The 144,179-nt window shown below is 41.5% G+C and overlaps 1 protein-coding gene across 1 annotated transcript; it reads right to left on the minus strand.

Annotated features, from left to right (window-relative positions):
• Positions 1-6,766: 6,766 nt before the first annotated feature.
• Positions 6,767-100,511, minus strand: LOC126355456 (serine/threonine-protein kinase 33-like). Its single transcript, XM_050005771.1, has 7 exons — positions 100,326-100,511; positions 92,164-92,355; positions 76,775-76,879; positions 64,431-64,566; positions 41,280-41,521; positions 27,744-27,851; positions 6,767-7,009 (listed from the first exon to the last, which is right to left on the minus strand). Exons 1-7 carry the CDS (start codon positions 100,359-100,361, stop codon positions 6,767-6,769), a joined length of 1,062 nt encoding a protein of 353 aa, XP_049861728.1. The 5' UTR covers positions 100,362-100,511.
• Between the last annotated feature and the right edge of the window lie 43,668 nt (positions 100,512-144,179).

Consider the following 144,179-nt stretch of genomic DNA (forward strand, 5'->3'; position numbering starts at 1 on the left):
CAACATAAATTTGAAGAGGGATTTTTCGGTTCTTATTTCAGCATAAGGTGGGATTAGTCGCATTTTTGCCACCAACCACCAGATTTGTCTGCACAGACGGACCCGGCATGCAGCAAATGAAGTGTTCCATCACACCAGTAGTTGCAAATACGACGACAACGCACACATGATTGATACGGTAAAGCACAGCTCAGATCCGGCAGTTGACTCCTTCCTCAGCTCTGGTCGTAATTCATTTGATTTTGGACTCGCATGCCAACTTTAAATTTATAATGTACATTTATTGTTGATGAGCAAGATCATATTCCTTCGGGAATGAATAGTAGGAAAACTGTCATGTTGTTCCATTCCATTCCCCTTGCTATGAAAACATTCACCAGCCAATTAAGTAAGTTAATTTTTAAGCAAATGTTGCTTATAGCCACCACTCAGACAGCAGTGTTGCTGAAACATGTTAAATGTGCTACTTTTTGTTTGTTCAAAATCGTAAATGAAATTCATCAAACATACTACCTTTCTTTCAAGTTTCTAGTACCAGTCATCAATAGGATCTATATACCATTATTAAGGGCGATGGAGCGACTCATTGGATTTCACTAAAAATAGTTTTTTTAAGATGCATATTTTTTCATTAAGTCCGTAAAAGGCACAGTTCATATGTAAATATTCCCGAACTTGAGTTGAATGACGCAGGGCTAATTTATTTCTCGCGTTATCCAATATGCGCTGCGTAGTTTTGTTAAGCATTTAACTTGAGGGAAATACTGTGGTGCTTCACGTACACATACACAATACCTGACCTCCTCTGAAGGTGATTCCTTTGTTAGAGGAACTTCCTTTAAACAGGTATACCTATCGGCTGACTTCAGTCTAAAAAAGGTACAGTTCTAACACCAACTACTACAGGAATTTTTCGATGAGTGATCCCACCATCATCCGTTACAGTGTCACCTATAAGCTATGCCACCTTGCACTTCCCATACCTATTGTGGTGCAGGCCGAGTGAAACCCGATCTATTGACAGACCCAACTGGCACCACTGCAGTGTGAGCCATGCCCTCTGCCATCAGGGCCTTCCCCAGTCCCATGATAACACGCCTAACAGCCGCTTTAAGATGAGGCCGATCATGACGCTGAAACAGTTGCACGAAATGCACATTAGTGCGACCAGTTTGAGTAGCTATCTTTACCAGGCCACCACCTACATCATAATCCTCGTCCCTTGCAGGACTATTCCCTGCTCCACCCACAGTAGCTACCTGATTCTTTGTGTCACTTTGAAGCGTAGTGCAACCTTCAATGAAAGCTACTTCTCCTGCCATAACAATGTACAACTTACTTTTTTGACGTCCCCTTGTTTATGTGCATCCATCAGTATACAACAATTTGAAGAGGCGTTTATTCATAATCAAAATATTTTGCTGCTCAGTCCAGTAGCAACGGCATCGGCGAGCCTACTGCATTCCGAGAAGGTTTTTTTTAATTTTATGGAAAAACGAAACTCGTACAATGGCCCAAGAGGTGGTCGAGTTGTCGATACTGAAATGCTCACTACAGCTGAACTGCTGCATCATCGAGGAGATAAAGATGTACTGACTGTTACGTCATGCGAACAAGATGGTTACAATGCGGCCAGTTGCGACAGCCATTTACCACGCTCCTCAACATATAACCGTGGCCACACCTTTCAATGGAAGAACATGCCCCGTTCGAGTTAAAAAAAATGTGGAATGATCATTTGCGGCACAAGGGTCTGTCAAACGACATACCATATTTCAGACAAATTCACAAGCAGGTATACGCCGTTTGACTTCAATGAAGAATGCTCATAAGTGTTTCCACATTCCATATGATTTGATGGTTCGTTAGTGAGTGAGAGTGGAGTAGCAATGAACTTCCAGGTCGCAGTAGAGGATAGTGTTGCTGTGCTGCTCCCATGTGGGAGCCATTTACCTGCGATCTTAATCACTTTACCATATAACGGTCTTTTATAGAAGGAGAGGTCAAAAAATTTCCGTACGAATGCCGCAGAATGCAGAATAGGTACGCCAATCAGGCAAAATTCCCTTGAGCACCGAGGCAATCATCCCACTGACGCACCAGGTTGAAGATATCCGTTTGGTAAAACACGGTGTCCTGTTGTGTGAAGAAATCAGCAACTGCTTGCTGCACATCATCGTCCAGCAGCAACCGTCGACCCTTCAGGGCCATTTTTAAGGGAACGAAGTCTCGATAATCGTATGGGGAGAGATCAAGACTGAGGAGCGGGTGCTCGAGCGTCGCCCACTTGAGCTGGCGTAACATCTGCTTCACGACATTTGCGGTATGGGGACGTGCGTTATTACACAGAAGCAGCACCAGTGGGCGTTCCATTCCTCAACGGTTTTCTGCGACAGAGATGCTGCCCCACACACGTTCTTTATTCTCCGATGTATGTCTGCCGGTATTTGTCCATTGGCAGCCAAGAAAAGAAAACAGTACACTGGTCTTGTTTGGAAGCATTGGGAATAATGTCGCCACTGCCTAGACGTCCGTAGTTATATAGCCATATTGCAGTCGCGCTACGTTGCATGTACGCTGCAAGATCACCCTAAAATGGAATCTTTTTGATAGCCCATAATACCGGGTGATCAAAAAGTCAGTATAAATTTGAAAACTGAATAAATCACGGAGTAATGTAAATAGAGAGGTACAAATTGACACACATGCTTGGAATGACATGGAGTTTTGTTAGAACCATAAAAATACAAATGTTCAAAAAATGTCCGACAGATCTACATCTACATCTACATCCATTCTCCGCAAGCCACCTGGCGGTGTGTGGCGGAGGGTACCCTGAGTACCTCTATCGGTTCTCCCTTCTATTCCAGTCTCGTATTGTACGTGGAAAGAAGGATTGTCGGTATGCTTCAGTGTGGGCTCTAATCTCTCTGATTTTATCCTCATGGTCTCTTCGCGAGATATACGTAGGAGGCAGCCATATACTGCTTGACTCTTCGGTGAAGGTATGTTCTCGAAACTTCAACAAAAGCCCGTACCGAGCTACTGACCGTCTCTCCCGCAGAGTCTTCCACTGGATTTCATCTATCATCTCCGTAACGCTTTCGCGATTACTAAATAATCCCGTAACGAAGCGCGCGCAGTGGGCGAACAAGCGTACTGTAACCTATTTCCTTTGTTGTCGGATTGCATTTCCTTAGGATTCTTCCAATGAATCTCAGTCTGGCATCTGCTTTACCGACGATCAACTTTATATGATCATTCCATTGTAAATCACTCCTAATGCGTACTCCCAGATAATTTATGGAATTAACTGCTTCCAGTTGCTGACCTGCTATTTTGTAGCTAAATGATAAGGGACCTATCTTTCTATGTATTCGCATCACATTACACTTGTCTACATTCAGATTCAATTGCCATTCCTTGCACCATGCTTCAATTCGCTGCAGATCCTCCTGCATTTCAGTACAATTTTCCATTGTTGCAACCTCTCGATACACCACAGCATCATCTGCAAAAAGCCTCAGTGAACTTCCGATGTCATCCACCAGGTCATTTATGTATATTGTGAATAGCAACGGTCCTATGACACTCCCCTGCGGCACACCTGAAATCACTCTTACTTCGGAAGACTTCTCTCCATTGAGAATGACATGCTGCATTCTGTCATCTAGGAACTCCTCAATCCAAGCACACAATTGGTCTGATAGTCCGTATGCTCTTACTTTATTCATTAAACGACTGTGGGGAACTGTGTCAAACCTCTTGCGGAAGTCAAGAAACACGGCATCTACCTGTGAACCCGTGTCTAAGGCCCTCTGAGTCTCGTGGACGAATAGCGCTAGCTGGGTTTCACACGACCGTCTTTTGCGAAACCCATGCTGATTCCTACAGAGTAGATTTCTAGTCTCCAGAAAAGACATTATACTCGAACATAATAGGTGTTCCAAAATTCTACAACTGATCGACGTTAGAGATATAGGTCTATAGTTCTGCACATCTGTTCGACGTCCCTTCTTGAAAACGGGGATGACCTGTGCCCTTTTCCAATCCTTTGGAACGCTTCGCTCTTCTAGAGACCTACGGTACACCGCTGCAAGAAGGGGGGCAAGTTCCTTGGCGTACTCTGTCTAAAATCGAACTGGTATCCCATCAGGACCAGGGGCCTTTCCTCTTTTGAGCGATTTTAATTGTTTCTCTATCCCTCTGTCGTCTATTTCGATATCTACCATTTTGTGAACTGTGAGACAATCTAGAGAAGGAAGCACAGTGCAGTCTTCCTCTGTGAAACAGCTTTGGAAGAAGACATTTAGTATTTCGGCCTTTAGTCTACCATCCTCTGTTTCAGTACCATTTTGGTCACAGAGTGTCTGGACATTTTGTTTTGATCCACCTACCGCTTTGACATAGGACCAAAATTTCTTAGGATTTTCTGCCAAGTCAGTACATAGAACTTTACTTTCGAATTCATTGAAAGCCTCTCGCATAGCCCTCCTCACACTACATTTCGCTTCGCGTAATTTTTGTTTGTCTGCAAGGCTTTGGCTATGTTTATGTTTGCTGTGAAGTTCCCTTTGCTTCCGCAGCAGTTTTCTAACTCGGTTGTTGTACCACGGTGGCTCTTTTCCATCTTTTACGATCTTGCTTGGCACATACTCATCTAACGCATATTGTACGATGGTTTTGAACTTTGTCCACTGATCCTCAACACTATCTGTACTTGAGACAAAACTTTTGTGTTGAGCCGCCAGGTACTCTGAAATCTGCTTTTTGTTACTTTTGCTAAACAGAAAAATCTTCCTACCTTTTTTAATATTTCTATTTACGGCTGAAATCATCTATGCAGTAACCGCTTTATGATCGCTGATTCCCTGTTCTGCATTAACTGATTCAAATAGTTCGGGTCTGTTTGTCACCAGAAGGTCTAATATGTTATCGCCACGAGTCGGTTCTCTGTTTAACTGCTCAAGGTAGTTTTCAGATAAAGCACTTAAAAATATTTCACTGGATTCTTTGTCCCTGCCACCCGTTATGAACGTTTGAGTCTCCCAGTCTATATCCGGCAAATTAAATGGCGCTCCATCTGATCAGAATAGCATAACAAAGTAAGACAAAGCAAAGATGATGTTCTTTACAGCACATGCTCAATATGTCCACCATCATTCGTCAACAATAGCTGTAGTCGGGGAATACTGTTGTGAACAGCACTGTAAAGCATGTCCGGAGTTATGGTGAGGCATTGGCATCGAGTGTTGTCTTTCAGCACCCCTAGAGATGTCGGTCGATCACGATACACTTGCGATTTCAGGTAACCATAAAGCCAATAATCGGACGGACTGAAGTCTGGGGACCTGGGAGGCCAAGCATGACGAAAGTGGCGGCTGAGCACACGATCATCACCAATCGACGCGCACGCGTTTAGCAAAATGAGGTGGAGCGCCATGCTACATAAACATCGTACGTTCCAGCCGCTGTTTATCAGCCAGGCTGGGGATGATGCTATCCTGTAACACATGGCGTACCTCTCACCCGTCACGGTAGCAGTTACATTCATTTCCTCGAAGAAACAAGGCCCGATAACGGTAGATGTGGTAAATCCATCCCATACCGTGAATTTCTCGTCGTGCAATGGAGTTTCCACGACAGTTCTACGATTTTCTGTAGCCCAAATTCTGCGGTTGTGGGCGTTGACAGACCCTCGGAGCGTGCAATTAGCTTCGTCGATCCACAACACGTTACTCAACCAATCGTCATCTTCCGCCATCTTTTGAAACGCTGACACCGTAAATGCCCTCCGCTTCATTAAATCACCAGGTAACAGTTCATGACGACGATGGATTTTGTACGGATAGCAACGGAGGGTATGACTCAGTGCCAACCAAACAGTAATGTGTGGAATGCCGGTGCGACGTGCGACTGCACGAGCGCTGACTTCACCGTGCATAGACGAACCCGCTGCAGTCTCCATTTCTTCCTGAACTGTGTCAGCAGCATTACGCCTTGTGCTCGGTCGGCCACTGCGGGGTCTATCGTCTAAACAACCCGTGGCTTCTAACTTCGAAATCATTCTCGCCACAGCTGCATTTGTCAACGGACCTTTACCCGTTCGAATCCCCTTCCTATGGCGATAGGATCGTAACGCTGAACTACCACATTCCCCACTCTGATAATACAGCTTCACTAAAAGCGCCTTTTCAGGTAACGTCAACATGCTGCGACTGCTGGCGCATCTGATTCTCTCTCTTTTTTTGTTTTCTTTATTGTTATTTTCAAACCCGTACAAACAGGAATTCTGTCAGCAGCATGTTACGCCGCTCTTCAGCTATAGAGTAGATAAGTAAACAACAGGAAGAATACACAGATGTGACATAATGATGGGTAATAAAACAGTAAACACATAAAGACAAACACGGAGCCGTTCACACTCGACAATAATCGACACTACAAACTGTTGTCACAACGCACTAACACTGAAGATGGCGATGGCACAGGTGAACGATGGAGTGTGACGGTGAACACTGAATTCTCTCTCTCATTAGAGCTCCTTTTATACACGATTGTCATGCGCAGTCACTGTCGTTTTGCTGTCCAGCGCCATCTGTCGGACGTTTTGTGAACTTCGTTTTTTTTGTTTTTGTTTTAATAAAACCCCATGTCATTCCAAGCATTATTCCGTGGTTTACTAAGGTTTCAAATTTATACTGACTTTTTGATCACCCGGTACAACCTGCGAGCTGCGGAACGTTCTGGCCATTATTTCTGATTGTTACTGTTTAACACTAAAGGCATACTTTGAGCTATGGAGGAGATTTGACAGTGACTTACGACCGAAGCGTAGTTCGTCGTTGAGTACTCGCTGCCTGAGCTGTTCCGGACTGTCGCCGGTGAACGGGAAGTCACCGACGAGCAGCAGGTACGTGATGACGCCCATGGACCAGACGTCGCACTGGTGCGAGTACATGCGCAATTCCATTACCTCGGGAGCTGGACACACGAGTCTCTGCTGTGACTGCCAAGAACGATTCAACTGCACAATTAGTTCTTTTAACACTAGGTGCGTTTCACAAGGAGTAACTTGTATTATAAAGACCTCTATGGTCATTAGAACTTATCAGTATTAGAGTTTACCGAGAAAGTGAACTGCATCACTACCCGATGTCTGTAGGAACTGACGTGTATATTTGCATTGTACTACTTGCTTTAAATGTCTGATTGAAAGGAGATAACTTCAATATTAACGCGTCTTCTGTGTGCTACTTTGTACTAATGGATACGAATACCACATTTACATAAACAGGAAGTATAGACAAAACAGTGACAGTGCTTTGTATGTTGTGTGGTATGGCAAACTGGTCATTTTCGAAGAGGAAGCCCACTATACGGAAGTGCATATCTTGGGCCCTATGGGACGTTGGCGTTTGAAGACGGTGGCGCCAGAGTTGCTTCACACTGTAGTTGGTTTCCTCGAGCCATCAGGGTAATGTGAAGGCACATACTGCGCGGCTCTAAAGTGCTCTGTTCTCGACGCAATTAGGCTGTGTGCGCAATAGATAGGAACTTTGGTGTCAGCATTATAACGTGTATCACCATACGAGTATCGAAATAAGCGATTTCGTATTTGATCATGGAAAAATTGATCTCTGTGATGCAGCTGGTGCACAACTGTATACAAAAACGTTTCCCAGCAGAAATAAACCTCGTTTTTCGACGCAAAGCATTTTTTGTGGTTGTCACGTTTTACTTTGTAGTATTGAGAAACGCAGGCCCTTTCGCGCTGCACGGTGGTCCGCGCCTTGACTGGATGTGTCGAAATTTTGTCAGTGGAAGTCGGGCTCATCCTGTATATCTGTAATGGTGTAAGGATATGTCAGTGAAATTAAAACACGAGTAACGGATCGCGATATCCAACCTTTTCTTTCCAAAGAGGAGTTCAGAATTTTAACTACTGCATATTTTTAAAATGTGCTGACATTAACTCTCGGGGTCACTTACTCAAGAGTGAAATTCTTTATTTTAGTCGAAAATACCTTCTGCAGCTCTGTTTGCGAGTTGTTTGATGTTACTACCATAACGCGCATGCGCTGCCGATACACATTTATGAGTAAATGAATATAAGATAGCTGGCATGTTGGAGAGAGAGTACGCCTTGATGATATCTGGAACAGTAGTTAATGCTCGCGATGGAGGAAAGTTGTTCTTACAGGGAGTGATGACCTTGGCTTAAAAACCAGAACGATGGGGATGGTACACATAAAATAGCTGTCAGCCTCGAGGTGTGCAACGAGTCTATGAGGGGTGGGGGTGGGGGATCATGTAAAGGCAGAACAGTCGTAAGCGGACGATCTTTGGGGTTCCTGAAGCACCTCAGCTGTACCAGTTTTACCCAGGCAAATAAGGGTTTGCCAGAGTGGACACATATTCTAGTCGTGGGACTCCTATCGAACATAGCAGTCACGTTAAAACCAATCCCGTTCGATCGTGGGGACCACTTGGATGATTCACTCCTAACGCAAGAAAATAACCCGTGACTTCTATCTATCTGAGCGCTCTTAAACGACAATATGGCAGGAAAATTCTAAAGGACCATAACTGAAATCCTAGACGTGTTGGATTATAAACAGACAAGAGGGTAGTTTTAGGAAACTCTCATCTTTTTAGATCCAGTAAGCGTTGTCGACAGTGACTGAAAACCTGAAATCAGTGAAAAAGGTCCCAAACGGAATTCCGATAATGGAGACCGCATCCTATGTCGGGCAACATTGGTCTTAAGGTCTGTTTTGGGTAATATCCGATTGTGACAGAACTGCAAATTACCTTCAATTACAGCAAATTTCCTGTGCCATGAACAATATCATCGGTGTAGAAGTATGTGAACTTAAGGAACAGTAGGTGACTGAAAGGGTCATACAGTTAAGAATATAATGAAGGGCTGCAGAAGACGCCAGTTTTTATCTTCACTGACAACACTTTTGCTGTGTGTAACACTATATCAATTAGGGTTTCAGGGTTGACGCCATTGCTTGAACCTTTCCACTGGCCACTGTGGTTTCTCTCTCTGGATAGTGAGTGTTTATTCGTGCGTGAGCGGTGCGCTTAGTGGAGTACGGTCAGCACAGTCAACAAGAAGGAAGCTGTTGCTCAGCGGCTGGCCCGCGTGTTTAGAAGGGTTGTTTAGATGATCGCTCGCATGCATGGAGTTATTGTGAGTGTGCTAAGAAGAGCACTTAGGAGGTGCGGAAACCTGTGGCTGATGAACTCGGCGATTGTGTAGCCACGTTCTGTTAACGTCCGATGCAAGGCGTTATATTGTGGCTATGCTGTCTGTATATTTGATTGTGGCAAGGAATCTTCATTTAGAGCAAGTACTGGAATCTTATAGATACGATAACGCAGTTAGGTAAGAAGTTTTCAGTGCGTCGACATAGTGCATAATAACTGAGTGTAAACGTTGGAGCCGGCCGCGGTGGTCTCGCGGTTCTAGGCGCGCAGTCCGGAACCGTGCGACTGCTATAGTCGCAGGTTCGAATTCTGCCTCGGGCATGGATGTGTGTGATGTCCTTAGGTTAGTTAGGTTTAAGTAGTTCTAAGTTATAGGGGACTGATGACCTCAGCTGTTAAGTCCCATAGTGCTCAGAGCCATTTGAACCATTTTTTTAAACATTGGAGCCCCACGTGGTTTCATGTGTGTTGCATACTCTTATGCACCTTATACGAGTGTGTGTTGTAAATACACAGAGAACTTTTCACTGCGTCCATATAGTGCGTAACAATTTGATTGAAGGCACGGGAGCCCCATAAGATTTTATGTGCGGTGCTTGATCTTGTGCAACTTGCATGAGTGTATGTTGTAATCGGACAGCTAACTTATTAGACACTGGATGTCACGAGTAGGTCGGTAATATGTGTTAGTAATTGGTTGTGTTCACGGGTATCCACAATAACTTATGTTTTTTTCTGAACTTATGGAGCTGCTGTGTATGTATTGTGTTGAACATTGGCTTGCTAGACTTCATATGTTTTGAGTAACGCATCTTTGTACTGGGCGGCTGCACCAGCGGAAACGTCTGCTACTAACTGAAAGCACACTCTGAGATGTACTACTGAGATGTTTCAGGTTAGCTATTACGGTATTTACTGTGACTTATGTTAGCTAGCGGACTGGGACTCGAGTTCAAGATCTATATAACAGCGCTATTCTGGTGGGAAACATACGGGCTCCTGCCAAGGGAATCTTCGTTCCTAAATATTGTACTTACAACAATTATTACATTCCTGTTCTTTAATAGGCTGTCATACCCAGAGCGAATGTTGATGTCTTTCGTCTCCGCACTGTTCTGAACTTGCTTCACTGGTTTGTGTTCTATGCTATAACTTTGAATGTGTTAGTAAATTTTAATTAAAGGTTTTCTTGAGTGTCTTCTTATTTTTCTGACTTTTGGAGTAATGCTATTTATGGATTCAATTCCTGCCCCAAAATCGCAGTACCGATTTTTTTTTACGCTATGATACTGAACACTAGCCTCAGTTTTAAAGTAAACATTCTCTTTCTGGCATTATTATCAATTTTGGGATTAATGTATTCATGAAAGTAATGAGTGTAACTTATGATGCAGATCAAATTAAAATTGTAGTTATATCAACAAGCGAGTAATTAGGCATCTTTATATTATCGCGCTTGCAACCGCATAAATTCGACTTCTTCTTCTTTTAATATTTCGGCTGAATACCGTGCAGCCAACTTCAGAGTGAGGCGAGGTGACTGACGCTCTAGTCTTATTTTCCTTTTTTGTAATTTCATTCCCCCGCCCCATACAGGCAGGGGAGGGCTGGCAGCTACACAATCCACTGCTGTTCAGTCAATTGGCTATACAAAAATACAAAAGGGTAATTGCATAAAAAGGGAGGGTAAAAAGGGGGACATGGAAAACACAGTGAATAGAGATGATGGGGGTTTAAATATGCACTGGGGACATGCACTGGGGGACAGATAAAGTTAAAAGAACACAGCTGGCAAATCAAAGTGCACTTAAAAAACATTGGAGGTAAACAAAAGTTAAAAGTCGGCCACAGGATAAAAATCACAGAGAGCACGACACTTAAAAAACCACTGGAAACGACGGAGCACCCATGAAGAATTAAAAAACCCACTGGTATGGACCTGCTGAGGGTCTGGAAGAGGCTAGAGAGGAGGAAAAAAGAGGGGAGGAAGGTGTGATGGTGGGGCTGGGGGGTGGAAGGAAGAGGGGGCAGATGGGCAGGGCGGAAGATGAAGAGCGAAAGATAGGAGAGAGTCCAGAGACACTGAAGGGGAGCACAGGAGAGGGGGGAGGTGTAGGAGACAAAGTCACTCAGGAGAAGAGAGGGGGATGAGAGGGAGCTTGGAGGAGGAGGAGGCAGGAGGAAGGTGGGGTTAGAGTTGGGAGGAGGGGTAGACGTCAGGGCAAAGTTCATCATCCGGTAGGGGTAAGTGCTGGAAGTTCCATTGAGAAAGGAGGTGGAGAGTGTGGAGATGGAGAGAGGGTGGGACACAACAGTAAAGGAAAGATAGGAGAGAGTCCAGAGACACTGAAGGGGAGCACAGGAGAGGGAGGAGGTGTAGGAGACAAAGTCACGAGAGGGAGCTTGGAGGAGGAGGCAGGAGGAAGGTGGGGTTAGAGTTGGGAGGAGGGGTAGACGTCAGGGCGAAGTTAATCATCCGGAAGGGGTAAGTGCTGGAAGTTCCATTGAGAAAGGAGGTGGAGAGTGTGGAGATGGAGAGAGGGTGGGACACAACAGTAAAGGTATAGCAACAGTCTGGGGGTGGAGAGGAAGCAGGAAATTAGGGTGTGCAGGGGGGAATCGAGTCAGCATGCAATATACAGTGTGCGGATGTGTTCGAGAAAGGCGAAGGTGGGGGAAGGGGATGAGGTCATAGAGGATTTGTGTGGCTGATGGAAAGCGGATACGAAAGGCGAGGTGGAGTGTAAGGCGCTTGAGGATTTGAAGGGCGTTATAGAACCTGGGAGGGGCAGAAATAAAGCAATGCTGGCATAACAAAGGATGGATTGGATCAAGGATTTATAGGTGTGAAGGATGGTGGAAAGATCAGTCCCCATGTCTGGCTGTACAGGAGTTTCAGGAGTCAGAGTCTGTTGTGGGCTTCGTGTTGGATGGTAAGCAGATGAGGAGTCCAGGTGAGGTGGCAGTCAAGGGTGAGGCCAAGGTATTTGAGGGTAGTTGTGAAGTGGATAGGTTGGCCATAAATGGTGAGGTAGAAATCATAGAGATGGAAGGAGTGAGTGGTGCGGCCTATGATGATCGCCTGGGTCTTGGAGGGGTTGATACGAAGGAACCACTGGTTGCACTAAGTGGTGAACTGGTCAAGGTGGGTTTGGAGGGTACATTGGGACTGCTGAAGGGTAGGATAAAGTGCTAGGAAGGCGGTGTCATCATCAAATTGGAGGAGATGAATAGTAGGGGAGGTTTTGGCATGTCAGCAGTGTACAAGAGATAGAGGAAAGGGGAAAGGACAGAGCCTTGGGGCATGCCGGCGGAGTGACAAAAGGTACAGCAATTGCAATAGTGGATAGTGACATAGGAAGCAACGAGATGGACGTAATTGACAGACAGAGCATAGGCCTGGAGTTTGAAGAGGAGTCCAGGATACCTGACATGGTCATACGCATTCTGGAGGTCAAGGGTAACAAAGATAGTGGAGTGACAGGAGTTATGTTGGAGGGAAAGAAGATTGGTAAGGTTAAGAAGCTAATCGTTGGCTGAGAAGGAAGGCCAGTAGCCAAACTGGGTAAGGGGAAGGAGGTGGTGCTGGTTAAAGTGGCAGTGAACATGGCAGGAGAGGATGGTTTTTAAGACCTTACTGAGCACAGAGGTGATGCAGATGGGACGACAGGAAGAGGTATCAGAGGGGGGGGGGGGGGCTTGTTGGGCTTAGGGAATAGCAGGACATGAGAAATGTTCCACAAGTCAGGGTAAAAGCCAGTACAGAGGACATTTTACAGGGCAGCAAGGACAGCCAGGAAGGCCTGGGGGATTCCTTGAGGTGGCGGTAGGTGACACCACCATGGCCAGGACTGTGTAGCATTTGGAGTGGAGGACGAGTGTGATATCATGTACAGTGGTGGGAGTATTGATGTCTGAGGGGGTAACTGATCCAAGTACTGGAAACTAGGGGCGAATGGTGGGACAGAGGTATCAACGTGGTCAAGGATGGTGGGAAAGAGGGAGTAATCAAAATGAGGATCATCAGGAATGGAGGAGACTTCGAAGTGGTGGGAAGGAAATGGTTAGCTGTACTGAGGTTATCAAGGAAGGGGCGATCGTCATGGAAGATAGGGTAATGTGCGGTGAGATATCTACCAGTAAGGTGGTGGAAGGCTGACCAGTACTTGGAGGAATTGACAGGGAGTATGGAGTTAAGGTGTGTGCATGTCTGGCTCCAGTCATGGCGTTTATTTGCTGTAATGAGGTTCTGGATGTGTTGCTGTAATTGCCAACGGCTGATGAGTGTATCCCGGTCACAGGCGTGGAGGAAGGAGCAGTAGAGCTTGTGGGATTCATGAAGAAGAAGGACGACCTGCCGAGCAAGTGCAGGGCAGTGAGGATGGATGAGTTTGGTTGGGACATGGGCCTCCACAGCGTCAGTGATGGTTTTCTGAAGGAAGGAAGAGGCATAGGTGATGTCAGCGGGACAGTGAAAGGTCAGGGAGTGGCTTTTGACCTGTGATGCAATGGATTCCCAGTAGGCATCCCAGTCAGTGCAGCATTAGTCGTGGATGGACTTTGGAGGGGCAGCTGGTTGGGAGCCTGCATGGGGGCCGCAGGCAGAGGAGACAGTGAAAAGGATGAGGAGGCGGTCACTACCAATGGGATCAAGAACGTACATGGTGATATGACCAAGAGGTTTGAGGGTAGTGAGGATAACACTGGGGGTGGAGTTACTTTCAGGACAGCTGTATTGCAGAAGTGGAGCAAGGTCACCATGGAGGGTATCAAGGAACTGATGCCACTGCCGAAGGGTGGCAGGGTCATGGCTGTGGACATTGAGGTTGGCAGAAATCACATAGGTGGAGAAGGTATGGTCAAAATGGGATATGAAGTCGTTGGGGAGAGGAGCTGCAGGATGGATATAGATAGTGGCACAGGTGTTGGTGAGGGAGGAAAAAAAGATTCTGAGGAGAAGGTGTTCATTTGGGTCACTGAGGAGGGTTTGTGGCCAGACAGGTGCATCAGGCGAGGGGAAGGGCATTATACTCCAGCACATGCTCTGTCCTTTTAAACCTGTGGACTGCACCACTGCCCATGCGGCCACAGATACACAAGGTGCCAGAGACATTGATCAGTGGCAAAGAGGTATGACATAAGCATGGAATTAGATCTATGGCTGCACCATCGATCCACTCAGTGACATTGATGTATCACTGTGAGCTGCCCCGGTGTGAATTCTTTGTGATTCTATTATAGAAACTGCCGGATTCTGTGATTTGTCCAACCGAAAAACGAATTTTAATGCTTCTTTCACTACTGAGTCCCACAAAGATGAAGTCGAGGCTAAAATTTCGACATTATCGTGCACAATAGAGTGCCCATGGTCAATACAGTGCTCCACCATCACAGGTTTATTAGGTTGTAAAGCTGGGTGTACCTGCAGAGCTCTTTGCATCTCTCCTGGGCTGTACGTGTCGTCTGTCCGATGAATGAACGGCCGCACTCAGAGGGGATCTTGTAAACCCCAGGCTTCCAAAGCACCAAATCATCTTTAACAGGACCCAGTAGTGCTGCTGTCTTTGGTGGAGGCCGAAAAATCACTTTCACTTTGTGCTTACTGAGGATCAGTTTTATTTTTGACGATGGGCTTCCCACGTATGGCAGAAAATTCATGTCTTCTTCTGCTTTTCTGATACACACTGTTGGTTTCAACTATAGAGCTTAACGTATCTGCTGTGGAGAGTACCCATTAGCTTCAAAAACTCTCCTCAGGTGTAGAAGCTCGTCCTCCAGACTGCTCTCGTCAGCAATGACGTATGCACTGTGTACCAGAGTTATGTGTACACTCATCGTCTGCGAAGGATTGTGGCAGCTATTTGTAAGTAAATATAAATCCGTATGGATCGGTTTTCGATATACTGCTTGTCCCAAAGTGCCATCAACTTTGTGACGTAGCAAAACATCCAAAAATAGGAGGCATCCATCTTTATCGATTTCCATTGTGAACTGAAATTGTCTGTGGATGGAATTCAGGTGATTTAAAAATTATTTTGGCTTGTCCTCACCACGGGGCTTCACTATACACGTGTTAGCTACATACTTCCAAAACACTCTGGGCTTCAAGCTAGCAGATTCCAGCGCCTTATCCTCGAAGTTCTCCATAAAATAAAGTTGGCCACCAAAAGCGGAAAAGGGATACCAATGGCGACACCATGAGTCTGTTCATAAAATTCGTTATTGAATACAAAATATGTCGAGGTCAAAATATATTCAAACAAAGCAGAAATCTCTTTATCGAATGTTTTTCCTAATGAGAAACAATGATTCCAAATGAGGAACCTTTGTGAACAACGACACTACATCGAAACTGACTAACATATCAGAATTGTTCAGTTTGAGTGATTTCAGTTTGCCAATGAAGTCGACTGAGCTACGTATGTAATGAGCGCATTTTCCCACCAGAGGTCTAAATAGCGACGCTAAGTGTTTGGCACAATCATAGGTTGGAGAGCCTATGTTACTCACTTTCGGACGCAGAGGAACACCATTCCAGTAGATCTCTGGAAGTCTATAAAGCCTTGGAGGAAGCTCACCACTTGGTTTCAATCTTGGTGCAACTTCTGGTGGAAAGGGGAACGCTTCAGAAGCGAAGCAGCCTTCCTTAACACCTGGTTGGTGGGGTCTTTCCTGATCTTCCGGCATGTGCTGTCACTCAGTATACTGTTCATTTTATCATGATAGTCGTCACGAGACATTAAAACAGTGGCATTACCTTTATGAGCTGGAAGAACCACCGTTACGGTATCCTGGCGAAGCGTACGTAGTGCAGCCCTCTCTGCCACAGATATGTTACTCCTTTATGGGCGAACCTTCTTAACTGCTCGACACGTTCCACATCTTATTTCTTCTGCTGATTCCGTAGAAACAGAACGAACAGCTTCTTCAATGGCGCTGATGAAAGCTGGTATTGGTAAAATCTTTGGCGTGGGTGCAAAGTTCAGTCCTTTTCCTAAAACCATCATCGTTGCGTCGTCCAAATCTTTATCCGTCATATTAATGATGGAGCGTCGAATAACAGTTCCTTGCTGCGAAGACGTTTCAAGCCGGCTAAACTTTGCCGTCTGTCATGATGTGGCTACCTGACGAACCCAGTATGATTTGGCCCACGTTCTACCATCAGTCCAGTTCCATGAATTGTAGGGTAGCTCCCCAGATATCTTTAGATGCATGTGATAAAGTTTTTCCGAAACCAGGTCCAATTGTAAAACGGATCCTCTCCTTAAGAATAGCGGTACCAGTTTTCCTTAATATCCTATTCATAGCAATCGACTTTACAACATCTTCGAACCAAGAAAACTTTGGAAATTCCCCATGGTCACGACGTCTTTATTTTTTTTTTGGTCATCAGTCTACTGACTGGTTTGATGCGGCCCGCCACGAATTCCTTTCCTGTGCTAACCTCTTCATCTCAGAGTAGCACTTGCAACCTACGTCCTCAATTATTTGCTTGACGTATTCTAATCTCTGTCTTCCTCTACAATTTTTGCCCTCTACAACTCCCTCTAGTACCATGGAAGTCATTCCCTCATGTTTTAGCAGATGTCCTATCATCCTGTCCCTTCTCCTTACCAGTGTTTTCCACATATTCCTTTCCTCTCCGATTCTGCGTAGAACCTCCTCATTCCTTACCTTATCAGTCCACCTAATTTTCAACATTCGTCTATAGCACCACATCTCAAATGCTTCGATTCTCTTCTGTTCCGGTTTTACCACAGTCCACGTTTCACTACCATACAATGCTGTACTCCAGACGTACATCCTCAGAAATTTCTTCCTCAAATTAAGGCCGGTATTTGATATTAGTAGACTTCTCTTGGCCATAAATGCCTTTTTTGCCATAGCGAGTCTGCTTTTGATGTCCTCCTTGCTCCGTCCGTCATTGGTTATTTTACTGCCTAGGTAGCAGAATTCCTTAACTTCATTGATTTCGTGACCATCAATCCTGATGTTAAGTTTCTCGCTGTTCTCATTTCTACTACTTCTCATTACCTTCGTCTTCCTCCGGTTTACTCTCAAACCATAGTGTGTTCGCATTAGACTGTTCATTCCGTTCAGCAGATCATTTAATTCTTCTTCACTTTCACTCAGGATAGCAATGTCATCAGCGAATCGTATCACTGATATCCTTTCACCTTGTATTTTAATTCCACTCCTGAACCTTTCTTTTATTTCCATCATTGCTTCCTCGATGTACAGATTGAAGAGTAGGGGCGAAAGGCTACAGCCTTGTGTTACACCCTTCTTAATACGAGCACTTCGTTCTTGATCGTCCACACTTATTATTCCCTCTTGGTTGTTGTACATATTGCATATGACCCGTCTCTCCCTATAGCTTACCCCTACTTTTTTCAGAATCTCGAACAGCTTGCACCATTTTATATTGTCGAACGCTTTTTCCAGGAAGACAAATCCTATGAACATGATTTTTCTTTAGCCTTGCTTCCATTATTAGCCGTAACGTCAGAATTGCCTCTCTCGTGCCTTTACTTTTCCTAAAGCCAAACTGATCGTCAGCTAGCGCATTCTCAATTTTCTTTTCCATTCTTCTGTATATTATCCTTGTAAGCAGCTTCGATGCATGAGCTGTTAAGCTGATTGTGCGATAATTCTCGCACTTGTCAGCTCTTGCCGTCTTCGAAATTGTGTGGATGATGCTTTTCCGAAAGCCAGACTCATATATTCTACACACCAACGTGAATAGTCGTTTTGTTGCCACTTCCCCTAATGATTTTAGAAATTCTCATGCAATGTTATCTATCCCTTCTGCCTTATTTGACCGTAAGTCTTCCAAAGCTCTTTAAAATTCGATTCTAATACTGGATCCCCTATCTCTTCTAAATCGACTCCTGTTTCTTCTTCTGTCACATCAGACAAATCTTCACCCTCATAGAGGCTTTCAATGTATTCTTTCCACCTATCTGCTCTCTCCTCTGCACTTAACAGTGGAATTCCCGTTGCATTCTTAATGTTACCACCGTTGCTTTTAATGTCACCAAAGGTTGTTTTGACTTTCCTGTATGCTGAGTCTGTCCTTCCGACAATCATATGTTTTTCGATGTCGTCACATTTTTCCTGCAGCCATTTCGTCTTAGCTTCTCTGCACTTCCTATTTATTTCATTCCTCAGCGACTTGTATTTCTGTAGTCCTGATTTTCCCGGAACATGTTTGTACTTCCTCCTTTCATCAATGAACTGAAGTATTTCTTGTGTTACCCATGGTTTCTTCGCTGCTACCTTCTTTGTACCTATGTTTTCCTTCCCAACTTCTGTGCGAACTTCAAACGTATCTCGTCATTCCTTAGAACTTCCGTGTCCCACTTCTTTGCGTATTGATTCTTCCTGACTAATGTCTTGAACTTCAGCCTACTCTTCATCACTACTATATTGTGATCTGAGTCTATATGTGCTCCTGGGTATGCCTTACAATCCAGTATCTGATTTCGGAATCTCTGTCTGACCATGATGTAACCTAATAGAAATCTTCCCGTATCTCCCGGCCTTTTTCAAGTATACCACCTCCTCTTGTTATTCTTGAACAGAGTATTCACTATTACTAGCTGAAACTTGTTACAGAACTCAATTAGTCTTTCTCCTCTTTCATTCCTTGTCCCAAGTCCATATTCGTTTTCTTCTACTCCTTCCCCTACAACTGCATTCCAGTCGCCCATGACTATTAGATTTTCGTCCCCCTTTACATACTGCATTGCCCTTTCAATATCCTCATACACTTTCTCTATCTGTTCATCTTCAGCTTGCGACGTCGGCATGTAGACCTGAACTATCGTTGTCGGTGTTGGTCTGCTGTCGATTATGATTAGAACAACCCGGTCACTGAACTGTTCACAGTAACACACCCTCTGCCCTACATTTTTAATAAATAACTTAAAAAACCTAGTAAGCTCACTCTCAAGTGTCTTAACTTATCCAACCGGCTAACACTGTAAACCATCTCCTCCACGAAGAGGTACTTGATGTGCACTTACATATTTTCCCGGCGCAAAGACTGTTCCATGAAATATCGGGCATGTACCTACATAAATTCGACTTCTCCTTCTAATATTTCGGCTGAATACCGGCCAGCCATCTTCAGAGTGAGCCGTATTGTTGACGCTCCAGTACTTGCTCCGTCCTTTTAAACGCGAGAACCTCATCTCTGCACATGAGACCACAGATACACATGGCGCCTGTGTATCTGTTGCCGCATGCGCATTAGTGCGGTCCGCGCGTTTAAAAGGACGGAGCAAGTACTGGAGCGTCAACAATACGGCTCACTCTGAAGATGGCTGGCCGGTATTCAGCACAAATATTAGAAGGGGAAGTCGAATTTATGCGAGTACAAGCCCGAAATTTTATGGAAGAGTGAGTAATTGTTGTACTGTTAACTCAGTCAATCGATTCCACCCTTTTATTTCAACAAAGTAGCTCTCCCGCTCTTACTCCCAGAGTACATTCGAGCAGGGTTCAGCACACGTACGACCTTAGACATGCAAGTCGTTCAGGTGCTTAAGTGACTGGCATCTGAAGGACAGGGTGATGCTTATGTGCCAACACGTATAGGATAGGCAAAGTACGGAACCTGTAGTAAAGTAGTCCGTGATCAAGGAAAAACACACTGCCTGTCTCCGCCATCCTGTCCAAACAGTGGCTAAAACGACACATCCGGAAGTAGATATAGCCATTATAGGAAATTTTAATGCTCATAGTGTTCTATGGGCTGCTACTGATATCTGAACCAGCTGTCAAGTAATTGAGCTTTCCTGCAAACTCAGAACATCTAACTGATTTACATGGGCCGTACTACTCATTTCAAAGCTGTTGCATATCTACCTACTACTGACCAATAATTCTCCTCCCCTGCTCATGCAGACTCTGCTCACTGGAAATGGGGTAATCGCCTCCACTATGATGATCCATCTCCCAAGCAGAGCAGAGCCAGAAAGTGGGCTGCCACGATGTACGATCATGATGGCCAACTAGAGGCCTCATTACTGACTATATTCGAACAGTGTCACTGGGTGGATCATATTACAGTGGTGATCTACTGGGCCGTACACCCAACCATCCAAAAGGAGGCGGCCTCTACTGTTTTGTTGAGACGAATATCATTCCTCAGCTAGGGACCCGTGAGTGGCAATACAAGGATTCGAGCAATTCCCTACGATGGAAAACCTCGCAACTTTCAGGGGCATCAGGACAAAAGGCGAGGAGAGAATTTAAAGAGTGCAAGGAGAGGTCGTACCAAGAATTCCTCTCCATTAACAGCTTCAACCCATAAGTAAAATATGGGAAGCCATAAAGAGGATTTCCCTGAAGCATCTATGACTACCATTAATAGCTACATAAGGTCTGGCGCTTTTTCTAACAAAGCTGGGGCGACACCCGGGCAATGGTTAGTTATTATAATAATATTACGGACGACTAAAGGGAGGATACAGCTTTCCGTCGATACTGAACGTTGTTGGAAAGGAATATTTATGATTTCTGTAGACAGTCATAGATGGAAGTGGTAGTACAACATGCGAAAGCGGTACCTCGTAGTTGCAGTCTTCATTCGGGGAGAGCCTACGATACAACCTGGAGACAGGTCCACAATTGGAATGCCTGGATTTCTCCTCACCCCCGTGCAGTCCTTTCAGTCACTTGTCATTTTTAGATACCGAGCCAAAGTATAAAGGGGATCTAAATCAGTGATTACTATAGTAAAGTCTTATCTAAAGATCTCATGCAAATACCAAAGATATTCTGTTTTGTATAAATAGAACTACCTTTTCCTGCTGCTAGTAACTTTATTTACGCATACGCGTTTCGCCTTCTCCTGTTCTAAGGCATCATCAGTGTGATCTATAACGATACAGTTTTAGATTATTAAACGGTTCACTTCGCGATTTTTTTGTAAAAAAAGTAGTTACTTACAATGTGCTGATCTGTGTTTCCTCACATCTGGTCTGGAGGTCGCACTACCACTTTTATCACTGCCAAATAATCACAGCTTTGTGTTCTCGCCTTCCACACACTGTTCACCATGTTTCTCACTCTCTTTTTTGTGGTGGACTATTGTTCTTTTTTCACTCGATACAACTATTTCGTCGTACATTGTTTTTCACACCGTAAATATTGCGACTCCATAAGTGTTTAATCTTCTTTGGTATGTTTACCTATTTGTTGCCAACCTAACGAAATATATGTTCGAGACTAACTTCTGTTTATCATGTTTATACCATGTGTGTGTATGAGTGAGAGACATGGGGGGATACCGCCGACGAGATTTTTTTTTTTTTTTGGGTGGGGGGGGGGGGGGGGAGTGTCCAATCTGTTAGTGAGTGGCTGAAAACTTTGGTGACAGCTGATTTGACTTTTCGTTTCAATATTCTGTGGAGGGGTTCATGGACGAGTCAGTGTAAAGATGTTGGGTTCTGATATTATTATATTGGACGCTATTAATATATTAATACTTTTTGCGAACGTTATTCTATTATTTTATCTGTTAGTGTAAATAATGAATTGCTTGGCATGTGTACTTGGTCATTCAACAGGATTTTCCCCTCTGATTTGGTTTTCCGCGTGTGGTAATTTTCTTGTATGTTTAGGAGGTGGTATTTATGAGAGCCTGGAAATATGGGACAAATCACTCCACATATGCAGAACACCTAAGAGAAAATGACCACAAACCAACCACTAGAGAAAATGACATAAAAATAATTAGAATTAACAATAAAAAGTGATAACAAAAGGGTATGTTGTACTTGGCTATCCACGCTAGAGTATAAAAAAATCACCCATTTATATCAAGTGTGTCTCTGCGCACCACATTACAGGACACAGGCATTTTTCTGGACGCAGGAGCACCACCATTTGACTCTCGAAGAATGGAAGAGGTGTCTGAACAGATTTCATGGTTGAAACCATATGAGGTACTGCAGTTCGCTTGTCAACAGGGCACAGTTAATGGAAGTGGTGAGGATACTCATATCTGGGAGAACGTGCCCCTTACCCTTGTCTTTGGTTCTCACTGGTAATTTTCACAGCTGCATTACTGTCTGAACTTAGGCAACCGCTGTTTGCCTATAAAACGCTGCATAGGACCTTCAGAAACACACCAGCTCTGTCCCCAACATGCATTAGGATGATACAACGTGGGCTTCCACTTTCAGTATTTGCGTCCTTGACGATTTTTGTTTTGTGGATGTTAGGCTGCGGTCCAAACGATGTTGCCGTAGATAGAAGTGTCAGTTGTACCACGGCGTGATGTCAATAAATTAAGATTCTCCAAGGACGAAAACACCGGCCATGGACTCCTATACTGTATGATCAAACGCCTTTTTGGGGACTACGTGTTGAGAAAAGACTCATTTACCTAATAGTTAAAAATCCATACTGACTTTTAAATGACCACGGATGTTTCAAAAATATGTAAAGTTTTTTTGGGAGACAACTATTGGTAAAAAATGTCGGTTGATTTACTTAAACTATAAAATAAAGCAACACGTTTTAAGGCACAAATATCTTCTTCAGGCTACAATAGCAATACAAAATCATTTGAGAAAAATACAGATAAATAATAAAATTGTTCTGTACCGTCTAGGCATGTGCTGTAGCCTTCCTGCTGAGAAAGATAACATAATATGAGGGAATATTAACTTCATTTGTTAACCCACTGTTCATATAAAATTGTTTTTATTGCCATTGTAGCTTGAAGATTCGACTCATGCCTAGAAACATGTTATGTTTTATAATTTAAGTAAATCATCAAAAACCTGGCACTGGTAGTCATCCATCAAAAAAATCTTTTCATACTTGTTTAATTAATTGTCTCATCGTTTTTGTTAGACACTGAAAAATGCCATGGACTAATGCCTGATGCTCATGAAACAAAAGTCATCAAGAATGCATTAGCATGAGTGGTATATCTATAGCGACCTAGGCGAATATATTAAGCTTCCGCCATTTGTCAGCGCTGCAGTCACCAGAAAGTCAAAGAAAAATTAATGAAAAAAAAAAAACCGCCCACAACATAGCGGTGATGGCGGGAAATTTAAAAAGATGCAAGATGGCAGAACTAGCACAGTTGGGATTTGTACCCCATCCCATCTTCCTCCCACCTCTTCCTCCCCTCTCCCTTTACCCTTTGCTTCTCCCCCTTTTGTCAATCTCAGTACGATATTAAAATGAGGAGTCAGCTACTCGAACTGTGTAAAAAGACGTCAGGTTCGAAGGTATGCAATATTTCCAAAAAAAAAAAAACTGTTTCAGCTCCGCTTGAATTGCCCTCATGTGCAAATTTACTAGCATAAAATAGTGTTACGTTCACAGATATTAGCCTCTGAATTGCACACAGATACTTCTGCATTTCATACACCAAATACTATACTTTTTACTCTTTTGCGATTTCTCATTCAAAATATTCCAGGAATCGTATCATTTTTACAAATGCTTTATTTCCTTTTCCCTTACACACACACACACACACACACACACACACAAACACACACAAACACACAAACACACACACACACACACACACACACACACACACAATGTGTACACCATTAACTTACAGTTTTAGCAGCACTAGTGATAAAGTTTAAGTTCTGTACTGAAGATGACGTAACGCACAAAGAAGCCTCAGATTAATTATTCGCCATGTCTAAATTATTCTATAATACTTGTCAAGACTCTCTGTGTTTCTATAAGTCTAAAATGTCTGCAAGAATACATCATCAGTACAAAAAACGCAGTTTTTACGTCAATTGTCAGAATGTTGTTTCCTTCAAATTAAATATTTTCAGATCTACATTGCTCTATGATTCTTGTCAAGCGTTAAATTATTATTTCCAAATATAAACTGTGTAAACATGTTCTTATTTCAATCTGACTAAATATTATTGTCGGTTCATACAATGACTTGTCACCACCTATTGTTAATCAAGTTTTTCAGTAATATTAGCAGGCACCAGTTTATGTTGTAGACTAGGAAATACAATCGATTACACTGATTGCCAATAATTGCTTTTATTACTAATACTTGGGTGTAGCCAAGGTTGTGTACAATAACTTTCGAAGAAGTCTGCAGAATTTAGGAATCGGGACTACACACATCAAAAAAAGTTTTGCATCGCCCTGTTCTCAGAACTCCAGAAGACAGATGTTGAGTGTGGACAGACAAAGTCCCTTTGACTGTTCAGATATATCACAAAACCCACCACAAGATGTAAACAACCATGCAAGAGCAGCGCCTGCTAGGCGCAGTGGGTCCGACAGCCGATCAGTTCCAGTCATTCCACCAGAAAGAAGGTACACGGATCATGTTGTCTGGAGTTCAACTATGCCTAGCCGGTCAATCCCGCGGTTCGATCGCGTTCGAATTGTTACTCTGTGCCAGGAAGGGCTCTCAATAATGGAAGTGTCCAGGAGTTTCGGAGCGAACCAAAGCGATGTTGTTCTGACATGGAGGAGATACAGAGAGAGAGGAACTGTCGATGACATGCCTCGCTCAGGCCTTCCAAGGGCTACTAATGCAGTGGATGACCGCTACCTACGGATTATGGCTCGGGGGAACCCTGACAGCAACGCCACCATGTTGAATAATGCTTTTTGTGCAGCCACAGGACGTCGTGATACGATCACGACTCAAACTGTGGCAACAGGCTGCACCATGTACAACTGCACTCCCGAGATTCCTGGCGAGGTCCATCTCTGCAACCATGACATCATGCGAAACAACATACTGAATGGACCGCTCAGGATTGGCATACGTTCTCTTCACCGATTAGTGTCGCATATGCCTTCAACCAGACAATGATGGAAGATGTGGCTGGAGGCATCCCGGTCGGGCTGGACGCCAGAGACACACTGCCCAGCGAGTGCAGCAAGGTGGAGGTTCCCAGATGTTTTGGGATGGCATTATGTGCGGCCGACGTACGCCACTGGTGGTTATGGAAGGCGCCGTAACGGCTGTACAATACGTGAATTTCATTCTCCGACCGATAGTGCAACCATATCGACAGTATATTGGCGAGGTATTCGTCTTCATGGACGACAATTCGCGGCTCCATCGTGCACATCTTGTGAATGACTTTCCGAGTATAACGACATCACTCTACTGGAGTGGCCAACATGTTCTTCAGACATGAATCCTATCGAACGTGCCTGGGATAGATTGAAAAGGGCTGTTTATGGACGACGTGACCCACCAACCACTCTGAGGAATCTACACCAAACCGCCGTTGAGGAGTGGTCAGTCTGGACCAAAAGTACCTTGATGAACTTGTGGATAGTATTCCACAACGAATACAGGAATGCATCGATCCAAGAGGACGTGCTACTGGGTGTCAGAGGTACCGAAATGGTTCAAATGGCTATGAGCATTATTGGACTTAACATCTGACGTCATCAATCTCCTAGAACTTAGAACTCCTGAAACCTAACTAACCTAAGGATATCACAGACATCCATACCCGAAGCAGGATTCGAAACTGCGACTGTAGCGGCAATGTGTGGTTTTCATGAGCAATAAAAAGGGCGGAAATGATGCTTATGTTGATATCTATTCCAATTTTCTGTACAGCTTCCGGAACTCTCGGCACCGAGGTGATGAAAAACGTTTTTTGGTGTGTTTATGAGCCAATACTGGCTAAACCTATATTACCCATAATCAGCTACTAAATAGCACCATAGCAAACGTACTGATGAAATACAGTTTTAGTTAGAAAGGAAGAGGCGGTTCTGACGAAACTATTTTTATAACAATGTATCGCATAAACTACATGTTTCTTTGAATACACAAGGAGAGCTTCAGCTTTGTTTACATATAACACAACATGATGAACGATGTATCTGGAGCAGGTCAGAGTTGAAAAACAGCCACAGCCGATGGTGCAACAAAACAGAGCTGAAAGTTCGATACCTCAAATCCGAACCAAAATCATAATTACAGGTCTCTAATCGCAAACGAAAATTAAAACTTTGCATCAAAATGAAGTTGTATTATTTCTTAAACTATGAAAAACTTCTGGTACAAAACACACATGATGCTAATGACTGTATACAATTTAAAAAAGTAGACTTCATTTTCGTTTTGGCAGTAATGATAAAAGTTTATAGGTAAAGCAGGACTTTTTAACCACCAAAGTTCGATTGTTGAACCATACCTTTCACTGAAAATCAATTAAAATATTTCTACATCTCAATTGTCTGCTGCCCATATTAAAATTAATGCTACTCACTTAATGGCGCTGATGAAATAAATTAGAGATTAGTAGATAGGCATATTTCCTCCTCTCTACCAAGCTTAAATTGATCTAAACACATAAAAATCTGTTTTTTAACATAGTAAAACACTCACATACTGTGCTGTTGATCTAAATTACTGTTTAAAGGGCATCCGACGAGATTTATCTTGCTCTTATATTTTCATAAATAAAGTCATCCACTTCGGTAGCCAAATGTTTAGCGTCACTGTCTTCAATATGAAAGGATCCAGTTTCGATTCCTCATGCATTCTAAGATTTTTCTAAGGTGGGAAGGTCTGGAACGCGGTTTCCACCCAATTTTAACATTCAAAATGAGAAAGATGCAGAAGTGACACGAAGAAAATTGTTTACTTCATCCAGAAGAATAAGATATTTATCATCTTGTGCAAATAAATCTACTTTATGTTGTATAACAGTAGAAACAATGTGGTGTTTTGTTGAATTACGTGCTGCACAGTTATTTTAACTTTGAATGCAACACACATTGCCTGTAATCAATGATTAACAGGAGACTGTTCCACACATTTTGTTCTGCACTGTATGCACCCAGACTTCATCACCATTTATACTTATAAATAATAATAAGCTCACAATTAAATCTGTCTTCCATTAACGCAACCTCGTTTTGATTCACCAGAGGAATATTATATTTATTATTTACAAGGAAATTTGAAGTATCTAACCATGTAGTACCATCGCTACTGGTATCTTCGAAAATATTTGGAACTTTAATGTGTTAAATTAAGCTATCCGTTTCTGTAAAACAAAATTTTACATGATGTTCTGGAAACTTGATTAGTAGATATATCCACAATGAAAGTCTATAAGCAAGTATTAAATATTGTGGGATTTCAACTACTGGGAGATTTCAGCTACTGTTAGGGGGCAATGTCAGCTACTGTGGAAAATTAAATTCCTCTCATTCACTTTGTAAGAAATTGTAAATTTGTTATCTCAGTAAAGTAAGTATAACAGACAGGGATAAAGAGAGAAAATTTCCTGTTACATATAATTCAGAGAGATGAAATTTACAGTTTATGGTCAAGATGATGAAGCAGACGTGGAAATACTATATGTGATTTTTTGAAGTTGCTTTCACACATGTGAGATGAAGTTTAATGAGGATTTAGTACAATCAACAAGGCAGATGTGGAAATATTGTAAGTAATATTCTGATGTTGTGTGGACACACAAAAAGCATGAAATTGTCCTGACATTGTAACAACTTGCCTTCAAAAACTGTATCAGCTTGCCCCAAACAGCATTAACTTGTCTCAAAACTGTATCACTTTGCCTTGCAACTTTAACAACTTGCCCCACAACCTGAACATTTTTTCCCTGAAATTATAACAGTTTGTCCTCTGGCACTGGAACAATGTGTCTCCTGAAACGATAATAGCAAGTCCCCTGAAACTCCTGAAACTGTAATAACTTGTCCTCTGACACAGTAACAACTTGTCCTCTGAGACATTAACAACTTGCACCATAATTGTTGCATATTGCCCCATGAAACAATAACAGTTTGCCCTGTAACTGTGAGAACTTGCCCTATGACTGCACGAAGTTCCCTTCTTAAGTTGCAACAAACTGCCCTAAAACCTTGTCAACATGTCCCATAGTTGTAACAACTTGCCCCCAAAACTATATCAACTTACCCCATTCATGTAGCAACTTTCCCCACAACTGTAACAATTTTTACTACAACTTTACAGCTTGTCTCCTCGAAACTATGTCAACTAGCCCCAACACCATAACCAATTGCCCTGAAACTGACCGTGTGTTTCACATGAGAACAGTTCTTGTAGTAGCAGGGCAGTCTGTTACATTTTCAGACGACCAGTTGTTATAGTTGCAAAGCAAACTGTTACAGTCTTATGGCAAGTTATTACACATGTGGGGCAATTACTTAGAGTTGTGAGACAGTGGTTATAGTTAGAGCAAATTTTTATAGTTGAGGGTCGAATTGTTACAGGTAAGAGGCAAATTTTTACAGTTATTGGAGCAATCTGTTACTATGGCAGGTTTAGTTGTTATAGTTGTGGGACACATTGGTACAGATGTGGGGTCAGTTAATATGGTTTTGGGGAAAGTTATTACGGTTGCAGGTCAAGCTGTTCCAGTTGCAGAGAAATTTGTTACTGTTGTGAGGCAAATCCATGCAGTTGTGGGCCAATTATTACAGTTTCCTGGTAAGGTTTTGCCATTTCTGGACAAGTTTTTACAATTTTGGGGATGACAAGTTCGTATAGCCGTGGGGGAAGCTATTATGTTTTGTTGAAGTGTATGACAAGTTATTATAGTTGCTAGGTAAGTTGGTGCACCTAAAGGTCAACTTGCTGTAGTTGCGAGGCATGTTGTTACAGTTGCATGGCAAGTTGTTACAATTTTTGGGCAAGTTGTTACAGATGTGACATGGGGGAAGTTATTGTTGTGGAGCAAGTTGTTATAGTTGTAGGGCAAATTGGTAAGTTATGGAGTAAACTGATACTGTTTTGGGACAAGCCGATACAGTTTGAGGACTCACAAGTTGTACAGTTTGTGGGGATTAAAAGATGATAGTTCGAGACAAACTGATAGAGTTCCGGATCGAGTTGAAACAGTTTCAGAGGACAAGCTGTTAAAGTTTCAGAATAAATTAATACAGATCATTTGTGCACCAGACATCAAAAACTTGTATACAATATTTCAACATCTGTCTCATCGTCTACGTCATAATCATCAAAATTCATCTCTCTGAGTTATACATGATAGTAAATTTCCTCTTTCTAACTCTTTGTCTCTCTGTAATGTTTGAGGCAACAACTTTACAGTGTATTACATGGGAAATGAAAGTAATACAGTTCTCCCAGCAGCTGACGTACTCCCACACCACCAGCCGCTGTCATATATCTGAGTTATACACCACAGTAATATTCCTACACTACTGGCCATTAAAATCGCTACACCATGAAGATGACGTGCTTCAGACGCGAAATTTAACCGACAGGAAGAGGATGCTGTGATATGCAAATGATTAGGTTGGCGCCGGTGGCGACACCTACAACGTGCTGACATGATGAAAGTTTCCAACCGATGTCTCCTACACAAACAGCAGTTGACCGGCTTTGCCTGGTGAAACGTTCTTGTGATGCCTCGTGTAAGGAACAGAAATGCGAGCTATCACGTTTCCGACTTTGATAAAGGTCGGATTGTAGCCTATCGCGATTGCGGTTTATCGTATCGCGACATTGCTGCTCGCGTTGGTCGAGATCCAATGACTGTTAGCAGAATATGGAATCGGTGGGTTCAGGAGGGTAATACGGAACGCCGTGCTGGATCTCAACGGCCTCGTATCACTAGCAGTCGAGATGGCAGGCATCTTATCCGCATGGCTGTAACGGATCGTGCAGCCATGTCTCGATCCCTGACTCAACAGATGGCGACGTTTGCCAGACAACAACCATCTGCACGAACAGTTCGACTATCAGCTCGGAGACCATGGTTGCGGTTACCCTTGACGCTGTATCTCAGACAGGGGCGCCTGCGATGGTGTACTCAACGACAAACCTGGGTGCACGAATGGCAAAAAGTACTTTTTTCGGATGGTTCTGTTTACAGCAACCCTATGGTCGCATCCGTGTTGGACGACATCGCGGTGAACGCACATTGGAAGCGTGTATTCATCATCGCCATACTGGCGTATCACCCGGCGTGATGGTATTGGGTGCCACTGGTTACTCGTCTCGGTCTCCTCTTGTTCGCATTGACGGCACATTGAACAGTGGACGTTACATATCAGATGTGTTACGACCCGTGGCTCTACCCTTTATTCGATCCCTGCGAAACCCTACATTCCAGCGGGATAATGCACGACCGCATGTTGCAGATACTGTATGGGCCTCTCTGGATACAGAAACTGTTCGACTGCTGCCCTGGCCAGCACATTCTCTACATCTCTCACCAGATGAAAACGTCTGGTCAATGGTGGCCGAGCAAGTGGCTCGTCACAATACGCCAGTCACAACTCTTGATGAACTGTGGTATCGCGTTGAAGCTGCATTGGCAGCTGTACCTGTACACGCCATCCAAGTTCTGTTTGACTCAATGCCCAGGCGTATCAAGGCCGTTATTACGGCCAGAGGTGGTTGTTCCAGGTACTGATTTCTCAGGATCTATGCACCCAAATTGCATGAAAATGTAATCACGTGCCAGTTCTAGTATAATATATTTGTTTAATGAATTCCCGTTTATCATCTGCATTTCTTCTTGGTGTAGGAATTTTAATGGGAAGTAGTGTATCTCTATCTATCGCTCTGTAAGACTTATTTTAATAATGGAACACTATTACAATACATTGCTGAGGGAATGAAGAGTACAGCTTTCTCCAAGTTTTCACCGTGGAACCGCAGAAGGTGACAACATTTTGAACTGGAACACGAAGTTAATTCAGGGCACAGAGTGACTATAAAGTTCGACTGACTTATATATCACTCGAATTTTTGGAGAATTTAGCTGTGGTGAATAATATTATTTACTCTGGTAACTGTTATTCAGAAGTGTACTTTAAGCTGTAAGTTAGATGAGTAGATGCGTGTTCTGCAATGCTATAGAACCAATTATTATGCATTTAGATGAATTTGATGCGAATTACAGAGACTGAACGTTTAGTAACCTGTAACTTACGAGGTACGACAATAAAGTAAAGAGACGGATGTGAAAGAAAATCTTGCTTACCATTTTAGCCAAGTTTAGTGTTGTCTCCTTCAAAGTAGTTCCCTTCTGATTGCACAAACTTTTTCCAGCGCTTCTGCTAGTGATGGTAACATATCTGGAACTCATCATCTGTAATATCCTCCAGGACCCTCGTCACAGCTTTTTTAACATCTTGTGTTGTTTGAAAATGGTGTCCCTTGACCGTCGTTTTGACTCTTGGAAATAGAAAAAAGTCGCACGGAGCGATATCTGGTGAATAAGGTGGCTGTGGTAGTACTGAAATCTGTTTTGAGGTTAAGAATTACTGTACTGAGAGAGCAGTATGGGATGGCACATTATCGTGATGCTGAATCCAATTATCTTCAATGTTGGCACGGAGACGAAGAACTCTTTTACGATGTCTTTCTAATATTTCTTTGTAGTAATGTTGGTTAACTGTTTGTCCAGGAGGCACCCTCTCTTTATGAATAATTCCCTTGGAATCAAAGAAGCACACAAGCATGCATTTCACATTTGACTTTGACATGCGAGCTTCATCTTCAACATTCGTTCTGCTTTCACTAAACAATTTATGCCAACGAAAAACTTGAGCTCTTGACATAACTTCCTCTCCAAAAGCCTTCTGAAGCTTGCCATAAGATTGCGTTTTCACCCAATTTAACACAAAAAGAAATGGCATATCGTTGCGCAATATTATGAGGTTCCATTTCCGTGACGAGAGACACAACACGTGTTACGTTATTACAGCACAACTCAAGACTGAGCAGTTGCATCAATGTGCCGCTTGGACTAGAAGCAGCTTATAGATCAATGTCAAAGATGTTGTGCCTACGCAAGACTGCACGGTTGCCACATCTTACAAAGAAAGTGAGTCTCATTACTTTATTGTCACATCTCGTATTTCAATAGTGCCAAAAAGCGAGCTGCATTAATATTAATAAGTAGCACTGTCATTTGAGATGTGGAAATATTTAATTTGAAGCTCCATCATGCTGGCAAAGTGCGGTACAACAATCGATCTTGGCTATTAACAAGTGCAGTTTAACCTATAGGTTTTTAAAAGTAGTGTCAGCATGTAATCCACGTGAATTTTCTTTTAACTTTGTAGAATAATTAAAATACGACAGTAGTGTCACGTGTGTTTTGTGCTGGAAATCTTTCATATTTTGAGAAATATTGTCGATGGAGATGTTTCATCTCTGTCTATTTCCAGAACCGTATTCGGTCGTGATGTGATGAGTATAAACATAGCAGGTCTCCTTGGTTTTACAAAAAAATACATCGTAATAAAAAAGTTCATCATACCTTCTTTCTTCCTTAAAAATCTCATTTCGCCAGTTCGTTCTTTAGCCGAGTTGTATGTGGGTGTGTGTTTTTTATGTCACGTATTTTGTAAGGATTTTAATATTATTAGTAGTTGACTATGGGAAATAAAAGATTTAGAGAGCTTTGGAACCACAGGTGAAATTGTTGAATTTTCCAGTCTTCCTCGAAAGTCGTTATTTTACCTAATCTGCGCTAGCCCGAATCATGTGTAATAAAAAGCAATAACTGCCATCAGTATCATCCACTATATTTTATAGTTTAGAGTATGATGCATTATCTTTAGCCTGATGAAATGGTGCTTGCAAAGGTGAAGCACTATTGAAAAAGCTGTCAAAAGTATTTTAGATATGGAGATAGCACTGCAACACTTCACAAGCAGAGAACTAATTCGATGTGAGAAATTAGTAATTTGAGGCTCCACTGTACTTCGAACCATCTATTGTAAAGATATCGAACTTTGTAAATTCATTAGTGCTGCTTAATCTTCAAGTTCATGCTACAAAGTTCGTGTGTGTATATGTGTGTGTGTGTGTGTGTTTGTGTCTGTGTGTCTGTGAGTATGTGTAGGTGTTGCCTGTGTGTGTGTGTGTGTGTGTGTGTGTGTGTGTGTGTGTGTGTGTGTGTGTGTGTGTGTGTGTGTGCATGTGCGTGCATGTGTTTGTGTGTGTATGAAGAAAAAGGTAAACTAAAATTTCTAAAAGTAAACTAAACTTTTGTAAAAACAGATGACTCCTTAATTACTTTGTAAGAGAGCACATATGTATGGTACTCCATGTATGAAATACAGAGGTATATGTGAGTGTGTGTGTGTGGGGGGGGGGGGGGTAGGGAGGTGAGGGCAGGTATTTGTGTGTATAGGTTAGGGGGGACGGTGCATGAGTATGTGGGTGTACGCGGTGCAGAGGTAAATATCTTTGAACACGAAGGCATTTCTAGGGAAGCTTATTTTTTTCGGAAATACCGCACATCATCGAAGTTTTTGGCATGTTTTTGTGAAGTTCAAGTAAGTGACACCTCATTCTAAAATTTTTTAATACTGTGCTCTGATTTACTGGAGAAACGGAGAAGGAGGGGAGAGAGAAAGGGAGGTATAAGGGAAGGGGAGGGGACAGTACTATAAAGTAAAACTGCTCTAGTTCGGCCATCTTAAATCTTTTAAATTTCGAACCATCACCGCGATCTTGAATTTTTGAAATATCCTGGATTTGTCGATGTCTGCTATAGAGCCTGGCATGAGAAATTGACCTAGGTAGTTCCGGATATACTACTAGGATGGTTTGCGATACGTCTACATGGATTATTATGCTCTTTTAGACCACAGTTAACTAGACTGTTAACCATACCTTGAACTTTATCTAGTGATACGTGCGCGTCTCAGACCCAGCTCTCACTTACATATATCTCGATGCGACCACGACGCTTTCGTTGCCTTTTTGGTGATCTTTTCAGGATGTGTCCATGCTATCATTAGGTCGAAATTGAGTGTTTCAACTATGTAGATGTCTGTAATGTTTTGTAAACGTAGCTCTTCCTCTCACATACGAGCTGCAGCAAGAAGTCCACAGATTTCTCCAAAAAATAAAAACTGTCTGTTTGCCATTACTTGCAACACAGTCGTTCTCGGAGACTACCCATAGACTACATTAGTGAGTACTCTTAATACATGACTGAGACTTGCAGAGAATAATTAGAGACAAAAGGGCTGTAAGGCCAAGTGAATGTAATATCGAGAAATCAAACTTAGAGACTTAAAGCACAGCGACGTTTGATGGTCAATAGAATACGATATCTTTAAAGTGTAGATGACACTGCCAAGGAGAGACTGTTCGTAATCAAAAAAATGTTCAAATGTGTGTGAAATCTTATGGCACTTAACTGCTAAGATCATCAGTCTCTAAGTTTACACACCACTTAACCTAAATTATCCTAAGGGCAAACACACACACCCATTCCCGAGGGAGGACTCGAGCCTCCGCCGGGACCAGCCGCACAGTCCGCGACTGCAGCGCCTAAGACCGCTCGGCTAATCCCACGCGGCTGTTCTTAATCGTCGGCTTTAACGACTACAAAGGGAAAATGATTATCTACTCTACTCAGCACAGCTGGGAGCATCTACCGACCATCTGTGGTCACCTTAAGAAACCATCTACAGAAAGTACTGGAAGAGATCAGAGGCACTAATAATAAATATAAGAGAATTATCCCTATTAAATTTAAATATGATTCAGACAGTAAGATGTGACTAATGAAATTCGTTAAATTAAGAGTGGGAGTAAACTGGAAGCAGTAACAGAAAGCTGTTAATACTGGAACGGAAGATGTTCTAATGCTCTGTCTAGCCTGAGGCTAAACCGACCGTTACTGACACTCTGTAGTGAGTAGGCACCCGGGCGGTATTGTGATGCTTCAACAGTTCCCCAGGCTTAGAGAGCCAAGTGCGCAAAGTTACATGTAACTTTTGTTACGTAAGATTTATGTGCGAACAGATCAATCTTATTAATTAAGTTTCAACTGTATTTTATATTATCTCCTTAAAGTATCATTATTATTCTCCATATACGAGGGCGTGCCGAAAATTTATGCCTCAGAATTTACGCGAAAATTCTTAAGGCTTTTTAAAGAAAACAAATATTGTTAACTTTTTATATTTTTAATCCTCCTTCTACATAATTATTTCTCAACATACTTACTCTTGCGATGAACACATTATTTTTAACGAGAGGCCACATTGCTGATGCTGTCGCTGAGGAATGTTTGACTTCGTTGACAGAGCCACAACCTCACCTCTGCTTGCACCGCTTCATCAATATGAAAGTGAAGTCCTCGAAAGTGTTTTTTCAAGTTTTGGAAACAGATGAAAATCGGATTGAGGCAAGTCAGGACTGTATGGAGGATGGCAGATGACACTAAACCCAATATGTTGGATTGCTGCAGATGTCACAGTGTTCGTATGTTGTCTGGCATTGTCATTCTGAAGGAGAGGTGCTCCAGGTGTGATGAACACTTCGAATTCGAAACAGTTTTACGGCACGCTATTTCTCACGCATCGACATAATTACTTTACACACCGCCATGTTACACGCTACAATTCATAGTCCTCTATTGGCAGAGAGCTGCAGATATTTATACTAGAAGAATACAGAAGCAGAATGTCAATGACTTATGTTTTATTTAAAAATCTTAAAAATTCGGAAGCATTAATTTTTAGCACGCCCTCATATTAATACTAGAATGTATGCATTATTTTTTAATTTTCTAATGTATACTTCACTCTATGTACTAGTTTTTAATGGATTCCCATAAAACATTTTAGAAAAAAATATATATGAACTACTTGTATGTACAACATTAACACTTATTGGCAAAAGTAAGACAGCTGTATGAAGTTCTTCAGCTGCAGGTTAGTATGGGACAGCTATATTTGATCACAGCAGTGGTTTCTGGATTACCCTGTCAGGTCCGATTGAGGTAGAACATAGAAGAAATTCAGAGGCGGGCTGCTAGGTTTGTTACTGGTAGGTTTGATCATCACGTGAGTGTTAGGGAAATGCTTCAGGAACTCGGGTGGGAGTCTCTCGAGGAAAGGAGGCGTTCTTTTCGTGAATCAGTACTGAGGAAGTTTAGAGAACCAGCATCTGGGGCTGACTGCGGTAAAATTTTACTGCCGCCCACTTATATTTGGCGGAAAGACAACAAAGATAAGATAAGAGAGGATAGGACTCGTACAGAGGCATATAGGCAGTCATTTTTCCCTCGTTCTGTTTGCGAGTGGAACGAGGGGAGAAGATGCTAGTTGTGGTACGAGGTACCCTCCGCCACGCACCGTATGGTGGATTGCAGAGTATGTATGTAGATGTAGATGTAGTGCGTATTACCTCGTATTTTACAGAAATGTTTCAAGATTTGTTTAATTTACATTGGCTGACAAAAATAGTGAAGCACCCAAAAGAGTATCACGAAACGAAACATAACTTCACAGTTTGAGAGGATATCTGATGTTATTGCAGTGATTATAGAATAGAGACAAATTTGTAAAGAACTTCGCAATACGATCTCAAGAAATCGTTCAAGTGGCTCTGAGCACTATGGGACTCAACATCTGAGGTCATCAGTCCCCTAGAACTTAGAACTACTTAAACCTAACTAACGTAATGACGACACACACATCCATGCCCTAGGCAGGATTCGAAACTGCGACCGTAGCAGTCACGCGGTTCCGGACTGAAGTGTCTAGAACCGCACGGCCACCATGGCCGGCAATACGAGCTCACTTGTCAGTATGACTTAGCACCCTTTCTGGCATGGGGGTAGGCGCTGGTTCGATTGGGAAGGATGTCATAAAGCTGTTGTATCCTGTCCTGAGACTAGCTGACCCGCAAGTGTTGATATCCTGGATACTGGTGATGCGATAAAGTTAACGTACAAACTGATATCACACGTGTTCCATTGGGGACAGATTTGGGAAGCTTGATGACCACATGTATACTTCAGCATCACCAGGCAGTTTATGGACACGAATGAGATATGTGGACGAGCATTGTTCTGATGAAAACAGGCACTACGATACAACCACGATAGATGTAACTCATGAGGATGCAGGATGTCCATGACGTAGTGCTGTCCCCTTAACGACCGTCATGCACTATCTGAAGTAATGCCCGATGATTCCCCGCACGGTGACACCAGGAGCGATAACATCCCTGCGCCTCTCAAAACGTTTTTCCCAGGTCGGCGCCACACTAGCTGCTATGATCATCCAGTATAATGCAGAATCGGAATTCATTGCTGAACGCAAGCGACACCATTCATGTTTCCTCGTGACGACACCACTCCAAACACGGCTGTTAGTGTTGTGGTGTTAACCGCTGGTAACGCATGGGACGGTAGTTCCCTACTCTGGCTACTGCTAGTCTTCGACCAGTAGTGCGAAATGACACAGAATGCTGAATGCAGTGTATTACTTGTTTTCGGGCGGCAGGCGCAAATGTGAAGAGTTTACCATGAATTTGGTGCACAATATGGCCATCCTCCCCCGTACTTGTGAAACGTGTTTGACGGGAAAGAGGACGATTAGCATGTCTACCCCACGTTCCCGTGCAGTCCAACATCGGGTCACTGTCACATATGAATGGCTAACAAATGTGGATATTGTACGATTTCACCTGTCGATGTAATGTAGACTCACAGTGAGCTCTTTCTGGTGCTAATAACGCTATCTCACCTGAATACACGGCTTCTCTGTGTCCTTCACACTAATCACTCAGAATCGGACGCTATTCACTACTGTTATATACGATACAGGACCTGGAAACGACACTAATCACGAACAACACTGATGCACTCTGGTGGTCATTCTACCTGTCACAGAGTATATTGCAACTCTGGTCGTTAACATAATCGTCGTACTTGTACGAAGTTCCTCCGACATTAGATCATGTCTTCTGGGTGCTTCACTTTTTTGTCAGGCGGTGTGATATGAACCAGGTGATAGCTGCAACAGTATCATGCAACCGCAAGCACTGTTAGCCAAGACCTCTTGGGTGTATGTAACTGGGCAAAGAAAATAGAGTTTGTGCAAAAACCTGCCACATCGCTAACAATCATCTTAGAGCACATAATCGATTTGTATTCTAATATTCTAATAATTCAATTCACCTCGTTATAGTAACTGTGATGTAAACCTAAAAGTTATAATGAGAAGGAAACTGGAAAATAAAAGTAAATATAGGAAATAAGAAAGAGGAAAAGGGGACAGATAGTTAAAACTTCATTAAGACTTTGTGTAACTGAAAATGTTTAGAGTAAGTAAGAATTAAAGAGACAACTAAAAACATTTTGGGAAAAAGCTGTCAGGTAGCTCTGAAACTAAGTTCATGTGCATAATCTGCTAGATGTGTACCTGGCATTGCCCGGGTATGTGTTTATTCCAGTCTACTATTAGTCCTTATCCTCCTTCCCCCTGTCTCTGTCCATCTCCTACTTCACCGTCCGCCTGCTTAGCAAGGTGGTAACGTGCTCTCCTCCCATGCAAGTGGGCCTGGGTTCGATTCCCGACCGGGTTGGAGATTTTCTCAGCTCGGGGACTGGGTATTGTGCTGTCCTCCTCATCATCATCTCATCCCCATTACCCGGCCAAAGTCGCCCAATGCGGCGTCGAATGAAATAAGACTCGCACTTGGCGGCCTAACTTCCCCGAATAGAGGCCTCCCAGTCCACGATGCCATACGCTCATTTCCATTTTTTCCCACTTCACCTCCTCTCCGTCCATCTCCTGCTTCCCCCCTCTCTGTCCACCTCCTCCAAGTCCCTCTCTCTGTCCACCTCCTCCTGTCCCTCTCTCTGTCCCTCCATCGCCTCCTTTGTCCTCTTTCTGCCCATTGCCCCCTTCCCGTCTGTGTCCATCTCTTCCTCCGTCTATCAGTGCCTATCTCCTCCTTCCTCCTCGCTGTCTCTCCATTTCCTCCTCCCCCCTTCTCTCTCCAAGTTGTCACACTCACTGCAGTAGAGACTGGTTCTTAGCCCTACAGCCTTTCTTTCCAGATTGTGACTAATAGCGTACCAAATTTGACTGAATTCGTTCCAGGGGTTTTGGACGTGATTTTTACCCGTGAGTTTGCTCGCAAACGCACATGTCACATGTTTTTAACGTGTATTTAAGATATTTCACACGTACATGTAATTTCACCTGTATGCCTAGTGAACTTCGCCCTGCAGTTTCATTTTCACGCAGCTCAGTGTTTATGACGTCATATCTCCTGAACTATATGCTTTACAATGATATCATACATGTGCAGCCAGTGTTATATGTGGCTACTGACAACGAAGTGTGTTGCGAATAGAGTTAGTAGTAAAGAAGTAATAACTTAAAACATCATACTTGATGCGGCAGATTTTTAGGCGTATTACGTCCTATTTTCTGAACTATGTGCCACGCGGTTACACCGCGCGGTCTAGGGCGTCTTGTCTCGGTCCGGGCGGCTCTCCCCGTCTGAGGTTCGAGTCCCCCCTTGGGCACTGGTGTGTGTGCACTCCTTAGCTTAAGTTAGTCTAAGTTACATTAAGTAGTGCGTAAGCTTAGGGACCAATGACCTTAGCAGTTTAATACCATAGGACCTTACCACAAATTTCAAATTTCCTGAACTGTGTGTCGTACAACGAAATATGTTTTTATAGATACATTCGGCAGCGGATGCTGTCTGCGAAAAGTGTTACGAATAGAGTTAGTAGGAATGAACTAATAAATTTAAACGTCCTGAATGATGCAGTAGTTTTTCACGCATCTCATTGTTTATGGCGTCATATCTCCTGAGCCAAGTGCTGTAAACTGGTGCAATGTTTCTAGTACATTCAATGGGATACGTGAATAATGACAACCAAATGTGCCGCGAATGCAGTTATTATTAAAGAAGCAATCAACTAAAACGTCGTGCTTCACGCAGAAGTTTTACTGTGTGAACAGCGAATATACAGTAAGCGATAAGCTTAGCTCGAGAAAAAGTTTCCGAAAGGTTTGAAATGATGTGTAAAGATAGTTGCAAGTCTTTAAGTGTTCTCATTCTCATATACTTCATGAGGTAATTATGGGTATCTACGCGCCGTGAGCTACACTGCTTTTTCAATCCCACCCCCACCCTTCTTATAGAAACGTGGTTCTTACCCCAACAGCGATTACTTACAGACAATATGTTTGGAATGCTAGAATCAGAAGTTTTGTCTGTGTTTCTGATGTAGCAACGCTACACACTATGTCAGATATTTGGCGTTGTATTTGCTGACCAGCCGATAATGCAAAACATTGCATCCAGTAATCGCTTCTTCCTTCAGATCAGATGAAGCCAGGGTATCAAATGACACGTCCACCCTCGTACACATAGGTGCAACACTTTCATTCTAGTTTTAGCTCTCATCCAGTATTATACCAAGATACATAGGTAGGAAACAGAAGAACAAAAATGGCTCTGGGCACTATGGGATTTAACTTCTGAGGTCATCAGTCGCCTAAAACTTAGAACTACCCCAACCTTACTAACCTAAGGACATCATACACATCCATGCCCGAGGCAGGATTAGAACCTGCAACCGTAGCGGCAGCGCGGTTCCGGACTGAGTTGTCTACAACCGCTCGGCCACAGTTGCTGGCCAGAAGAACATTTCAGTATTATTGAAAATGGTGAGAGTAACGGGTTTACGTAAATATGAACAAATGAGATACGATGAGCGGCTGTAATTTAACAGAGGTCGTCATAAATCTTATTTTTGGGGATCTCTGTTAATGGAAATTACAGCTGTATTAAATTTTATGCGTTGACGGTTATGGAAGATATGATATTGTTTATAAAGAATGCGTCAGTGATCGTCAACTGAACTTCGAGCAACGTATCATGTTCGTCTTCAGACTACACATTTCCGGTTCCTTTCGTTAAACAGTGTTGCCGTACTGTAAATTGCAATTAAAACCATTCCTGAGCTGTGACAGGGGATCTTTCAACTTTTGGGTTAGTATGTCGAAAAAGATTTTGACATACTAACACAAAAGCAGAAAGATCCTCTGCGACAGCACAGGATGGTATTAATTGCAATTGGAATTGAAATGGTAAATATAGTCTCCTGTTTTTCATTCTTGGCAGTCTTATGCCACTATCTATTTTTGATAAGAGCAGTTAGTTTGATGAGTCCCATTCGATAAAACTAATTACGTAAGTAGGAAGACATCATGTGTTCTTAAGCGCCTGTATCCACACGAGTTGCTTCGGCATCTGTAGGCGGTATTTGTTCTGATAGTCTGTGCAGTGTAAAGGCATCCAGCAGTGTGTACTTGCCCATGTAGGCCATGGTGCCGCAGCGCTCGTGCAGCATCTGGTCGTAGGCGACTCCGCTGCGGACGACGCTCTGCCCGAAGTCGGTCACCTTGATGTAGAGTTTGTCCTCCGGGTCGTCCGGGTTCGTTGTCAGCAGGATATTCTCCAGCTTCAGGTCCCTGTGCACGATTCCTGCGAATTTCCACGTGCACAGATAAACCTCGAAGGAAAATTTGCAATATAATTACAGAAATAGTTTTAAAATTAGCACTTAGAGCTCAAATAAACATAATTAAAGTAGGCGAAGGAAACTTATTAAACTGAGTATCTTTACCAACAGCCCTTATGACATATAATGAAATATACAGCAAATTTTAAAAATATGTTTCATTCTCTGTCCCAAAGAACAGAGCAGCGTGGGTTGTTAAAGAGACTGGCCATTCTAGCCACACTTAGGTTTTGCCAAATACCAGACTCATTGATAGCGGAACAGATCGCATTTGGGAATATTTTAAAGGGAATCTCCAGTTATGGCATTTGCCTTACAACCATGAGAAAACTCCAAAAATATTTGTCTGAACTGGGTGATCAAAGCTATTTCCATTCATTCATGGAACAGTGCATCCATCGCAAAAGTGTGACAATGTAGTGCATGCTTGTTCGTTGAAATGCATAGGTAAGTCAAGCCAATGGCTTTCCTAAGATAGGAAGTATACCTACCTGATACTACAGAGTATTCCAAGGTTGTAAAAGTTATGAACCACATCACGTTACCACACACACACACACACACACACACACACACACACACACACACACACTAACACCCACACACATACACACACACATACAGACATATACAAGCCTCCTCCCTGCAGCATCACTCCCATTCGTATTGAATATATACGCATATATTGCACACATCACCTCCTCTGCCCTCTCTGTGTCCACCTCCTTCATCCCCATCTTTCTGTCCCTTTCATCCTCCAACCTCTTTCTGTTCATCTCCTTCTCCCAACTATCTCCTCCATGTCCCACTGTTCATCTCCTCCTCTCTCTCTATGCCCATTTCAGTTTCCTGCCGTTATCTCGTCCAGTACCTCTGTCCCCGTCTCTCTATCCATCTCTCCCTATCCCCATCAACCTATCCATCTCTTCCTGCCCCCTCTTTCTATCAATTTCCTCCTTCCACTCTCCCTATCCAAGTCTTCCGACCCCATGTCTCTATTCATCTCCTCCTCCCTGTCCTTCCTATCTCCCTATCCATCGAATCCAGCTCCCCCTCTCTATTCCTCCTCTCCTTCCCCTTCTCTCCCTATACATCACTCCTTTCCCAACTCTCTGTCCATCCCCTCCTGCCACCCTTCTCTATATCCATATACTCCTGCTCTGTCTCTGTCCATACCCTCTTTTATCCGCACATGCAGCCTCAGCAAAAATAGCTCGATGAAGCAGGCTGACTTCACATCAACAAATTGCCTGTTGTGTAGGGCAGCCTATATGTCATGGGCTTCATAAGCGTTTTTTGCACCTGATGTGTAGGCTGCACTGCAAACCAGGTCAGTAAGACAGGCCAATACTGATCCAAAACAACACCCCCATTGTAGACGGCAGCATACATGTTGGGAGCTGGAAAAATATTTCTTACCCAAATCTTTCTGTCAGGCCAATAAGGCAAACCAATGTAACTCCCACATACAATGCCTGTTGTGTAGGGATGCCTATATGACAGAGTGTGAAAAAACACTATTTTCCCCTTCCTCTACTCCCACAGGAGTTATAAGTATATGAACCCCATTGTGCTCATGAAGTTTGCAGATTCTACACCTACATCCAAATGGATACTATGCAGCTCATATTTAAGTGTGTGGCAGAGGGTTCCCTGAACCACCTTCACAGTTCTGTATTGTTCCAATCACATGGAGCGCACAGATAAAACGAACTCCTATATTTTTCTATGCGAGTTCTGATTTCCCTTATTTTATCATGGTGATCGTTTCTCCCTATGTAGGTAGGCATCAACAAAATATTTTCGCATTTGGAGGTGAAAGTTGGTGATTGAAATTTCGCGAGAAGATTCTGCAGCACCGAAAAACACCTTTGTCTTAAATTTGTCCATCCCAAATCCTGTACTATTTCAGTGACACTCTCTCCCCTATTTTGCGATAATAGAAAACGTGCTGCCCTTCCATGAACTTTTTCGATCTACTCTGTCAATTCTATCTGGTATGGATCCCACTCTGCGCAGCATTATTCTAAAAGATGATGGACACATGTAGTGTAGGCAGTATCTTTAGTAGATCTGTTACGTTTTCTAAGTGTCCTACCAATAAAACGCAGTGTTTTGTTAGCCTTCCCCACAACATTTTATATGTGTTCTTTCCAATTTAAGTTGTTTGTAATTCTAATTCCTAGGTATTTAGTTGAATTTACATCCTTTAGATTTGATTGATCTATCACGTAACTGAATTTCTTTTACCACTCATGTGAATGACCTCACACTCCTCGTTATTTAGGTTCAATTGCCAATTTTCGCACCATAAATCGTTTTGCGATTTGTTTTGAACTTCTGGTGATTGTACTTGTCGATAAACGACAGCGACATCTGCAGACAACCTAAGATGGCTGCTGAGATTATCTCCCAGTTCGTTTATATAGATAAGGAACAGCAAAGGGCCTATAATACTACCTTGGGGAATGCCAGAAATCACTTCTGTTTTACTCTACAACTTTCTGTCAGTTACTACGAATTGTGACCTCTCTGACAGGAAATCTCAAATCCAGTAGCATAACTGAGGCGCTATTCCATAAGCACGCAACTTCACTACAAGTCAACTGTGTGTGGGGGAGGAGGAGATGGACACAGAGAGGAGGAAGAGGAGGTCCAGGGTTTTGGGAAGATATCTCAGATACATACATCTCCCCACAGCTTTGCTTAAGCATTTCACACATGTATTGCACACATTTCCTCTTCCTCCCTCTCTGTCTGTCCCCTCCTCACCCCTGTCTACCCATCTGTTCCTCCACCATCTATCTGTCCATCTCCTTCTCCCCTCTCAAACCACCTATTCCTCCTTCGTCTCTCCCTGTCAATCGCCTCCTCTCCCCATCTCTGTCCATCTCCTCCAATACCCATCTCTCTTTCCATTTCCCACAGCTCTCTCTCCCCACCTATCACCTCCTGTCTCCACTGCCGATGTATCACATCCTGTCTCATCTCTCCTGTCCATTTCCTCTGCTCTCTTTGTCCATATGCTCCCCATTTCTCTCTGTCTATCTCCTCCTTCCACCTTCTCTGTCAATCTCCTCTTTGCCCCACTAACTAACCATCTCATCCTCCACCATCTCTTTTCCCATCTCCTTCTCCTCTCCCTGTCCACCCCTTCCTCCACCTTCCTCTCCTCCCTCGCTCTGTCCACCTGATCTCTGATCTCTCTTTGATCCTTCTCACTCTGCCTCTCAGTATCCTCCTTCTCCTCTCTTAGTCCACCTGCTCTTGCCTGCCTTTCCCTCTCTGTCCACACCTCCTCTTATCAATTTCCTCATTCACTCTCTCTGTCTCCTCCATACCCCCATCTGCCTGTCTTCTCCTTGTCCCCCTCTCTGCCCACTTCTTCCTTGCCTCTGTCTTTGCCAATCTCCTCCTTGCCTCCTTCTCAGATCATCTTTTCGTCCCAAGCTCTCTGTCCACCTCCTCTTCCCCCACTTTTTGTCCATCTAGTCATCCTGCACCGTCTCCCTGTGTCCTTCTCCTTCTCCCTATTCATCCCCTCATGTTCCCATCTCTCTCTCTATCCACACTTTCTTCCCCCTCTCTTCCTGTCTCTCTTTCTGTCTGCCCCATCTATCCCTTCTCATCCTCCTGATCCATCTCTCTGTCCATCACCTCTTCCATCCATCTCAACCATCTGCCAGCTTTGCCCATCGACATATAAAACATCTGTTGTGCAGGACACAGTATGTCAGGGGTTGCAGTAGTTATTCGGAGGTGAAGAGACTTGCACAGGACAGATTAACATGGAGAGCTGCAACAAACCAGTCTTTGGACTGAAGGCCACAGCAGACCAGTCACCGTGTCATCCTCATATCCTACGCCTCACGGGATGCGGATACAGAACAGCATGTGATCAGCATACCGCTCTCCCGGCCATTGTCAGTTTTTGTGACAGGTGTAATTACTTCTCAATTAAGTAGCTCCTCGATTGGCGTCACAAGGGCTGAGTGCAACCCACTTGCCAATAGGCACTTGGCAGACCCAGACGTTGACCTATCCAAGTGCTACCTAAGCCTGACAGCGCTTACCTTCAGTGATTTGACGCGAATAGTTGTTACCACTGGAGTAAGGTCTTTGGCTTATATGATACAATTCATAACTTGGATAATCGTGTTGTTTGTGTGTGTCAAAACAGCAATTAAATAGTTTATTAGAGTAATAATATATCAGAGAATCATAGGATGGATTCCTCTAGAAATACCTAGTTGCTGCTGAAAATTCGTTTTAAATTTCTTTGAAAACCCAGTACACCTAGAAATAGACGAAATAAGCAGGTAGGTTAATGAAAATGAAATTTCAGGATAAGCCAAAGTAGCCACTGTTCTATGGGAGGGATATGAAAAGAAGAGTCGTGCAGCTGAATCACAGACTGTATCGTACGTGTGAAACACGATTTAAAACAAAATCTGACTAAAAGCAGACGTCTTTCAGCACGAGAAACATAGAAGTTAATTTATGAACGAATTTTCATATTGTTTTTCAAGACCATTTTCCTTGCCAAATGCTCCGAACTGCTGTGTATCGAATCCATCAAATGTTTCCGTAGTACCCACACATATATGGATATAGACAACAGCCGGTATGCTCAATAGCTAAAAGCTGCATAGCATAGCTTGCATTCATAAGGTTCTTACATATATGTGATCGGAATTGCGTACATCAGGTGGTAGCTGTAGCGCCAAGTGCTTTCACTACAGTATATCGTGTGCTTGTCCAGTAACATTGTGGGTGAGTTTGTTGTACCTTGCCAGTGTGGTTCATTCTGGCATTCTGCTATGACTTAAATGTGTCTGTGGGACTAATGGTGAGAAGAGGGCTGTACATAGCGATGTGCAAGTGCTGGACCACACAGAGTGCCATAGCACTGGATGATCATCACCTTGTCCATTTGGCCATAAATGACAGAATGGTGCCGGCCTTGTGACCGAGCGGTTCTAGGCGCCTCAATCTGGAGCCGCGCGACCGCTACGGTCCCAGGTTCCAATCCTGCCTCGGGCATGGATGTGTGTGATGTCCTTAGGTTAGTTAGGTTTAAGTAGCTCTAAGTTCTGATGACCTCAGATGTTTAGTCCCATAGTGCTCAGACCCATTTTTTTTGTTGTTGACAGAATAGCATCATTCCCAGAGTTGGATCGACGTTGAAGCAATGCAGAGAATATGGACATGTCTGCGTCGATGTTTCGACGCCGTCTGCTGAGAGATTGAATGGTGGCATACATGCCATTGTGTTGGCTTCCACTGACCAGAAACCAACAACGGCTGAGACTACAATGTAACTGTGAATGCCGTCACTGGCAAGCTCAGTGGTAAAACTTAATGTTTTCGGACGAGTACTACATTAGTGTGTCCTAAAACGCTTGCCATGTATGTGTTACATGGTACTATGTTTGAGCACAATAAAGCAGACTGCATTGTTGGATGGCATAGCGGACAAAAGCCAAGTGTGATGGTTTGGAGTGCCATTGACTACAGCACCCAATGTGTCCTACATATTGAAGGTAAACTGAGTGGCAACCACTGCATCAGGGACGATTTAGAACCGAAGGCACTGCCACTCAGACAGGCAACTCCACATGCCATATTTCAGCAGGACTACGCTCAGCCACACATGGCGAGAAATTTGCAGGCCGTCTCCGAAAGACTGGTGAAATCACTGGTGCCTCGCCCTGTAGTTTCCCCCATCGAAAATGTCTGGAATATCGCAGTCGGCAACTTGTTCTTTTTGCTTCTTCTGAAACCACTCCTGATGCTTTGTTGAGATATTCAGGAGCTCTTTAATTACATGCCAAGACGTCTAAAGGCTCTGATTGCAGAGTGTGGAGGCTTTATGCCGTACTGAATACACATGGTAAAAGTTCATGCACTGCTTGTAATTCTAATCATTTGTGTACAATCATAGGAATACATTATATATGTTACCAGCCAAACCCGATTTTAGGATAAACTAGTTTCGGCTAGGTCAAACTCGTTAATCCTGTTACCGATAGTATAAAACAATTCAGCCTAGATCGAATTAGTTTATCCTAGTTACAGTTTACATGCTTTAGGATTTACAAAGCAAACTGAATAAATGAATAGAAAGAAAATAGTCAATATGATTCATTAAAGTTATTTATTAACTAATCAGCAATTTCACATCTATCACTAGATCAACTTACATACATCCATCCACAGAAATCAGCTTACCTGCAATTGCTTATTTACTCATTTATGCAACTGCCTTTCACAAAGCCTTACCCTGATCCAACAGAATATTTTCTGCCTGCAGCCCTTAAAGATATTTCGGTACCTCCCACTTCTAAAAACTTCTGAATGCAGACGTCGAAATCAGTTCTAAAAAAATAAAAAGAAGTTTAAACAAATATTTTTTAATATTTTATTACAAAAAATTATGGAATTTTTTCTAAAATTATACCTGCATTAATGTCTTTGAAGTACGCCATGTTTGGTGCCAGCTTCGTAGAGGCTCTCGTCAGTCTTTCGATGTATCACTCCATTTACGTTTCGAATGTCACCTCTGACTTTATGTACATCTGGAATGGGTACGGTTACGTTGCCTCCAATGTCAGCTAGTGGATAGGATTTGTCAGAGGAAGCTTTCATTCTTCTAGCTTGTATTTTAAATTTTATGTCGCAATTTTTCTTCCATTTTGAATGTCGTTTGTGTCAATTTTCACAAAGTTATCAGTACTGTTCAGTATTGCTGTCGTCTTCGATTGCCTTGTGTAGGTCATCTTCATCTTGAATATCATTTATAATTTCTTGAGGCAAGGAGGAAGTGGAAAGTCCTACTCTAGGTTCGATTCCGTATAATGCTTTTTAAGGTGATTGTTTTATGCCAGAGTGGTAAGCTCGATTTTTCATGAATTGGACATACCTTAATCCTTCCGACCACCTTTAACCAAAAACTTACCATATTTTCGATGTCCTGGTTGGCACGTTCAACAGAACCCTGACTCTGGTTGTGCCTAGGGTTTCTATGCACAATTTTCAGTTCTGACAAGAGCTTTGCGAATTCAGTTATAACATTTTTGACAAATTCTATGCCATTAGCAGAGTGAAGAACGCACGGCGCCCCTACAGTTAGAAATATGTCATTCAAATGATAAGCCACTTCTTCAGTCCTATTTGATGATAACTCACGAAGGAGTACAAATTTTGTGGTGGTGGTGGTTAGTGTTTAACGTCCCGTCGACAACGAGGTCATTAGAGACGGAGCGCAAGCTCGGGTTAGGGAAGGACTGGGAAGGAAACCGGCCGTGCCCTTTCAAAGGAACCATCCCGGCATTTGCCTGAAACGATTTGGGGAAATCACGGAAAACCTAAATCAGGATGGCCGGAGACGGGATTGAACCGTCGTCCTCCCGAATGCGAGTCCAGTATGCTAACCACTGCGCCACCACGCTCGGTACAAATTTTGTGGGATGGTCTTAGTAAACGATAATGAATTTTAAATTCCCGTCTGGTAGTGTTTGCAAATCAATCAAATCGACTTGGGAACTGCTATTCATTTCCGAATGGAGAATAGGTTTTGAAACTAACCCACTTTTCTTTTTTGTCTTCTTTTGCCGACAAACATCACACATTGATAAACAGAGGCATCTCATTTCCTTTGTGGTATTGACGTATTTTGTTGGTATTTCGGCTATGAGTTTTTTCACATGACCAATTATCAAAACAGCATATCGTTTCAGTCTTCTTTTTTGTAATGATGTTCCTTTTTCCAACTTTTCCGAGTCTTTTACTTGTTTAACTAAATCCGCTTATTCGTCTACTGGTAACACATTATAATGACAAGACTTTTTGTTTTCGCTCTGCAAAATTTCCTGCAGAAACTTTTCTCTCCACAGCTTTTGATTGGCTTGTCTACTACGTGAAGGCTCATTCACGACGAAACGCTTCACAATAATGACACTAGGATTATAATAAAATCTTTTAAACGCAACCAGAAACTTAAGACGCGCATTCGTCGATACAAAACACCATTCAAAACAAAGAACAGTCCGAGGGAAGAGCGGTTGCGAGGTCCGAGGGGCGAGCCAGAGATGATTCGGGGATTCCCTATTCGTACAGGCAGCAACATGAGTCCCGACTAGGCAAAATTAGTTCAGACTAGGACGTACCAGTTTATCCCAAAGCATCTAAATTCTAACTAGGATAAATCGATTCGACCTAGGCTAAACTGTTTTATTCTGTCGGTAACGGGATGAACGAGTTTGACCTAGGAGAAACTAAAATGAAATTACAATTTAATCAATACCATTAGCTGCTGACGGGCGATGTACATCAAAGGGGACAGTTGAAAATGTGTGCCCCGACCGGAACTCGAACCCGGGATCTCCTGTTAACATGGCAGACGCTCTATCCATCCGAGCCACCGAGGACACAGAGGATAATGCGACTGCCGGGATTTATCGCCGTCACGCTCTCCGTGAGACCCACATTTTCAGCTTATAGTCCACACACTTCATTTGTAGTGCCCCTACCAATATACCCATTACTCGCGGCAGACAATCCACCGAGCCCCGTAAGAGTTCAGACAAATCGTGTGCTCCCGCACCGAAGGAGGTCATCAGCCGGTTAGCCTTAAACGATATGAAGATGGCATCTGTTCTTTCGGACATGTCCGAAAAAACAGATGCCATCTTCATATAGGAGAAACTATTTCATTCTAAAATCGGGTTTGGCTGGTAACATAAATACTGAAGCGCCAGAGAAACGTATGGGCATGCGTATTCAAATACAGAGATACGTAAACAGGCAGAGCACGGCGCTGCGGTTGGCAACGCCTATGTAAGACAACAAGTGTCTGATGCAGTTGTTAGATGGACGTTCCCTGAGTGAAGGAGTGTTGACAATCAAACCACGTGTGAAATTCTCCTGAGGGGGTGTTGCTAAATTTGAATATCAGGACGAATGTGAATGATTTGGCGTTAAAAAGTAATTTGACTTCCCAGAAAAGTATTAGCAGGAATTTGATGCTACGAATATTTTCACATTTTTGTATGTTTTCATAGGAGTGATTGAATTTTAAAATTTAGAAGCTCTTTTTAACCAGAATTGGATGTTCTACAACTTTCATAAACGAGATTTTTCATTTGGACGAGCCGTTTATGAATTACCGACACTGAAACATGAACATAAGTCACTTTTCCACCAAGTTGGTGAAAATTGCCGATCTTTGACGATCAGTTGTGGCTAAACGGCTTAATCATTTTTAATTTTTAAGTAAGTCATTCTACGTGACAGTCGGTGTGTCGGGGATTTTCTGTAGAATATATCGCTTTCGAGTTACAAGCGAAAAACCGAAAAAGTCCAAATATTACGTGGTTTTTCAGTCCTTAAAAGTTGACCACAGACCAAAAACCGTCACAAATTCTTTAAACTCATATTTGGGATGCCAAACTGGACTAAAATTATTTCCAGCTTTGCATATCTATTAAACAGTGCGGTCTTATTTAGCATTAGAGATGCAAAGTTTTCCATACCTTCATTACCTAAAAATGGGCATGCACGTCCATAACTAAACTTATTATAAAGGTAAAGATGTTTAAATATGTAATTTCTGTGCACCAGTATATGACATTTTCTTTGAGTTCAGATATTTGTGTTAATTTTCTTTGAGGTTTTCCTCTGGTGACGTGCAGTGGTTGGATTTTGTCAGCAGACATCCCTATGTAACAGCAGGTGCTGTATGCAGCTACCAACACTGCAGCTGACTGTCAAGGGGGGAAATAGAATACTAATTTACAAGAGTCTCCAATGAAAACTCAAGACCAAAATATGAGTATCACTGATGTTGAAAATCTCGTAAAGTTTGAAGTTAATGTGAACTTAGACTCAGTATACATCTCTGTAAGCAAGCATATAATAAATGCTGACTGTTGTATCACTGAAAATTATTTAAAAAAAGATTAACATTAGAAGACTGACAATTATTTCCCTTTTATCAAGAAACACACATCAAGAATTTACTATGTTCCTGCCACCCAAATACTACCATGTAGATATTGTGACAGGAGTCAAAACTACTGATCTAGTGTAAAAGAATGAGGTTATTTCGCTATTTATCTTTCAAAACATAATAAACAGGAAAGAATATCACAGTGTTTTGATATATTTTATCTCCTCTCTGATAAAATGATGAATTATTGAAGTTCTACATAGAGCCACTACGAAATATTCATGTTCTACAAAAAAAATTGTAGGTTACAAAAAGGCATATTATTCCATAAAAGTAATAAAATAAATAAGTAGTTCATCTGAATACCTACAAATGGTATTCAATTGTTAACATGTTACATGCATTTGCGCAATGCTCATTGTGGTCCCGAAAAATGTGTACCCTGTATGGAAAAACATTATTATTTTAAGAATTTGTTTAAAATAGTGATGAAAGATACAGGGATCTCGTTGTATATATGAAAAGCTTAAATTAGTTGGCCCAAATATATATGTAATTTTATATATCTAGTGGTACCTAATTCCCTTCTTGGCAGTCCATGCAGTGTTACTTGCTCCATGCAGCACCTGCTGAGACATATGACGGTACGTTGGATCTGGTAGTTTTGTAAATTTTTGGTCTGCTGGGGAGAATCGACATACGTCTTTGTGATAGTAGAATGTTGGTTTAAATTACTAAAACTGTATCCTGTGAAAAGAACTGCTGCTAATATAATAATATACAAATTAAGAGACCATTATTTCAGTATGTGGCGTAACCTAAAAATATTGTTGTTCAGTAATGGATCACACTTTAATGTAACAGAATTTAAAGGATTTTAGCATGTGAAACTATAAACAATACATTAATTTACAGACACCATCCACAAGAATATGCAGCAGGAAGGCTTATGTGTGGACCAGATCATCTGTGTAGAAGTTATTGCACAACTTATTGTAAACATTTTAAGCAGGTAGAATGAACTGCCGCGTACAACAGCGAAACTCGCTGGTAAGAAGATCCTAGGGTAGTGGCCTGAAGTAGAACCACACCTGAAATGGTAAACTGGGAAGTTAGGATTCTACATGAAAGAGACATAGAAGCACAGACAGCTGATACTGCGGAATGGTTAATCAATCGGGGGTAGATGGGAATCCAGTACAACACAAAGTGGGAGTTCGGTTTCTGTTTAAAACTCATAGACATACTATAAAGTGCAAGAAAGTAGCAGAAATATTCAATCCATTATATGAAACACACTTTGCCATTAGCAGTGTTTTGTATCACAAGGTGATGCCACTAGTCAATAAAAAAACTAACGAATATTTAGTATGCATGTGAATATGCAAACAACAAATATTATGGAAATCTATTCAATTCTTTGGGCGTTGAGGTATTTCCAGCAACTTCAAACTATGGATGAGCACTTGGTAGGAATAAATGTTTCACAAGGCAACATTTAATAGTATGTCGTAGAAAGTCACTCGCTAAAACGTGTTTTTCTGTTAACTGTATGGAATGATGAGACAGAAAAAATCTGAATGTGTAGTCATAATGTGGAGAGCAGTAATGCTTAGTAGCAGAAAATGGACTAGAAGTTGAATTTTTATGTAATTATATGGAATTGTATGTATAACTACTTATATAAATATACTAAGGTCATAGAACCCTTTCCACCCCTACTAGGGCCTGGTACATATTTTGCATGTTATGATAACTATTTGGTGTCAGCACTTTTAAAGGTGTCTAATAAAGAAATATGAAGATGTGTGCACTCATGAAATGTGAACTGATAATTACTATATTCTTAACACCGTTCACCTTCTATGCAAGGAACACGCTTTTCTTTCCATGCTACAAGAAAGCAGAAATTTATTGGTAATAATTACTATAGTCCTCCTACCCTTTGTCCTCTATGCAGGGAAGTACTGTTATCTTGCTACAAAGAAGTACTAATTTTCTGGTTGGAATTTTGCTCACATAAAAGAGTCCACCATTAATGATAACGTTAGCATTGGCAATGTTGGAGGAAAGAGAACATTTCCTGGGAGCATCCTGTTTTGAGAGATATTCTCCAAGGTACTGAAGGTGTCATGCACCTGATAAGTGTATAGATGAACATTACACTTCTAAATTATTGACAGTTTCAACCTAAAGAAAAATTATGGACTAAGATTACTGGAACAAAATCTCGTGTATTCAACAGAGGGATTCTGTAGGTTTCATTTATTAAATGATGACATCGGGTAAGGCCGTGCACTGTTTTTTACAGGGTTGTAACATTAATGTGGCACAGGTTTTGTACAAAGGGAATTTGTACAATGTTCTGAATGATAATATGACTGGTTTTGTATAATTTTATCAGACATATTAGCTGAGATATAAGATAAATAATAAAGCTTATTGTTATTTGGCCATAATTAATTAACTTAAGAGTGGGCTACATGAATGGCTAATTTGGAAGAATGTCCAAGCAATTTATAGTTGAGTTATTTCATGGGCTTTTGACACTGAAGGAATGTAACGTTTACTGAATACCAAACACAAATTAAATATTTTCTGAAAAGTTTAAGAGTAATGGATTACATCAATATCAAATGGTTTCCACATAGATAGGTCATTACAGCCTCTTTTAGTAATAAGTAGAAGATTCTAGTAGCATCGTTGAAAAGAAAACAGAAATTATTGTTGTAAAGTGGAAAATTATAGTAAGTCAGGCATAAATGGTCCATTAAATAGAAACTAGTTGTATAGCACACTTTAAGCCTCAGTGTTGAAGAAAAGATAACTATAAATGAATATACAAAATTAATTCTATTAATTAATTGAACTGATCTCATTAAGGTCGCAATAATGCTTTGACTTTGAAAGAAAAAAAACAATAATATTGAATAATGATACAAACATGTACTTACGAGATGTAACTCATAAACCAGAAATTTTCTAAGCATAATCAAGTGGTACGAATATTGTGAGAGGAACTATAAATATTTAATGAGGAAGGAAGGCAAATAAGACTGCTATTGAAATAATTGATGTAACTTGTATTAAAAAAATTATTCGTTATGCAATGGTTCATATTAGAATACTTTGAAAACAGAAACACACATACTCATGTATGTGAGATAGCATGTGTACGGCTACAGAATTCAGCTGCATTAAAACCTATACTATTGCATAAGCGCTAGAGGTGCGAAATTCCTGTATTCTCGTAATCTACAAATGAACACGTGTCCTTAATTAACTTTTTAATGAAGATTAAATTTAAATACTACAAAAAAGTCTTTTCGATGTGTATGATCATTCAAGCTCCAACTGTTGTCTAGTAAACACCTGCACAGTGGCAAGTTACCTATTTAGCTTTTTCTGTATTTTAAAAAAAAGTGTTTCTTAAATTTCGTTTTTTTTCTATTTAAGAAATCTAATCTCTCTTTATGTAACTGTAAGTGTAAATCCAGGCAGTCTGCAGTGCAGTAGTTATTAATTTGTTTCTTTTAAAGATCCAGCCAGTTTAGTAAGCTAGACAGTCGGACTCCAGCTGTCGCCTTTTACACATCTGCAGAGCGGCAAGTTAAGTGTTAAGCTATTTCTGGGTTTTGCCAGCAGCGTATTTCTTGAATTACGCATATGTCATACTATTTACGAGATGTTAAAAGGTGTAACTTCGTGTTTTTATGACTGTTAAGTCAGGCAGTCTATAGAGCAGCTGTCATTTCTTCTAAGCATCCAGCTACCTAGAGTGAAATTTTCACTCTGCAGCGGAGTGTGCGCTGATATGAAACTTCCTGGCAGATTAAAACTGTGTGCTCGACCGAGACTCGAACTCGGGACCTTTGCCTTTCGCGGGCAAGTGCTCTACCGACTGAGCTACCCAAGCATGACTCATGACCGGTCCTTACGGCTTCACTTCTACCAGTACCTCGTCTCCTACCTTCCAAACTTTACAGAAGCTCTCCTGCGAACCTTGCAGAACTAGCACTCCCGAAAGAAAGGATATTGCTGAGACATGGCTTAGCCACAGCCTGGGGGATGTTTCTAGAATGAAATTTTCACTCTACAGCGGAGTGTGCGCTGATACAAAACTTCCTGGGAGATTAGTTCTGCAAAGTTCGCAGGAGAGCTTCTGTAAAGTTTGGAAGGTAGGAGACAAGGTACTGGCAGAAGTAAAGCCGTGAGTACGGGGTGTGAGTCGTGCTTGGGTAGCTCAGTCGGTAAAGCACTTGCCCGCGAAAGGCAAAGGTCCCGAGTTCGAGTCTCGGTGCGTCACACGGTTTTAATCTGCCAGGAAATTTCATATCAGCGCACACTACGCTGCAGAGTGAAAATCTCATTCTAGAAACATCCCCTAGGCTGTGGCTAAGCCATGTCTCTGCAATATCCTTTCTTTCAGGAGTGCTAGTTATGTAAGGTTCGCAGAAGAGCTTCTGTAAAGTTTGGAAGCTAGGAGACAGGTACTGGCAGAAGTAAAGCTGTGAGGACGGGGAGTGAGACGTGCTTGGGTAGCTCAGTTGGTAGAGCACTTGCCCGCGAAAGGCACATTCGAACATTTTTCAGACTTTCCCCACTAGCCAGGGCTGTAACGGAAGTTGAATATATTTTCTTACTCAGTTTTGAAATGATAGCTTTCATTCTATATGTATAAGAGATTCTTTCTGAAACTACGAAAATTACTCCAAAAAAGTAAGGTCTTTCCAAGCGTGAAACATTTTTCAAAGGTATAACATGGTGCTGTACGTACGATCAAATATTTTATTCAAATTTAAAAGTGTTACAGTTGAGAAAATGTTTGTCAGTAGCACATTTAATAGTCTATGCCTTACATTATTGCTCTATTCCACGTCAATAATTATTAAAAGAAATCAAATTTAGAAAAAGTAGTATCGAAAACTAATAAGAAGTTTAAAACATTTTTAAAAAGATGGTATTGGTGACTACACAAATTTCGATTTTCGAGACAGATACAGTCGTTCACACATTAAAGAAACTCAGTTCATTTGCACTTATCAGGTCTTAATGGTAGAGGGCCTTTTTCCATTTTAGGTAGTAGATAGTGCACAAGCGACGAAGTATGGCTTAACTGTCCAGACTTCACATAACTAATTGTAAAAATATATGGAATTTCACTGACAATAACTTTGTATAATGAAAGAATTACCAATATTCTACAAACAGCTGTTATGTATTATATAAAAATTAGTATGTAGAACTCGTAATACTTACAAACGCTGCACGAAAACAACCTAATGTCTCATAGCAACAAAAATAGTAGAAATTTCAGAAACTGCTTATGGTAGTTGTTAATGAGCATTCCTTCATGTGACTTTAAAATGAGTTACTAGATTTTAATGCAGGCCAGGAAAAAATCATGTGCTCCTAATTACACTACCCAGTTGTTAATGAGCATTCCTTCATGTGATTTTAAAATGAGGTACTAGATTTTAATGCAGACCAGGAAAAAATCGTGTGCTCCTAATTACACTACACTCCCTATCTTTGGTTATGATTCTATCATGTTTGACAGTGTTTTCATGATTGAAGATTACAGGACTCGTCAGTGTTGACGTGTGCTTCACCACATTACCTGCTTTGTGCTGTATGTACTGCAGTATTATTTTTGGATTTTACGTGTTGGTTTAGGGCATGATGGATGTTATAAGTTACGATTTGCTTGGATCTAGTTAATAGTTTATTGTGCGTATTCAATAGGTCACGAATGTTGATTAGTATAATTATGACTGTTTTTGTAATTCTTAATGTGCCTAAATTTCTGTGTTTTTCATGTAGGTATATAGACACCTGAGGGTGACCCATTGCTGACCGCAACTGATTATTTAATAAAATTACAAAGCAGCTGTGTTCAAATCATGCTTTTCCAAAACGAAGTCTGCAATAATGGATATCATTATTACATTTTAGGAAAGGAATTCCATGGAAAACCCTTGTGAACAGGAAGGAGACCATTGAAGCTATGAGTATCATGAGAGAACGTGGAGAATTCAGAGGAAGATGTAGAGAATATTCAAAAGTTAATACGAGAGTCGGTAGTCCGTTTACATCTTATGGCTTGAGGAGATACGGCAGTGGTGGAAAAACAAAGAACTGTGACAGTGATGTCCTGTCCTGTAGGTGGACAGTTGTACTGTCTAAATTGTCATTTGTAGGCGTAGTTAGTACTGCAATATGAATACAAAGAGAAATGTAGAGGAAGGCCATGGAAGGATGCCCTTTTAAAAAACAACACAAGGGATGTCACTGTTAGAAGAAATGATTGAAATGATGAGTGCAGAAACAGAAAGAGTTAAGAGGTGAATAACAGGGTGTGAATGGTGGAAGAAAAAAGGATGAACATTGGTGAGATTGAAATCAGAAGTTTAGAAAAACAGGAATTGGGCGGAAATTTGACGTATGAGAAGGAGGCGCTTCTCTATTCTTAGAACATGCTAATAATGTTTGAAATATACCATAATATAAATTGAATCAGGAAAACCATATGGTACAGGCCATGGTGTGGCACCTAATCAAAATGGGTTATGATAAAAATGATGTGATCGATGTGGAAACAATAAGTGAATTAGCTATGGAGAGATCGAATGACACTCGCAGTCTACAAGTGGTAGATGAAATGCATGTAAGTGGACTAATACCTGATGAAGAGCCATGAGGTGAAATATACTTATGTCATCGTGAATAAACGGGGTTATAATGAAGAAAGTGCTAAAATAATTGATGAAGACAGTGATGAGGAACTAATTAATGAAGTGAGGAGTGGAGGCATAGTAGGGCAGCTGCAATAGCATAGCAGCTACAATCAGATGGAAGACAGTTTCTAGAATGAGTAGAACGCTATTATAATCGTAGGGGAAGGAGGTGAAGAAGTGGGAAAAAACTATAGAATTTGTAATGAGGAGTGTGCCACACCATGCATGAGAACCTTACACTTCCACGAAAGAATCAGGAATCTTACCACGGATAACAAGGAATATAGGAAAAATTAGGGTAAGGAGATATATCAGATAAAGGAGCAGAATAAAGGGAACTATCATACAAAAAGTTGGAGTGTAGAAAGAGTTTGGATAATGATGTGAAGATTTTGGAAGAGACAAGAAAGAAGTGACCATTAGACACTGAAATGCTAGAAGGGAAAAATGATCTGTGGGTAAATGAAGATTTGAACAGGAACGCGTGAAAAAGAGAATATGCAAGAGGGAAAGTGGAAGACTGTCAACGGTTTTGTGAGAGCAAAGTTTGGAGCACTAAAACAGGGGTGTTCAACTCACACAGGTAGTGAAATAATGGCAAAGTCTGAATCGTTTTAGGAGCAGTCGACAGAGAAGGAAGGCTAAGTAGTATTGTTAGTGACTAAGTTCGGGTGTAAACAGCATGTTGACCAAACTAGTGAATAGATAAGTAATCATGGCATTGAAATGCCAGCAGTACAAACAGGACAACATCAACATTATTGTGGGGGTGGAATTATTAAATACATCGGATGCGAGATTTCAAGATGGCCAAGAATTTTTAGAACTGCAAGTGGAGGAATAATTAAGAAGGTATTATTTCTTGGAAGAATAAGGAAAGAGCATCTGTTTGTAAAACAAATACAACTGAAATGAAATTGTGTTAAAATGTTGTTAGACGAAGGAATGAAGGCAGAAGAAGATAGCTGGGAAGAGGAACGAGAAAACCCCACATGGACTAAAAAGTGGGAAAAGTAAAAAACATTCCTACGGGTATGAAGCAGAAGCAAGATATGCAGGAGTTTGCCAGTACACCTATTGTAGTAACAAATTTAAAAAAAAGTGATTGAATCTGATACGACACAAGCTCTTCTTTATGAAACCATATGCAATTCATTCAGCGAGGAGAGATGTAGAACTAATAGAGTTGCACCATACAGCCATCTGGAGAGTAATAAAGCATAGAAATAAATGAGATTGGATGCAATTTTCTTTACATAGCGCCGTAATGAAGAGACCCTTAAGGATGTAGAACAAGTCATAAAACAAGAACTTGTAATATGTATTCGTGAAAAGAATGAGACACACTGATGTTCCTTCCACAGACCCTAACTGAAATAGTCGTCATGGATATGGAATAAATAAAAAAAATGAAACATTGCCATTCAACAATTAAATAAACTTGATGTAAATGATTATAAACAAAGTAGTTGACAACATTTATTTACATTCATCATATTAATGCACTACAGATGTACAGAAGTCAGGTTTCAAGTAACACTCACGCTATTTGCTAAATACATCCGTATTTACAATTTACGCTACATGTCAGAATATCTTTGGGAACAATATCTACATCTACATCTACATCTACACCTATACTCCGCAAGCTACCCAATGGTGTGTGGCGAAGGGCACTTTGGGTGCCACTGTCATTACCTCCCTTTCCTGTTCCAGTCGCGTATGGTTCGCGGGAAGAACGACTGTCTGAAAGCTTCCGTGCGCGCTCTAATCTCTCTAATTTTACATTCGTGATCTCCTCGGGAGGTATAAGCAGGGGGAAGCAATATATTTGATACCTCATCAATAAACGCACCCTCTCGAAACCTGGCGAGCAAGCTACACCGCGATGCAGAGCGCCTCTCTTGCAGAGTCAGCCACTTGAGTTTGTTAAACATCTCTCTAACGCTATCACGGTTACCAAATAACCCTGTGACGAAATGCGCCGCTCTTCTTTGGATCTTCTCTATCTCCTCCGTCAACCCGATCTGGTACGGATTCCACACTGATGAGCAATACTCAAGTATAGGTCGAACAGGTGTTTTGTAAGCCACCTCCTTTGTTGATGGACTACATTTTCTAAGGACTCTCCCAATGAATCTCAACCTGGTACCCGCCTTACTAACAATTGATTTTATATGATCATTCCACTTCAAATCGTTCCGCACGCATACTCCCAGATATTTTACAGAAGTAACTGCTACCAGTGTTTGTTCCGCTATCATATAATCATACAATAAAGGATCCTTCTTTCTATGTTTTCGCTATACATTACATTTGTCTATGTTAAGGGTCAGTTGCCACTCCCTGCACCAAGTGCCTATCCGCTGCAGATCTTCCTGCATTTTGCTCCAACTTCTCTGTGTACTACAGCATCATCCGCGAAAAGCCGCAAGGAACTTCCGACACTATCTACTAGGTCATATATATATATATATATATATATATATATATATATATATATATATATATATATTGTGAAAAGCAATGGTCCCATAACACTCCCCTGTGGCACGCCAGAGGTTACTTTAACGTCTGTAGACGTCTCTCCATTGATAACAACATGCTGTGTTCTGTTTCCTAAAAACTCTTCAATCCAGCCACACAGCTGGTCTGATATTCCGTAGGCTCTTACTTTGTTTAACAGGCGACAGTGAGGAACTGTATCGAACGCCTTCCGGAAGTCAAGAAAAATAGCATCTACCTGGGAGCCTGCATCTAATATTTTCTGGGGCTCATGAACAAATAAAGCGCGTTGGGTCTCACACGATCGCTGTTTCCGGAATCCATGTTGATTCCTACAGTGTAGATTCTGGGTTTCCAAAAACGACATGATACTCGAGCAAAAAACATGTTCTAAAATTCTACAACAGATCGACGTCAGAGATATAGGTCTATAGTTTTGCGCATCTGCTCGACGACTCTTCTTGAAGACTGGGACTACCTGTGCTCTTTTCCAATCATTTGGAACCTTCCGTTCTTCTAGAGACTTGCGGTACACGGCTGTTAGAAGGGGGGCAAGTTCTTTCGCGTACTCTGTGTAGAATCGAACTGGTATCCCATCAGGTCCAGTGGACTTTCTTCTGTTGAGTGATTCCAGTTGCTTTTCTATTCCTTGGACACTTATTTCGATGTCAGCCATTTTTTCATTTGTGCGAGGATTTAGAGAAGGAACTGCAGTGCGGTCTTCCTCTGTGAAACAGCTTTGGAAAAAGGTGTTTAGTATTTCAGCTTTAAGCGTGTCATCCTCTGTTTCAATATCATCACCATCCCGGAGTGTCTGGATATGCTGTTTCGAGCCACTTACTGATTTAACGTAAGACCAGAACTTCCTAGGATTTTCTGTCAAGTCGGTACATAGAATTTTACTTTGGAATTCACTGAACGCTTCACGCATATCCCTCCTTACACTAACTTTGACATCGTTTAGCTTCTGTTTGTCTGAGAGGTTTTGGCTGCGTTTAAACTTGGAGTGAAGCTCTCTTAGCTTTCGCAGTAGTTCCCCAACTTTGTTGTTGTACCACGGTGGGTTTTTCCCGGCCCTCACAGTTTTACTCGGCACGTCCTGTCTAAAACGCATTTTACGATTGCCTTGCACTTTTTCCATAAACACGCAACATGGTCAGTGTCGGAACAGAAATATTCGTTTAGATCTGTTACGTAGTCTGAAATCTGCCTTCTATTACTCTTGCTAAACAGATAAACATTCCTCCATGTTTTTATATTCCTATTAACTTCCATATTCAGGGATGCTGCAACGGTCTTATGATCACTGATTCCCTGTTCTGCACATACAGAGTCGAAAAGTTCGGGTCTGTTTGTTATCAGTAGGTCCAAGATGTTATCTCCACGAGTCGGTTCTCTGTTTAATTGCTCGACGTAATTTTCGGATAGTGCACTCAGTATAATGTCACTCGATGCTCTGTCCCTACCACCTGTCCTAAACATCTGAATGCCACAGTTTATATCTGGTAAATTGAAATCTCCACCTAAGACTATAACATGTTGAGAAAATTTATGTGAAATGTATTCCAAATTTTCTCTCAGTTGTTCTGCCACTAATGCTTTTGAGTCGGGTGGTCGGTAAAAGGAGCCAATTATTAACCTAGCTCGGTTGTTGAGAGTAACCTCCACCCTTAATAATTCACAGGAACTATCCACTTCTGCTTCACTACAGGATAAACTACTACTAACGGCGACGAACACTCCACCACCGGTTGCGTGCAATCTATCCTTTCTAAACACCGTCTGTACCTTTGAAAAAATTTCGGCAGAACTTATCTCTGGCTTCAGCCAGCTCTCTGTACCTATAACGATTCCAGCTTCGGTGCTTTCTATCAGCGCTTGAAGTTCCGGTACTTTACCAACGCAGCTTCGACAGTTTACAATTACAATACCGATTGCTGCTTGGTCCCCGCATGTCCTGACTTTGCCCCGCACCCGTTGAGGCTGTTGCCCTTTCTGTACTTGCCCGAGGCCATCTAACCTAAAAAACCGCCCAGCCCACGCCACACAACCCCTGATACCCGTGTAGCCGCTTGTTGCGTGTAGTGGACTCCTGACCTATCCAGCGGAACCCGAAACCCCACTACCCTATGGCGCAAGTCGAGGAATCTGCAGCCCACACGGTCGCAGAACCGTCTCAGCCTCTGATTCAGACCCTCCACTCGGCTCTGTACCAAAGGTCCGCAGTCAGTCCTGTTGACGATGCAGCAGATGGTGCGCTCTGCTTTCATCCCGCTAGCGAGACTGGCAGTCTTCACCAAATCAGATAGCAGCCGGAAGCTAGAGAGGAGTTCCTCCGATCCATAGCGACACACATCATTGGTGCCGACATGAGCGACCACCTGCAGATGGGTGCACACTGTATGCTTCATGGCATCCGGAAGGACCCTTTCCACATCTGGAATGACTCCCCCCGGTATGCACAAGGAGTGCACATTGGTTTTCTTCCCCTCTCTTGCTGCCATATCCATAAGGGGCCCCATTACGCGCCTGACGTTGGAGCTCCCAACTACCAGTAAGCCCACCCTCTGCGACCGCCCGGATCTTGCAGACTGAGGGGAGCAACCTCTGGAACAAGACAAGCAGCCTGAGACAGAGCCTGAAACCGGTTCGTCAGACAAACTGGAGAGGCCTTCCGTTCAGCCCTCCGGAATGTCTTTCGCCCCCTGCCACACCTTGAGACGACCTCCCACTCTACCATAGGTGAGGGACCAGCCTCAATGTGGGCAGTATCCCGGGCAACCACAGTCGTAGTCCGATCGGGGGATGCGTGGGACGAGCTGGCCATCCCCGACAAACCCCCATCCGAACCCCCACAGTGATGCCCTTTGGCAACAGCCTCAAGCTGTGTGACCGAAGCCAACACTGCCTGAAGCTGGGAGCGAAGGGATGCCAACGCAGCCTGCATCCGAACACAGCAGTGGCAGTCTCTATCCATGCTAAAAACTGTTGTGCAAAGAACGTCTGAACTAATCTACAGAGAGCGCAAACAAATCGACACAAAATTTAAACGGTTATTAAAATACAAGATTGCCTAGTAAATGCAGTAATGCTGCTACTTGCGCACTGCTGACACACTACTCGGCGGCGGAAGGAGACTACGCGATTTTACACTATTCAGGTACTAAAACGCGATACTACAACTCTCAAATACTATAATACGCCCGAAATTTATGAAGTAAACAATGCAAGTACCAAAAACACGCAAAGAAATTAAGAATTAAACTATTTAACAAATGAGTGAGTTAGGAGTATACGACTTGCTGCTGCAGCTGCTTATCCAACGACGGCAGGGAGCACACAGCAACAAAAGCCTTTAGGGAATTCGTTGTATTCTTTAAATTCTGTGATGACAAACACTCTGTATAATCTTTCGTTGGAAGTCTTTCACATCGTCTGGACACTAGGGAAGTGTCTCGACGTGAAAATATGCACAGTGAATCACAAGGATATGTCATATGAGATTATGTTGCTTTCCTCCAATAAGGTACCCCTCTAGAAAGCCGGTTGTAGTATCCAAAAATTATGAAATCTTTACTGGGATATTTTGAAATGAAATATTATAGACTTATATTTTGGAGCTCCCTGTCTAGACTATTAGAAAGCTATAGTTTACGAACATGCTAGGCGCAGCCGGCTCACCATTGCTGTGTAGATAGGCGACAGCGCTGGCCAGCTTGCGGATCACCTCGCGGGTGTCCGCCTCGCTGAACGGTCGGCGCTCATAGAACTCCTTCGCCAAAGTGCCCGTACAAAGTTCCAGCACCAGGTACAGGTTCTGCAAAGACATAAGGCCCTTCTGTTTCACTATAATCAGAATGGGAATATTATACACATTCAATGACGCTCCTGTATTTAGTGGTGAATAGTTCCGCCAAGCCGGCCACGGTGGCCGAGCGGTTCTAGGCGCTTCAGTCCGGAACCGTGTGACTGCTACGGTCGCACGTGCGAATCCTGCCTCGGGCATGGATGTGTGTGATGTCCTTAGGTTAGTTAGGTTTAAGTAGTTCTAAGTTCTAGGAGACTGATGACCTCAGATGTTAAGTCCCATGGTGCTGAGAGCCATTTGGACCAAGTCCCGCCAAGGATTTTCTTTGATCCAACAGCCTGTCTCACTATGAAAACGACAAACAGGTACCATACTGACATTGCGGAAAGCAGAACAAACCCTGAAAATACCGCCTCAGCTCTCATGAGCGAGAGGCTTCAATCGTAAACTCAGCAACATGCAATCAACGTGGAGACCACATTATGTCATTTTAACCTCACAATTTGATTTCGTAAAGAAGAGTAAAGATTGCTGATCCCTACAAAGTGCAGAGCTGCTGAGATATTACCCAAGTACAGCACTTAGGTGTATGTTAGGGTGCTACAGTAAAAACGCAATCACTATCCTCAGCAGCAAGGTTTGTTGTACGGGCTATGCTGATCACCAACGCAGCCTGCTACCCACCCAACACCGGGTGCACCTGAGCCGGATGCCGCAAGTTCTAATGGATCAAATGGCTCTAAGCACTATAGGACTTAACACCTGAGGTCATCAGTCCCCTAGACTTAGAACTACTTAAACCCAACTAACATAACGACACCACATACATCCATGCTCGAGGCAGGATTCGAACCTGCAACCGTAATGGTCGCGAGGTTCTAGACTGAAGCGCCTAGAACCGCTCGGCCACAGCTCCCGGCCAGGACGCCACAGGGCGGCGTCTGTCAGTGAGTGCTGAGATATTGTCAGAAGTCCCGAGGGCACGTGGTGCACTGCCATCTACCTGGCACACAGAGATATGTACACATTTCTAAGGTTTACCTTAATAAATACTTATTGCACTAATGTTGTATCTGTCCGGCCTGCTCCACAACACTCTACACACTGTGGTCCTGGCACAGCAGCGGTCTCAACCCAGGCCCCTACAATATTGGCGTCAGAAGTGTTTACATCGGATGCTGCCATCACAGCGGGAGCAGATATGCAGAATCATCATCACCATATACAATTCCATCCTCTTGAAATGCATTGTTGAGAGCGTGCATTTTTCTTTTGCACTTTCTGGCTGTGCTGATGTTTCTGGCCTTGTCAAAGCGCAAGAACATTAATTCCACTTTCAGAGTGTCGTCTGTGAAACTGCAGGAGCCAGCAGACTTATTACTGTTTAGGGGAAATACCAGGGAAATGTATTTAACCCCAGTCAGATACAAATTTTGCAATTTACCAGGAGATAAGTGACAATGCGCTAAGTCAGCATCACTTACGTGTGAGATTTGTAGAAGCTTTAGACACTTGGTGCAGGACTGTTGAGAGTCACGTTTGGTCATGATTCGGCGTAGGAAAATAAACACCTACGTAAACAAACTGAAACGTTACAATCTGCGGTACAGTAGTTTCAATCAGGATCAGTAGAAGCTAAGATCGAGTTAAGTGCACTCTCCGCTCTTCTCGATCTGACAGGAGCATATTTAATAATGCCTTTTTCCGGAAAATAATGAAGAATGTCACTGGGTACATTAGAGATGTATTACCTACAGGTGAAATGTGCAGATGGATGAATGAAACGTGTTTGCATATGACTAACTTACGCTAGGCGCAAATTGAGACGCGTACAGCGGGTACGGCGCGGCGCAGCGCAGGGTAAGTGTTTGTAACTCAACAGACTCAAGTGCGGCCGCACAAATTGGAACGCGATGGTGGTCCATCTCCTTCGTTAGTACATAATAGTTTTCACATACATATATCTGTACAGTTCTTAAGTTTTGTTTATGTTTCGTCACAAACAATGCACATTTCAATAATCGGTTACCCATTGGTAACTGGGGTTATATCTTCTGCCCCCCACATTGTCTTCAAATCGTAAGAAAGAACAGGCGATTCATCGTGAGGATAGTGAATTAGGAAGTGAGGAATATTACAAAGCCATATGATCTAGAAGCAAGGCCAGAAAGTAAAACAAGGTTACCAACTTGCTGCCTGTTATGCTGACGTATCTCTACGACTTGTTGCAAAAAGTCGAAAAGGCGCAATTTCCACAGGCATGAGTCCTTTGTGCTTTTGGTACAAAGCGTCCAAGATATGAAGCTTCATTATCGTAATAAGAAACATTATAGTATGTACACTTGGACATCACATTTCCAGTGCAAACTAGAAACAGTCGAGAAGCCCTCAAGAATAACGATGTTTTATTCGGCTCGCCGTGACGAGAAAAACCATTTCAGCGGTTGCATACACATTATCAGCATTAACAAACTAATTATACAACAGGCTACACAAATGAGAAAAATGGTCGGCATCATTACGGAAGTATAAGTATCCTGAAATAGTGTGGTGATTGTTGTTGTTGTTGTTGTTGTTGTGGTCTTCAGTCTTGAGACTGGTTTGATGCAACTCTCCATGCTAATCTATCCTGCGCAAGCTCCTTCATCTCCCAGTACCTACTACAACCTACATCCTCCTGAATCTGCTTAGTGTATTCATCTCTTGGTCTCCCTCTACGATTTTTCCCCTTCACGCTGCCCTCCAATACTAAATTGGTGATCCCTCGATGCCTCAGAACATGTCCTGCCAAACGATCCCTTCTTCTAGCCAAGTTGTGCCACAAGCTCCTCTTCTCCCCAATCTTATTCAATACCTCCTCATTAGTTATATGATCTACCCATCTAATCTTCATCATTCTTCTCTAGCACCACATTTCGAAAGCTTCTCTTCTCTTCTTGTCCAAACTAGTTATCGCCCATGTTTCACTTCCATACATGGCTACACTCAATACAAGTACTTTCAGAAACGACTTCCTGACATTTAAATTTATACTCTATGTTATCAAATTTCTCTTCCTCAGAAACGCTTTCTTTGCCATTGCCTGCCTACATTTTATATCCTCTCTACTTCGACCGTCATCAGTTATTTTGCTCCTCAAATAGCAAAACTCATTTACTACTTTAAGTGTTTCATTTCCTAATCTAGTTCCCTCAGCATCATCCAACTCAATTCGACTACATTCCATTATCCTGATTTTGTTTTTGTTGATGTTCATCTTATACCCTCCTTTCAAGACGCTGTACATTCCGTTCAACTGCTCTTCCAAGTCCTTTGTTGTCTCTGACAGAATTACAATGTCATCGGCGAACCTCAAAGTTTTTATTTCTTCTCCATGGATTTTAATGCCTACTCCAAATTTTTCTTTTGTTTCCTTTACTGCTTGCTCAATATACAGATTGAATAACATCGGGGAGAGGCTACAACCCTGACTCACAACCCTTCCCAACCACTGCTTCCTTTTCATGTTCCTCGACTCTTATAGCTGCCATTTGGTTTCTGTACAAGTTGTAAATAGCCCTTCGCTCCCTGTATTTACCCCTGCCACCTTCAGAATCTGAAAGAGAGTATTCCAGTCAACATTGTCAAAAGCCTTCTCTAAGTCTACAAATGCTACTAACGTAGGTTTGCCTTTCCTTAATCTAGCTTCTAAGCTAAGTCGTAGGGTCAGTATTGCCTCATGAGTTCCAATATTTCTATGGTATCCAAAGTGATCCTCCCCGAGGTCGGCTTCTACCAGTTTTTCCATTTGTCTGGTGATTAGATATATATAACTTTTTAAAATGTTTTGCTGACAAAGACAGATCTACTTTCACGACAATGGTTTTCGAACGATCTGAAGTGCCGCTCACAAGGCACACATGGCTAGCTTCCACATTCATATCGCGCACATTATTCTTAGCTGCTGATCATACACTGACCAATGTGTTGTGCGACAGATCGATTGTTTATTTTTTCAATAACAACTATTTTATTCGTGAATCACACATTGGCAATTTAGCAAGCCGTAAGTGAGTAACCAGCATCTGGCATGTGCCTATCTTCCGCCTGAAGGGAACTCTCGTCATTTTTTAATACTTCTCAGATCAAGAGAAGGAATAAAATCGTTTGGTTAGTTTCCATTCCAGTCGTTCTGTGTTAAAATAAGACGGGTTACGGTGGTTGAACCAAAATTCCAACTGATTTGGCAATTTATTTTTGTGTGAATTGTTAACCTTTTCTTATTCGAAGAAGCATCATCATTTATGAGGTACGGCCACATTTCTCTTGTTGGCAGGTTAATTGCAGTTCCTTTGCCAAAACACAGCCTAATTTCCACAAACGCATCTTACGGCAGCTACTGCGATAGAATTCCGAGCCTGAGCGCCTCATTAAACAAGTCATTGGCAATCAGAGAGCTCAATAGCTTACGAAAAACCTCACAGTGTCGGTTTGGAGTAACATGAGAGAAGAAATTTCATCTTTATTTTCATACTAGGAAACACTTCTTTCACTAGCTGTAAATAACGCTTAAAACTACTGTGATTGGAGTGATAAAAATAAAAGGCTCTGAGCACTATGAGACTTAACATCTATGGTTATTAGTCGATAAAAAAAAGGAAGTATAAATACTGATATATGACCATAGAAAATTAATTCCCATGTGTTTACGAATTGGCAAAATACTATCCTTCTTGTGTGCTACCATATGCTAAAATCTTATTTCGATGTCTCGAGCAGTTTAAGAGATATGAAAGACATTGTGAATATTTCATTCTCGCGAGTCTAAGATCGGGAGTGAGCGCGCTACATTGGATCCATTTTCTGGAGATCGAACGCAGATAGGGACCTTCCCCCTGGTGTAAAGAAAAATTCAACATGTCAATTAAATTTCATGCGCAGCAACATATCGTGTAATACGCACCAAACGCAAAATCATAGCGACCCCTCTTTTTCGTTGCAAACTTTTCGAATTTTGCTTAGCGTCTTTCTAAAAGGTGTATATCACAATAAGTATGACCATTAGCAAGATGGTGTGTATTTCAGCACGAAGCTGACATATAACGATACAAGCAAGGTAATAATCAAGCATTTTTACTGAGTAGTTTCTGTAAAACCGTTTCAGAAAAATTACAGGGCGCGCGCGCTTCTCTTCTCCCAGCGCAGAGCGTCGCCAACCGGTGCGTGCAAAGTATGCGTGCGCGTTTCAATACGCGTTGGACCAGCTCGACACCTGCGGAACGTACGTGGCACGTCACACACGTGCTATGCAGGTCTCGATTTGCGCTCAGCCTACCGGTACAGTTTCTAGCGCCTCGGGCCACGCGCCACGCGTCCCGCTTGCACTACGGGAGGTATGAGGCAGGTAGCGGGAAAGCAGTCCCATATGATCAGTAGTCAACCCGCATGTGGCCAGTGGTAGTGTTAATCGTCCGTAAAATATTGCCATACCACTGAACTTTATTGTCATTGAGTAGTGTTTCGTTTCCCACCATCTAAGCTCTCGATCTTTTTTGATTATGTTATTAAATTTTCCAATCATTTATATCTACATAATTTTGCTGTTTTATTTCGTTGTTATTCTATCCTCAAGCATAATGCACATTTCAGTGACTGATGAGCTATTAGCCACTGAGATTGTATCTTCTTCTTCCACAGTTCTGCAAATTGCAAGAAGGGACAGACAGTTCGCGAAAGAAGGGACAAACAATTCATTGCGATGATAGTGAAATAGGATGTAATATGATGTGATTCTTCAATTTCTCCAGGCGTATTTTATGACTAAATAACTCTCGGGTGAACAGCCTGGTATGAGTGTGCACAGGACCCTCATACCAGGCTGTTCACCCGAGGTGTATTTCGTCAGGAAGTAATATTATAAAATCATGTGATCAAGAAGCAAGGCCGGAAATTTTAAATATTGTGTAGTGAAACAAGAATTTCCATGTGCTACCTATGTTGATATTTCTGTATGATCCATTACAACAATTCGAAAAGTGGAAAAGTTTCCATAGATGTATCTCCTTCATGCTCCTACTGAAAAGCGTCCAAGATCTGAAGTGTATGAGTTTCACTGTGATTACCTTGATTTGAATGTAATAAGAGACTTTAAAGTACATTCATGCAGACATCACATTAAAAAAAAATGGCTCTGAGCACTAGGGGACTTAAAATCTGAGGTCATCAGTCCCCTAGAACTTAGAATCACTTAAACCTAAGTAACCTAAGGACATCACACACATCCATGCCCGAGTCAGGTCATCGAACCTGCGACCGTAGCAGTCGCGCGGTTCCGGACTGAAGCGCCTAGAACCGCTCGGCCACCTTGGCCGGCATCACATTTTCACTGTAAGCTAGGAACAGTCGAGAAACCCCCATGAATGGCAATGTTGTAATTGGGTAGATAAAAAGCATTTCAATGGTTGCATACATGGTATCATCAGCGATAAATTAATTACACAGTAAATTACATAAATGAAGACTGCAGTCGGTATTACTCCGAAAATATGAGTGTCCTAGAAGAGTCTGGTGATCTGATATATTTAACTTATTAAAATGTATTGCTGACAAAGAAGGAATGGCAATGGTTTCTCGAACGACGTGAACTCTTCCCCACACACGGCACACCTGGCTAGCTTCCATATTCCTGTCATTAGCTTTGTTCTCAGCTGCTAATAGTACGTTCACCACACCGTGTTGTGCGGTAGATCAGTTGTTTACTTTTCTCAACAACAACTATGCTATTCAAGAATTACACATTGTTAGTTTTGCAAGACGTAGGTGGGTAACCAGCATCTGCCATGTGCGCGTCACTGCGCCTGAAGCATATGCACGTCTTTGTTTTAATATTGCTCAGATGAAGAACAGAATTAAAATCCTTTAGTGAATTTCCATTCCAGTCGTTCATTGTCAAAATAGATGGGTTATGAAGACTCAACCAAAATTGCAACAGAATTGACGATTTATTTTTGTGTGAATTGTTAACCTTTCCTCATTCGAGAAAGCATTACAATTTAAGAGTAATAGCTACATTTCTCCTGTTGACATGTTTAACTGTGCTTCTTTTGCCAAAACACAGTATAGCTTCCACAACTCACCTTGCAGCACTTATTGCAACAAAATTCTGTCTCATTAAACAAGCAATTGGCGACCAGAGAGATCAATAGCTTGCAGAAAACCTCACTGTGTCGGTATGCAGCAATATAAGAGAACAAATTTCATGTTTATTTCCACAATAAGAAACCCTCGTTTGATTAGCTGGAGTGAAAAAAATAAATAAGAACTATAACTTCTGATAAAGCGCCATAGATAAAAAAGTTCTGTGTATTAACAATTTGACAAAACGCTCTCCTCCTTGGGTGCTGTCATTTGACAAAGTCTCATTTCGACGTGTCGAGCGGTTTAAGAGATATGAGGGATGTTATGAATATTTCTTTCTCGCTGGCGTGCGATCTGGAGTGAATGCGCCACGTGTGGTCTTTTTTCTCGAGATTACAGGCAGATAGACAAAAGTCTGTTCACAATGTACAGACTGAAGGGAAAAGCGTTCACATGGGAGTCAAGAAGAAAGAAAGCATGTTAATTACATTTAATTCAAGTGGAAATTTCTGAAGAAATACTGGTCCATGAGTTGTGAGTCTACAATACGTGAAGAGTTATACATCAAAAATCTCTTAGTACATTAATGGGTACGTTGAAAAATTTTTCTAATCATTTATGGGAACTGATTGAGACCTTAGAGCAACTACTAAATGATGACACAATGAAATGTGTAATAAGGAGAAGATTATCTAAGAGAATGCAAGAAAACTTATCTGGGAATCTGATAAAGGAGACACATTTACTGTGGTGCTGGAGCAGTTAGAATCCATTTTAGCACAGGAATACAAACAAGCAAAATTATAGGAGAAATAAGAACAAACAAATGTAATTTAATGAGCTATCACAATACCGAAGAAGTTTCAGTAGTCATCAATGTAAGATTCGTGGAAATTTTTATCAGTTTTACAACCATCAGGACAGAGAAAAGGATTCAAGAGATTATGAGACGGCAGAAGGCAGTGAAGTAAGTAACGAAGTACAAAATGAGGGAAGGGGAACTCTGAGAAACTAAACTACACGCCAGATGAGGTCTAGTCGAAAGTGAGGCTACAACGACCAGACTTAAACTTATCAAACATGATGACAGTGGGGATGTAACAGGACACTAACAGAAGAAAATGGTAAAACGTCCAGAGAAACCTTGTTGCCTATGATTAAATGCAAGATGTGAGGAGTAAATGTTTATGCTTTGCGAAACACAGGAGGTGTGTGCTTTATTCCATAAACTATGTGAAAAAATGTTGAACATAACCCAGTCTACCAGTGAATTGTGTGAGGATCACAAATGGTGTAGGTGGCAGGAGCAAATCCATGAAAGAGTGAGTGCTGATTCCTTTTGAAATAGTTGGGGAACTAATAAAGTTGGGGAACTAATAAAGCACTGTTGAAGGTAATGAAGCAGAAGTGGATGAAGGATCTAAGAGTGTGAGTTTATGTTTTGAAAAGGAGCCTACAGTAGAGCAGCTAAGCAAGGAAACAAAGGAGGAAGAAGTGAATACATCCAGTGATAGACTATCATGTGAGGAATCAACATAGGGACTATATGATAGGCACACTTGACTGAAGAGGTTTGGAGGAAATGAGCTGCACTATTATACAAACATCACAAAGTGATCTCTCAGCATCCAAGTACCATGAAAGAGATGGAATACAGACTGAAGATAAAGGACGATAAAACATTCAATAATGGACAGTATTCTGTACCTCAAACAGAAAGGCGATGTAGAAGAAGAGATACACAGAATTATAAATTAGTTTGGATGTACTTTTGATTCCAGTAAATCTGTTGTGAGAATATTATCAAAGATGTAGAACATGTCAGAAAATAAGAACAAATAATTCATTTTTACAAACAAAGCAAGATGCTGACATCCTGTCTCAGATACTCTGAGAAACGGTCGTCATAGATGTGGACTAAGTCTAAACTTTTTGAACATATTTACATTTAAAAGGTAGTAAGAAACTTGTTGTCGAACTTATAAAATACACATATGTGCATTGAATAACTCTTATGTTACTGCAGTGATCCATCATCAAATAGATAACCAGTTCACAGTGCACTTTTATAATGATCACATCACTACACTGAAAAAGAGCAGAAGAGCTCTTTGGAAATCTGTCAATAGAGTAGGAGTTGGCAGTTGGCCGCCATGAAATATTTCAGGGTTCTATTAAACTGAACTTCACAGGTAGCCATTTTATGACTGCTGGTGTGTTATTAAAAATGTGTGATCTTGAATAACTAATCACATTCCTGGGCCAAAGTAAATGATTTAAAACTTTTGTGAAAGTTATTCTTGTTCCTAGTGCTATTTCCACGAACTAAGCTGTTGACCTGAAAGCAAGCTATGTTACTTATGGCAAATTTCATTAAGAAATCAGTAATTACCATCCCCAGTGCATGGAACAGGCCTCTCAACGATGTTTTTGAGTTCGTGCCACAAATAGTTTTTATTAAACACCTTTAGATTCCAAAAAATTTAGCTTTGCTAAGGAAGATACCCAAAAACCTGATCTCTTTTGAGATTATGGAACGAAAGTAAACTATGTATGCCAGAGTTTTTATTTTTGTATCACCTATGCCTAATAACTACAACATTGTGTGGGGGCTTTAGAAGCTGAGTGGTATACTCATCCCAATTAAATTTTTTTATCAAGTTGTAACCCCTAGAGGAAGTAAAGGGCCTGAGACTGTGCCTTGTAGGACACCATATATAACTAGTTCCGAGTCTGATGGGAATGGGTAGCTTCATACAGGACTCTTTACTAGGGACACCTTTATTTCTTGTCACATAGACACGATATGAACCATTCTGTGGTGTTTCCTATAACACCAAAATATGCTAACTTACATAAAAGATTCTGTGATTTACTAAGTTAAATGATTTTAGTAGATCATAGAGTATACCAGTAGCCTGTAATTTTATTGTCTAATGAATTAAGCACAATACGTTGTATGTGTATACAGCTTTGTCAATATTGGAAATCTTTAGAAATTCAGTCAGTGACTTTGGCAATAGATTATTTGTATTCAGATTGTTAACAAGTCACTTTTATGTTAACTTTTTTAAAGTTTTAGAGAATGGTAGTAAAAGTGAAACTGGAGAGAAGTTTTAAGGCATTTATTTATCTTGTTTCTCATATAGAGGCTTAAATTCAACATATTTCCGACAATTGAGAAGTTCTCCTGCGACAAGCAGCTGATTACATAAACAACATTATGTGTTAACAAACTCAGCAAAAGACTCTTTAATTAATTTCACTGATATTTTATTATAACCACTAGATTTCTATTAATAAAGATTTTATGGTGGACATTACATCTTCTGGTTTAATGAAATATTCATATTACTGAATTCTCTTGCAATAGCATGTTGCATGTACTGAATTCTACAACCCCATCTTTTCTGTAACAGTTATGTTAAGCCTTTCTGCAAAACCGCATACATTTGTTACTGATGTGTGATTTACTGGCTCTGTGAGTCTCTTGATTCATTATAGCCGTATCTGATGTTATCTTCATTTCTCTAAATAATGTATCTTTTTCTAGTTAGGCATTTACTTTGATTTCTGTTTTTAGTATTTTGCAGTGTGCTTTGTAATGACATATATATCAAGCTGTTCCACGTTGGCTTACTTTTCTACCTAACAAATTCATGTTACATTGACTTTCTAAGGCCTAAGTTCACATTTCAGCTTACGTTTTGTCCTCTGCTGTTGGTGCTACCAACAAGCACCCACTATAACAAAGCTAAGCCATTTCAGATTACAGAATCATTGTCATTAATCCTTCCCATGTTTATCTGCCACCTGTCACTTCAGTACTATTGCGCTAGTTGAAACAGCTATATAGTGGAAAAACAAGAAACATTCTCACACCGTTCCAGTCAGCCCAGTTTTTATGGAAAAGATGTAAAACGCAAAGATCAAATTATTCTAAGTAATTACAACCATAACACATTGAATTCATGGGAGAACTGAGGCCAGCAATCATAGCTATACTGTCACTCTCTCACATAACACATCAGCTTGAGTGAACACCATAACTTACACACCTTCTGGATAAAATATGAACCAACAGGAAAGATTTTATGGCTTATTAATAGCTAGGAAGGTGAGATCATACTACTGACAAATCTCTCTCAAATGCACAAATCTCTCAGATTCTGTTTTGGACAGCTATCTGCATATATCTACATGAATACAATTATACACAGAAGTTACCTCTAATGCCATTCAGTTACATAAAACATTCCATATTATACACTCCTGGAAATGGAAAAAAGAACACATTGACACCGGTGTGTCAGACCCACCATACTTGCTCCGGACACTGCGAGAGGGCTGTACAAGCAATGATCACACGCACGGCACAGCAGACACACCATCGTTCTACCATTCCTAGACCGGCAAGGGAACTTGCTGTTCCAACAGGACAATGCACGTCCGCCTTTATCCCGTGCCACCCAACGTGCTCTAGAAGGTGTAAGTCAACTACCCTGGCCAGCAAGATCTCCGGATCTGTCCCCCATTGAGCATGTTTGGGACTGGATGAAGCGTCGTCTCACGTGGTCTGCACGTCCAGCACGAACGCTGGTCCAACTGAGGCGCCAGGTGGAAATGGCATGGCAAGCCGTTCCACAGGACTACATCCAGCATCTCTACGATCGTCTCCATGGGAGAATAGCAGCGTGCATCGCATCGAAAGGTGGATATACACTGTACTAGTGCCGACATTGTGCATGCTCTGTTGCCTGTGTCAATGTGCCTGCGGTTTTGTCAGTGTCATCATGTGATGTATCTGACCCCAGGAATGTGTCAATAAAGTTTCCCCTTCCTGGGACAATGAATTCACGGTGTTCTTATTTCAATTTCCAGGAGTGTATAATACACAGTACATTTACTCTACTGGAAATTATTTTTATCTTATTATTTCGATTTTTTATGTTTATTTAAAATTGCATAAATCTTCATTAGAATTTATTATACACAGAAATTCAAAGTTTAATGGACTCAGGATACAATATATTCTTTAATTTCTGGATCGATTTCTCTCACAGTAATTACTGCAATAGTAAATTTTAAGTTATATAAATACCTTTGGTGTCTCGTAGACCTTCTCCAGGTAAATAATGTTTGGATGAGATATGAGGCGCAAGATTCTAATTTCTCGTTCCAGTAACTTCATGCCTTGGTTCTTAGCCTGTAATAAACGTATTTATAGTTCCTATCAGCTGTTATATTGACAATAATCAACTACATTGTAAATATGTAAGACAAGGTATAAAAGGAGATATGATTGCAATAGCACTACCATGACTTGGAACTAAGATACATTCATATACAGTGGTTCTCGTTTGTATTACCATGAAGTGTCAGAGGCTCTGCTGTGAAATACTTTTCGAAATACGCGTTAGAAATTCAAGCCACTCCTAATTCCCAGTGGCAATCAAGCAGAGCAAGAAAGAGGAAAGTCCTCATTACATTATCTTTGCATAAATGCCGAAGCATATTTCTCAGCACACAGACTCTAAATACTGGAAATGGGGCAAAGAATAATTTATTCATATGTTTTAACCTTTGTGTGTGTATGGCACTAAATACCCACATATTTCCTATGAAACTATGTGCCTTCTGTTTTACACACACAACTTTTTTATCTTGTCATTTGGATAATTTCAAAGCGTCTACAAAAATCAGGAAGATGACATACTCATATATTACGAAACATCTGCATGAAGTATCACACATGTAACGTATTTTGGTATTAGAGGGATTACTACCTACCAACTAATTAACTCACTTGGTAATTCATCTGCTACCTACCATAACTATTGTCAGTCCTTTTCTACGACTTGTATTAATAAGCAGCTTTACCAGTGATGAAAGCTTCTTTGGAAAATGCCTAAATCGTTGAATTATATACTCTACGTTAATATGTTACTGATCGTCTGGTTTGTTGTCTTCTGTGACTTGGATTTAACTAGTGCAGTACTACAGCCGTATCAAGCTATCAAGTGGCTGGGTAACTTTGCACTACCGCTAGGTTACGAAAGCTCTAGCAGCACAATGACTTCTTTTTTATTCTTATTTTGCGCCCAGTTCGACAGTTCTCGTTTGTTCGCTCAATAATGATTTATTATTTCCTTTTGGAGGTCCTTTCACGTCGTAATTTCCTTGAATTATTAAGTGCGTTGACGCTTATTCTAGTATCCAAAAAAATATTTATGTGTTACAGCTTTTAATAAATATGCCACATCGTGAAACAGTTACTGTAGAGAACGAAGAACTATTTGAAGATATGAAACAAATTTCTGCTGTAAATATTAAGGACAGAAATGCTCACGAAGGAAGCATGACAGCGTTCTTGAGTTAAATCAATGTAATAAACCCAGAGAATGACAAGTCTAAAGGAGTTTCAGACATACAAAACGAAAATCCCATTAATATGGATAAATCTGTAAACTGTATAAGTTGTGTACTATCTCTAATTCATTATAGAATGCAAAAGCATCTCAACAAAACACAAGATCATTGTGACACACAAGGTTATTCGTTAGCATTTACGACTGCTCTATCAGACACCTCAAAACCCACACCTAAAGACTTAAACGACCCTCACTCACAACAGATGGAGGCCATAGAGGAAATGAAGGAGACCAAGGATATACTGTTACCAGTGATATCACCCATGGCAGTGTTAGCGAAATAGATGTAATGTATGGTGTCAGCAGGGATAAACTGAATAAAATGGGAAAGCGTTCTATACATTTAACCAAGGACACAACACGGGTTGGGATAAATAATTACAAATAGTATGGTTTAATGGACTTAATATTTAAAAAAATTCTAACCCTGACAAGTACCTGGAAAAATATATGCAAGCGTGCTGAAATATTACATGTGGCTAATCTAATCTACCTAGGCGAAACAACACCTGAGATGGACGAATAAAAAGCCTGAATAATAGGAAACACAAGAATATTATTAGACCTGACTTACCTCATACACGTAGCACAAATGAAGTGATTGACATTCAGTATAAGAGAATGAACATACGACCTCTGGAGTATATACAGGGTGTTACAAAAAGGTACGGCTAAACTTTCAGGAAACATTTCTCACACACAAATAAAGAAAAGATGTTATGTGGACATGTGTCCCGAAACGCATAATTTCCATGTTAGAACTCATTTTAATTTCGTCAGTATGTACTGTACGTCCTCGATTCACTGCCAGTTGGCCAATTGAAGGAAGGTAATGTTGACTTCGGTGCTTGTGTTGATATGCGACTCATTGCTCTACAGTACTAGCATCAAGCACATCAGTACGTAGCATCAACTGGTTAGTGTTCATCACGAACGTGGTTTTGCAGTCAGTGCAATGTTTACAAATGCGGAGTTGGCAGATGCCCATTTGATGTATGGATTAGCACGGGGCAATAGCCGTGGCGCGGTACGATTGTATCGAGACAGATTTCCAGACGAAGGTTTCCCGACAGGAAGACGTTCGAAGCAATTTATCGGCGTCTTAGAGAGCATGGAACATTCCAGCCTATGACTCGCGACTGGGGAAGACGTAGAACGACGAGGACACATGCAATGGACGAGGCAGTTCTTCGTGCAGTTGGCGATAACCCTAATGTCAGCGTCAGAGAAGTTGCTGCTGTACAAGGTAACGTTGACCACGTCACTGTATGGAGAGTGCTATGGCAGAACCAGTTGTTTCCGTACCATGTACAGCGTGTGCAGGCACTATCAACAGCTGATTGGCCTCCACGGGTACTCTTCTGCGAATGGTTCATCCAACAATGTGTCAATCCTCATTTCAGTGCAAATGTTCTCTTTACGGATGAGGCTTCATTCCAACGTGATCAAATTGTAAATTTTCACAATCAACATGTATGGGCTGACGAGAATCAGCCCGCAATTGTGCAATCACGTCTTCAACACAGATTTTCTGTGAACGTTTGGGCAGGCATTGTTGGTAATGTCTTGATTGGTCCCCATGTTCTTCCATCTACGTTCAATGGAGCGCGTTATCATGATTTCGTACGGGATACTCTACCTGTGCTGCTAGAACATGTGTCTTTACAAGTACGACACAACATGTGGTTCATGCACGATGGAGCTCCTGCACATTTCAGTGGAAGTGTTCGTACGCTTCTCAACAACAGATTCGGTGACCGATGGATTGGTAGAGGCAGGCCAATTCCATGGCTCCACGCTCTCCTGACCTCAACCCTCTTGACTTTCATTCATGGGGGCATTTGAAAGCTCTTGTCTACGCAACCCCGGTACCAAATGTAGAGACTCTTCGTGCTCGTATTGTGGACGGCTGTGATACAAAACGCCGTTCTCCAGGGCTGCATCAGTGCATCAGGGAGTCCATGCGACGAAGGGTTGATGCATGTATCCTCGCTAACGGAGGACATTTTGAACATTTCCTGTAAAAAAGTGTTTGAAGTCAGGCTGGTACGTTCTGTTGCTGTGTGTTTCCATTCCATGATTAATGTGATTTGAAGAGAAGTAATAAAATGAGCTCTAACATGGAAATTAAGCGTTTCCGGACACATTTCCACATACCATATTTTCTTTCTTCGTTTGTGAAAAAATGTTTCCTCAAAGTTTGGCCGTACCTTTTCGTAACACCCTGTATATCATGTTGACCTCAATGAAATAATAGAATGGTTAGGATTGCTCACAGCATCAGCCATTGCAGAGAATACAACTCCAACAAACGAAATATGAGTCACTTTGGAAAGATACATTTTTGACTAATTAAGGAGAAAGTAGTCTGGGATCTCCACAAACCAGTATGCATTACATTCCTGCATAGAAGTGTTATAATATGAGGACTGGCTGATTTATGGCTGGCACATTTCATAGATATAAGGTGGTATTTATTAGTGAATAAAAGTTTCGAATGTTCTTTTATGGTTGTATATATATATATATATATATATATATATATATATATATATATATATATATATATATATATATATATGCCAAATTCGCCTGGACTGTACCTGTGAAAGCAAAGACTGGGATGTATATTACATGTGTTTTTGAACAATTGTTACAGCCAGGGACAAATGGCTACCCAGACAATCTCCTGACCGACCATGGAGGCGAAATCTACAACAGGTATTTCAAGACAGTGATGGAAAACTACAGAATACACCGCTACTCGATATTCTCCCACATGGCAGCGACCATTATGGAAGGTTTAAACAGAACGACAAAAAATCATATCTGACTGCATTTTAAACTTTTTTGTTCTTATAAATGGGTAGCTGCTCTCCCAAAAATAGCCGACCAGTACAACCAAACTAAACCTCATACGCTAGAAATGAAGCTGACTGATGTTTGTGACAGTGAGCTTCTAAGTAAAGTATACAGCTGCATTAAAATGGTGGATCTATGCAAGCAGAAATTTAATATAGGTGATTTGGTAGACATTTCAAAATACATGACAGAGTTTGATAAGGCCAACCTACAAAACTAGTCAATGGATTTTACTTTTTCTTTTTTCTTAGTTTCAGAAGAGCAACTAACAAGTCTAACAGCTTACATCTTAAAGGGTGACATAGTTAAATGAAGTGCTGGGAATTTTTACACAGAAGAATTACGGAGAATCTCTAAACCTGATGTGTTTCGCGTAGAGCATATCATAATACATTGAGGTACAAGGCTTTGATTACGTGGCTTAGCTTCGTATGATCGCACAAGAGTGGCATGAACACTCATGATTTGGTATAGAACAGGCCACATGAATCTTAGACAGTGAAGTGGCAAAACACGAATGGTAGGAAGCAAATCAGAAGTGATAGCGGTGTTCTTGATAAGCTACCACCTGAACTGCACATCTATAGATATAGCCACTGCTCAACTGGAACAAAACTGCAAAAGTAACTACCTACCTGTGAAAGCAAAAAAGACTGTTAAGTATGTTGCACAGCTGTTGGAACTACTGCAGCAGATGGGGACAAATCACTAGACGGGCAGTCTCCAAACCGACCATGGAGGCGAATTTTACAGGAGGTATTTGAAGAGAGTAATGGATCGCTACAAAATACACCACTACTCATTTATTTGCTGTATGAGGCCTACAAGGGACACAGTTTAGCTGATGAGGTCATGAAAATGTGCAAAAGAACGAACATAGGGTAACATACTGCAGCAACTGAAGTTGATAAAACTATGCATGCCAAGTTGAACTTTGGTGTTGGGAAAGATTTCAGACTAATTATGAATGCAGCTCACCATACACTACAGAAGAATAACAAGACACGTACAGGACGTTTACAAAACAAAATCGAATCATCGTTGTCAGCAGCTAAAATGATCTTGAAGCTGAAAATGGTAAGAAGTAGAAGATAGGTTAAAGGTCTTGGGTTATACCAATATTTATGACATCTAGTGGAATTACCCATTCCTAACTCCTGTTCTTGCGGGGTTATCATTTACTGGGTGTTTAGCTGGAGGGCAGCAGCCATAACCTAAACACAGAAAACTGCACAAAGTGCAGAAGAGTAATCTGAAAAGGTTAGAAGATGTAATAGGATGATACTACTACTAACAGAAAACGGTGACATTCAAGACTGCACAGGAAATAACACGAACTTTTCGTGAAAAAAGCTATCTTAACTCTACTACAAATTTGTTAAACAATTCACCATTTCAAGGAATGTTTAGGTGGAACAAGAGACCAAAGATGAAGTGGAAATCTAAGGAATGTGGGATCGTAAATTCAGATGTGGTAGGAGGATCTCGTACCCACCAGTTTTAAGAACTAAAAAAAGGAGTGGAATAGGATCTACTGTGGTGACTCAGTTCAGGGCTTACCCTCATCTGAAACATTATGCTGCTACTTTACCACTAACTGTGTGTTATATAATTTTCGTACTACCGAGAATATATATATATATATATATATGTGTGTGTGTGTGTGTGTGTGTGTGTGTATGAAAGAATCATTCGCTAGGATCATTTCTTCCAGAAATGTTTTGCTTCAGTGACATTCAATAATAATAATAATAAGATTAGGATTCTCGTTCAACATGAAGATCATACAACAATTCCGAGATACAGTCTCCCATGCTTGGAAGGACAACTTGTGAAGAAGGACATGTTAGACATTACGCTTTCACCTTTCTGTTTTCAGAAATCATACAAGAAGTGAATGGCGTCGAGATCTACCACATCAGAAGTGTGGAGTTCACATAGACCCTTAAAACATATGTATCCACATCATCACCTGAACTTAGTGGTCTACAAATTTAGCTACCCTGCCTGAGGCGCCTTATCATGGTCCATGTGGCTCCCCCCATCGGAGTTTGGGCATGGTTGTGTGTTGTCCAAGTTAGTTTAAGTTAGATAACGTAGTGTGTAGGCTTAGGGATCAATGACCTCAGCGATTTGGTCCCATAACACCTTGCCACAAATTTCTAATTTATTGGTGGACCTGTAAGTGACTATGACTGCATTAGTGAGTGTATCCTGCTTCAGAAGTTTATGGGTTGCTTTTCATGACTTTAAATGTGTTATCCCAAATACGAAGGAAGAACTAATTCTGGTATGAAGTATGTATGATAACTCATACAGCAAAACGACCTCAAAAAGAATAAAACTATATAGGAGAAAATGGTCTGTAGGTGTAGGAGAAGAGCAACATCTGTAATTTTTGTGAGCACTCAACTGCCTTTAAGGGGAACCGGAACGATGAAAATAACAAAATTAACGTTTTTTTGTTTTTTCGTTATAAAATTATTTGGAGTTTTCTGAATAAAACAAATGAAGTTTCATTCTTCTAAGTGAATTCTAAGTGTGTTTTTTATCGCTGAACAGTTGTAGCGACTTGGTGTGTCACCTCTGACAAGGCCGCTCGGTGGCTGCAAGCAGGGTATCTTTGCAGAATTAGACAGTGTTTTGTTTTCTAACTTTGTATGGCTTTATCTCTGTGACAAGTGACTGTTCGTATTGGTAAACATAAACGCTATACCATGCGTGTTGACTTGTGGAGTTTGCTTTGTGTTGTTTAGCTGTTCAATTTTGCGTATTTGACGAATTTTGCTCATACCTGTTTTACGTATTTGGTTTGTGGATATCAATATGCTCCGTTTCAGGAATCGAGTGTTTGAGAAAAGGCACAATGAGTGGAAGAAGAAATCTTTTGTTGTTTTGAAGGGAGATGCTGCTTCACCAACTGCTCCAAATGAATGAATGTGATAGAACTTTGTGACAGCAAAGAAAAATTTGAAAACTGTGAAAGTGACAGTAATGATGTGAACGAAATAATTAACATTCCGTTGCTCTCTAGTATTTTGAAACATAATGTATTATGCCAAGCTTGCAAGGAAAGAGGACTGGAATTTAAAATAACTTTACACGTTACTTTGGCATTTAAAATGTTATTGAAGTGTAACAAACATGCTGCAGAAGTTTCGTTATCTAATTCTAACAGTACTCCTTGTAGTGGTAATAGTGAAAAGAAGGTGTATGATATAAATGTTAGGCTAGTGTATGGATTGTGTTGCATTGACAAGGGCAGTGCTGCAGGGACAATGTTATGTGGAGTTATGAACTTGCCAAGATCGCCAACCAAGTTTGGATTTTACAATGAATTGGTTGGATATTCTGCTGAAGATATTGCTCAAGCAACAATGAAGAAAGCAGTTGAAGAAGCTGTGACAGACAATGGGAGTTGTAGAGATTTAACTGTTGCTTTAGATGGAACATGGCAACATAGAGGTCATAAATCTCTAAATGGAGTTGTGACAGCTACCAGTGGAGACAGTTACAAAATAACTGATGTTACTATTCTCTAAAAACATTGTAGATGTAAGGGCAGTACCAACCACGAACACATTGAAAGTTGTGAAGAAAATTTTCACGGCTCGAGTGGAGCGATGGAAGTAGAGGGAGTGAAAGCAATTTTTTTCCAGATCACAGGAGTGGTATAATGTAAGATACACTAACTATCTAGCAGATGGTCATTCTAAGGGATGTAGTTTGTAGAGGAACTCAAACCTTATGGCAAAGAAATTCACATTAAAAAAAAACAGGAGTGCATTGGACATGTGCAGAAGCGTATAGGGGCTCGCTTGGACAAACTAAAGCAGACATTAGGATCCCAGAAGTTTAGTGATGGTATGACCCTTGAAGAAAGAGGAAGATTGACAGATGAAGCAATTGATAGATTGCAGAGGTATTATGGGTGTGGAATTAACCAAAAAACACGAAGCATTGAGCATATGAAATGAGCAGTATGGGCATTATTTTTTATACTGTATCAACAAATGAGCACCCACAACATGCACTGTGCCCCACAAGTGATGACTCATGGTTTAAGTACCAACCAGGAAAGGAATATGCCCATAAAAATAGTTTGCCAAATTCTGTAATTGATGTAATTAAGCCACGTTTATTGGAAAAGCGTTTACATGGGAAAACACAAAATCCAAATGAAAGTGTAAATATTTTAATTTGGATTAGGATTCGCAAACGAGTTTTTGTACAGATAAAAATATTGCATTTTGAAGTGTTTGATGCAGTGGTAACATAGAATGAAGGAAACATTATGAAATGTTATGTGCAGAAACGTTTAGGTTTCTAACTAAGACACAACACCATTTCCACAATGAGCCTAATTGATGAAGAAAGACTAAGAGGTACAGGAAGAAGAGACAAAAGCGTACAACATGCAGCGAACGGGGAGAAAAGAGCAGTGAAAAGGAAACTAACACTGGAAAAAGAAGAGGATGCTGATAATCCATCATATAGGGCAGGAATGTATTAAAAAACTTTGGAAGCCATTCACCATAACTTTAAAATTTTAATCCTTGAGTAACATTTTCTCAAAAACTGCTTACAGTATATCATTGAAATTCATACTCAATATTGTTTACTTCTTTTCCTTCGTTTTTGTAACAAATTGTAAAAAATATGGTATAACTCAAGAATTATGGAACAGAAAGTGCAAAATTTTAGAGGTAAAATAAGCGTCTGTTTGAAAAAAGTGTAAAACGAAAACCAATAACTATTTCTTAACATGGAATTCTAATTTTGTAGAGAAATATTCACTGAATATGTAGTCCAAATTTCAGAGCAATATGTTAAATGGTTTTAGAAAAAATGTTACTTCTACGCTCCTGGAAATTGAAATAAGAACACCGTGAATTCATTGTCCCAGGAAGGGGAAACTTTATTGACACATTCCTGGGGTCAGATACATCACACGATCACACTGACAGAACCACAGGCACATAGACACAGGCAACAGAGCATGCACAATGTCGGCACTAGTACAGTGTATATCCACCTTTCGCAGCAATGCAGGCTGCTATTCTCCCATGGAGACGATCGTAGAGATGCTGGATGTAGTCCTGTGGAACGGCTTGCCATGCCATTTGCACCTGGCGCCTCAGTTGGACCAGCGTTCGTGCTGGTCGTGCAGACCGCGTGAGACGACGCTTCATCCAGTCCCAAACATGCTCAATGGGGACAGGTCCGGAGATCTTGCTGGCCAGGGTAGTTGACTTACACCTTCTAGAGCACATTGGGTGGCACAGGATACATGCGGACGTGCATTGTCCTGTTGGAACAACAAGTTCCCTTGCCGGTCTAGTAATGGTAGAACGATGGGTTCGATGACGGTTTGGATGTACCGTGCACTATTCAGTGTCCCCTCGACGATCACCAGAGGTGTACGGCCAGTGTAGGAGATCGCTCCCCACACCATGATGCCGGGTGTTGGCCCTGTGTGCCTCGGTCGTATGCAGTCCTGATTGTGGCGCTCACCTGCACGGCGCTAAACACGCATACGACCATCATTGGCACCAAGGCAGAAGCGACTCTCATCGCTGAAGACGACACGTCTCCATTCGTCCCTCCATTCACGCCTGTCGCGACACCACTATAGGCGGGCTGCACGATGTTGGGGCGTGAGCGGAAGACGGCCTAACGGTGTGCGGGACCGTAGCCCAGCTTCATGGAGATGGTTGCGAATGGTCCTCGCCGATACCCCAGGAGCAACAGTGTCCCTAATTTGCTGGGAAGTGGCGGTGCGGTCCCCTACGGCACTGCGTAGGATCCTACGGTCTTGGCGTGCATCCGTGCGTCGCTGCGGTCCGGTCCCAGGTCGACGGGCACGTGCACCTTCCACCGACCACTGGCGACAACATCGATGTACTGTGGAGACCGCGCGCCCCACGTGTTGAGCAATTCGGCGGTACGTCCACCCGGCCTTCCGTATGCCCACTATACGCCCTCGCTCAAAGTCCGTCAACTGCACATACGGTTCACGTCCACGCTGTCGCGGCATGCTACCAGTGTTAAAGACTGCGATGGAGCTCCGTATGCCACGGCAAACTGGCTGACACTGACGGCGGCGGTGCACAAATGCTGCGCAGCTAGCGCCATTCGACGGCCAACACCGCGGTTCCTGGTGTGTCCGCTGTGCCGTGCATGTGATCATTGCTTGTACAGCCCTCTCGCAGTGTCCGGAGCAAGTATGGTGGGTCTGACACACCGGTGTCAATGTGTTCTTTTTTCCATTTCCAGGAGTGAATATTAATGATTTGCCATTCATATTCATGAAGAGGAAAAGTTACTTCTCTTTGCTGGTGATACAAGTATAGTAATCACACCTGACGAACAAAAATTAACTGATGAAATTGTCAATAATGTATTTCAGAAAATTACCAAATGGTTCCTTGTAAATGGACTCTCACTGAATTTTGATAAGACACAGTACATACAGTTCCCTACAGTAAATGGTATGACGGCATTAATAAATATAGACCTTAATCAGAATCATATAGCTAAGGTAGAATATTAAAAAATTTTATGTGTGTCCATTGATGAGAGATTAAACTGGAAGAATCACATTGATGATCTGCTGAAACGTTTGAGTTCAGCTACTTATGCAATAAGGGTTATTGCAAATTATGGTGATAAACATCTCAGAAAATAAGCTTACTACGCCTATTTTCACTCATTGCTTGCATATGGCATCATATTTTGGGGTAATTCATCACTGAGGAGTAAAGTATTTATCGCAGAAAAGCGTGTAATCAGAATAATAGCTGGAGTCCACCCAAGATCATCCTGCAGACATTTATTTAAGGATAGTAGCTTCTCAGTATATGTACTCTCTTATGAAATTTGTTATTAACAACCAAACCCAATTCAAAAGTAATAGCAGTGTACATAACTACAATACTAGGAGAAATGGTGATCTTCACTATTCAACAGTTAATCTAACTTTGGCACAGAAAGGGGTGAATTATACTGCCACTAAAGTCTTTGGTCACTTACCAAATAGTATCAAAAGTCTGACAGATAACCAACAAGTGTTTAAGACGAAATTAAAAGAATTTCTGAATGACAACTCCTTCTACTCCATAGAGGAATTTTTAGATAAAAATTAAGACAAAAATAAAAAAATTAAAAATAAAGAAATAAAAAGTTGTTATATTAACTTAATTATGTTGTTAAATTAACTTAATTATGTCATGTACTGGAAAATTTGACTCGTTCCACATCATTACGAAATATCGTGTTCATGATCCATGGAACTAGTATTAATCTAATCTAATCTAATCTTCTGTCCACCCACTAGGGTGTCAAGATCGATCTCAGATTATGTCAGGGCGTTTTTACCAAATCAATGCCTAATGCAGAAAGACATTGGTCAAATCATGTGCACAGTCGATGATCATTGGCGAGTGCACTAGTAGCTCAACCGTGTATTAAAGCCAAACAATCCTGCTGCTGCAGAGCACAACTTGTTCGAAATGGAATATAAATGCACCAAGATTTTTCCAAAAAGAAAAAAATAAATTGATAGTGTGTCATAGAAGACATCTAAATACGAAACGACTATTATAGCTGAGGTAACATGGCTTCTATGGTTGAGGCTACATTTTCAGCGAAGCCTAGATACGGACCCTCAGTCCTGTTAAGGATAAGAATTAGCTATTCAGCACGCACAACAAGATAACTTCCAAGGCTGGTGGAGTGACAACAGCTACGCTGCCGACGCCGTCGTCACAAACACCGCCACTGACTTGGCAGTGGGCGCCTTCAGCTGGACAGTTTTGTTAATGAATAGCCCAGGAAAAACTAAACTACAGATAAACACATAGTAAATAAATAATTCATATGTAATTTTACACAGAATTACTCATTGTATTCAATGGTTCCATAATAATAATTGATATTGGTAATAGATCTATTCCTAACTTCACATGCAGACCCAAATACTACAATAATGAAGAACACCATGAGCCATATATGTGTATGTATTTGGTTGGCTTCATAATGCCTTTGTGATCATTTTCATTTTATATTCTTTACACCCTAGGGTTTGATGAGGAAACCAAACTTTCATAAACTATACAGTCTTGAGTTATCAAAGAAATTGTAAACATATTACAATTCCTGCTGCATGTTTGCTTTTCACCACCACCATAACAATAACAGCATTATTTGTCAAGTGTAACTTTTTCTCGAAATAACAGATTATATTAAGTGGGTAATTTGATGACAATTGGCACACATTGAAATTAACAGATATTTCATTCTGTGTCACTTTCATTTATTATTCTTAATTGATTGTGAATTTTTTCTGCTCAAATATTTGTTAAAGAGAATTATTATCTACATAAATACCAGCAGGTACTGTAAGCTAGAGTTACTTTGAGTCTTTGCAGGTAACTTGGGCCTATACGTCGGAAAAAGTTTTAAATTTCTTTCTTGCTAAAATTGCATCATTAACTTGGAGTAAGCAAGATAGTATGCATTTACAGTGTATGAATAACGACGTAGAAGATCGTGAGTTTAATGAAGTTCGACCTAGATGGTTCATATCAGTTAAGCTAAAAATTCAGTGAGTGTAACTTTGCATTCTGTCAGTACTAGGTAATAACTGTTATTTATGTGAAGTTTAGTGTAGATAATACATTTAACACTTCTGTAAAATAGAACACATTTTTGCAAAATGTGGGATTACTCTGGTCCAGACAAAAGCAACCGCAAAATGAAGATGAATTGAGGTTAGAATCTGATTATGAGTCTGAAAGTTTCTCTGATGTGCAAGATGACATCCAGTACCACAAAGTTTTGAAAGATAAGTTAGGAGCTCGGCAATATAGTACCATCCTGTACAACAAAGAAGAATATTTCAGAACTAGAAGTGAGGTGATTGAAGAGTGAAATAATATGAACTATATGGAAAAGACAAGTCCTACTGCAAAAGGGTAGAACAAAAAACAAAAACTATTTTATCCATGGAATAATTTGATAAAGATTATCAGTCCAACATGACTAATGAAATGTGGCTATTTTCAGATTTTAGTGATTTGTGTATTAAAGCTGATATGTATACTTCACACTATTCTTAACAAACTACATATTCCCTGTGCATATAGTGACCATACCATAACTTGTAAATTAATTAGTTAGTTGATGAAATACACTTCACTTGTATATTTACTGCGTCAGTTTCTGCCTAAATTTAAATATTTCCTGTCGGCGCCTTCAAAATTTTTGTATTTTATTTGCTGTTCATGGTCTCGAATATCTATTGCAGAGAGATTTATTGAGGTTACTTTGTCCTAACATTGTATTACAACTTTCTCAAGAAAAAATGACTGAGTGGGTCAAAGGAGCCTCGAGTGCACAACTATTTAAAACTTTTAAATATATTATACAAAAATATTTTAAAATGGAAACATAAAATTATATATGGCCTAGAGTGCCATGGAATTTGGTTTAATTTAGTTTATGATAAAGAAACATTCTTTCATAATTTTTTTTAACTTGTTCTTCCACAAATGAGGCTCCAAATTACACACACGCTGTTTACTAATTTTCAGTAAAATAATTATTATCTGGTAATATAAGAAATAAGATACAATATCATCGACTGAAACTTGTGGTTAACTGTAGATGAAATAACTGACTCTTGTGGGAGATTTACTGTGAACGTCGTCGTGATAAAAATGACGGGAAGTGAACCAGGAACGCCCCACCTCATTGTCTCCAGGGTACTGGAAGGAACAAACCATTCAACGATTGCTAGTGTTGTTCCTGCTGCATTACGTGTTTTGTGGCCTACTGGAGAAAATGAAGGAAATCTCTTGGTGATACTGTAGTAATTGATGCAGTAGAATACATGATTAAGGCTGCTAAGGCTTTGTAGGTATTTTATCGTAAGGCGTGGGTTTACGATTTGTTTAGCACATGGTCTTCACCGACTGAGAGAGGAAATTCTGGCGAATTTTACAGATATAAATGACTTAATTTCCTGTGTAAAAAGGTGTCGGTGAAGGCGTCATCAAGAGTAAATTTATTTCCTGATATGATACATGATACTCGTTTACCCCGAAAGCCAAGCCTCACAAGATGGCAAGATGGGGAACATGGATTGAAGCAGGCATATTGCAGTGAGCATTTAGAAGATGTGGGAAACGTGCTCAACGTGATGGAAACGAATGAAGCAGCTAGTACCCTTACTACAGTCTATCGTTGCAATGAAAAGTGCGTTTGGAATAAATGAAAGTTTATTACGACCTGTTTTAGCAAACTCTCAGCCGCAATCACACATTTGGAAGAAAAAAGTGACCTCTATCTTCTACCCTGCAGGTGCAAGAAACAGCGGTCGCCGGAGATGTACCAGGAGAAATAGAAAAGTGCCTTCCAAATAAAATTGAAAAAACTGAAGCAAAACATCCAGATTCAAAGTCTCTTCGGAATTTGAATAAGGCGCTGCGAAGAGAATCTTAAAAACAGCCTAATGTTTATTCTGTAATAGCCTCCTTTCGGTACTGCCCTGTGACTCAAAGAAGTCGATACTTCCAGAAAACCGAGAAAAATATTTAATTATTTATTGCAAAGAAAACGACTAATACTAAAATAGACTGAGAAATCGAAAGATAGGCATGTTATAAATATTTATTTTCTCACTGAATTTGTTTAAAAATAAATTGGATTACTTCATTAAGATTAATAAATCTGAGAAAGTAATAGCAATGTATATTATATTTTATGCGTGTTTTAACTTCACACAAGCTCTCCTGAAGTTTGGAAGGTAGGAGACAAGATACTGGCGGAAGTAAGGCTGTAAGGCGGGTCGTGAGTCGTGGTGGTGTAGCTCAGACGGCAGAGAAATTTCCCGCGAAAGGCAAAGGTCCCGAGTTCGAGCCTCAGTCCAGCACGCAGTTTTAATCTGGCAGGAAGTTTCATATCAGCTCCCACTCCGGTGCAGAGTAAAAATGTGATTCAGGTTTTAGAGCATATTTCTCATATTTTTAGCGCAGAAATGCATGCACATATTGGTACAAGTTCGAGCTCTATTTATAACATGTGTTTGTGTCTTGCCCATAAGACAACAGTGCAAAAAAGTGTTGATTTCGATGGTTAGTTTAAAATTCAGGAAATTGCACCTGAGCATAGATTCGCCCGCACTTGACAGATCTACCTGACTCTTCTCGATGACTTTGATAGCCCAGCAGAGTCCGGTGAGTTGTGCGCGTACCCTCATAACGACACCAAATTTTCCACGACCGAGTTCGTCACCGAAATCGTAGAAACGGTGTATCTGTTCATCATCGTTCAACCTCTGGTATAGCATCGGCCGCTCTTTCAGCCGGGTGCCGCCTGTTCTTCTGCCCTGAAAGGGAAACACGACGTGGGTCAAGGAAAAAGTTGTTAGAGAAGGTGTTTATACATGTTGGCTGTTAAAGTAGCTGAAGGGTCCACTTGAACTGCCAAATAACCTTGTTTATAGAGCTGTCTAACGCTACCAGTACCAAAGCATTTTGTGCAACACGCATTACCAAATTCCCAGGGGGGTGGGGGGGGGGGTGGCGGGGGGAGGGGGTCGGGTCACTTTATGCCCACCCAAAAAAAAAAAAAAAGAAACTGCATCTGTTAATTGTTCTTGAATTATATTAGCAACATACTTTTTAGAGAGATACTGATGTGTAAGTAGGGTCTAGAACCTGAAAATACATTTTAGCTCACTCTTAGCAATATCAGTTGTGTAATACTGCGGCAGAAGACGATAGGCTTTTAAAATTATCTTTGTAACAAAAGAACAATGTCTGGGAAATATTCAAGTTTTTTAACAACTTTTGTTTCAGTCTCGCTTGAGGGTACTTATTTTTTAGATCTCGCACAAAAAGGACCCATAATTTTTACTCGTGCATCAACAATATTTTTAGTAAATGATATATGTGATAAAAAAATGCAAGAAAATACATATAAAACTTCCTGGCAGATCAAAACTTTGCAAAGGTCCCGAGTTCGAGTCTCGGTCGGGCACACAGTTTTAATCTGCCAGGAAGTTTCATATGAGCGTACACTCCGCTGCAGAGTGAAAATCTCATTCTAAAATAAATATATTAAGACTTATCATAGAGGCAAGAATATTTTCATTTATTACGCCAATATTCGTTCAAAAGCATGACTTTTACCTGCAATAATACGCAGTAATTTCTTCCATCCTGCAAGACATCTTAAAATACATGTGCTTATCATCAAGATTTAGTGGATGGACGCAGCCAGAGAAAATTAGAAGAAAATTTATTTCAACTCAACTTAAGAACTTCTGTGTATCTATGTGTGTGTGTTTGTGTTTGTGTTAATTGAACAATTGACTTTCTTCTTTCTTTAAGCACCAAGTTTGCTACAAATACGTTTTGTGTGACTTCAGCATTGGTGCGTAGCATCGTATTTTTCTTACATTGCGAGGAAGACTGTTCATGACACCAATTTAGTTTCAACAAGAATTCACGCTTTAATTCCTGTACTGAAAGTAGTAATTATCTCTCATTACATAAATTTCATGCCGATTCATACTTTCTGTGTTAGCTGTTGGACTGCCTCCCAGCACGGTTATTCCAACATACACCAAAGACCTAGCACACAATTCGCTTTCCATATAGCCTTCTACCGACTTTATGACCACCACAAAAAATTTAAAAAGGCAAATTTCGTTCACTGTTGTTTACTTTTACTCCGAGCATACTTTTTGAAGAGCTACTGATGTGTAAATAAGGCCCAGAACTTCGAAATACCGAGTACGATGTACATTGGAGAAAGTGACATACATTACTGGGACGTAAATGTTTGGGTTAAGTTTAACTTATTTAGCCCTCGTACTACCAGGGTGGGTGGGGGGGGGCGTTCTTTATGTCCACTTTTCGAAAATATTGTAATCTAATCAATTACTTTATATTCCAAAATTTTGAAAAGAAATTATTTACTTTCTTTAATGAATTTTTCTCGCAGATTCCAAAAATACTTTGAGTTATTCAGTCAAAGTTAACCCAAATATTTAATTCTTAGTCGCATATGGCACTTCTCCAAACAATATCATATTCAGTATTTTCAGGTACAAAACCTTACGAATCAATCACATCAGTATCTCTTTGAAAATTATGTTGTGATTAAAAGTCGACAACAAATAACGAAATTAGCATTTTAAAATGGGCATAAATTAACTCCTCATCAGCAGTACACGTTATTGAATGTTTGTTCATGTTGGTTAGAATGTGCTAAAAGATATTTTAGAGTTGAGGACACTACAAAACACATCTTTAAATCTTTAAAAAGTATTTTGTTATTAGAGGTCAACCACAATTAACGATTCTTTTTGGTGTACATAAAGTATGCTCTCCCTTGGTAATTTGCATTATGGAAAATGCATTGGTATTGCTAGGGTGAAAATGTATATGGAATCTGGTAGAAGAATTCACTAAAAACAAAGAAATAGTTTTTTCAAAATTTTAAGATATAAAGTTACTGACTAGATTATAATATTTTCAGATAGTACCCAACGTTCCCCTTTTGGTATTGCAAAGGTTAAAGTAATCATGTTGCCTGTTTCTTTCATAGGGACAAACTGTAATATCTCGCCACAATCTCTTTGTTTCGGATGATTGTATAATGAATAAAATTCTATAAAGAATCTGTTCCTTCGTTTTTAATATTTAAAAAAACGCGTGGGTGAACTGTAATGTGCAATACGTTTCTCATGAGCAATACGAAAGATAGCCCCAAATCTTCTACCATACATGAAAGGATAGAGGAAGTGTATAAGTGGAAAGAAGCAATCAACAATTAAATGTATAGTCATATCAGATGAAAACACATGATTCATGTTGCAGGGAAAATTACCTGTGAGAAAAGTTTGTGCAATGCGGATGCTGCATTTGTTGAATACTGACCCAAATCAACAGCCAACGCACACTTCTTCGGTATCAGTAACATTTTCAAAAAAGAATTGAATCTGTTCTGACGCCGATTTGCTACAGTGGGCGAAACTACACTGCAGAAACCAAATATCATTTAAATCAGTATCTAGAAGCATGAAAAACGGCGAATTAGATTATAGAGTGCTGGAGTGACTATTAACAGTACCTTACCGTATGCAAAAGACATACTGTTAACTGATTAGATTGCGCAGCATTAAACAACAGCTTGAGTGTTCCATGCGTTTCTTTGAGATCAAGTGGATAAGAAAATGCTTGCGAAGAGGACTACACTGAAAAAGAAAAAAACTGTACCTGTTTACAAAACTGCTTTGGCAATGGAAAAACTGTGCGAGCGTAAGTACGGGTCGTCGGAAGATTCACTGCTAATCATTACATTCAACATCTCCTAATTTCCAGTTATATGTGCATCTAAATACAAGGTGTACATAAAATAAAGTCCGGGAACACTTTCAAATATTTATTGCACAAGTAGCAAACGTTGTACACATAAAATACATATGTCATTTTGAAGAGAAAACCAGGAAGTTGTTTTCATGTATACCGCCACAGTGTTGTTTGGCAATTTGCCGAGAGTCAGCGCTAGTCTCAAACATGGCGAGTTCAGGGGCGGAGCGAGTTTTCTGTGTTGGAGTTCGACAAAAACAAATGTGCTACAGCTATTCAACAGAAGTTTAGAACCAAGCGCGGTAAGAAGCCACTAAAAAGGATGTTCATTAACCACAGGCACAACAAATTCGTTACGAAGTGTTGCTTGTGCCCGGCAAAGAGAAGCGGACGACCCAGTGTGAGTGACGTGAATGTGGAGTGCGTATGGGAGACATTCGTAAGGAGTCCAAAGAAATCGGTGCGTCTCGTCAACTCTAAATGGCTCCAATGACAATGTGGAATGTCCTGCAACAGAAGCTGTCTATGAAACCATTCAAAGGGGACCTAGTGCAGAAGCTCAGTGACGTCGACAAAGACAAGCGTTTTAACTTTTTTCGCAGTTCCAACAACTCAGTGAGGATGGATATGGCATTACTGATCGCTTAATTTTTAGCAACGAAGCCACGCATCACACTAATGGGAAAATGAACAGGTATTATTGTCGAATCTGGGGTACAAAGCATCCACACAAATGCATTGAATATGAGCGTGATTCCCCTAAGGTAACTGTTTTTGGTGCTTTGTCACGCCGAAAACTGTACGGTCCATTCTTCTTTGCTGAGAGCACTGTCACTGGATGTTCCTACTAGGACATGTTGCAGTAATGGTTGATGCCTCAAATGCAATCAGACTCTCTGTTCATCTTTCTGCAGCATGGGGTTCCACCCCATTTTGATCGTGATGTTCGTGGGTACCTGAACACGGAGCTGCCGCGTCGATGAATCGGCTGTACTACAGAAGGAGACAGCTGTTTCATGAAATGGCCTCTCCGATCGCCAGATCTTACTCCGTGTGACTTTTTTTCTTGTGAGTACACATTAAAGATCTGGTAAATGTCCTGCCTCTACCACGCGATGAAGCAGAGCTCCGGGAAGTGACTGCCACAGTCGACGATGCCATGCTAGGAAGGGTATAGGAAGAATTCGATTACCGTATTGATGTCTGCCGGGTCACTAGTGGTTCGCATATCGAGTATTTGTGAGAAAACTTGCAGGGCTTCTCTTCAAAATGCAATATGTATGACATCTGCACAATGTCTAGTTTTTGTGCAATAAATAATTGAAAGCATTACCGGACTTAATGTACACTCTGTACATATATGGCTTTCCTTAGAATTAGATATCATTGGTGTACTGAATCAGCTAAAAAGCTCTTAATAAAGGGAAGTCTTCCGGTCCAGATCGCACACTAAATAGGTTCCTTTCAGAGAATGCTGATGAAATAGCCTCATGTTTGTCAATAATATACAAGCGATCGCTTGACAGAAGATTCGTACCAAAGATCTGGGAAGTTGCACCAATACTCAAGAACGGAAATAGGAGTTATCCGCTGAATTTCAGACCCATATCACTAACGTCGATTTACATTAGGGTTTTGGAACATATAATGTGTTCGAAAATTATGAATTATCTCTAAGGTAACCGGTTATTGACACCCAGCCAACACGGACTGAGAAAATATCGTTCTTGTTAAGGACAACTAGCTCTTTATTCACACGAAATAATGGGTGCTATAGACAGGGGGTCCAAATTTCTAGATTTTCAGAAGGCTTTTGACACCGTTCCCTAATTAATGCTCGTGCCCATGAAGTATCGCTTCAGCTGTGTGACTGAATCCGTGATTTACCCTCATAGAGGTATCAGTACGTAGTAATTAACGGAAAATTATTAAGTAAAACAGAAGTGACATCCTGAGTTCCCCAAGGACGTGATACAGACCCTCTGCTTTCCCTATCTAAATAAAGGACAGGAGATAAACTGTGTAGACCTCTTAAACTGTTTGCAAATGCTGTTATCATTTAGTGTCTAGTAAAGTCATCACATCAAAACCAATTGAAATATGACTTAGAGACGATATTTGAATCGCGTAAAAAGTGGCCGTTGTCTCACTATAGGGAAAAATGTAAGGTCATCCAAATGAGCACAATAAGAAATCCGTTAAATTTCGATTACCCTATAAATCATACAGACTTGAAGACTGTAAATTCGACATAATACCTAGGAATTACAATTACGAATAATTTAAGATGGAATGGTCACATAGGTAATATGTGGGGAAGACAAGTCAAGAAGTTTATCGGCAGAACACTTCAGAAATGCAACAGGTTCATTACAGAGACTGCCTAAACTACGCTTGTTCGTCTTCTGCTAAAGTACCGCTATGTTGTATGGAATCCTTACCAGATAGGATTGACGGAGGACATCGAATAAGTTCAAAGAAGAGCAGCTCGTTTTGTATTATCGCTAAAGAGGGCAGAGAGTGCCACGGATATGATAAGCGACTTGGGATGACAGTCAATAAAATAAAGGAGCATTTCGTTGCGGCGAGTCTTTTCACGTATTTTCAATCACGAACTTTCTCTTCTGGATGCAAAAATATTTTATTGTCGCCACACAGATGAGGAGAAATGATCATTGTAATAAAATTAGAGAATCAGAGCTCGTACAGAAAGATGTAAGTACAGAAAGGTGTAAGCAGCAACAGAGTGGAACGGCAGAGAAATAGTCTGAAGGAGATTCGAAGAACCCTCTGACAGGCATTTAAGTCTGAATTCCAGAGTAGCATGTAGATGCAGATACGATTTTGAGCAATGTGAAGATATTCTGACTATCTTAGATGGGTGTTGAGCATGTCTTCCAGAATTGGACTTCAAAATGGCTCTGAGCACTATGGGACTTAATTTCTGAGGTCATCAGCCCCCTAGTACTTTACTTAAACCTAACTAACCTAAGGACATCAATCACACACATCCATGCCCGAGCCAGGATTCGAACCTGCGATCGTAGCGGTTGCGCGGTTCCAGTCTTTAGCGCCTAGAACCGCTCGGAATTGGACTTCCAGACACAGAAACTACTCTCTGGAACATCGTTCGACAAAGCGTATTGAGACTGAAGGTGACTACCAGTAAATCTAAATATTTATTTTGAAGATTACAGTTTTTTCTGTCAACTATTTTACACATGTAAGCGCTTATGCTCACCTTAGGAATCAAACGCAGAAGAAAGCAGTAATGCAATGCAAAGAAAAGTATATTATCTGAAAGGCCTCTTTTGGTTACTAGTACAACCACTCCACCTACTCCTGCTTCTAAGTATAAAATTAATGATACATGTCAGACGTAAAAATAAACATAAAAGATTGTACAGTTGGGACACAATGTACAGCAACAAAGACGCATTGGAAGCTCATGAGTATGCGTTCTAGGTGTTCACAAATTTTTAGATTTAGATAAATTTGAAAATGTGGAATTAATAGCATCTATTGTCTAACCGTTATGCTTATCAACATATTTTTAAATCTACAGCCACTGCCAATAATAATAATAAGAGTAATGACAATAATAATAATATTGAACATGAATAACTTGACTGATGAAAGAATTGTTTCTGTGGAATTTTGTTGTTTCGTCTGCAATTAAGTACAGTTTAGGGCACGAACTAAATAATGTATAAGCTTTCGCTACTCTCCATTTCACATTTTCGTCTCATTGGCAGTTTTCGTGCTTTTTTTTATTTTTCGGACAAATGTACAAGATCCATAATACATGCATTAGTCCACGAATTAACTTTCGGGCTGAAAATCATTCTTACGTTACACCTACACAAAACTTTCATTGTACACTCTTTTGTTAAATGTTCGCTTATAGTCACGCTTATTTGATTTCGTCACTTTCTCAGTCAACAGATCTGGTCTGCGATGCCTTGGTTCTCCTGTGGCTGACTTTTCATGGTAATTTACTTTTCTCTTAGCATTCAAAAAGATTCTACAGAGTTAACGAAATGCGATTCTTCCATAGTGAACAACCAACTACAAACACAAACTGCCATTTGTGCAAGTGATCAAATTCAGCTCGTAATGTCTACCAACATGGTCACTTGACTAGAATACAAATGAGAAGTTGACAACCATAAGAGTCAAAAGCTCACCTCGTCGATCCCAGATTTCATAAAATATAAGAGAAACCAGTGGCATACCTTTTCGTGAATGTTCGCATATTCAATTTGGGCCTACAGCACAGATAAACCTGACTCAACATATGACCAACAGCTGTCACAAGCACGCATAATTGCTACAATCTTACAGACGACGATGATGCGCTTTATGTTTCTCAGCACGTCAAATGAATTATTGTATAATATCCTAAACTTAATGTACTATAACTCACTCAAAAACACAGAGAATATGTTTTTCTATCAGCATAACTATAAAATACACTGAAATCCGATTTAATTTTACCAAGTAGTGATTGAGCTGGCATATCTGAACTACCGCCTAGCCGGTTATGCCAAGCGAATGGCGATAAGAATCTGCTGCAGTGTGCTCCAGCCTGGTGGCACTGACGTAAACTTGCAGTTGGAATGGAACTCTCTGTGCTTGTCACTAGTCAGAAATTTTATAGAAAGGTCTGCTTAATATTTATAACATCCTTGATCGTAGAAGAGGTGATAGTTAAATGGAACGTCCAGAGTTCTAGTAATTAGGAGGCAGTTCATTGTGTTACCAGTTCAACAACGAAACTAATTGGAGGATCTGTTTTAACATTGGAACTACTGCATGATATGAAATATTTCTGTTTGGACGAGAAGCAAAGCAGTTTCATAGCGTCATTATGCAAACATACATCTAACGAATGAAAGCATAAATTTCGTGTCATGCATCGATCTATGAGGGTGAAACTACGATTTATGTTACGTTATTTGTATTTACCGATTCTCACCTCATCATCTTCATTGTCAAAGAATAAAGTGATCATCACGACGCACAGGGTGCGAAGTAATGTCTGATACTCCGTCTAGGTGCAATTTTCTTCTTCACTGAAGCAATAGTAGCATATTCCCAGCTAAAACCACAACATATACTGATATTTCGTAGCACAAACACTGTCCTAAAAACGAAGTCTGTTTCAAGTACTTCTCGGTAATGCAACACAGTTTCTGGGAGAAGCTGATTCGCAGATGAATGAACTTAGAAATTTTGGGTCCATGTTTGTAAATCACAAAATAATCGATACTTTGGTCAGAGATTGCTTTTTCATTTAGAAAGCCTTCGGGTATAATCCATATAACCGCCATAACTGGTATAAACTCTATACGTGATAGGAACACGATGTAATTATACACACTTAAATACTTTTAATAGTTGTATAAAGTTGCATCCACGTTTGGCGATAACGACTTTGCTAACAATGGTAACAGCATGTAAGTGGCACAATAAAAGATGTCCGATGGGCCCATCGTTCAATTTCGTCACATATCGCATTTGTCCCGAACACGTCTTCATGTCGATTTCCCGGTTTCTTCATTAATGCCTACGCGGGCGACCTAACAATTGCATGGTTAAGCTAATCGTTGCAATTTCTTTTGGTAACACCGAGCATCGATTACGTCAGCATTTCCTCTCACGCGTCTCCGTACACCGCAAAGACCAATCTTGCCATTTAGATTTTTGTTCATCACTTTCGGCAACAGTTTTAGAAGGTTGCCGACATGAAGAAATAGCACACTATTTTCGCTACAAATTGTTTTTTAACACAACTGGTGTGCTGCTTCTTCACATAGGAAATCTTGTTTTGCCATTTACATCGCCACTCCCCAAGTGCAATTGGACTTCTTTTGTGCCACCTATACTTATTTCACACACTCAAAGAGAAAGACTGGACTTAGTGAAAGCTCAAAAAGTAGCAAGACTGTTTCACACAGTGAAAGTAAAATAATGTTGTAAATAGTCTTGACGGGTTTCCCGCCGGATCACGTTGTGCAAATTCCACAATATTTCCTCGGAGCAACCGTCCGACATCTTTAGGTGGTTCAACTTTGCTCGTGGCAAGGTACGACTGACGGTATCCGCACACCGACGCCACATTTTCAGAACAAGCGCGCCATTTTAGTTGTATTAATAATGTTGTATTACAACTTCAAAAGAACAGATTCAAATATTTACCGAAAATTGCGACAAAATATAATACAAAATAAAAATATCGGCGCTCGATATTGCCGTTTTGATATCGATAGATCGGTGAAAATAATATCGCCTCTGTATATTGATACTTTTTGGAAAAATGTTGATACATCGATATTTTATCAGCAGCCCTAATGAAATGGTTCAAATGGCTCTGAGCACTATATGACTTAACTTCTGAGGTCGGCCCTAATGAGAAATATGCATATATATATTTATGTTGTTACCAGTTCTTATTATGACAGGAACGTTCCTTGACACGTAACAATTTTATGTGATGCCTAATGGTCAACACATTCTTATACTTGAATCGACTTTCTAATTCACGAATATATCTGTAAAAGTAATTACTTTTGAATCAAAAGCGAATATCTAAAAGTTCATGCATTTTGTGGCTCATCTGATGTTTAAATAAATTGTGAAATTGGTTTCCTCTCTGCTGGAAAACAGTTTTGGCCTTTTATTATCCCGTATGTGCGGTTTTTCCTTCGGCTGTAATTGTGGGGGCTTATTTGGCACATTAAATAATATTAACCTGACTAGACGACCCAATTTTGCCGGGACAGTCCTGGTTTTCTCATGTAGGATCCAAACCGGATAGGGTTGATAGAAGAGATAGAGAAGATCCAACGGACAGCAGCGCGCTTCGTTACAGGATCATTTAGTAATCGCGAAAGCGTTACGGAGATGATAGATAAACTCCAGTGGAAGACTCTGCAAGAGAGACGCTCAGTAGCTCGGCACAGGCGTTTGTTGAAGTTTCGAGAACATACCTCCACCGAGGAGTCAAGCAGTATATTACTCCCTCCTATGTATATCTCGCGAAGATATCATGAGGATAAAATCAGAGAGATGAGAGCCCACACAGAAGCATACCGACAATCCTTCTTTCCACGAACAATACGAGACTGGAATAGAAGGGAGAACCGATAGAGGTACTCAAAGTACCCTCCGCTACACACCGTCAGGTGACTTGCAGAGTTTGGATGCAGATGTAGTTGTAGTATGTCCTGGTGTGCCGAGAAAATTATTCGGGGTACATAATAATTACGGTTTTTAATTTGGAAACAAAATGAACGCAATAATATTTTTCATTTAGGTAAATAAATGTGAAAGACAAAATTTTCTAGCAATAGAATGTTACAGTAATAATATATATTTTCACAATACGTACCGCATCACTTAAAACATTTTTCCTAACGGTACTGCAGCCACCTGGAAGTTAATTTTGTGAATAATGTGTGCGCTGCGGCATTTGTCACTAGTGCATACTGAATATTGTTTGGCAGGTATATTCGCTTGGCCTAACACTTTCCTGTTAAACAAAATATTCAGTTTTCGGATGAAATGTATAATTTATATTTTATTACTGATTAGTAACAGTACATAGTTTTTATCATTAACAAATTGTATCTATTTAAAATAATGACTAAATAATACAGAAAATATATCCAATTTACCATGGCAAAAAGTATGTATCAGACTTTTTTATTTCTGAGGTAAAGAATTTTATTTGTATGTAACGGACTTATATTTTCCTTTCCAATTCACAACACGGTGATGCATTTTTGTCACGGGTTTTTCAGCTGCTGCCTAATCGTAGGCCTATTATGGATTTCAAAATATTACAATAACTGACTAGAAAAGTAAGCGTAAGTATAGTTGTGAAGTTAAGTTTAAAGTATAAACACACCTGTCCCTGTTTCTCTTCGAAATCTGGGCAGCCTAAATAATGTAGATACTATATCCCATACAAGTTTCTTTACATTCCACATTCATTGATCTAACTGGAAGTGTAGTGCAGAAAACTTCAGTGTGGTCCATTGATCGTGACCGGGCCAAATATTTCACGAAATAAGCGTCAAAAGAAAAAACTACAAAGAACGAAACTTGTCTAGCTGGAAGGAGGAAACCAGATGGCGCTGTGGTTGGTCCGCTAGATGGCGCTGCTATAGGTCAAATGGATATCAACTGCGTTAAAAAAAAATAGGAACCCACATTTTTTATTACATATTCGGATAGTACGTAAAGAAATATCAGTGCTTTAGTTGGACCACTTTCTTCACTTTGTGATAGATGGGGCTGTAATAGTCACAAACATATGGCTCACAATTTTAGACGAACAGTTGGTAACAGGTTAAGTTTTCTAAATTCAAATACATAACATAGGTACGTTTGAACATTTTATTCTGGTTGTTCCAATATGATACATGTTCCTTTGTGAACTAACGCATGTTGTCAGGCGTTGTAGGTGGATCACGATAGCAAATACCCTTCAACTTTCCCCACAGAAAGAAATCCGGGAACGTCAGATAAGGTGAACGTGCGGGCCATGGTATGGTGCTCCGACGACCAATCCACTTGACATGAAATATGGTATCCAATACCGCTTCAACTGCACGCGAGCTATCTGCCGGACATCCATGCTGTTGGAAGTACGTCGCCATTGTGTCATGCAGTGAAACATCTTGTAGTAACATCGGTAGAACATTACGCAGGAAATCAGCATACAATGCACCATTTAGATTGCCATCGATAAAATGGGGGCAATTATCCTTCCTCCCATAATGCCGCACCATACATTAACCCGCCAAGATCGCTGATGTTCCACTTGTAGCAGCCATCGTGGATTTTCCGTTGCCAAATAGTGCATATTATGCCGGTTTACGTTACCACTGGTGGTGAAAGACGCTTCGTAGCTAAATAGAACGCGTGTAAAAAAATGTCATCGTCCCGTAATTTCTCTTGTACCCAACGGCAGAACTGTACACGACGTTCAAAGTCGTCGCCATGCAGTTCCTGGTGCATATAAATATGGTACGGGTGCAATCGATGCTGATGTAGCATTCTCAACACTGACGTTTTTGAGATTCCCGATTCTGGCGCCATTAGTCTGCTACTGATGTGCGGATTAGCCGTGGCAGCAGCTGAAACACCTACATTTGTTGCAGGTCGTGGTTGACGTTTCACATGCGGCTGAACACTTCCTGTTTCCTTAAATAACGTAACTATCCATCGAACGGTCCGGACACTTGGATAATATCGTCCATGATACCGAGCAGCATACATAGCACACGTCCATTGCGCATTTTGATCACAATAGCCATACCTAAACACGAAATCGACCGTTTCCGCAATTGGTAAATGGTCCATTTTAACACGGGTAATGTATCACGAAGAAAATTCCGCACTGGCGAAATGTTACGTAATACCATATACTTATACGTTTGTGATTATTACAGCGCCATCTATCACAAAGCGAAAAAAGTGGTCCAACTAAAACATTCATATTTCTTTACATACTACACGAATATGTAATAAAAATGTGGGTTCCCATATAAGAAAACGGAGTTGGTATCCGTTTGACCTATGGCAGGGTCACTTAGAGGGCCAACCATAGCGCCATCTGGTTTCCCCCTTCCAGCTAGACGAATTTCGTTCTTTGTAGTTTTTTCGTTTGATGCTTATTTCGCGAGGTGTTTGGCCCGGTCAATATCAATGGACCATTCTGTATATACAATGTCTCTGTAGGAAAGATCAGCTCTTCTATTGTTCACTAGCAATTTTGTATTTCTTAAAATAAAACGACATTTTTCAGTAAATATCTGTAGATTACAAGGGAGTTTAAATAAAATGTCCTGTAATGTTCAGTCTCATACCTCCCAGAGTAATTAGGGAACCTAAAAAAAGACACTTGTGGTCTTTTTGTTGTTTGCAATTTATTGCGCGACAGACGCTCCCGTTTCTAAAAACCATTCTACAAACCGTCATAAACAATTACTATTTGTGTTTACTTTCACACGATCTCGCTGAACCCAACAGTTTAGCTTGCTGGCCGCTTGGCGCGCTGCCTTTCGCAGAGGGTAACGAAAACGATACAGAGTGTCACGACAGTTACGTTAGACTTTGACTGTACGATAGGCCGTCCACGCGCTTTTCTTGTTCGTGGCATAGCGCAAAGGATGGCAACGCTTGTGCTTGTATGAGTGGCAGGTAATTGGAGGCATGCATTTGTACAGTGAAATACGACCTGTTAGCTGGAAGATACGAATTACTTGCGTGCGTAGGTATTACCGTGCATGATATAAATAAACATTCCTCCTGGGCGTTTTAATAGTTGTATGCACCAATTTAATGAATTTGTATTTAAATAACTATTAATGAATACGTCTGAAATACGAATACAGTTAGTAGTGACTGACTGATACCATTCAATTCTCACAAAATACGCAATTTTACTTGTGGTGACGGATGCCCACGAATTAGTCTTGTTGTGTTGACAGCCTTTTCTTCATCTTTTTCTATTGCTGTATGTTGGCATTTCTATCATTGATATATCTAGCAATTTGTGTGGTTAAATGTTACTAATGATTTATTCTGTAATGTGAAATATTGTGTTGGTTATGGACTGCTATGAATTATTCACGTTTTAAGGACAGCTTTTTACTAACTTTGTTTTTATTAACTTTCTTTTTATGTTGAAGTAGTTACTTCGGGATTTCTCTAATTTGCGGTAATTTTTCCTTTGCGAGAATCTGATCAGAAGAAATTTGTATAAAATACGCAATTAAGGTACTGATGACAGATCCTCACGAATGATTTCCGTTGAATGGATGGCTGACCGGTTATTTTCTGCTATTGCAGAATCCTAGCATTTCTATTATGACCTGTGGCCTAGGTCGATGGCGAAATTACACTGGAAGGCAACAATTTGGTTATGAGATGGCGAATCCCACGAATGTGAAAGCAAAACAACTGCTTGTAGTGAATCTGTGGGGTACCCCGACGTCTAGTTTGGGTTGGAAGGTAATAATCTGGTTGCGAGTGGCGGAGGCAAGAAATGTGAAAGCAAAAAAACTCTAGCGTAGCCCGAGGTCTAGGTTAGGTTGGAAGGCAGCAGTTTCGTGGAGAGTTTGTGAAGACAACGAATCTGAAAGCAAAGAAATTGGCTGTGGTGACAGAATGATCTGTAGCGTAACCGGAGGTGTAGGTTATTTTGGAAGGCAACAGTTTGGTTTTGAGTTGGGGAAAAAAAACGATGTGAAAGCAAATCAACTAGTTGTTATGACAGACTGATCTACACCGTAACCCACGAATCTAGTTTAGGCTGGAAGGCAACAGTTTGCTGTCAGTTGGTGAAACTAACGAATGTGAAAATGAAATGTAGGTTGAGCAGACAAAATTGCTTATAGCGTAGTCCACGTCCATGTAAATATGATGGTTCCTTAATACGTAAAAGTGCTAGCAGTGATAAATAGTAATTTAGGTTCCATTAACACGTTTCTTCTGCTGGTGCATACGGTTCTTCCGACCGGAGTATATCGAAAGGAGGTGGAGCTGTGTCATGGGTATTATGTTCCGCCAACCCAAGGTAAAGTTTACTGACAGCATGTACCTTTTATACAGGTATTGACTTTTAGTTTAGTTAGGTGACTTTATCAGTCTTTAATCACCTTGTAAGGTTGCCATAGATGTTAATGCTGCATTTGGTGTTCTCGTAAGTAGCCAACGAAAAATCCTAAACACATGAATTCAGACTATCAAAAGGAACTCTCTTTCGAACGTAAAATTCGATTTCACTCCATTGTGCTTTGAGCCATGTCGTGCGCATTTGTTTGTTACAGGGAGCTTGTCCTTACCGAAGACGACGGCGATGTAGTTGCCTGACAAATGTCTCATGGGTTATCGCCAGTAGCAGAAAATAGCCGAATGTATCAGAGGTACATATGTTTTGGTATAGAGCGGCAAAAAGACTGTTCATAGAGTCAGTCTGAAGCATTCGCAGAAATTCTTGATTTGGAGGAAGCAAGTCAAATCTAGCAAAAAATCTTCAGCTTACTTTTCTCTGGGTGAAAAAGTGCAGATCCTTTTTTATTACTGATGAACTACAATTATGTGCAGAGAAGTGTGTATTAAAATATGTTACAAAGAAAGTGAGAAAGTTGGTGACGACGGAGTTATAGATGAAATCGAGGAGGTTATGTTGGAAGGAGAAAACTGATCAGAGGGAAATAATAATACTAATACTACTACTACTAATAATAATAACAAGTGGAAGATGGGTTTTTAGGAATCGTAACACGAACCCACAAGTGTTTCTTCAGAAATGTTCAGAGTCGCACGAAGAAGGTGTTACGTAGTGCTGTCGAGGAGCGACAGTCATTTCCGACTGACTTTAGATCGTAAAAATGTGTTACTGCCAATAACAAAGTGGCACTTAAGAGTCCCGAAACGGGTGTTCGCGCAAATAATATAGAAGCACCTGCTCAGTTATAAAAACATCTCTTCGTGTACCATTTTAGTGCCGGCTGCGGTGGCCGTGCGGTTCTAGCGCTGCAGTCCGGAACCGCGGGACTGCTACGGTCGCAGGTTCGAATCCTGCCTCGGGCATGGGTGTGTGTGATGTCCTTAGGTTAGTTAGGTTGAAGTAGTTCTAAGTTCTAGGGGACTGATGACCTAAGATGTTGAGTCCCATAGTGCTCAGAGCCATTTTTTTACAATTTTGGTAAACATATTTGGATTACAGTGATCAATAGATTATTATATTTTAACTAAAGTTCAGTTTTGATGACAACACTTATGTCTCAATACATAGGTGACCGGTTTCGGTTATTTTTACATAACCATCTTCAGACCCATTGCTTCCTCGAAGGATGGTAGGCGGAGCTCTCCTCAACTGATCAGTTGACTTTGTAGCAGCTGAGGAGAGCTCCGCCTACCATCCTCCAAAGAAGTCATGGGTCTGAAGATGGTTGTGTAAAAATAACCGAAACCGGTCACCTATGTATTGAGACATAAGTGTTGTGATCAAGACTGAACTTTAGTTAAAACATAATCTCTTCCTGTAAATATCCAATGCAAACAACTTCTTGATTGTTGTTTTTTAGAACATGTGTGGCGCAGCAGCTTTATAATCAAAAGAAGGTTTCATTTATGGATTTCACGTAGATAGTAGCAACAGCCCCACCATGAAGCATGGACTTTGCCGTTGGTGGGGAGGCTTGCGTACCTCAGCGATACAGATAGCCGTAACGTAGATGCAACCACAATGGAGGCGTATCTGTTGAGAGGCCAGACAAATGTCTGGTTCCAGAAGAGGGGCAGCAGGTTTTTCAGTAGTTGCAGGGGCAACAGTCTGGATGATTGACTGACGTGGCCTTGCAACACTAACCAAAACGGATTTGCTATGCTGGTACCACGAACAGCTGAAAGCAAGAGGAAACTACGGCCGTAATTTTTACCGAGGGCATGCAGCTTTACTGTATGGTTATACGATGATGGCGTCCTCGTGGGTAAAATATTCCGGAGGTAAAATAGTCTCCCATTCGGATCTTCGAGAGGGGCTACTCAAGAAGACGTCGTTATCAGGAGAAAGAAAACTGGCGGTCTACGGATCGGAGAGTGGAATGTCAGATCCCTTAATCGGGCAGGTAGGTTAAGAAAATTTAAAAAGGGAAATGCGTAGGTTAGATATAGAGGGAATTAGTGAAGTTCGGTGGCAGGTGGAACAAGACTTTTGGTCAGGTGAATACAGGGTTATAAATACAAAATCAAATAGGGGTAATGCAGGAGTAGGTTTAATAATGAATAAAGAAAAAGGAGTGTGGGTAAGATACTACAAACAGCATAGTGAACGCATTATTGTTGCCAAGATAGACGCGAAGCCAACGCCTACTACAGTAGTAGAAGTTTATATTCCAACTAGCTCTGCAGATGACGAAGAAATTGATGAAATGTATGATGAGATAAAAGAAATTATTCACGTAGTGAAGGGAGCCGAAAATTTAATAATCATGAGCGACTGGAATTCGATAGTAGGGAAAGGAAGAGAAGGAAACGTAGTAGCTGAAAATGAAATGGGGGTAAGAAATGAAAGAGGAAGCCGCCTGGTAGAATTTTGCACAGAGTGTAACTTAATCATAGCTAACACTTGGTTCAAGAATCATGAAAGAAAGTTGTATACATGCAAGAAGCCTGGAGATACTAGAAGGTATCAGATAGATTATATAATGGTAAGACAGAGATTTAGAAACCAGGTTTTAAATTGTAAGACATTTCCAGGGGCATTTATAGACTCTGACCACAATCTATTGGTTGTAAACTGTAGATTAAAACTGAAGAAACTGCAAAAAACTGGGAATTTAAGGAGATGGGACGTGTATAGACAGACTAAACCAGAGGGTATACAGAATTTCAGGGAGAGCATAAGGTGTCAATTGACAGGAATGGGGGAAAGAAATACAGTTGAAGAAGAATGGGTAGCTTTGAGGGATGAAGTAGTGAAGGCAGCAGAGGATCAAGTAGGCAAAAAGACGAGGGTGAGCAGAGATCCTTGGGTAACAGAGGAAATATTGAATTTAATTGATGAAAGGAGAAAATACAAAAATGCAGTAAATGAAGCAGGCAAAAAGGAATACAAACGTCTCAAAATGACATCGACAGGAAGTGCAAAATAGCTAAGCAGGGACGGCTAGAGGACAGATGTAAGGATGTAGAGGCTTATCTCACTAGGGGTAAGATAGACACTGAAAGCAGGTGTTGACAGATGCGAAAATAACCGAACTATCGGTTTAATAAGTCACGGCTGGAAAATACTAACGCGATTTTTTTTACAGACGAATGGAAAAACTGGCAGAAGCCGACCTCGGGGAAGATCAGTTTGGATTCCGCGGAAATATTGGAACACGTGAGGCAATACTGACCCTACGACTTATCTTAGAAGATAGATTAAGGAAAGACAAACCTACGTTTCTAGCATTTGTTGACTTAGAGAAAGCTTTTGACAATGCTGACTTGAATACTCTCTTTAAAATTATGAAGGTGGCGGGGGTAAAATACAGGGAGAGAAAGGCTATTTACAATTGGTACAGAAACCGGATGGCAGTTATAAGAGTCTAGGGGCATGAAAGGGAAGGAGTGGTTGGGAAGGGAGTGGGACAGGCTTGTAGCCTCTCCCTGATGTTATTCAATCTGTATATTGAGCAAGCAGTAAGGGAAACAAAATAAAAATGCGAAGTAGGTATTAAAATCCATGGAGAGGAAATAAAAACTTTGAAATTCGCCGATGACATTTTAATTCTGTCAGAGACAGCAAAGGATTTGGAAGAGCAGTTGAACGGAATGGACAATTTCTTGAAAGGAGGATATAATATGAATATCAACAAAAACAAAACGAGTATTGATTGATTGATTGATTTTAATAGGAGATCTAAAACAGCTTAGGTCTAACCCGCCACTGCCCGCACCGAAACTAGGTTTATTGTGCCCTTAAATAGTGCAAGGAGTCCCACTACCAGTTTTTTGTTAGGCAGAATTTCTTCAGGTCTAGTTGTCCCGAAGATTCTGTATCTTTTACTCTCCAATGCCATGTGTGATGCAATTTCTTCACCCTCGCCACAGATCCTACATTTAGGGTCCTCTTCCGTTATACCCATTGTGTGTAGGTGTTTTTTAAAGTTCCCATGGCCGGTCATCAGTCCAATCATGCGTTTGATCTCTTTCCTGTTCAATCCCAGGATTACAGAGCTGCTTTTAAAACATGGCTTGATCATCATTACCTTACCATGTTTCTGTTTATGGACCTTGGTCCAATATCCTACGTGCTGTTTCCTAAGCCAGTTCCGTAGTTATAATCTGATCATAGGCTTGGTGATTGTCAAGACAGGTTCCGGTCCAGTAAATGGAGTTGTTGCCCCTATCCTAACCAATCTATCGGTTTGTTGATTGCCATAGGTCCCTGAGTGGCCAGGGACTCACACTAGGTACACCCTATTGCTTCTCCCTAGCTCCACCAGAACCCTGTGGCAATCTGCAGCAATCTTAGATCATGTTGCAGGATCTACCGGTGATTTCAGGGCTGCCTGAATACATGTGGATGCTACTGTCATTGCAGCACCTACTCATTTTCTCCTCCACACATGCCCTGATTGCAGTATTTTCGGCTTGGAATACAAAGGCCAGTTTCCCTAGAGAGATGCTATTCTTCAGTCTTGGCTGGACCTTGTACAACCCTGCCCCAACGCCTTGATCTGTTTTCGACACATCGGTGAACCAAACGATGTCCCCTGTACAGTGTCAAACTGTTTTCTCCCACTGTTCCCTACTTCCAATTATTATGTTGTAAGGCTTGTCAAAGCACTTCGGAATTATTAAATAGTCGGTGGGCACTTCCCCAGCCATACCTATATTTACCTCTCTGACTATGTTAGTGTGTGATTCTAGATATCCGAATGCGCCAGTTTTAAGCCTGTATGCCCCAGGTACTGCCTCCATCTTAACCCAAAAGTAAAGTGGTGGCATATCCAGCATGGCTTCCTTTCCAGCGGTTGGTAAGCTCCTAATCCCGCCCCTTATGGCTAAGCAGGCCAATCTGCACCTTAGCAAGCTCTTTAGCAGCAAGCCGCTGGGATCTTCCACCACACTACGGCCCCATAGGACATCCTAGGCGTAACAACTGTGGTGTATATCCAGTACATACCCATGGGGCGTAGGCCCCAGTTTTTGCCACAAGCCCTCCTGGTAATCACCAAAGTGCTTTTTGCCTTGGAGCAGATACTCTTAATATGAGGGGTCCAAGTTAGCTTCTCAACCAACGTTACCCCTAGATATTTCACTGTCCCCATCACAGGTAGAGTTTCATTGAAGAGCTTTGGATTCCAACTTGCGTGTTGAATATGTCTCTTCGTAAGTGCCATCACAACAATCTTCTTAGGATTAACTCTAAGATCCTGTTTAATGCACCATTTTTGCACAATGTCCAACTCTCCTTGTGCCATATTCCTGACTGTGTCAGTGAATGTGCCAAGTATTACTATGACAAGGTCACCTGCGTGTCCTTGGCAGAAGCATTGTCTGAAATTTAGTTCATCAATGAGTTCGTTCACCACTAGATTCCACAATAGAGGAGACAAAACTCCTCCTTGTTGGCAGCCTCTAGTGGTCTTAATTACCATCTTTTCATTCATCATGGTAGCCTCTACCTTCCTTCCACTAAGTATGGCTCTGGTCCACCTACATATAGTGGTCCACAGGTCAAGTACCTCTGTTGCCCTCACCATGGAATCGAAGGTCGTGTTACTAAAGGTCCCTCGATATCCAGGAAGATGCACAGGGCTATTTTTTGGAAGAGAAGTGCTTTTTCCACCTTTCCGACGAGTTGGTGGAGAGCTGTCTCACATGATTTACCTGGTTGTCATGCGTGTTGGTTCAGGTCTAGAGGGACCCTACTTAGCCTCCTCTCTCCAACATATATGTTAATCAGTTTTTCCTATGTTTTGAGAATGAAGGAGGACAGACTGATTGGTGTCATATCCTTGGCCTTGGTATGATAAATTCTCCCTGGCTTTGGAATGAAGACAGCCTTCACTGCCCTCCAAACATTGGGAATGATTTCTACTGCTAAGCTAACCCTAAATAGCCTGCATAGGATTCTTATAAGCTTTCCTCCTGCCTGTTGCAGGAGAGCTGGAAACATTCCATCTGGGCCAGGTAATTTGAACGGCTGGGATGTTCCCAGCGCCCACTGGATTTTGTTGAAGTTCACACACTCCTTGGCCGATTGCCAGTCCTCTCTTCGAGTGTCTGAGAACCGTTGTCTCTCTGTGGTCACATACTGATCTGTGTTATCCGGCAGAGCATATTGAGGAAAGTGAGTTTTGAGGAGCAATTCCAGCATCTCATGTGCTGTCTTTGTATATTCCCCATCCTCTTTTCTCAACGTACCTCCTGGATTAGTTGGTACTCTAGTGAGAATCTTGTGAAGTCTGGCTTGTGCAGCCATGCCTTGCACTTCCTCACAGAATGCCTTCCAGGATGCCTCCTTTGCTTGTCTTATTGCAAGATTGTAACTGACAAGGGCCTCAAGGTATTTAGTCCATTGTCCTTTATGTCTCGCAATATTAAACAGTCTCAGTACCTGTTTTCTTTGCGTTTCCAATTTCTTGTTCCACCAAGGAACACTCCTATCTGTGCACTTCCTGGTAATTGTGCAGTTGTCCTGATATGAGGTCACTATGGCGGAGGTTACAGCCTCTGCAACTTCCTCAAATTCTACTGGCTTCCTTATCGTGGTTTTAATTTCCGATAAGCCTAAGTGTAGGTCCCTCCTATATGTCTCCCAGTCTGTTTTCCTGGGATTTCTATAAGTCATGGTCTGTCTGATCTCCAATTCAAACTTGAATTTAATGTACATGTGGTCCGATGAGGTTGCCTCCAACACCACATGCCATTGTTTGACATAGCTACCCATCGTCATGGAACCAAATGTTATGTCAATTACTTCTTCCCTTCTGCTATTCCTGAATGTACACTCCTGGAAATTGAAATAAGAACACCGTGAATTCATTGTCCCAGGAAGGGGAAACTTTATTGACACATTCCTGGGGTCAGATACATCACATGATCACACTGACAGAACCACAGGCACATAGACACAGGCAACAGAGCATGCACAATGTCGGCACTAGTACAGGGTATATCCACCTTTCGCAGCAATGCAGGCTGCTATTCTCCCATGGAGACGATCGTAGAGATGCTGGATGTAGTCCTGTGGAACGGCTTGCCATGCCATTTCCACCTGGCGCCTCAGTTGGACCAGCGTTCGTGCTGGACATGCAGACCACGTGAGACGACGCTTCATCCAGTCCCAAACATTCTCAATGGGGGACAGATCCGGAGATCTTGCTGGCCAGGGTAGTTGACTTACACCTTCTAGAGCACGTTGGGTGGCACGGGATACATGCGGACGTGCATTGTCCTGTTGGAACAGCAAGTTCCCTTGCCGGTCTAGGAATGGTAGAACGATGGGTTCGATGACGGTTTGGATGTACCATGCACTATTCAGTGTCCCCTCGACGATCACCAGAGGCGTACGGCCAGTGTAGGACATCGCTCCCCACACCATGATGCCGGGGTTGGCCCTGTGTGCCTCGGTCGTATGCAGTCCTGATTGTGGTGCTCACCTGCACGGCGCCAAACACGCATACGACCATCATTGGCACCAAGGCATAAGCGACTCTCATCCCTGAAGACGACACGTCTCCATTCGTCCCTCCATTCACGCCTGTCGCCACACCACTGGAGGCGGGCTGCACGATATTGGGGCGTGAGTGGAAGACGTCCTAACGGTGTGCGGGACCGTAGCCCAGCTTCATGGAGACGGTTGCGAATGGTCCTTGCCGATACCCCAGGAGCAACAGTGTCCCTAATTTGCTGGGAAGTGGCGGTGCGGTCCCCTACGGCACTGCGTAGGATCCTACGGTCTTGGCGTGCATCCGTGCGTCGCTGCGGTCCGGTCCCAGGTCGACGGGCACGTGCACCTTCCGCCGACCACTGGCGACAACATCGATGTACTGTGGAGACTTCACGCCCCACGTGTTGAGCAATTCGGCGGTACGTCCACCCTGCCTCCCGCATGCCCACTATACGCCCTCGCTCAAAGTCCGTCAACTGCACATACGGTTCACGTCCACGCTGTCACGGCATGCTACCAGTGTTAAAGACTGCGATGAAGCTCCGTATGCCACGGCGAACTGGCTGACACTGACTGCGGCGGTGCACAAATGCTGCGGAGCTAGCGCCATTCGACGGCCAACACCGCGGTTCCTGGTGTGTCCGCTGTGCCGTGCGTGTGATCATTGCTTGTACAGCCCTCTCGCAGTGTCCGGAGCAAGTATGGTGGGTTTGACACACCGGTGTCAATGTGTTCTTTTTTCCATTTCCAGGAGTGTAGGTTCATTGCCCCTATTCATGACCTCTAAGTTGTTAGCTAAGAGGAATTCAAGAAGGTACTCACCTCTACTGTTGGTGTCCTTGCCGCCCCACACTAGGTTGTGGGCATTGCCGTCGCACCTCACCAGCAGTTGGTCACCTTGCCGATGGCAAGTCTCTAACAGTCTCCTCACCTCCAAGGGAGGGGGAGAACTCTCTTTGTAAGGAAGGTACGCTGAGGCCAAGACAATTTCCCTCGTGATACCTTCCTCACATTTCTGCATTTTGATGGTCACTAAGTCCCTAGAGCGGAAATCCATCATTGGTATGACAGAAATGCCGTTTCTAACAGAGACGCATGTTCTGGAGTTTCTTAGGTTCCTAGCATAGGTCAGCTTACCTCCAGTGCCTCCGAGGCCCGATACCGATACACTCCGTTTATATAAATAGGGTTCTTGTATCAGGGCCACATCCACTTCCTGTCTTCCCAGGCAGCGGCTCAGGGCAGCAGAGGCCCCTTTACTGTGCTGCAGATTAATCTGCAGCATCTCCAGGCTCCGTCTTACTGCCATCTTTGAGGTCTTTGAGAATCCTGGCGGTAACCTGCGAGAGCCCTAAAAACAGTTTCAGCTCCTGCTCCCACATCGCCTTCAGGGACTTCTCACCAACCTCCACCACCAGGGTTCGTCCTTCCAGAGCAACCTTCTCGTTAATCACTTTTCAGTCTTCTGTAGGGACTTCTGGGTTCTGGGCCCTTATATTCCCAAACAGTGTCTTGGAGGAGACTACCTTAAGGATCTTCGGTACCCATAGTGATATCTTTGCGGTCTTAAGAAGCTCTGCTGACATCTTGACCAACAGCTTCGCATCTTCCCATGCGGATATCCTGGGTACCTTGTCCTTGAGCCATTCTACTGTGTGCACCCCCTCACAGACAAAAATGAGTGCACCACGATCTAGATAGACCTTCCTAAAGTTGGGACCTGGGCCAGCGTCCCCCCCCCCCCCCCCAATCTTTTCAAAGAGGTCCATTTGTACTAGTTCCTCCTGCTGTGAGCTGATGGCCATCAGTGAATAACCTTCCTGGATAACTGCCGTCCTAAAAACCGAGACTGCAGTACTATAGGTCTGTTTTCCTATTTCTTGCCTTGGCTTTTTCTGGACTCGCTTATCCAGGGAGGAGGGAGTCCTTGATTCCTCCTGTATTCGCTTACTACCTGTCTTTGACATTGTAGAGTGTCTGCGTGTCCCCTTCAACCTGAGACAGTTTTTTCCTGGGGGTCTTGGGTTGTAGTCCCTTTACTTCCCTCCACTTGTGTTTAGGAACCCATTCTTTTCCTTCTTTTTCACTCTGTTTCCTGAGTACCTTCCTCCTTTGAGCCCCAGACAAGTTTTTGATCTTAATCTGGTCTAGCTTCTCGATTACAGTTCCCAGTTCTGGCTCAGGTCTAGACCCTGATTCAGTAGTGGAAGTGCGTTCCATCGGTTCAGTCCCTGATGTTTGGGTATCTGAGGTCTCAATTCTCCCCTCTGTTTCTTTTTCTTTTTCTGTAGTCGTGTCAATGTTGGTCCCAATAGATTTAGGGATCTAAAAGGTCCACACAACGAATACCCCGCGCGTTGTAAGGCTAATTACTCAGGGAGGTCGGCCAGCATCCCTGAGGCTCCGTTTGTGGCACATCTTCCCATGTGCCACACATCCCTCAGCACATATCGCATTACACCTTGGTTGGGTCAGGGAATAGGGTAGGACTAGGAGTGGATAGGGAAGATGGAACGTTGTGGGACACTCTTAGTCTGACTGATCGGCTGAGGCCTTTCCGACAGTAGGTCCTCTACTTTCAGCATGGCCCTCAGCTTCCTGCAGGTATGCAAGCCTCTCCACCCACACGGACAGTGCTTCTTCAGGGCGGTGCCCCCCGAAGAGGAAAACGAGAATAATGGATTGTAGTCGAATTAAGTCGGATGATGCTGAGGGAATTCGATTAGGAAATGGGACACTTGCAGTAGTAAAGGAGTTTTGCTATTTGGGGAGCAAAAGAACTGATGATGGTCGAAGTAGAGAGAATATAAAATGTAGACTGGCAATGGGAAGGAAAGCGTTTCTGAAGAAGAGAAATTTGTTAACATCGAGTATAGATTTAAGTGTCAGGAAGTCATTTCTGAAAGTATTTGTATGGAGTGTAGCCATGTATGGAAGTGAAACATGGACGATAAATAGTTTGGACAAGAAGAGAATAGAAGCTTTCGGAATGTGGTGCTACAGAAGAATGCTGAAGATTAGATGGGTAGATCACATAACTAATGAGAAAGTATTGAATCGGATTGGGGAGAAGAGAAGTTTGTGGCACAACTTGACTAGAAGAAGGGAACGGTTGGTAGGACATGTTCTGAAGCATCAAGGGATCACAAATTTAGCATTGGAGGGCAGCGTGGAGGGTAAAAATCGTAGAGGGAGACCAAGAGATGAATACACTAAGCCGATTCAGAGGGATGTAGCTTGCAGTAGGTACTGGGAGATAAAGGAGCTTGCACAGGACAGAGCAGCATGGAGAGCTGCATCAAACCAGTGTTAGGACTGAAGACCACAACAACAGTAGCAACAGTGTACAAGTGCTAATTTGATGTATTCTTTTGAATAAAATTCTGGTGTTATCCTAATTTTTATATTTTCTGGAGTAGCTTAGTTTTGTTATATATTATTATGTTGTCGGAGATGTGGTCCGTTTGTAAAACAAAATAAATGCCAGTTTGTTTTTATGTCATACACCAGTGGTCGTCAACAGCATGCGACACGAATCAAGTATTCGTGCGACCCGTGGTCCTCTGCTGCAGTTTATAATATCGCACCAAGCAGCTAATAGCCGGATCTAAAAACATCAACTGTCGGTAAGACATTCTTAAGAGTTTAGTTTTCCAGCTCAGTAAAATAAAATAGTTATAGAGTCAGCGACCTTTTAAAGTGTGCTCCATTTACACAGACGCTGGTGAATTCAGGCGTGAAGTAATTTAAGTTTGCCGCCTAGCTCAGGGGCAGAGATATAACTAGCATGGCGACTGCATGGTTAGGGAATGTGAGGGGAGGAATGTTTTCTTGCTTGTCTCCCAGTACTGACAACTTAAGGGCGTGCGCCACTAGTAGGGTTCAGCTGCAGTGGTATAGATTTTGACACGGAAGTAACACGAAGTCCTCAGTGCGTACTGCCGTCATCTTCAAATGAGGTACATATTTGTAGCAAGGGACACTGAATTACTTAAGGCTGTTCTAATCCAGTGCATTGAGCAGAAAACTGCCATTTCAAACGGTTATGAAACTTCTGTAATGGTGTCTCACATTAAGTAGTAAATTTAAATGTAAGTACGAATACTATTGTAAATGTAAATGGTTGGCAAACAGTTCGCTCCTCGTGGTACTGCGGCAGCGTTCTCGCTTTCCGCACACGGGGTCCCAGGTTCGATTCCCGACGGGGTCAGGCACTTTCTCTGCCTCGAGATGAATGGGTGTTGTGTGTCTTTTATCATCATTTCATTCTCATTCACTCGCAAGTCGCCGTAGTGGCGTTAAAGAACTTGTGGAGCGGCGGCCACCAATTGCATACGCTCATTATTATTATTATTATTGGCATACAGAATGAACCCGACAACATTTCACCACCAGCTATAGCGTCATGACTGTTAGATCGCTGAAGCTGGCAGAAATTTGAAACAGATCGCAGTGGACACGACGTGTTCCGAATAGTGCCACTTGTAACAATCAGTACTTCGGTGCCGTCGGCCAACTTAACAGCGCCCTTACCTACAAGGTAATTTCCGTACATCCCTTTGCCAGTGTATAATGGGACACAGCTGATTTATTTACGTGCAGCAACAACAACACTATCAGCTGTTTGTACTAGTTTCATTTAATTGCAAACCGTTTCGGTGATAAAAATCAGCATCTTTAGGTGCCTGGGCAGTGTAGAGTGACGACGCTTCCAGCGGGCATCGTCACCATATCTCTCACATAAGGAGCAGAAACAACTGGCATCCGCGGAACTTTTCGTTTATACTGCATCCAGACATACCATGAACGAAAAGTTCCGCAGACGACGATTGTTTTTGCTCCTTGTGCTGAAGATAAGGTGATGATGTGCTATGAAAGCTTCATCACTCTGTTTTGCAGAGAGGCCTGAAGGTGGCCTACGGTATCCCCGGAATCAGCTGCACTTGAGTGAAGCTGATACCCAGAGCTCACAGTGTTGTTTCTGTTACACGCTTACTACAGCTAATCTACTGAGGGCTCGTAACATACTAATTTATGTACGTTACAAATTAATAGTAAGGTCGGAATATACGCGGCCAGAGGTCCCTCATCACTGGCTCCTGAGGAAAAAAGTTTGACGCTACTCTCATACACGTTTCGCTTCGTTTTAATTACTAACCGTCACGAGTGGCCTATAATACGGGGCACATCATAAACACAAAGAAGCGAAACATATGTAGCGTAGAAATGAAGTCTTCTTTAGTTGCATACATAGAACACATCTGCAACAACATAATTATGATAACGTTTATGTTCAATAATTTATTACGTGCTTCTACGTTTCCATTTTTTCCTGCGATACTTCACTTCCATTGCACAATGGCACGTACTGTACCATGCTTAAGGATGTTTATATTAAAATGTAAAGTATGTTTCTACCGCGATTGAAACCAAAACATTCTTATTATAGGCTATATAAATCAATTTAGCCGTCCGCGGTGGTCTCGCGGTTCTAGGCGCGCAGTCCGGAATCGTGCGACTGCTACGGTCGCAGGTTCGAATCCTGTCTCGGGCATGGATGTGTGTGATGTCCTTAGGTTAGTTAGGTTTAAGTAGTTCTAAGTTCTAGGGGACTAATGACCACAGCAGTTGAGTCCCATAGTGCTCAGAGCCGTTTGAACCGTAAATCAATTTATCCGCCAGGTCTCAGGTGCCTTCCCACGGTTCGCGCGGCTCCCCCCCCCCCCTCCCCCCGCCCCCCCCCCTCTCCCGTCGGAGGTTGGAGTTCTCCCTCGGGTATGGGTGTGTGTGTTGTCTTTAACGTAACTTATTTTAAGTTAGATTAAGTACAGCAGTGTGTAAGCCTAGGGATCGATGACCTCAGCAGTTTTGCCCCATTGGAACTTACCACAAAATTTCAGTCAGTTTAACTTTCCATCATCGCTCACAGCAGTCGCTAACAACATATACTTCAAAGTAAGAGCACCGACGAACCATTCTATAAGCCCGCCTGCTTAATTGAGTGGTAACGTGTTTGCCTATTGTACAGCGGGCTCCGGTTCGATTGTAGGCTGGGTTCGAGATTCTCTCCGCTCTTGGACTGGGTGTTGTGTTGCCTACATCATCCTTTCACCAACATCGGCGACACGCAAGTCGCCCAATGTCGTGTCACCTAAAATAAGACTTGCAACCCGGCGGCCGAACTTCAGCGGATGGAGCCTGCTAGCCTCAATGCCACACGATCATTTCATTTTTTTGCAAAAGAGGAATATTCTGAGGTCATTTGCGTTTCACAAGATACTTTTGTTCATTGGTAGGACGACGTGGGTTGTGACCAGTCATTTTAGTAAGTGAGCTGTCTCTTTAATACTTTGGGTGGGCAACTATGCCAAAGATGGTGAACGTCATCTCTTCACTACACTTACATAAAATGTAGCGAGCCATTGCCATTCAATATAAGTATTTTTGGAAGCAATTGTGCTTAAATTTGACCATGCTGACCATGAAAATTGTTTTGTATTTGCACTTTTCATTCCATGGGTGTGCTGAAAGCGATTGGACAATTTCCTAGCTCCGTATTAATGTTTTACCTCTTTGTTACACTGCTCCATTACTTACGTTTTCACGTTATAAAGAAAGTCACTAGACGTTATGCTATCACAGTCCTTTGTCACAGTGCACACTGCTTCCTTTTTAAGGTCATAATTTTTTTCGTTATGTTAACATTCCCAGTGTACTTTGACTTATATCGACACCGTGATTTTCATAATGATCCCGTAACTTCTGTGTGAGATCGAGGCCATTGTCTACGATGACTTTATTTGTGTACCCAACATAATTACGTGTTCTCAGCTTCAGTTTGCGAATCCGATAAAACCAGGACGGTATGTTCTTCGGACACTCTGGAGCAACTGAGGACCTCAAAGATGACATTGAGTGCTGTGGTAGGGACTGTTGTCTTTGATGGTAATTTCTATTTGGCTCCGTAGAACAGTCCGGAAAGGTATGTTTCTTATGAGACTTTCGATCCATCGATATAGATGATCATTGGTGTGGTCCATTTGACTACGGTATCCGTTGGAACTTCATTATTCATTGCATCGTCGAATAAAGACAACTACGTTTTAACATTGCAGCTTTTAATTGCATTAAAATCACTCAACTGGAGCTGTTGAAAATGAGAGGGGAGTAAGATCTCAGAGGTACACGCTAAATTTCGAAGCATAGAGGTAGTTGAGGAAAATGTTATTGTTTTTCCAGAATTTAGAACTGTAGCAATGCAATGCTAGTTCTTCGATCTTCGTTAACAGTTCATCTTGTGAGAACTGGAAGCCTTTCCAGGGGAATTTAGAGCTGTTCATTTCCGTCGCAGAACCAGAGGCATTTCATTTGCTGCAACCTGGATGGCATATGTTAGGTTCGACCTCGCAACCCTCAAAAACATTCTAATAAGTGATTCGCACTTAACATTTGTTTGAATACTCTAAGGCTGGGTTTAATTTTTATCCGCAACAGAGCAGCACATGATACGCCACATGAGGCGTTTACTGTCAGGCGGGGTGACCATACAAAGATAATCGTTGCTTGAAACTAATTACAAAATATATTATGGATCTTGATGGAAAAATCTGACAAGAGAAACATTATAATTATATCTTCCCTGAGACATTTAAGTCTCTTCTTTATCTACGACAATGTTAGAAGCTGGAAAAATGAATTAAAATTTGTGTCGCGGTTGGGACTGAAACCTGGCTGGTTTTACTTAGTAGGCAGAAATGTTGATCATTACACCAACGCAGCACTATGCAAATGCGACACTCCAAAGGTCTCAAGCAAAATTTAATCATAAGATCTATGCGATCACGTATAGTACGCGGCTTTCCCACTACGTCCAACGTTACCGTGCTATTCCAATGCCGGAGAGCCCTGGTAATAGTGGCAATGTAAGGGAGATATGAATTGAGGTTTGTGTTGGGTAGGACATTTAACTTGTGTAGTCCGTGTAGCAGAGTTGGCATTCGTGTTGCGTTGGGGTAATGGTCAGCGTTTCTGGTACGTAAACAAGCAGGCCCGGGTTCAGGTCCCGGCCACGGGATGAACTTTAAATCATTTCTCCTGCCTCTAACATTATCGAAGAGAAACAGTGCCACACAAAACTTATCTCAACACTTTAAATATTTTGGCTCCAAAATAAATGGCAAAGTAATCAGTACTCTGGTCAGAGATCGTTTTGCGGTATATCTACACGGTCGACTGCATGGTCGACTACTAGTATTTAATTCGTTAACCGTAGTGCAGACAAAAATAGCTGGAAGAGAGGTAACTGTGAAGAAACCTTGAACACAAGATGAATACTTCAATTGACCGATGAAAGAAAGAAGTATAAAAACCGTCAAGTAAGACAGGAATACAGCAATGTAAGTCACTTAGAAATGTAATAACTTGGAAATCCAGGGAACCAATGCAAAACAGCTGCAAAAAAAATTTGAAGCGATCGAAAATAAAATGGTTGTCAGAAGGACTGATGTAGAATATAGAAAATTCAAAACAACCGTCGGTAAGATTAAAAGCAAGCGCGGCAACATTAAGAGTGCAATAGGAAATATACTGTTAAATACAGAGAAGAGAGCAGATGGATGGTAAGATTAAACTGAAGGCCTCTGCAAGGGAAGAGAACTTGTCCAATGATGTGGCCCGCCAGGTCACCAAACTTGTCGCGAATCGAAAATGTGTGGGATATGGTGAAAAGACAGGTTCTGTGCTGTAACCCAATGCCGACCACTGCAGATGAAATTAGGAATAAGGTGAGTGCAGCATGGGTGGCTATACCACAGGACGCCATTCGCGCCTTATGTGCGTCGATGTCATCACGCATGGAACGTTATTAGGGCAACAGGACACATGCTAAACCGAGGTGACTGAAATGCTAATCATTTCTGCAGAACATACTAATGTACATGTCCTGTGAATATGAACGTCCTATCTCTAGCCATCCAAGGTGTTCCGTTTTTTCTGAACATGAGTTTATATTTATAAAAATGAAATATTTTCGGAATTTATATATCTGTTTACTTAACCCTTAGCTTCGCTGGTCACTTTTTTTGTCACACCATGTTCCAGGTGGGGTCTGACAGACTGCTACGTTTAAATAGCCATAAAGACTGTATTCAGCAGTTTCAGTGAAACAGTTCTGTTTTTATATGAAGCGTTACATTATTAACACCCAAAAATATATTCAAATAAAATATTTATTTTATTTGTACGAAAAAAAGAATTTAAACAAAAAATTGCATTAAATGAACATATCACATGATAATGGTAATGCTATGAAACCTCAAGTATTCTGCACTGTAAATTTTACTTTCTGCTATATTTTTATTGTTTATTATACATGTAATAATAAAAATATAAAAGATCCTATAAAACATTCAAAAACCGAAAATTACACGAGTAATTTTCAAGGTTTTTAGTTTTCTTCTCAGAAGTTTTCTTTGCTCTCTCTGGAAATCTTTCTAGAGAAATCCAGCTAGACTAGCTCTTGCAACAGTGATGTATAGAAGACGCCTTTCTCTTCTTTTTCGGGTCACAGGTGGTGCATGCTCTGCGCGTTTCCAAGCGCTCTACGACTTCTACTCCTGGTTCTGCCGAACCCAAAACACGGTGAATGGTGACAAGGAGTTCACGGGCTATGTGACAGTTGTTGACTCGCTTTTTATCTTTGGTATCATCAACGAGTTTGCAAGCATCTTCAGAAAATTAAAGCGGTTCACCTGAGTACCGTTTTTGTAGGAAGGACAAATGTATTCACCCCACTTATATCCAACAGGTGGAAAAATAATGCCATTGGCCATCGTCGGACTAGGCTTTGACGACCAGCGATATGTGTCTCATTTACCTAAAGATTCAGTCTCTACGATTCTATCTTCATCACTTTGATCAGTTGTTACATTCACAGGCAACTAAACAAATTCGTCTTCACTTTCGCAGTCTTCCTATCCTGAATTATGTTCACCTTCCGTATCCTTGTCACTATTTAACCCAACGTAACTTCCTAAACTGTTCTCAAACCATTTTAAAACAGTATAATCAAAGTCGGGGTCCGTAACATGAACATCAGATGAATACTTGGCTACTGCATTCATATATCAAAGTCCCAGGAGCGGTCTCAGAAACAGCTAGCACGAAGGAAGCAGTAATAATAAATATTCACGCACGTGAAAGTGGAAACTAACAAACCACTGCATCTTTGAGAAAGAATCTGTAATTTCCTGTCCTACACCTGTGCATTAGTCATAGAGTAACAATAAACGCTAGCGATCTGTGAGACCGTACCTGGGATTTTAAGGGTTAAACACGAAATTTTCATAATTATTGCATTCGATAGGTATTTTTAGTTGGTTTTGAAATGTTAATAACAGGTGCTACGTAATGAATTCATGTTGAAATAAATGAACAATTACTTATTTATTTAAATTTATTGAATCTGTCTGCCCGTTTTACCTGCCCGGATAGCCATGCATGTTAAAGGTCTTTTCCTGGACGTGGAAGTGATGAAGCCCCAGATCGAAACCGCCGGCGGATTAATGAGGATCGGTGCGCTGGCGAGCGTGAATGTGGTTTTTAGGCGGTTTCCCACATCTTACTTGGTGAACGCCGGGCTAGTCCCTAAGTCCCGCCTCAGTTACATTATTCGCAATTATTTACAAAGATTTCGTTCACTTTTGCAGGAATAACTCTACACGTTGGCATTTGGGATACACAAATACTGTCCCAGGGGACTGGGTATTGGGGGGTGCTGACCCTGCACCAATGCTGGAAAAAGGAATATGAAAAGGGACAACCCCTGTCTCTCTCTTCCCACTTGATTGCATCCATCACCAATATTTTATTTTCGGTACATTCTGAGGTGAAGTGAACATAAAGCAGAAAATATTTAATTTATTAATATGTTTGGTGAGTTAGTTACTTGCTTTTTAAGCATATAACGTCACTTGTCGGATATATTTATTTATTTGTTTGTTTTGCTAGAAAGATGTCATCGTTCGTTAATTTTCTTGGAATTTGCTTAATTAATATAGTTTCATAAGATGAGTCATCCTTGCAGATACTCAACACCGCATTGTATTAATCTTGAAGAACACTTTCTATTCCGTCATGTGATTTCTTCCATTCCCACGCTCCTGAGCGTTTCGACATTCTGATAGAGAAAGAAAGTTCATAGTTAAGAAATCTCCTATTCATAAATGTGGACGAAAAACTGAAATGAAAGTTATTTACTGGGACTCAATAAAGGCAAATATCGGAAAGGGAACAACAGTGGCCACAGGCAATAACAGAGTATCTTATCGTCAACAATAATAATTCAACATTGGCAAAACGATCGAATGTTTATACTCAGAACGGAATAGGCTGGACTGCGTCGATTGTTTTTATTCGGTTGCTCCCACGGACTGGCTTCACTGGAAAGAAAGGAATGAGAAATAATCCAGCCGATACGTAAAGCCAAAACCGACTGAACTGATGGTTTTCATTCGTTTGCAGCTATAGACACGTTCAACTCAGAAGAATGAATGAAACATTCAACCGATTCGTAGAACTAAAACCGAATGAATCGTTTGCTTCCCAACATTCGAATGAATTGATTGTTTTGACTGAATTGGTCCCATCGTCGTGTGATTCCTCGTCGAAACGTTCATATCAGTAAAAAGTTTTGGTTTTATGGCCGTATCAGTTGGGATACAATTCTCGAGCTTCGACAACTGTCACTGTCATTGTCTTCGTCTTCTACAGTTAATACTACTTCCCGAAAAATTTGAGAGACTTTTATTCAGTCAAATATCTTCACACCATCCTGAATTCTTAAAGTGAGAGATCTTGTAGTTCTACAATCTTAATCATTCCATCATTGAAATGTGCCTAATGTAAGGCATAAAGTTCACTTACGTGACAGTAATGTGTCTTTCTTGATTTTTCAGTATTTAAAAGCTTTTCCGAATAAATAAAGGTTGTCTCTCAGCGTCCACCGTACAGAGGTGGTGTATAACTGTTTAGCTGCTTCACTCAACAGTAGGCATGTTATCAGGGACACTGTAATTTTCTTCAGCGTATTGACACATTCTAACAGAATAATCACATGTTGAAAGTTGTGCTGTTCTCTGAATGAAAATTATTGTTTCATTTTAGGCTTGTCGTTTCTCAGAGAGATACTGAAAGCAAATTTGACTCCATAACACTGTGCGGGTTATCTCTTATCGCTACTGTTCCGTTTCATCCACACGTAAGCTTTGGACATCTCATATTACTCTGTACATTTTAATGTTCAATATTTGTTTTAATAGTGCTACAGGTAAATCTAGAATTGAATATATGCCCCTTCTTCCTTCACGCCGTGACCACAGTGTAGTGTTTTCAGAACTATCGTTCGTTGTATGACCCTCAAAACTGATATATCATAAACGGAATCTTAATGACCTATAGATTAACTTGAATTGTCATAATACGTACATTAAGTTGAAAAGAAGATTGCATATGATTAGTTTGACCCAAAAATATGAACACGATGCACTCTTGCTGAAGACAAACAACGGAGTTCAAAAACGCATTTAAATTTTTTTTATTTACGTGTATTGTAGTACATAATGTAGTACGTTTGAAACCTTTTCAACTTAAAACTATGAAAACAAGACTCCGTACAGTTTGAAATCAAAATGCAGATGTGAACGAGTAGACAAAGATATTCAGGTTACATAAGAAGGTCTAAATCAATACATTTCAATAGAGGAGATAATGTCACGTTCAAAAATCAATCTTATTTTGGCTTCTGCACAAAAAATGTGATGAATGAGAACTGTGACTTGTCTAGTTGTATCCTGGGCGCCTCTCATGTTTATTGTGCATGTAGTAAATATGAAGTAATAAGAACATGCATTTCACATGGCTTCTGGACGTCATATTTCGCATAATGCATAGCAACTCGAAATATGTTGTTTATAGAGTCTATATTTACAAACATATTCTAGGATGTATGTGATTGACGTAAATCTCAGGAAATACGCTTCCTGACATGAATCGGAATAACATACAAACAAATAAAATAATTTGCTAGAGTATCTGTGAAAACCAAATTAGAATTGTAAAAATATCACGAAAAACTAATTCTTGTTAGGAAGCGAGCAAGGTAAAGCTTACTGTTACTATTGTTGCCCATGCATCTTTCTTTGATGGTAGAATAAGGAACGGAGGAAATATTTAAGTGCAAAAGGGATCTGATACCAAGGTCAAGATTCGCTGACCAAATGACATTTCTGGAAGAAAGTAAGGAATACGTGGCAGTAGCAAAGAATGACTAGGAAAAGGAAAATATCGACTAACTTTCAGTGCATCTAGAGAAGACACTGCGGTAGAAGTGAAAGGATTATTCTTTCTGCGAAGCAAATTTTGAGACAGGACGACCCACGCTAAGAAAATATCAGAAGCCATCATATATTGACACTGAACTTACAAATATGATCCTGGTAAAAAATTCTCGAGGATGCTGAATATTAGATTATTTAACAGAAATTATTGTGACTATTGGATGCAGTAGGTGTGTCTAGCTACAAAGATTCCCAGCAGATAGCAAGCGATCGTGGACAGCCTCAAATCCGTGGAAAGATTAAGGCTAGTGTCCCCGGATTTACACAAGCTAACGGAAAGTTAAATACTGCTGAACTTCGGACGACAGTTAACCATGACTGCGCTCTATTGAGAAGCTGTCTGATACTATGTGTGCTCTTCAATTTTCCACAAAATTAACTGTCATTCAATATCGTTACCAATTGTTCACAAATTCCCCTTGAGTCTGGAGGTCACTTTGATTCAAGGCTAACATGTGCCTGTGTATAGTAAGTGTGTGATTTCGTTCTGATCTGCCATCACGTCTACGAATTAGATTGACAATGGGATTACGCAACTGCTGTGCGAGTGATTATCTCATATGGTGAAAAATACTTTCGAAGAAGATATGTCGTTCGGATCGGACGACAGTGTGTCTGATCCTGACTACATTAAGCGAACCAAATCTCAATTTGAACAGCGGCTTTCTGATGAGTGGTCGATTACGATGTCAAAGAGAATAAATATGAGAGAGGCAGGAAAAAAATTCACAGAATAATGCAAGTACGAATGACATTGAAGCATCTAATAATTTTATAACATGGAGAAGAGGACTCAAGTGTGTCAGAGGAATAATGAGCAGCTGAAGAAACTCTGGCAACTAATTCATTTACAGGTAGTCATCACGTGTATTTCGTATATATCATAAAAATGCCGAAGTTTGTGTCTGAGCGTGTTTGTTACTCCTTCAAGCTGAGACGAATGAATGCATTTGGAAGATTTTGGTAATGGAATTAGCTCATGCCCTGATTTAACAAATATGCTACTTTTACCTGTGTGTAGCACAAATTATTTATTGATGTGAAGAATATAATTCGCATTGTGGAACGCTAACTATTCATAGAAAAACCTAGTTGCTCTTTGACTTTTGTACGGTATTTGTAAAAAATTATTTTACTGTTTAATGTGTTCTACGTAATACGCTTCAACGTAATAAATATAATGATTATATAATCCTCAAAGTGTATCCATTCTTTCATGCAAGTCCGTTGTATTCTAGCTGCTGCACGTTAGGCATAACTTAATAGCTTCTGAGACGCTTGAAGACATAACTATGGCGACACTTAAATGGTGTACGATAGAGAGACGTCGTGCCTGTACATGCAGAATGTGGTACCCTTTCAATGAATCTTGATTTGTTTATGACATGCAGGCATTAACAAACACATACAAGAGGGCAGATGAGTAGTAGGGGGTTGGCAGCGTCAGCACACTATTGTTATCAAATTGATATGCAAAATTAATTAAATTGGCCTATTAATAACCCCCGCCCCGCCCACTCTCCGCCAATCCCCGCCCCCGACCGCTACCACCCCCGCCCCCAATTGATATCATGTTTTTCTCAGCTGCACGTGTGCCCAATCACCCTTCTCCCCTTCTACCACACCCTCACCACAACCCTTAAGCTATTGGCGGGAATTTCGAATTTTGGCGGGAATTTATTTGTCCCAGGGCTGTTCCGACATCCCTCGCCACCCCCCCCCCCCTCCCTCCCGCCGCGGAATTTACGGAAAATTAAAATTGGTGGTTCCTTTTCCAGGACTCGAACCCTGATTATACTGGATGGAAAGCTCAAGTGCACCCCTCTAATACAGCCACCCGCGATGGCCGTGCGGTTCTAGGCGCTTTAGTCCGGAACCGCGAGACTGCTACGGTCGCAGGTTCGAATCCTGCCTCGGGCATGGATGTGTGCGCTGCCCTTAGGTTAGTTAGGTTTAAGTAGTTCTAAGTTCTAGGGGACTGATGACCTCAGATGTTAAGTCCCATACTTCTCAGAGCCATTTGAACCAGCCCTCTAACACAAGGAAACTGTCCAGATGCGGCAGAGGAAAGTTAGGTTAGAGTACTTTATTTATTTTGGTCGGGAAACTGACGCAAATATCGATCCCAATTACATAATTAATCACAAAGATCTGGCCTACTTACACAACCATATGCATAGTGCTACTACACAAAGACGGTATAAAAATGTAATACAGCTCAAAAACTGATGATACCACACAACTGGTATCCTGCTGGGAAAAATTTTTCCAATACCGCTCGAAACTAACGACAGACACAAGCAAACTCTTCCCTAGACCTACAAGATGGCAGAAAAAAGGCTGGGGTGTAAGGTATTATCTTTATTCTCTTTGGCAGGAAATTTGTTCAACTGACAAGATGTGGTGTTGGGTAGAAAGGAGTTTAAAAAGTGTATTAGATGTAAGCTTACAGTATCTATCACTGTTTGGCGTCAGAGTTCGCTACAGAAGCCCCCTCAAAAACCATTCTGCAGCCCAGGTAATCGAAGCCAATACACGCTACCACAATTGGTGCAAAAAAATGCGTCACAGTATTAATTCGAAATTGTCAGGAAAACACCAGCACTCGTAATGAACCAGTCATAATGCAGCACATATTCTGGGGAAAATCGTCGTTCTAAAAGACTACAGAGGAGGCGGTAGTTGTATGTGCGTTCGTCTCGATAGGCGTCCACAAACTGCTGAAAAAGGGCCCCCCTTCCTCCGTCCCTCCACCCCTCCCTCCCTCCATCCACCTACGGGGGGAGGGCACATGCTCCTTCAAACGGCCACTGTTGCAGTGAGAGGCTGTAGCCGACGACCGAACCCAGGTTGTTTGAAGTTGAGTGAACCGTGTCCAGTACTGAAACCCCCTCTGTTTGAGGTCTTGCTGTTGTTTGAGTGTTGCTGCTCCTAGGATCGGTGAGACCAACCGCAACAAGTGCAGTCTGTCTGGTTGGCGGAAGCTATTAGCCGCCTTCTGCTCTTTGAAGTTAGTTTGGCTTTAGTATTATTCTTATTAGTGAAGTGCAATCAGCGGTATTTTCTGCCTTGTGGCCGCTAACGCCCCAGTTACCTGCCCAGGAGGTTAGCGTAGTTTTCCGACAGTGTACATTTCCTCGTCATGTTGATGCTGTCAAACGGCAAACGGCGTGTAGCTCGACAGCCTCTTGAAATGTACTGTGCATATGTTTTTGGGAGGTGTTTTTCTGAAGACGTGCTGCTGTCCGTCTCTTCGCCCTTGCCTAAAAAAAAAAAAAAAAAAAAAAACAATCCATCGTTGTACTGGTTATCGGACGTTAGCCGGATTGGTTAGTCGGTCGGTCGGGGCTTAAGCTGCCCCTAGTGTGAGTTGCCATAACGTTCCGTGAGTACAACTCTTGGCCTGTCTTACCGATTACACAGCTGTTGTCACCTTCCTCAGGTCGATCCAGGGATAAGTTGTCATAATTGTTTAAGATTTACCCTAATGTTTTAACATGTTATCGTCTTCCCCACTTCTAATTCCGGCCTTCAGCCGTTAATTCTTTGTAACACTGCTTGTGACCTTCAGCCAACAAATTATTTTCAGTTTTGTTTTAGTGAGGGCTTCAGCCGTCACTATAGCGTCTTTCAAGTTATTAAAATTATTATAAAGGGTTTTAGTATTTTTAAAGTGTAATTGTCCACCTTATTTGTAATTCAGGCCTTCAGCCATTGTATATTCTGAAATTCCTTGTGGCCTTCAGCCCACGAATAATTTTGAACCTTCTTAATCAGGCCTTCAGCCGTTGATTGTGTGTAACATTGTTTGTGGCCTTCAGACGACCAATAATTTGCGGTTTTTTTCTTAATAAGGCCTTCATCCGTTACTATCGTTGTTACAGTTATTAAGAATGTTAAAAGGGTTTTTGGTATTTTAGCGTGTAATTGTCCACCATATTGATAATTCAGGTCTTCAGCTTCTGTGTATTTTGAAATTCCTTCTGGCCTTCAGCCGACGAATAATTTTGAACCTTCTTAATCAGGTCTTCAGCCGTTGATTGTGTGTAACACTTCTTGAGGCCTTCAGCCGACAGTAACTTGCAATTTTTATAATAAGGCTTTCGACCGCCACTGTAGTAAAATCTCTTAAAAACAGCTGTTGAGAGTTTTTTTTTAAAAATAAAGTGTATGTGTTTTCTGTGGAACCAACTGTAACTGATTAGGCCCCGTCCATATCTTTCCTGCTTTTCCGAAGTCCCACGTCTCAATCATAGTAGTGTTTACGAAACTTATCGTAAAAGCCTGTCTCCCCCTGTGTAGGTGGGAGATTGAAATTTCGTTTAAAGATATCGCCAAGACGATAAAAAAGAAAAGAAATGCTTGTGAAAAATAAGTCCACGGTGCCCTAACCATCTCTTCCACCTGCCAGGTGGCATGTCATTGATATCAGTTTCATAGGCTAATTAATTAAATTGATTATGAGAGGCACTTTCCATTGTGAAGTATGTTTTTTTTTTTTCATCAGTCGGCTTACACTCACCAGGTAGGACGACTGGCAATCAATGGATGAAACACGATGTTCCTTTTGAGGAACACTATAGAGAAATTACATTTGAAGCTGACCACATAGGGATTCTACAGCCCACAACATACATTTCGTTCTGCTCCTAAGTCTGTGCACCGCCCTCCATTCAGCTTAGTCTATATGATCGTCCCAATTTAAGTCTGACCTGTACAGATGTCGGAGAGTTCTATATCTAAGACCTTCTGCATCCTGTGGGGAAACTGGACGAACTGAGTTAATGCGACAGGAGTGCGTTATGACCACTCGGTGGAAATCGGAACCTTATGCTATACTCCACCAACCGAGTATCGTGCGTAAGGCCAGCGCCAAAAGAAGCTTTCCCCTGCAATACGAGGTAGTAGAAGAGATAGTACGAGCAGTTACAGTGGTGTTTCCTGTTGGGAAAATTTGGAGTTTCTTGTTGGGACAATTAGGAAGGCTACACATCATACATGGCATGGAGGAAGGACGAAGCTTTTGCGACACATCTCCAAACTACATACAGGAAGTCCAAAGGAGATCTGTGTTTCTCAGAGTGCGTTCATGTCTATCACCTAAACATATGTGGCGATCCTATTAAATATAGAAGTATTTATCCATTGGAGAAGGTGGTTCGTGATCAAAGTCGCTTCCACAGACTGGTGCAAAGTTTCATCACCTTTACTGTAGGATGACCATATCCAGCAGACTATCAGTCATATGAGAGGGTTCCTGTATTATTCCTTCATAAGCAGTTTAATACATTGTTTTTTTCGGTTGTAACACACCCAATCAGTGTAGACCACCATACACTTTTGTTTTTTCTACCATGACTTAGAGACCTGTGTCAGCTGCTGCTAAACTGACATTAACATGTTCAAACTCTGGATCTCACAGAAAACTGAACATCGCATCGCATCAACTATACAGTCCTCCAAAAAACTCAGCCAGCCACCAAAAGCTTGAAATCTAGACGCAGTTTGCTCAGAGCAACCGAAGATTTTAGCGACCAACCTGGACCTAGGGTGGAGAGATGGAAGCGGTCGGGAGAAGGGCACTGGATGGAACCAAAGGAAGAATTGGCTCCAGGTTACGATGAGGACTGGATGGTCTGGAGATCACTAAACAGGCTACGCACCAACACTGCACGGTCAGGAGATAACCTTCTGAAGTGGGGATATTCTACTACATCTAATCTCTGCGACTGTGGAGAGGTGCAGACGACCCAGTACATGTATAACTGCCCTGAATATCCTTCACACTGCACTTTAGAGGATCTGATTTTGGCAACCCCAAATGCTGTCGACGTAGCTCGCTTATGGGCCAAATGCCTATAACATTTTGTTTCTGTGCACACATATTTGTATATATATTTATATATATTTTCATATGCCTATTATTAATTTTTTTCTGTGTGCTATTCATTTTTTTTAATATTCTTGTATCCATGGTGCTTGTGACACGAATAAAAACAAACAAAAAACTATACAGTTACCACACTCTCGGCTAGTAGAAATAAAACAAAGATGTGATGTTTCTCATTGACAAAAATGTGGAAGACACAACAACATATGGAAACTCGAAGAATTTGCGGTATTGTAGAGCTCTTCCAACAACTATTCGATGGTGATTAGCTGCACAGTTAATCTCATGTTCCCGTCGAAAAGGTAGAGGATGCCTCAGTGCACCATTTCCAAAAGCATTGTTCCTTCGTTTTGCAGTCATGTACATGGTTACTGTTCCGGTGTTGACCATCGCCAGAAGGTGCTGTTCACAACACGAGTGAGGCTGCACAAATAAAAAGAGGGTACTGTTGTCTTATTGGTGAAAAGAAATAAAAAAGAGACATGTATGGTATCACAGCATATGGGAATAGGAAGAGTCTGCAGCAATGTGGAACGCTTCTAAACAACTGTATGAAGGCTATGACCCCTACATTTAATCCCGTGTTACATAGTGACAAGTAGTAGATATCCAGAGTTCTGTCAAGCTTCCCTCCATCTCAACAGAGTGGTGTCAGTCAGTCATTATGCGGTAATCAACAGCGTACCCAGTGGATGGTCGGGATTGGAAAGACGCCATTGATATGGAGTGATGTACTGTAATACACACCACAGTTGATAGCGAAATCAGTTTTAGGAATTTTACGCAGAAGCCGGAGTTAGTAATATCCACCACATTCTGCAAACTGTGTAGAAACAGTCACTGCTATAGGAGCGTGTTTGACCACTCAGAGGAAGTGGGAACATGTTGTAGCTCCACCACCCATGTGCCATGTGTAAGGCCAGTGTGAAATGAAGCCTGCTCCAGCAGCACGACGACAGTACGAACAGTTACGGTCGTGTTTCATGCTGGGAATATTAGGAAGACACAACATCGAATCATCCTCAGTATCCATTCACGCCTAACACCCAAACATTCTATCACCGTTATTCTGTACAATCCAGCAGAGAAAAATTACGAACTATAGAAGCTCCGTTGTTTTCATCCAATACATTATTATCGCATCTCTCTCTCCCGATATATCGAAAACGAATACCGTCTATGTGCCGGCATTGAGCATATGTGGCGATTCTATTAAATATACATGTAATTATTCAGGTAGTGAAGGGAGACGAAAATTTAATAGTCATGGGTGACTGGAATTCGAGAGTAGGAAAAGGGAGAGAAGGAAACATAGTAGGCGAATATGGACTGGTGGAAAGAAATGAAAGACGAAACCGCCTGGTAGAGTTTTGCACAGAGCATAACTTAATCATAGCTAACACTTGGTTCAAGAATCATGAAAGAAGGTTGTATACATGGAAGAATCCTGGAGATACTAGAAGGTATCAGGTAGATTATATAATGGTAAGAAAGAGATTCAGGTACCAGGTTTTAAACTGTAAGACATTTCCAGGGGCAGATGTGGACTCTAACCACAATCTATTGGTTATGAACTGTAGATTAAAACTGAAGAAACTGCAAAAAGGTGGGAATTTAAGGAGATGGGACCTGGATAAACTGAAAGAACCAGAGATTGTACAGAGTTTCAGGAACAGCATAGGGGAACAACTGACAGGAATGGGGGAAAGAAGTACAGTCGAAGAAGAATGGGTAGCTCTGAAGGACGAAGTAGTGAAGGCAGCAGAGGATCAAGTAGAGAAAAAGACGAGGGCTAGTAGAACTCCTTGGGTAACAGAAGAAATATTGAATTTAATTGAAGAAAGGAGAACATATAAAATGCAATAAATGAAGCAGGCAAAAAGGAATACAAACGTTTCAAAAATGAGATCGACAGGAAGTGCAAAATGGCTAAGCAGGGATGACTAGAGGACAAATGTAAGGTTGTAGAGGCTTATCTCACTAGGGGTAAGATAGATACTGCCTACAGGAAAATTAAAGAGACCTATGGAGAAAAGAGAGCCACTTGTATGAAAATCAAGAGCTCAGATGGAAACCCAGTTCTAAGCAAAGAAGGGAAAGCAGAAAGGTGGAAGGAGTATATGGAGGGTCTATACAAGGGCGATGTACTTGAGGACGATATTATGGGAATGGAAGAGGATGTAGATGAAATGGTAGGTACGATACTGCGTGAAGAGTTTGACAGAGCACTGGAAGACCTGAGCCGAAACAAGGCCCCGGAAGTAGACAACTTTCCATTGGAACTACTGATTGCCTTGGGAGAGCCACTCCTGACAAAACTCTACCATCTGGTGAGCAAGATGTATGAGACAGGCGAAATACCCTCAGACTTCAAGAAGAATATAATAATTCCAACCCCAAAGAAAGCAGGTATTGACAGATGTGAAAATTACCGAACTATCAGTTTAATAAGTCACAGCTGCAAAATACTAACGCGAATTCTTTACAGACGAATGGAGAAACTGGTAGAAGTGGACCTCGGGGAAGATCAGTTTGGGTTCCGTAGAAATATTGGAACACGTGGAGCAATACTGACCTTACGACTTATCTTAGAAGAAAGATTAAGAAAAGGCAAACCTACGTTTCTAGCATTTGTAGACTTAGAGAAAGCTTTTGACAATGTTGACTGGAATACTCTCTTTCAAATTCTAAAGTTGGCAGGGCTAATATACAGGGAGCGAAAGTCTATTTACAATTTGTACAGAAACCGGATGGCAGTTATAAGAGTCTAGGGGCATGAAAGGGAAGAAGTGGTTGGGAAGGGAGTGGGACAGGCTTGTAGCCTCTCCCCGATGTTATTCAATCTGTATATTGAGCAAGCAGTAAGGGAAACAAAAGAAAAATTCGGAGTAGGTATTAAAATCCATGGAGAAGAAATAAAAACTTTGAGGTTCGCCGATGACATTGTAATTCTATCAGAGACAGCAAAGGACTTGGAAGAGCAGTTGAACGGAATGGACATTGTCTTGAAAGGACGATGTAAGATGAACATCAACAAAAGCAAAACGAGGATAATGGAATGTAGTCGAATTAAATCGGGTGATGCTCAGGGAATTAGATTAGGAAATGAGACACTTAAAGTAGTAAGGGAGTTTTGCTATTTGGGGAGCAAAATAACTGATGATGGTCGAAGTAGAGAAGATATAAAATATAGACTGTCAATGGCAATGAAAGCGTCTCTGAAGAAGAGAAATTTGTTAACATCGAGTATAGATTTAAATTTCAGGAAGTCGTTTCTGAAATTATTTGTATGGAGTGTAGCCATGTATGGAAGTGGAACATGGTCGCTAAATATTTTAGACAAAAAGAGAATAGAAGCTTTCGAGATGTGGTGTTACAGAAGAATGCTTAAGATTAGATGGGTAGATCACATAACTAATGATGAAGTACTGAATAGAATTGGGGAGAAGAGGAGTGTGTGGCACAACTTGACAAAAAGAAGGGACCGGTTAGTAGGACATGTTCTGAGGCATCAAGGGATCACAAATTTAGCACTGGAGGGCAGCGTGGAGGGTAAAAATCGTAGAGGAAGACCAAGAGATGAATACACTAAGCAGATTCAGAAGGATGTAGGTTGCAGTAAGTACTGATAGATGAAGAAGCTTGCACATGATAGGGTAGCATGGAGAGCTGCATCAAACCAGTCACAGGTCTGAAGACCACAACAACAACAACACGTTTGGTCCATTGACTACCCCCAGGAAACTAGACATCGCATGGTGTAAATCAGCCGGCCGCGGTGGCCGAGCAATTCTACACGCTTCACTCCGGAATCGCGCGACTGCTACGGACGCAGGTTCGAATCCTGCCTCGGGCATAGATGTGTGTGATGTCCTTAGGTTAGTTAGGTCTAAGTAGTTCTAAGTTCTAGGGAAATGATGACCTCCGATGTTAAGTCCCATAATGCTCAGAGCCATTTGAACCATTTGCACGGTGTAAATCACATACCTGAACTGTTGGGATGGAAAAGATACCGTCGATGTGCTGCAATAATAAGCATCATAGTTTATAGTGTGATCAAATGTAGTAATTTTATCGTAACTTCAACACCGACCAACGACGCGGCAACATGCTTACCAATTTATGTTTCGTCGCTGAACAACCCCTCCACTACTTTGCGAGTACGATCGCGAATGTAAGTATATTACTGTGCAGAATGTTCATTCATTGTTAATTCTCGAACATATTCACCAAAGTATACCAGACAGCGACCTACATATCTCTAGCACTTCGATCATGGTGCATAACTTACGATCTTTCTCTATGTGGATGGGAGTCATAGGCCATACTCGCATTCTTAGGTTAAAGTTAGAGATCGAAAGATCTCCTCGCATTGTCTTTGACCAAAGCTCCCTGCAGCTGACCAGAAGTAGACCGCAACATTCCACGTTTCGTGTAGGAACAGTGCGAGCCGAGGTTGTAACTACTGTCTCGCGCCAATGCAAGAGCACAAGATTTCTCCAAATGCAGGAATGTCGAGGAGGTTAGCACCCCTTATCGGTGTACAGTAGATACGAAACTGTTGTGATGATATAGCAGACGGTTAAGAACTAGAAACGGGTGCTTTTAATGCATGATGGAGCTCCAGGGGGACGGCGTTTGCTGCGTTTGACGTAAATCAACTGCGCTAGCAAATCTATTATTCTAGTGTCTGTGTACTGGTAAGAGTGATCATAAACACATGCACTCCTAAGGCTACAATGTTCTGCAGTTAAAACGCGCTATAATGTTAGTTCGTTGTGGTTTCCGACCTATTAGTCGTATGGAATACAACACTGTTACTATCCCATTATAAGAAATACATTTCCAGCGCATGACGTACATTCTCCTCGCAGGTTTCTCTACGATAAACTGTGGCGATAAACTGTAAAATGAAAAACTACTTCCTTAAAACATTGATTCCTTGTGATACACGAACAATATAGCATTCCAGAGGTGTATAGCCCCACTATTGGCATCCGATCACGGTTCAGAAATTATGCTATGCTCACATCAGTCCTATATAAAATGCTCGTTATTAACGGAGAATAGTCCGCAGCTCGTGGTCGTGCGGTAGTGTTCTCGCTTCCCGCGCCCGGGTTACCGGGTTCGATTCCCGGCGGGGTCAGGGATTTTCTCGACCTCGTGATGACTGGGTGTTGTGTGATGTCCTTAGGTTAGTTAGGTTTAAGTAGTTGTAAGTTCTAGGGGACTGATGACCAGATGTTAAGTCCCATAGTGCTCAGAGCCATTTGAACGGAGAATACCTCTTACAAAGAAAGTTACAAACGCGTAGCAGCAGCGTTTGACATGTGAAATTACACGTCATGCCTCCGCCAAACTGATAAACAGGACATCTGTCATGCAGATATATACGTGGGGATTGTAATACCTCAGAAACAGATGTCGCTAACTTAGCATCACTGTAGTTGTGAAACTGAAGACTCCATTTAATGCCCAAGATGCGGCAGGGAGATGGATCGCATAAATCTTCTTTCGTCTAGAGGAATGCGTCGAAACAGGATGGAAGTCCTTTGTTGACCGAGAGGTTTACTGTTAACGATCGCAAGTAGACAGTGCTCTAAGTCGTGCACAGAACACGCAGTTGTATTCGAGTCGAAAGCAGGTTATGTCACACAACTGACGCATCCCAACGAAAAAAAACGGAAAAATGGTCAAATGACCTACAGCGACTTGTCCCTCTCTCTCTAGAATGCATCATGAGTCCATCTCACCCTATGACTCCAGCTACTCTCTGTCATTCTTTAACGCATATGCATGGAAGTTTAGAGGCAGAAGATTCTCTTTTTTTCAGGAAAAACTCGCGCACGTTACTATTACCTCAATAGGCATACAGTAGAATGTTGCCTCGACGAAAAATAAAAGATGGTATCCCCGGTTCCCGGTGCTTCCATCTCGCCTTTTCCCGCATTCCTCTTGCTGTCGTATACTCGTTCCCATGTACAAGAATTGTTCTGCACCAATCAGAAGGCATGCAATTACTCCCTCAATTTCCCCACATTTCGGCGTATTTCTCCTCAATTTATAAGTCAATTCATCGATTTTTTTATGTCACTTCTACCCATGCGATCATGACATAACCTCTCGTTCCGTGTTCCATAATTGCTTAGAAATGTGGTACAGTGGCCAACACCTATGCACTATTTTTCTGGTCGGGGGGCATAGTATAGCACTGCACTCGAATGCAACCAGTCACCTTCAACCGCATATTGTACAACTTCAGCACATCTGCTCTGTTTTCTGTATGTCTGGGAGCCATTACCGACACAAGCACATACACAGATCCTTAGAAGATAGTTCCGAAAACAAAAACAAAAAAGGGTCACTCGTTTGAGATACGAGAGTAGCACAAATGTGACTCACCAGTAGCCGTAATTTCGAAAAAAACAAAAAAAGGGTCACTCGTTTGAGATACGAGAGTAACACAAATATGATTCACCAGTGGCTGTAACCACTAACAGACGTATCTAGAAGATACAACTTACGTAAGTGGCAGAATGGATAGACTTGATACCAAGTCGCAGACAACATTTCTACCTGAAAGCGTACCACTATCAGCGACTGTGTGTGTGTTTGTAGACTTAAGATGGCTTTTTATGCAGGGTGACGGTAACATTTGGGTTATGATCGTGTTTTCATAGCACACGTCTTACGCGAAATGTATGTTGTGGGCTGTAGAATCCCTCTATGGTCAGTTTCAAATGTCATTTCTTAATACTGTTCCTCGAATGTAACATCTTGTTTCCTGCATGGGTTCCTAGTTGTCCTATCTGGTGAGTGTAATCAGAGAGCTGGAAAAAAAAAAAATTCTTCACCGTGGAAAGCGACTCTCATGATCAATTCAATGAATTAGCCTATCAAACTGATATCAATGATGTGCCACCTGGCGAACGGAATTGATGGCTAGGGCACCGAAGAATGATTCTTCACAAACATTTCTTTTTTTTCGTTTTGGCGATATCTTTAAACGAAATTTCAATCTCCCACCTACACAGGGCTATACAGGCTCTCACTTCTTTCTTAAACGCTAGTATGATGTAGCATCAGACTGGTAAAAGGAACCCTGTGATAGTAGTGTACAAAACAGTTACGTTCTCTTGAACGATAGCTTCTTGTTATCAAACGTAAAATGAATGTGTTTTTTTTTCCCGGCATGTGTGCCAACGGCTTGAAAGATTGTCTGAAATGTTTGTAAGACACTTGTGCATAACAGTTTATTTACAGACACTGAATGGGAGAGACACATTTTTCTTCAACAAGCTGGAAGAATATGGGTAATATAGATTTTTTTCCCTTGGAGATTGAATTCTCGCTTTTTATTTGCTTTGACGGCGGTTTGGAAATAACGAGAGCATTCTGCGGTGATCAGTAGCTCTCACATCAAAATATTCGATGTTTTTTCCTTGGTTTTACGTAGGTTGGGCATGTCTCTGCTGATCATTTGTGATTGGTGGCGGCACACTTCGCTGAACATCACAAAATAATGAGTTGCGACTGCAGTCGAACGTAAAAACTATACCGATTTTGCTCATAAAACTAAAATAAAATGGCTATTTTCGTGGAAAGAGGACACATATTAGGGTCCCAAATGTGTTTGAATAGATGCTTGATTACAGATGCATTGACGTCAAACACAATTGTTCTCCATGACCGAAAAGAGTGCTGCTGCTGCAGAGGGGGCAGTAGGGGCATATCTTCTGTCGTAGTCGCCAGACACAGCCACTCTCTGTCCGGGGAAGGGGGGGGTCGGCGTGTGGGGCGTTGCATTTGAGGTTACTGTCCTTTTATCTCTTATTATTTAATTGACTATACACGCTACTGTGTTGGCACAAGAGCGTCGCCTCAAGGCAGCGGCCAGATGGTGGAAAGCCGAGTCCTAATCCGGACAGTTTTCTTGATGGACAGAGTTATGCCTGTAAATATCCATTTTGTGCTAAGGGGCGCCACATCAAAAAATTGCTGCAGGGCCTGTTAGTGTCTGCAGCCAAATGCAGTCGGCAGAAAAACAGCAAAAGGGCGCGATTTTTGAAATAGCCATTTGGAGCCTCCTCTGGATGGGCTGGGTTATGCTAATTCCCTTTTGTGTTGTCTAGGACCGCCATCTTAAGGTGGCAGCCAGATCGTGGCAGCAATGGGTAGACAGCGGCCTGCCAGCTCCACAAGGCGGTCGACGGAGCAGCTCACCTTTTGAAGCAGCGTGTGTCCACCCCGTTGGCGGATGGAGGGATGGAGGAGTGGAGGGAGGGTGGTAGGGGGCCCCGATTTCGGCAGTTTGTGTGCACCTGTTGAGGGGAATGCGCATACAATTACTGCCTTCTCTGTAGTCTTTTAGAACGACGATTTTCCCCAGTACATGTGCTGCATTACGATCAGTTCATTACAAGTGCTGGTTTTTACATTACAATTTAAAATTAAAACTTTGACGCAATTTTTTTCCACCGGTTGCGGTAGCGTGTATTGGCTTCGATTACCTGGGCTGCCGTATGGGCTTTGAGCAGGCATCTGTAGTGAACTCTGACGCCAAAAAGCGATAGATATGGTATGCTTACATGTAATACACTTTTTAAACTCCTCTCTGCCCAACACCTCATCTTGTAAGTTGAACATATTTCCTGTGAAAAAGAATAGTACCTTATACCCCAGCCTTTTTCCTGCCAGCTAGTAGGTATAGTGTAGGGTTGTGTGTGTCTGTCGCTTTCGAGTGGTACTGTTAATTTTTTTCTCAGTAGTATGGCACCTGTTGTATGGTATCGACAGTTTTTGAGCTGTATTGCGCTGTTAGGCCGTCCTTGTGTAGCACTATGCGTATGGTTGTGTAATTAGGACCGATCTTTGTGGTTAATTATCTAATTAGGATCGATATTTGCGTCAGTTTCCCGACCAAATTAAATAAAGTACACTAATCTACCCTTCGTCTCCGTCAGCTGGACAGGGGGTGCACTTGGGCTTTCCATGCAGTGTAGTCAGGATTCGATTCCTGGAAAGGGAACCGCCAATTTTTATTTTTAGCCTATTCCGGGGGGAAAGGGGGGGAGAGGGTGGGTTGTCAGTACAGCCCTAGGACAAAGAAATTCCCGATAAAATTCGTAATTCTCGCCAATATGTTAGAGGTTGTGGGGTGGGTTTGGGGTGGAGGGCAGCAGGAGGGGGGGGGGGGGGGCTATGGCACACGTGCAGCTGAGAAAAACATATGACATCGTTTGGGGCCGGAGGTGGGAGTGGTCGGGGCGGGGGTTGGCCTGGCGGGGGTTAATTATTTGATGAATTTAATTAATTTGCATATGAATTTTTTTCATCAAAAGTGTGCTGACGCCGCCAAGCCCAACTACTCAGATGACATTGCTGCCCGAATAAATATTATAAAATTTACGCTGCACCGAAAAAGAATTTTTCCTTTTATCTTTCTTCGTCGAGTTAACGTGTTTGTCGCTCCTTCACGCTGAAGCAAATGGACGGATTTGAATAAAATTTCGAGTGGAGATACCCTGTAACCTAAATTTAAACAAATACTATCCTTTATTCCTAAAGATGTCACTGTTCCCACAGGATGGTCAACCTATTGCAGTAGATTTATGGCACTACATGCACAAGATGACAATTATGATCTTTCCGTGCTGGGCATGTTGCAAACAGTCGTGAAATTATATAATCCTTTTCCTAGCATCATGTAGTTCACTACTCATTCGCATTTTTTTCCTTGACTAAACGAGTGAGTTGTGCGCCACATGAATTCAGTCAGCTTCTCACTTCTACGGACAAGAATTTTTTTTCGATGTCGCATGGTTTTCCGCTCCACAACTGGCATCCGCCTCAATATGTCCAAGAGAGCGTATGTGGCTCTTGTTCGAACAAAAAAAACCAACAGGCATGTGCTGCAACACAAAATCTTTATTTCGATCGTAAGTTTTGCTTTTCGAGTGAATAGATTCGAAAACGTTCCACTAAGAATGGGCTTGGGAACGAAGAATTTGCAAAATTATTTCCAATGTAGGTTACGAGCCGCCGATGACTTCGTACGAAATATTGTCCTAGTTATGACAAATGTATTCGAAATTTTAACTTTTAGATTAAGTTACCATCTCATTAAGCTCAGATTTCACCCATGGTCTACGCCGATAAGAAATACAATACTATTTTAGCATGTTACATGTTACAACATACTGTGCATTCGCACCTATTAAAGAAGGTGTACCACTTGTCTTACCCGTGGTGCGATGCATTACTGCACCCGTCTCTCCAGTGATTTACGAACTGTTCCAAATACTACTCTATCATCTCGTAAAGCCTGACAATTTGTACAGTTCACTGCAGCATTTGTTC

This window comes from Schistocerca gregaria, chromosome 3 (assembly GCF_023897955.1).
Source record: "Schistocerca gregaria isolate iqSchGreg1 chromosome 3, iqSchGreg1.2, whole genome shotgun sequence".
Classification (NCBI taxonomy): domain Eukaryota; kingdom Metazoa; phylum Arthropoda; class Insecta; order Orthoptera; family Acrididae; genus Schistocerca; species Schistocerca gregaria.

What these genes read in the sequence shown, in the direction of transcription:
- LOC126355456 (XM_050005771.1), bottom strand. Translation starts at nt 100,361, where the DNA reads ATGATCACTTTATTCTTTGACAATGAAGATGATGAG. An exon ending in AAGTCATCGAGAAGAGTCAG is followed by an intron (nt 76,880 to 92,163) that starts GTAGATCTGTCA and finishes CGTTTATTACAG; the next exon opens with GCTAAGAACCAAGGCATGAA. An exon ending in AGCTGATACAGTTTTTGAAG is followed by an intron (nt 7,010 to 27,743) that starts GCAAGTTGTTAC and finishes CGTTCTTGGCAG; the next exon opens with TCACAGCAGAGACTCGTGTG.